The sequence below is a fragment of the Gigantopelta aegis genome, chromosome 10 (genome assembly GCF_016097555.1).
Source record: "Gigantopelta aegis isolate Gae_Host chromosome 10, Gae_host_genome, whole genome shotgun sequence".
In the NCBI taxonomy this organism is placed as follows: domain Eukaryota; kingdom Metazoa; phylum Mollusca; class Gastropoda; order Neomphalida; family Peltospiridae; genus Gigantopelta; species Gigantopelta aegis.
The window spans coordinates 29,431,884-29,553,398 of record NC_054708.1 but is presented as its reverse complement, the minus strand read 5'-3'; the positions used below and the strand labels follow the sequence as shown (position 1 = coordinate 29,553,398).

The 121,515-nt window shown below is 38.5% G+C and overlaps 1 protein-coding gene across 1 annotated transcript; it reads left to right on the top strand.

Moving 5' to 3' along the window:
- Window positions 1-3,585: 3,585 nt before the first annotated feature.
- On the top strand, window positions 3,586-88,268 carry LOC121384415 (insulin-degrading enzyme-like). Its single transcript, XM_041514804.1, has 28 exons — window positions 3,586-3,809; window positions 27,355-27,535; window positions 29,276-29,379; window positions 30,092-30,195; window positions 30,900-31,069; window positions 32,237-32,359; window positions 32,953-33,065; window positions 33,724-33,813; window positions 34,082-34,154; window positions 35,834-35,926; window positions 36,147-36,238; window positions 37,008-37,088; window positions 38,570-38,673; window positions 39,345-39,447; window positions 43,410-43,505; window positions 50,345-50,371; window positions 51,043-51,125; window positions 56,648-56,792; window positions 58,095-58,205; window positions 61,330-61,450; window positions 68,061-68,152; window positions 69,773-69,884; window positions 72,559-72,726; window positions 74,843-74,967; window positions 78,481-78,628; window positions 82,006-82,067; window positions 84,454-84,759; window positions 87,223-88,268. The coding sequence occupies exons 1-28, from the start codon at window positions 3,654-3,656 to the stop codon at window positions 87,343-87,345; spliced, it is 3,306 nt and encodes a 1,101-aa protein (XP_041370738.1). The 5' UTR covers window positions 3,586-3,653; the 3' UTR covers window positions 87,346-88,268.
- The last annotated feature ends 33,247 nt before the right edge of the window (window positions 88,269-121,515 follow it).

Here is a 121,515-nt window from a genome sequence, read left to right as displayed (position 1 = left end):
TATGACGTTGGACATATGGTTAAGGACCACACAGATATAGAGAGAGGGGAAACCCGCTGTCGCCACTTCATGGGTTACTCTTTCCGATTAGCAGCAAGGGATCTTTTATATGCACCATCCCACAGACAGGGTAGTACATAGCACAGCCTTTGTTACACCAGTTGTGTATCAATGGCTGGAACGAGAAATAGCCTAATGGGCCCATAGACGGGAATTGAGTGGGAGAGGGAGAAAGAGAGAGATTGAAAGATTTTGTATTTGTGTGTTAATCTGCAGCTCCCACGTAATGTACTTGTACCATCGATCAGCTATAACCTTTCAGTCCACTGAAAACGTGTTCAGTACAGCTGGTGAATTGTGTCACCTTGCCAAATTAAAAACCGTAAAACCCATGATCATAACTAATGGGATTTGTGTGTGTGTGTGTGTGTGTGTGTGTGTGTGTGTGTATTTACAATACGTATATATACTTGGCGTTTAAGAGAAATGAGACCCACATTCACAAATTATTTGACACTCGCATGTCAAAGTACAACATAATTTCGCTAGTATAATGCATTATGTAGTCTAATTTATGTTGGTGAAACGTAAAACTACTTGTCAACACATGATTTTTTTTTTTAGCAATAATACAAATGGATAGTATTGCGTCTACCATTTTCATATGGAAACCATTCAGTCGTTTGCGGAAATGTCAGGATATTGGAAAATGATTTTTCGACGAACGTTTAGTCATACAGTTTGAAGGCCGTATCGAATGACAAAATAGAACCTATGAATCAGAGACTCGTGTTACTGCAATGTCATATGGTTGTAATGACAAAACGAAAGATATTAATTGATAACCTTTCAAGCCCTCAGACTAGTTTATATAAAATTAATGTTAATATGTTATGTCCGTTTCAAAGATCGTCAAAATTAGTTATGGTCACAAGGAAGGTCGATATGAAAGAATTGTTGCCTCTCCTTGAACAGCCTCTGGACCTTCGAAAATCAGAAGCGCAATGGGGTTTTTTTTTTTTTTTTTTAAAGGAATATGAACGACTTGCAATAATTATGCTGGACAATGGGACTAACGACAGTAGCACCTTGAATACCGCTTGAGGAGTATAGTTTTAGACATTGCTTCACGGTATTTGACAAAGCCAAAATTGGACTCCACAAACAAAGAAAATTGTTTATGAATTTGGAATACCAAATTTTTCAGTTAAGGGGCGCGGCGTAGCCCAGTGGTACAGCGCTCGCTCGATGCGCGGTTGATGTGGGATCGATCCCCGTCGGTGGGCCCATTGGGCTATTTCTCGTTCCAGCCAGTGCACCGCAACTGGTATATCAAAGGCTGTGGTATGTGCTACCTTGTCTGTGGGATGGTGCATATAAAAGATCCCTTGCTGCTTATCGAAAAGAGTAGCCAATGAAGTGGCGACAGCGGGTTTCCTATCTCAATATCTGTGTGGTCCTTAACCATATGTTTGACGCCATATAACCGTAAATAAAATGTGTTGAGTGCGTCGTTAAATAAAACATGCAATGTTTTTTTTTTTTTTTTTTTTTTAAAGGAATATGAACGACTTGCAATAATTATGCTAGACAATGGGACTAACGACAGTTACTATGCCGTCGGTGGGCCCATTTATATAAATAAAATGTGTTGAGTGCGTCGTTAAATAAAACATGTCCTTCTTTTCCTTCCTTCAATCAGTTAAATTGTTTTCCCAAATGATGCACCATATTTCAAATTTCGCCAATAGTTTCTTTTGTCATACATTTAAAGGCAACGAATTTCATGGAAAATAAAAACCCATCAATCCCGACTCTGGAAGATTTGGCCCAAGCACTTGGGAATCTCCTTGTTACAAGTTAAGTGATTTGTTACATGAATATGAGGAGGCGTGCCGTTGCCATCATTCGGGAACGTGGTGGACACGAGAAGTACAGGTGACACTTACAACAGCACAGTGTTTGCATCATCACGGATCTTTTCAATACTGAATTAAAATTTGTCATTCTATCCAATATACTTCTTAGTCCGATGACATACCTAATCCTGTAAAATTAAGGAATTGGTGTCTTGAAAAACCTTAGAAAACAAATTAATTTTTCATTTTTCAATGTGCAGTTTTTATCTTTTTCTGGCATGTCATCATATTTGTACACACGTTTCCGATCCGATATTCGAACAATGAGTATTACCATGCAAAAGAACAAATCTTTAAAAAGAAATGGTATTTAACCGTTGTCTGAAGAAGAAATGTGCAAAAAACCATTATTTATTTTCTTTACAAATGTCGCATTAATCGCAAAACGTCTTAAGGATCCATACAAAGAGAGAAACTGTAGAATCCAGCAGATTCACCAGTAAATCCTTATCCACAAAACCAACTATTAGTATTTATGATTATCTTATGATTATTTATGTATTACCAGAAGGGTCTGTGAGACAAGTGATATTAATTACATGGTGATTCCCAAGAACTCCAAAATTCAAGTTCTTTAAATTATTCGGACTCAATCCAGACCAAACGGGTTTCCGCTAAGACTGTGTCAAAATTTACCCATATTTGACATCCAATAGCTGAAGATTAATATACCAATGTGCTCTAGTGGTGTCGTTAAACAAAACAAACTTTAACTTTATCAATCCAGATCAAGGTTCACCAGTGTTAAAACCCAAACATACTGATTAATTCATCTTCAGCTATTGGAAAAACAAGTTTGTTTTGTTTAACGACACCACTAGAGCAACAGCTATTGGATGTGACACGTTTGATTATTCTGAAACGTAGTCTTCGAATCGGAAGAAGGGGCGGGACGTAGCCCAGTGGTTTTAAAGCGCTGGCTTGATGGTCGGTCGGTTTAGGATCAATCCACGTCGGTGGGCCCATTAGGCTATTTCTCGTTCCAGCCAGTGCACCACAACTGGTATATCAAAGGCTGTGGTATGTGCTATTCTGTCTTTGGGATGGTGCATATAAAATATTCCTTGCTGCTAATGGAAAAAATGAAGCGGGTTTCCTCTCAAAGAGTATATCTAAAAATGACCAAATGCTTGACATCCAATAGCCGATGATTAATACATCAATGTGCTCTGTCCGCCAAGGTGGTTTGAACTTATGACTTCACATCAGCAGAGCGAGAGAGAGAGAGAGGGAGAGGGGGTAGATGTGGGAGAGAGAGAGAGAGAGCGAGAGAGCGCGCGTGTGTGTGTGTGTGAAACAATTAAGAATACCATAGTTTACGACAAACTAATATTTACATATAGAACTATCCGGGTAACACCATACATTCGTGTTCATTGCTACACTTAATGGACTTGTCTCAAACAACTGACACGTTTTAGTATATGGAAACACCATAACACACCAAACTAAATGCTATATGTATTTACATGTATACTAATACTATAATATTTCATACACATGTATCCGTGAGTCAGAAATGGGACGTACGGCGTTATATGAGATTTTTCGCTGAACGTAATTTCACAGCTATTCAGCCTTTTACGACTATTAATTATCTGCAGCAGCTGGCGCCCTGATGATGATATTACAAAAACAGACGACATTTTCGACCGCGAAATGTTTTGTTAATAGTTAGGTCTGCATCGTGCAGCAGTTAGCTAGTTAGTGCGTTTGGTGTGGTCACCAAAAAACATGCTGAAAAGCAAATTAGTAATACTGGAGGAATTCTTCTCTAGCAAAAAGGACAAAGAGTTAAAAGTTAGCCAAAATGACAATGCTGAGGACGAAAATAAAGAAGCAGAAGCAGCTTCGTGTACAAATGAAGGGGCAGAAATGGCGGACGAGCAGGTAGGTAACTTATGGATACTTAAAAAGTGTGTTGTATTTAACGATACCACTAGAGGACTTTGATTTATTAATCATCGGTTACTGAATGTCAAGCATTTGGTCTCCGAGAGTAAACCCGCTACAGTTTTGCATTAGTAGCAAGACATGTTTTATATGCACCATCTCATAGACAGGACAGTACATACCACGGCCTTTGTCACACCAGTCGTGGAGCACTGGCAGGAACAAGAAATAGCCCAGTGGGCGCTTCAGAGGAACTGCTACATTTTGTATTAACAAGGGACGTTTTATATGAACTTGCCCACAGACAGGATAGCACGGCATTTGATATGCCAGTCGTGGAGCACTGGCTGGAACGGGAATAATAATGGATCAACCTAGGAGCTAGGGATCTTTTATATGCCACAAATACACCAGTCGTAGGACACTGGATAGAACGAAAAAACAAAACATGAATTCAGCCAAGTAGCCACCAATATGTAGTTCTGAGAGGAACATCTAATAACTAACCATTAAGCCACTGTTCTGGATAGACAGCCCAGTTACTGAGGTAATGTGCTCAAGACAGCATGCTTGAACCTTAACTGGATATAAGCAAGAACATTTAAAATGGCTGATACTCCTGTACTTAGTTTACGTTAATAGAACAAAACACTGATAACGCAAAATCAGACCGTTATCATAAGATTATTCATAAGATTATAAATGAGATATGCTATATTGGCAGTTTTTAGTCCACAGTCGCTTATCAGCAGCTGTTGTATTTAGTCAAGCATATAGTAATTGGGATATTAATTTTAATGTAGAGAATAAGGAAATAAACTCATTTAGCCAGTATAATATTACCTGTTATAACAGAAAAATTAACCACCCCCTACATAAAAGCCTATAGTAGTCCAAATATACAGCAAATAATAATTTTCATGATTATTGTTATGTGTAGGAAATAAACATGTTATAAGGTGTTCAAAATTCAACTATAAAGGCACAGCGAAAAGATCAATATTTTTTATAGAAAAGTACCCCCGGTCAGTATTCTATGGTGGTCCATATTTGCTTTACACCGGTTCGTAGCTACTTATACTAACAATACGTAACACTAAATGGTTGGTTGGAACAGGAAAAAAAATCGATCTAGATCGATCCTGTTACTCATCAAAGCCAAGCACTTGGCGATTTTACCATTGATATAAGTCCCACTCGTAGTATTAAATGTGTAAAGTGTATCGATTATTAAACCATATGTCGTTTAATGGTTTCTTGTCTTACATAACGAATTAATAAATGTAATAATCTAACTGAAATAGGATCTTACTGGTTACTTTCGACAGGAGATCTAACCAACTCCAACAGCAGCGCGCATTCCGTTAACGTGTCATTCGACCTATCAAACTGCGGTGTACATAACGAATTAGTAAATACAATAATCTAAATGGGATCTTACTAGTTACTTTCGACAGGAGATCTAACCAACTCCAACAGCAGCGCGCATTCCGTTAACGTGTCATTCGACCTATCAAACTGCGGTGTACATAACGAATTAGTAAATACAATAATCTAAATGGGATCTTACTGGTTACTTTCGACAGGAGATCTAACCAACGCCAACAGCAGCGCGCATTCCGTTAACGTGTCATTGAATGAAACGTTAACGGAATGCGCGCTGCTGTAGGCGTTGGACATTCTACCTATCAAACTGCGGTGTACATGTAGTTAAACAGGAGTAATTTACTGCTGTATTCAGGCGGCAGAACAATTATGAACAGTTTGCAGCTGACTGGTTTCTATCGTATTTTACCACATTTAACGTTAGGCTTAAAAAAAAAGGCTTGCGAGCACACATCGATCAGAACATAAAATTATTTTACCTAGAACGTCAGACCAACCGAGCCCGATATTAATGCGAAGCGGTAATAAGATCTCATTTCAGTATACATATACTTTAAACATGGCACATCACATCCTATATTTAGACGAATAGTCGCTAGATACCATCTATATTACAGTTCAGTGGTTTCCAGATGTACCCAACGAGCGGAGGTCACAAATGCTGCACTAGTATTTTGTTCAAGAGAAAATTGATTAGTACGTCACAGGCAGTAGATGGCTAGGTTTTGACATGAAGGTCATCAGACTCATTACCACGAAGCAGCCAATCAGCTATCTTTGAATTGATCTTCAACATATGTTGGATATTGCCGAGTGATAAAACAAATCTCACGCAGTGTTATTTACAACATGATATGTGTGCAAGACATGGGACAGTGAATCATTGTTAGAAATATTACATTTAATGTAATATACAAAACCTGTGGAAGCTGGTAAAACAACACTAGAACTATATAGAGGATACTCCACGAGTGTCTTGTGATATCATATTTATCAGCACGAGTTGCTAAAAGTAAGAAATCCGAAGCTTGCCGAGGATTTTTATACTTTTATCAACGAGTGCTGATAAATACCAAATTTACAATTTACTAATCACCAGACACTCCTGAGTTTGCTGCCATTGTTAATGTCATTAAAATCACTTTCTTCTTCAAACTATCAATGTCTGTGTACCCAACGAGCTACTACAAACAATAGAACGACCAGAAATACATGCTATTAATATTATTATACATAGGCGGATCCAAATAGGTGTCACAGGGGTCCCGTGACCTACACCACTCCCCGCCCTTTTAAAAAAGCCATCATCCACAATATACAACACAACATTGCCCTGAAAAGGTGTCTTTGAGCATCTTTATTTTATACTTGTCCGGGAAGGATTCCACCTAAAGATCTTGCTTTCTTTGGAGGCTCCGCTCATTTGCCTTCAATAAACTCAAATTACCCTTTTTAGAATTTTGTGATCCCCCTTTATAAAATCCTGGATCCGCCCCTGTTATACATACACTGACACTGATATTCTAAATAATGAAATGTATCTAATATATAAATTAATCCGTTAAAACGGCTCGGTCAGGGGAAAATAGGTTATAATGGCTACTGATGCAGAACAGTTTCTTTAATATGAACATAGGCAACTTGTAATATTCCCGTTAGACCAATCAAAGCTGCCATCTCGTTTTCCCATGCTATGACATTGTTTACTAACGTTAAAACATATATACATACATGTATTGTTTTCATAAAACAATATCCAAAAGTAGTAGTGGTGGCACTTGGGTACCATGTATGCAAATGAGCTAGGTTACGTGATTGGTTGACCTCTAAGGGTCGTGGCCTCTTCTGATTGGCTGACCTCTAAGCGTGGGGGCGTGGTCTAATGACGTCACGTTCAGTGCATTGACCTCGGGATCATGCAGCTGGCTGACCTTTAAGCGTGGGGACGCTACTTTAATGGGGTTAATGACTTGGACAGCTGTGGGAACCTGACTTCTGTGTCAGGAAACACCGGATGTTAGTAAGATTGATGGGTGTGCTAACCGTCGGGGGGTCCTTTGATGTACAGGAAACAGATGGTGCGGAAGTTTTACCAGATGTCGGGGAAAAGTTTGAAACGTGTCCATATACGGCGTTGGCCATGAGTCACCCCAGAGCGTGTTCAGACACGTCTTGAGTGGGGTCTCTGCATAATTAGAAACAGTCAACGGGGGAGTGGAAAATTCCAGAGGAAAAAATCCAGGGTTTTGCCAGATGTCGGGGGGAAAGGTTTGAAACGTGCCCATATATGGTCATGGCGTGGGAACACCATGAGTCATCCCAGAACGTGTTCAGACACGTCCTGACCTCGACATAGCGTGAGAGTCTGACGTCACAAGAAATGCCCGAATCATTGCTGTAGTCGGTGGTTAAGACCTGGGTAGATACCGGGGTTCGTATCCGGGTATTAACTGGTCATCACCCAGCCTTTTCACTAGCCACAAATGGCTGACGCGTGTCCAGAACAGCGTGCTTGAACCATAATTGAAATATGAGCACGGAAATAAGTTGAATTAAATACAAATAGTAAGCTTTGTTTTAAAAGTTGTAAAAGTTTAACGACACCACTAGAGCACATTGATTTATTAATCATTGGCTATTGGATGTCAAACATATGTGGTACTTTTGAAACATAAAGACGAAACCCGCTTCATTATAGTAGCAAGGGGTCTTACACCAGCCCGCAAACAGGATAGCACATACCACACAACTCCCACTGTCTTAGATATCCACAGATAGCTGGCGTGTGTGTGTGTGTGCGGGCGTGCTTAAACCTTAACGGGATAGAGTATTTCGTATTGCCAGACATTCGTAAAGGATGGCCCCCGAGACTTCATAACAAGATTAGCCAATGAGAAGGTTGCTAGTTTGTTTTGAAATACGAGCTTCTTTCATATCTCGCAATGATCGCACGATGGTAATTTCAAAAATAAACAGACAAAGCATTAATATTACATATGTATGACTATAAAATAAATATTGAATGTATACTCAAACGATATATACCATTTGAAGAATAACAAACACGGGGGTGTTGGTAGTGGCATTTAACGTAAGAGCAGATACTCTCTCTCACCCCTACATTATCCCCACTGTCTTAGCCACAGATAACTGGCGTGCGCGCTCGCGCTCGAGTGTTTAAACCTTAATGGGATAGAGGTACGGAAAAATAAATATAACCTCATCGTTTGAAACTTTATTTCAACATTAATCACTTCCCGCTGAGACAGATGTGTAGCTAGATCTCTTAAAATACAGAAAATTATATCGTCTGCTATAGATACGTAATGAGAAACACACGCGGGTCACATCCAAGTATTACTTTCTTACTACGCTGTGGCTGTTTGGTGGAAATATGATACCCCTGAAGCTACAAGCAAATGCTATATTTAACGACGCACCGAAGCTTACAAAGTCGAGTTTAATTTCCCGGGTTATTTTTAGCGAAGCAGCCGATATTTTTCAAGACAGAAAGAAATACAGTGGAAAAAGCAGATACACTTATTCGGTGGCCAGTAGGGGGAAGAAAGGAATGTGCGTAACAACCCAGCCCATTACAAAAGACAGAAAGAAATACAGTGGAAAAAGCAGATACACTTATTCGGTGGCCAGTAGGGGGAAGAAAGGAATGTGCGTAACAACCCAGCCCATTACAAACATTAATAAAGGAATGTATAGACGGTTTAATTGTTAAGGAAAGAAAGGAATATGCGTGCGTGTGTGTGTTTGTGTGTGTGTGTGTGTGTGTGTGAAACACCCCAGCCCATTGCTTTGAAGAAAGAACGTGTGACTACAACTCAACGTTCCAACGTAACCCATGATCTTTTAACTGCATTTGAAACACGAGTATTTCCCTAGAGTACAAGCCTTTATAGACAACCAGTGTATTATGTCTGGTATGTCAAAGGCCGTGGTATGTGCTGCCCTGTACACACAGCTCTTGCTACTATAAAGTAGCGGTAGAAATATCCAATCACAAATCTAGTCATAGAGTAGAAAACACAAACAACAAACGCAGAGAGAGAGAGAGAGAGAGAGAGAGAGAGAGAGAGAGAGAGAGAGACTATATTTTACCAAATGGGTAAATACAGTGGTCGATCTAGGATCGATCGCCGTCGGTGGTCCAATAGACTATAGCGAACCAGTGCATTATCCCAAGGGCCGTGGTATGTGCTGTCCTGTACACACATCCCTTGCTACTATTAAGTAGCGGTAGAGACTGACATTCAATCACAAAACTAGTCATGGAGTAAAACACACACAAAACAAACGTAATGGTTTGGGTTTTCTCATTTTATTTCTAAATGACAAATCACAAACTACACATATATAACATGGACACATATTGGGTTACATCGAGAGGCCTTAAGGGCGACAACTACACATATATATATAAAATGGACACACATTGGGTTACATCGAGTAGAATCTCATTGGCTCGAACACTGTGGGTGAATCAAAGTCTGTTCGACCCATCGGGTAGTTCGAACCATGCATTCGGCCGTTGTCGGGTGCTTCTGTAACACAAAAATCATTCGGACAACCTCGCATGTTATATATATATATAATGGACACACATTGGGTTACATCGAGAGGCCCTAAAGGGCGACATGTGAATAATATGAGATAATGATTGTTCATTTATCTTCATCTTCGTCCTCATCATCAGTATCATCACCATTGGTATCGTCGCCGTCTAGTTCGTCCAAATATTCGCCGATCCACGAACGATACTGATTTAATTTAGAACGGATCTGAGGTCTCAGATCTCTTTTCGGATTCACAGACTGTAGAATTTTTCTCGTGTTGGGGCCTTTATCAAACTAATGCATATAAGCCAGGAAGCGAGAGTACGTGTCTTTGAATAACTTCCATTGTAAAGTCTTCTTGTTTCTTTCGATGGCATCTTGGGACATGTTTTTTTCTTCGTAGCGTTTCCTCTTGCTTTCGATATAATCACGAATGTCGAATTCACGCTCGATCATCAGACGTACGCCTTCGTTTTCCAGATCGGACGACGGCTCCTCTTCTTCATTTCCCTCCTTGCACGTTTTAAATCGTAGATGTCGCTGCAAGTCACTCCCGTCTTTAAAGACCAGACCACACGTATCGCAAGACTGCATCCTCTTGACTTTTTTCAGATAGGGCTCTACCTCATCATCTTCTTCGTCGTCACTTTCGCAGGCGGGTATGCCTGGTAGTTTTCTCTTGAATGCGTTCGTTTGCATGATTTGCACGTAGAGCTCTTTCTCCGACGGTGGTTGAAACTCTTCTGAGACATTCGCCGTTACGTTCGTGCTTTTATACCATTCGGACGTCCCCGTCTCTAAACCATTAGGTCGAAGGCGCCAATGTTCGGGCGTGGTCGGTTTCAAGTCCACCAAGAGATGTCCGTAGGGCCTGTGGGTAGCTTCCTCAAACCGTTGCATGAAATGACGAGTATTTCCAGGATACATCTGCTGTGCCAAGGTTAGGACTTGCTGCTTGTCGATGGGGTTGTTGAACAGTGCCAGGTAATGACAGTTTGTTCTCTTTGTCGGGTCTTTGCTGCTATAGAAGTTCTGGTTGATAGCAATCACCGAGAGGTTTCTGTGGTGACTTCCTTCCGTGAACAGATCGGTGATACGAGTGTCTTTTCCAGCTGTAGACATCAGGTCATCCAACACGATGAGATTTCTGACTCTGGGATCCAAATAACGATCCTTTTCCAAATTCTCGGGTATGCCTTGAATTTTTTTTACTCGAGCAACCATTTTGATCGTATCATAGAGAGGTTGCCATCGTTTGTAGAGCCAGATGATGCGCTGGGGAGGCGGGTGGAATTTACCATCCCGTAGCAGTTTGTACAACAAAAATGTTTTTCCACAAGACGTGGTCCCGACACGATCATGGTGAATGGATGTAACAATCTTAAAGGCTGCTGCTGCTGTTGTTGCTGCTGCTGCTGCTGCTGTTGTTGTTGCTGCTGCTGCTGCTGTTGTTGTTGTTTCTGCTGCTGCTGCTGCTGGGAAGGCTTATTTTCAGATTCCAAGTGTCCATGTTTATTTCGTACGTGCCGAGTTAGGTCGTGGGTCCAAACATATTTTTTTTCGCAAATGTAACACTGATTCATGATGTTGACTGTGACGTGAACTGGCGATGTTGAAACTGCCATTCCCCCTTTTATAGTCTTCTCAGAAATGCTTGTGCCGTTTTTGCCCAGTCTGCTTTCGTCGTTTCTGTTCCACGCCGCTCTGTTCTCGTTTTCGTTTCTGCTCGGCCTCGGCTTGTTCTACCACCTGTTGCGTTGGGGAGACCATGACGACTTTAGGTGTCGGGTGTTTGTTCTGTTCCTTTTACCTTTTTCCAAGTGGGATCGTGCTGTTGCTGCTGCTGCTGCTGTTGCTGCTGCTGCTGCTGTTGCTGCTGCTGCTGCTGCTGTTGTTGTTGCTGCTGCTGCTGCTGAGAAGGCTTATTTTCAGATTCCAAGAGTCCATGTTTATTTCGTACGTGCCGAGTTAGGTCGTGGGTCCAAACATTTTTTTTTTCTCGCAAATGTGACACTGATTCATGATGTTGACTGTGACGTGAACTGGCGATGTTGAAACTGCCATGCCCCCTTTTATAGTCTTCTCAGAAATGCTTGTGCCGTTTTTGCCCAGTCTGCTTTCGTCGTTTCTGTTCCACGCCGCTCTGTTCTCGTTTCCGTTTCTGCTCGGCCTCGGCTTGTTCTACCACCTGTTGCGTTAGGGAGACCATAACGACTTTAGGTGTCGGGTGTTTGTTCTGTTCCTCTTTTTCCTTTCAGAGGCACAACTCTACGACATCTTGGGGACAGCCTGTAATGTTCCATCACTGGATCGTCCATCTTCTGCCATCTGTAGGTGCGTAGTCCACAACAGTAGCAGACGACGGCATCGTGGTCTCCCGTGTAGAAGAAACCGGCCTTGGCGAGCTCCCTCGGTTTCTGGCGTAACTGTATGGGCCACCCACCCAAACGTGCAGAGTCGTCTGTAGAATACTCTCATTTCGGGTCGATGACAGAACAAGTACTGTCTCGAAAGGCCATCGCCATCGACGTCGTAGGCATCATCGTGGGGAGCCGAGTCTGTTTCTCGAGCAGCATCCGTCTGATCCATGGGTTCATCGTCTACGATTTCGACGGGTTCACGGATATCCGTGGGTTCTTCATCTACGATTTCACCGGGTTCACGTGCAGCGTCAGTTTGATCATGTTCTTCTGGTTTGATAACCACTCTTTTGCATTGGATCGGGTGTCTTTTGGAACACTTGCATACTAAGACTTCGTCACCGCTGCTACATCTGCTGTTACTACTGCTGTCCATTCTCGAATATTCCGATGCCATGTCTGGAGCGCATGTCTTCACTCTGCAATGGTCGACTGACGAATGGTGAACAGTTCTAAATCTAAGGTTTATATACATACTGTCTGAGCATGTCCAAACACGTCCTGGTTTTCCCCGTGACGTCACCGAGCATGTCTGGACACGTCTAATATCTCGGGTTGCATTCACTCTATGACACCCGTCAGATTATGATGATCTTGGTGACATGGATCTCTCAGTTCCGGCACAAAGTCGTAGATAGTGTCAAAGCATTTCTGGAGTTCTTTCCACTGTTCGGCAGTCAATCGAACGCCGCGACGGGAAGGTTTCAGTTCTTGATCACAATACCACCACTGACGAATATCCACACCTTTGTAAATGGTCTCGACGTAGACGTTCCCGCCGAGATGTTGTGATGTGTCCCATTTAAAGGAGACCAGTTCCAACCATTGTTTCATCGTCAGAGAAACGCCTTTCTTTGTGGGAAAAAGTTTTCCACGGTCCTCGTCGAACTGACGAACGTGGATGGCAATGTCCCCCTTCCACAGTTTAGCCACCACGTAGACGTTACCGCCAAGGTCTAGTTTGCATCTCGTTTCGTTTTCTTCGTTTTTGACAATGCCCTCTGTAGTGCTTCTGTTATATCCCGATGCCATTTTCTTCTTTCCAAGTACAGCGCACGTACTGAAACAATAATCGGAGTGTTTTCTTGGTTAATTGGTCTTTTCTTTCCGTGGCCTTTCTGTGATTCCTGATTGGCAGGTGTATATTCAGACGGTTCCCAGACACTGTATCTAGACACACTAAAAAGACGTGCCTCTTTTATGAAGATCACAGGGTATTGTGTGATAACAGCACGGATACACTTCAAATCGCAATGGACATTACCAACCACTCTGCTTTATTACTGTAAGTAATTCTGTAAAACCCTTGATTAAGTAGACTTTTCCATCTAAAATCACAAAACTGACCAATTACGTCGTCCCAAAGAAAAGAAAAGTATCACTTGGGTATCGTGAGTGGTAGTTTTTGCTCGAACGTGCCCTACCAATAGGCCTAATAGTATGCATTTTTTTCTTTGGATTTTTAAAAAAAGAAAAATACTATAACTCCATTTCGCTCTATTGATGTAACCTGAAATATATTTAGTTAAATAGTTTATTATACTATCAAGTCATTTATGTTGTTTTACAAGTCAGGTTGATGAAAGCGAAGTGCCTTGTCATAAATTAGAGCGTTTGTTTACATTGTGCATAGAGAAGATGGACGGAGCTGACGTCACTTCGCCCCAATCTATACCACCGGACGTCACAAAAACGAAACAAAATGGCTGCCCCCAGTTAGCAGGAATAATCATGTTTTTTTTATTAACTCTAAAATTACGCGTTTTTCATTTGTTAAAGTGTCAGTATATGTTGGTGGTCCGGGTATGCATCGTTCCAACACATAAGGCTCTTGTTTGAGTTGACCCTACCTTTAAAGACTATCGAAAACACAACGATAATACAGCAAGAAGCTGGTAATGCACAATCGACGTTTATTTTCCTGAATAATATTTCTCTATATTTCATTCCTTTTATACAAATCTAGCTAGTAATATTTGTAATTATATAATTGCATTCCTTGCCCCCAAAAATGTTAGGTTAGACGAAATAATTGCGATCCTAGGCGACATGGGTGCTGAGATATTGGTACTAATAGGGTTTGTTTATGGCGACCACATTGAAAATTCAATTTAGCCATCATAATGTAATTTGGGCAAGTGGTTCATATTAAAAGTTGAAAATTATGGCAATGGGCAACATGTGGACGGAATTTTATGCTTTTATCTGGAACGTCTACATCATTTTGCTGGTCTGCTTGAAAAAATATACTAAGGTCTCACTACACAGATCACTTCCGGGTGAGAGTTCATTCATCACGGTCCACTATATTTCCTAATTGTGACACATGTTATGGTTCACATATTCACTTCTTGGAAATAGTGAAGAATTAAAACAATGTGTATGTTTAATGGTAAGCCTCCTGGCTGTATTTTGCCCATGTTATTTTGTAATATTGTGCATCAACCTTTTGGGACATGGGTATAATATAATATAATATAATAGCGCAAGTGACAGCCGGAGTGAATCGGTTAATGAACCACCTGTTCGGACCGGTACTACAGCCAGATGCGGTCTTATAGCAAAAAACTGAGACGGAAATGTTCTCAATTTTGGAGTGAAAATAAATGCTTATGTAATGTATGTTCGCGCCAATAGAACGGGTCGTCCATCTGACCTGTAAAGCGAGAACCGAGACTCGTTAGTAAATAACGCACGCCTCGAGTGGGCCAAGCGAAACCGATTTGGCGTATATGTGCACACAGCTATTGCAATCGACGTTGACATCGCCTGGGTGTAAGTTGCGGACCAAAGTAGGGATGTCGTGGCCTTAAGTTGAACTCCCGCAACCCATTCCTAACCGTCCGTGGCAACTAGGCAACAGTGAGTGCCTACAAACTGACTCGCCGTCTCCGTAGCTGTCTGAAATCTGTTACGGTGGTGTGCGAGACGTATACCTCTATCTTGACGTGGCAACGTAACGCGTGGACTTCCGCTCCTGGAATGGTCAGCTATCGTCGACTCGTGTACCCCAAATTGCAGGGCGACGCGACGTTGCGATTGCCCCTTCATAATTAGAGAAATAGCCCTACCCCTATCAATTTGTAACATTCGCAGAATTTTGCTTTTTAATCGTGTTGAAATGAAATGTTGTGCACTCGATGTGTACTGTTCAAAACTTCAATTTGGTATGGTGTTCAAGTCCATAGCACCTGCCAATTGTCTGGATGCACGGTTTCTTGACAAATCGGTAAAAAGCATGCAGCTTCGCACGTGCTCACGGTTGACCCAATTTAAACCAAAGATTCTTTAGACAGTACAATGAGGTAGCTATATGGCAAATGTTACTACATTTGGTATACGGATGAAAAAGGAGTATTACCAAAACTTGCGTTTGTTTTTTCCGTCAGTATATTTTCATCGACACATATCGTCAGCTGACTTCATGCACATTATTTACGGGTCTTGATGCACGGTCGGTGTAGGATCGATCCCATTTGGTGGGCTCATTGGGCTATTTCATGTTGCATCGAGTGCTACACAACCAGTATATCAAAGGACGTGATATATAATATCCTATCTGTGGGATGGTGCATATAAACATCCCTTGCTATTTTAAAATTATTTGTTTTGGAAAATGTAGCGGGTTTCCTCACCAACTGGACTATACGTAATAATACACATGTATGTTATGTTGCCATTGTTATCTAGAACATTGTTCAAATTAACAGGGCAGAAACGTCCGGCTGTGCACGTTTGGTAATGGCGAACAATTACGTTTTATGTAATGTAATGTAAATTAGTAATAGCAGCCAGCATATGTATCGTGAATCTATTCTAAATACCAATGTATTAAAAAATACTCAAACTACGTACTGCATTAACCAGGCTCGGTGACGCAGTGGTTAAGCCATCGGACTACAAGCTGGTAGGTACAGGGTTCGCAGCCCGGTACCGGCTCCAATTCAGAGCGAGTTCTAAAGGGCTCAGTGGGTAGGTGTACACCCTATTCTCTTTCACTAACCATTAACCAACTAACAACTAACCAAGCCACTGCTCTGGACAGGCAGCCCATATAGCTGAGGCGTGTGTCCAGTACAGCGTACATGAACCTTAATTGGATATAGGCACGAACATACGTTGAAATTACATGAAATGCATTAACAGTAGACGCGGATCTAAGAGGTAGGGATGGGTATTGTGAATATTGTTTCTGTATGTATCGCGATATGGGTAGCCTTTATCATAATACTGTCACAGTGTAGCATTTACAATTATATTCAAATGTACTTTATACATTTATCGTGCAGGTATGATTCAATCAATTGTTATCGTGTCACCTGCCAATTATGCAATAACCTAGTCTCTAGTTCATTAGTGGCTAGCAATCAGACCAATTAGTGTGAAACTAAATTACAGCAATCATGAACACTTTGAATTTTAATTGATGACCCCAGCTGTTACCCAATCTGCCAACAAACGTAACTATTTATTATTCTGTCAGAATCGGCAGCAGGTAGCAGATTATAATTTAATCATTTGACAAAATAATGGGTATGTGCCGACTAACGACACAATTCACAAAATAGGTCTTAGTCAGAGTACATAAGCGTACGAGACAATGGGTGGGGGGTTGGGAGTGGTGGTTGTGGTGTGTGTGTAGGCAACTGCCCCCCACCCCCCCCCCCCCCTCAGTGCTGAAGAAAGACTTCAAATTCGGGCAAAAAATATACAGATATTCGGGCAAAATGTGCTAACCTGAGACCATTTTACCAAGTATTTCAATTATTCTACCCTCAAAATTAATTGTAATCTATGTAAAAATTCGTTTTCCGCCCTATATAGCTGTTTGGCAGCAATACTAATATGAATAAATGTTGTTATCCAGATTCGGGAAATTTCGTTTAATTCGGTCAAAAGCCAGTCTCTCTCCCCCCCCCCCACCCCCTAAACACCCCCCCCCCCCCCACCCCCACACCGGTATGTGGTTCTGTCTATTTACGAAACGAGTGTCAGGAATGTTGTATTGTCCGAGCGAGAGCGAGAGTAATACATACATACATACAGACACGAGTTTCGTAGAATCAGTACGATGCACAGGCGAGTGTAATAATTTCTTTATTATCCATATTGTTATTATTATTTTAAATGAATAACAAAGGCCGTCTCCAAATGTTTGAATCAAAACTAGTAGACAACGATATGACGTCATATTTCACAGGCAAAGTCTGAGCTAGGACTGGGGCCATTGGAGCAACGTCATGTTATGACGCCGCATACCAAAATCACGTCATTACACTTGTTATTACACATGTCCTTCGTATGCAAAGAAACAAAGAAATGTTTTATTTAACGACGCAATCAACACATTTTATGTACGGTTATATGGCGTCAGACATATGGTTAAGGACCACACAGATTTTGAGAAGAAACCCGCTGTTGCCACTACATGGGCTACTCTCCGATTAGCAGCAAGGGATCTTTTATTTGCGCTTCCCACAGGCAGGATAGCACAAACCATGGCGGTTGTTGAACCCGTTATGGATCACTGGTCAGTGCAAGTGGTTTACACCTACCCATTGAGCCTTGCGGAGCACTCACTCAGGGTTTGGAGTCGGTATCTGGATTAAAAATCCCATGCCTCGACTGGGATCCGAACCCAGTACCAACCAGCCTGTAACCGATGGCCTAACCACGACGCCACCGAGGCCGGTCCTTCGTATGCGTTCTACTAACTCAGTTATATATTAAACGATGTGGATAATAAGTATCATTATACATATTTACTATCCATATGGTTCAACTTAACCGAGATAATGATACCATTTATGTTACAACTTACAACGAGTTGTTTTAAAACGTATCCAACTAGCGAAAACGCGTGGGGAGGGGGGGTGGGGTGGGGGGGGGGGGCGTGGGGGCGGGTGGTGGTGGTGGTGGTATGGAATTTTGAATGGAGCAATTATATGCCAAACAGAAAAGGTGCGCAATTTTGATTGAGGACATTTGGCGCAATTTTGAACGGTCGGTCAAAAAGTAAATGGTAGAGCTAGTATAGGTGAATCGAGAGTAGCTCGTTAATTAGACCTCTAAGATGCTGTGGTGTCTCCCTAGGTTGCCCATAGGACCCTTTAGAAAGGGCCTGACCTCTTCTGGTCGTGGCATGACAACCCAGGGGAGACTCGTGCAATTGTGTTGACACCGGTAGGCAAGGCTTGTTGTTCCGGGGGATTTTGTCCAGGTGTTGTTGTTGGGGTGATCCACGGCGTCCTCCTTGTCAATGTCACCAAGTACCAAGTTAGACTACCAGCAGCAAGTATTTGGAGTTTGGGTAGGGGAGGCTGGTATTCTTTTGTTCAGCTTCCCCTTGGTACAGTGCAGTTGTGTACTCGGTATTCTTTTGTCCGGTTCCTTATTAAAGTACGTGCTGGGCCATTAAATGGGGGCGGGTGCATTGTTATCATTAGTCAATGCACCCTGTGTACTGATGCGGTGTGCATGCTGTCTGTTTGTGAATCCTAGTTTCGTGTTAAGGTTATACCTATTGTCCTAAGTCCCTATTCTAGTGAATCTCAACGGCCAATCAGGACCACCCCACCCCCCTCTGTTTTTGTATAGCATTGAATACAATGACAGAAGGGGAGTTATACTAGCCTAGCTATCTAATTTGAAGGGTTTTACCCTAATAGTGTAGGTATTGGTTAAAAGGCCCATTGCTTGGCATACTTAATTTTATTACCAATGAATAAAACAATGATTACTCTCAGGAGTCAACTGTTAGTAGTTACAAATAGCATTCATCAACAATCGTACACTTGCACACCAATTTTTCAATTGTTAGTAGGAGGGAGTAGTACCTGAACTAGAAAAAAGTTTTTGATTCCCGCCCCCTGAAGAATTATTATTACTACGTGATTTCTTATTGGTATCAGACAATAATATCTTATTAATATCTTATTAAGTAAGCTTACTTGGGGTCTTGTCTGGTTGTCTGGGTAGTTGGTTTATCGGTTTTCTTATCTGTCTCTGCATCTGGAACCCTAGTTGACTCACCTTATGTAGCTGGAATTGTATCATTGGTAATACATGGTGCGAGTGCAAAAGTAAATTCGTGCAGTTTATTTACAGTCATGTGCAGGTGATGGTCTCGATCCGTGATTGGCTGGTTTGGACCAATATGAGTGCTGAAATAAAAAGGTTATAGTTAACGGCTCCCTATCTTGGTTAATTACCTGACGTTGTTGATTGGTGATATACCAATTGCCAATCACGAGAAAAAAAAGAAGAAAAAAAGAAAAATAAGTTATCTAATTTTAACTTAACTAATTTACACTAACGTGCCTTTACCCCCTGTCATTGGACTCCCGGGGATGGATTGCATGGTCCTGGTCGAGAGCTTATGGTCGCTGTCACGGGGATCCTATAATACCCGTAACTGAATGAAACACGATTGTCCAAATATCTCTCCTAACTGTATATCTATTAGATCTCTCTGTAACGGGCGGTTATACCCGCTGGCTCGTCTAGGTATGATCAGAGATAAGATCTATATATAAAGTATATATTATTATAGCACGTTTAGTTCACTAGAAAACACAACAAAAACACAATACACTTTGGAATCTGTATTAACCTACGCTGACAAATGTACTGCCGCAGTAGTTAATTAACAACAACAAATAATAACAACCCAGAACTGATCACTTAATTAGTTAATCTCTAGGTGTCTAGTTTACACAATAAGCTAATCACTTCACCGTGACACAACACCCACACGTGTGATTATTGAGAAACGCTGCCAGGGGAACTTAATTAATAAAGTAATTACAACTCTATTCCTAACTGGTTAATTTTTAATTAACCCTAACTACTCATTCAATAACCTTGTAATACCGGCTTAATACTGGTACCTATCACAATAAAGACAATAACCTACAGTTTACCTAGGTCCTCTAGGATGACTGGCTAAGCTTTATATATATATATATATCAGAACGGCGAGCCTACAGTATACTGCGTCAGATGACCGGCAGCACCGTCTAAATAATATTGGTATAATACAGTATTAAAATATTTAAAGTCACATCAATCACATCAAGGTTATACAACAGAGCAGAAATGATATTTACCAAGTCCAAACGGACTAACGTTCCCCCCGGAAGCCTTCCTATGTTTCTCCCTGATATCTCTAAAATCCTAGCTATTTATTCAAAACTCCCAGAGACAGCGAATATCGCCTGAGGGCACAACGCGGTACCTCACCTATCATCTGATATTTCCACCTCTCCCAGAGTCGGTATATTTTCTTAGATCGCCAGACTGGCTGTCGCCAGTTCGCCAGAAATCACGGTTGTAAAAACCGCACTCGCGGAGGTATTACGTAACTACTGGCCACCTGGGTTGCTGCGCTGGGTGTGTATTAGACGACCGTCGCGCAAAGGTATCACGTAACAAGTTGCCCATCTGGGCTTAAGTGCAATTTGGAACTGCACACGGCCCTCTAAAACAATTAATATCGCCACAGGCGAAAACAAATTAAGAGCATGTTCCGTCACAGTCGCTTATCCATCCGGGAGGCGTACAGGCGTGTTGGCTAGTTAGGTATTGTTAATCATTGCACCGTTCTCTCCCCGGGTATGGAGTGCGTGGTCAGGTCGAGTGCATATGGTCGCTTCTCCTTCCGGGGAGTCACAGGCGCAACGAGGTTAACAATGATTGTAGTTTATTTGTTGGTAACGCTTATCCATGCTGTTGCCTATTGCCGTCCCGCCGTTGGTCCTTCGGGTTGGAGTGCATGGTCGGTCGAGTGCTTATGGGCGCTTTTCCTTCCAAAGGACGTACAAGCGGGCGGTGTGTGGGCGTTGGCTATTGCTAAATATTTGCACCTGGGGGTCAGGAGCCCAGTAGTATGTTACGTGTCCCCCATCACACCTGCGATCAGCCGAGTTGGGGGTCGCGTCGGTTGAACGCTGGTGGGGCGAGTTGTAGTGACATTTTAGAGTTTAGGTTTGGTGGACTGGACGAATTGATAGACTGCTTTAAAGATTTTCTGTTTATGGTGTTTATCTGGGTTAAGTAGTAATTTAGGGGTGATTATGGGTTTATGGTTGGCTTCGGTTAATGATTCTAACATTACTTGTCTGTGACTGTGGTGTAGTGTGCATTCCAGGAGATAGTGTTTCACACACACAATCTGTATTTTTATTTTTGGTTAAGAAAGAACAGCTGCTTAGTTGCATTGATTTGCCTATATGAAGTTGAGAGTTTGTATGTTTAGGTCTTATAGAGTTTACTTTAGGCTTGATATTATAGTGCCATGTATTAGGTGTCTGATCCCAGTTTTCCTGCCATTTATTGGTGTAGTGTTTTCTTGCTTGTGACATGAGTTCTGTGATTCCTAATGGTAGTGTTGTAATTTTGCTAGTGATTGAAAGTGTGGTTTTGGCTCCGTAGTCAGCTACTTCATTGCCACAGAGTAATCGATTTCGACTGTGCTTTTATTACTGGATGATATGCCACGTCATCACCTAGGATCAGCCAGTCATATATCTTTAAGTTGTTATCACACGCATATATGTTAACTGTATGTGTTATCGAAAATAACGAATGATTTCCTCTCCAACGGCTATGTAAGAACAAGAACGTATTATTTGTAAATATGTTACAATGGTTGCAAACTAAGGACAGTCGCTTTAAGAAAATACATATCACAAGTTACATTTGTTTTGGATTTATTTATATTTAGTAAAGCCAGTCTCTTTTCTTGTCTCAACTATACACAAAGTTGAGGTAAGGTTAAAGTTTGTTTTATTTAACGACGCCACTACAGGGCCGTAGCTAGGATGTCCTAGATCGGTGGCCTGACTCGGGATGGAGGCGGTGGGGGGGGGGGGGGGGGGGGGGGGTGTGTTGTTGAATATGGGCAGAATTTTGAAAGTAGCAATTAGTAAAAACGTTAATAGAATAAATTAAAAAAATAAAAAGGTTACAAGCCAAAAATAAAAAGAATTGACTGCTCGGCCGAATATTTATATAATTTGGAGCATTTTAGAAGGACAGTCCAAAATTAAATAAGAGAAAGAAGAGAGGATCGGACTATTTAATAATATTTAAAAAAAGAAGTAATTTCGACATATAATTTTGAACGCAGATCTAAAAGTTTAAAGTCCGATCGATATGTTCACGCGAGTGGCCTCGTTAAGGCCGTTTTGGGTGCACAGCTTAAAAGGACAAGATGGGTTGCATCCCGCAAGAAAATCCCTAGATTGACAGTCAATAGACGTTGAAGGTGTAGTGCTGTGCTGAAATACAGATCTTGAGAAGCCGGATCCGTCTGAACGAGAGAGAGTATCAGACTAGGGTATAGTCCAGTCGTCATGGTTTGGTATAGTGGTGCAGACGGGCCCGACTCCGGCGGATACGAGATTGTATCACTATAAAGCAAGGTAAAGTCTAGAAAAAGAGTAGTAGCGGCCGACCCCGCTTCCCATTTCTTCTTAGAGTGGGGCGGTCAATCTTCCAGTGCTGCTAGGACAGGCTCGGACATGTAGAGACTAAACGCGAACAACCGTGGCGTTCTGCAGAATGGCCGTCATACGAGTCACGAAAAAACCCAAGTCGACAGTCAGACGGAGAAATGACGTGGAGGCAAGGAATCTCGCTAAAAAAGAATCCAACCTGGTGGTGCAGGCTGTCGAAACGAGAAGCGTTCCAGTGTTCAATCAGTTCCAAAGGCCGCATACATCCCAGTACAAAACTTCATTTCGCTGACAAAAACAACCGAAATGAAGGACCCCCAAGTCGAGCACACGAAAGCACGTGCAGTGTGCACACGCGAAACAACACGTTTTACCGCGTGGAGCTCCAGCGTGGAGCTCTATTCAATCACCCCCTTCCGAACTTTAGCGGATTAATAACATCTTGATCGGCTAAGTGGTTTTTTCCCCCCGGAAAGACTGTCATATAAATAATGGGCGTTAGTGTATTCCACGGTCACTTACATTACATTTTTAGCCAAATTCTCAATTTCAAATATGTACCTGTATTTTTGTCGTTATTGCATGCATGCATTTCTAGCTGTTATATTCATATCAGATGACCATAAACTACATTTTGTACCTAATGCTAATATAACAAATTCACAGAGTATCTTAAGTAGACTTTGGTGGTCATTTTAATTGACCGTGACTGACGTTACAGAAAATAAAAACTTTTGAAAAGCCAGCCACAATCAATTAAATGACAACTAAATTTGAAACCCCCCCCCCCCCCCCCCATTATCTATGATCAAAACTGTATCTCTGTACAATTGGGGTAGAATACAAGATACTATAAACAATATAAAACAATAGGAAATGAAGGAAATGTTTTATTTAACGATGCACTCAACACATTTTATTTACGGTTATTTGGCGTCAGACATATGGTTACGGACCACACAGATATTGAAGGAGGAAACCCGTTGTCGCCACTTCGTGGGCTACTCTTTCCAATTGGCAGCAAGGGATCTTTTATATGCACCATTCCATAGACAGGATAGCACATACCACGGCCTTTGATGTACCAGTCGTGGTGCACTGGCTGAAGCGAGACAGATATAAAACAATAGATACATGCACCTACGCTTAAAGGTTTGATTCGGATGATTTCGTCAGTGTTTTTAATTACGTTATTTAATGTATACCTCAGTAACAACAAAATTATAATACATGATCATAGCAACATGACTGCACATGTTGAATGGGTATTTAGCAAACAAGTGGTTGATTCCTAATCATTGCTACTAATGGAAACATGTAACGGGTTTCCTCTCTAAGATTGTGCGTCGCTATTACCGAATGTTTGACATCCAATAGATATTGCCGATTGTTTATATATAGATATAGATGGATTGTTTTATCGGTATATGTGTATGTATTTATGTAAGTCATTCTCCACCATTGTTCCGCACTATTGTACATATATAATATTGTATTTCATTGTTATAATGCTGATAAGTTGGAAAACTTAACTCAATAAAGAACTTGAACTTGAACTTGAACTTTAATAGACGATGATTAATAAATCAATGTGTTCAAACCCTTTTTTTTCGTTTATGTAAAAACATAATGCATTCACATACAGAAATATAGATTATGTTTCTCTGTTAGGCGACTATTTAAAATATACAGATCGATCGCGCAGTGCTCTTTCTTTGCCGTTAGCATGGTTGGGTTAACATCCTTTCATACTGCGCAGTGTTTGGAAACCATCTGTCGAGCACACAGACCAAATGTATTAAACCGACATCATGATACGATTATCAGTGACACAGGTAGTTAGAGAAAACACATCGCACCACAACACTGAACATCTACATGTATATATTGCTACACTAGGGCCATATATACCCATGGAAATAAATATGGGATCAAACTAACACCAACAGGAACGAGTGACTGTATTGGCCGATCTAGAAAAAGGGGGGGGGGGGGGTGGGGTGTCACAGGGATCCCACGACCCCTACACTTATTTGAAGTGCCTTTAATGACTTTTGTTTTCAATACACCATCCACTATATACAACACTAAACACGTCTCTGGGCATCTTCATTTAAAAATATTCCAGGCAGCAAATCTCGTTCCCTTTGGAGCTTGGCTGATTTCCCTTTGGCAAACTCTAACTTGCCCTTTTTATGATTTTGTGACCAACCCATTACAAAATCCTGACATTCAATCTGACGTTACTAACATTCAGTCCCGCATAACATCATTACAAAATCCTGACATTCAATCTGACGTTACTAACATTCAGTCCCGCATAACATCATTACAAAATCCTGACATTCAATCTGACGTTACTAACATTCAGTCCCACATAACATCTTTACAAAATCCTGACATTCAATCTGACGTTACTAACATTCAGTCCCACATAACATTTTTACAAAATCCTGCCAAACAATCTGACGTTACTAACATTCAATACCACATAACATCTTTACAAAATCCTGACATTCAATCTGACGTTACTAACATTCAGTCCCGCATAGCATCTTTACAAAATCCTGACATTCAATCTGACGTTACTAACATTCAATCCCACATAACATCTTTACAAAATCCTGACATTCAATCTGACGTTACTAACATTCAGTCCCGCATAATATTTTTACACAATCCTGACATTCAGTCTCACGTTTCTAATATTCAATCCCACATCACATCTTTACAAAATTCTGACATTCAATTTGACGTTACTAACATTCAGTCCCACATAACATCTTTACACAATCCTGACAATCAGTTTAACGTTACCAAAATTCATTCCTGCATAACATCTTTACAAAATCCTGACATTCAATTTGACGTTACTAACATTCAGTCCCACATGACATCTTTACAAAATCCTGACATTCAATCATCTGGCGTTACTAACATTCAGTCCCACATAACATTTTTACAAAATCCTGCCAAACAATCTGACGTTACTAACATTCAATCCCACATAACATCTTTACAAAATCCTGACATTCAATCTGGCGTTACTAACATTCAGTCCCGCATAGCATCTTTACACAATCCTGACATTCAGTCTCACGTTTCTAATATTCAGTCCCGCATAGCATCTTTACACAATCCTGACATTCAGTCTCACGTTTCTAATATTCAATCCCACATCACATCTTTACACAATCCTGACAATCAGTTTAACGTTACTAACATTCAGTCTCACATGACATCTTTACAAAATCCTGACATCATCTGGCGTTACTAACATTCAGTCCTGCATAACATCTTTACACAATCCTGACATTCAGTCTCACGTTTCTAACATTCAATCCCACATCACATCTTTACAGAATCCCGATATTCTATCTGACGTTACTAGCATTCAGTCCCCCATAAAATTCTTAACAAAATCCCGACATTCTATCTGACGTTACTGACATTCAGTCCCGCATAACATCTTTACAAAATCCCGATATTCTATCTGACGTTACTAGCATTCAGTCCCCCATAAAATTCTTAACAAAATCCCGACATTCTATCTGACATTACTAACATTCAGTTCCGCATAACATCTTAACAAAATCCCGACATTCTATCTGATGTTACTAACATTCAGTCCCACATAACATATTTACAAAATCCTAACATTGAACCTGACGTTACTAACATTCAGTCCCACATAACATCTTTACAAAATCCTGACATTCAATCTGACGTTACTAACATTCAGTCCGGCATAACATCTTTACAAAATCTTGACATTCAATCTGACGTTGCTAACATTCAGTCCCACATAACATCTTAACAAAATCCTGACATTCAATCTGACGTTACTAACATTCAGTCCCGCATAACATCTTTACAAAATCTTGACATTCAATCTGACGTTGCTAACATTCAGTCCCACATAACATCTTAACAAAATCATGACATTCAATCTGACGTTACTAACATTGAATCCCACATTACGTTTACAAAATCCTGGCATTCAGTCTCATGTTACTAACATTCAGTCTGACTGAAATTTGTTCTACAGTACCAAATGTTTCCTTGTTTAATTATCTCGATATATTTATCTACAGTGTATTTACACATTCTAGCATATCGTATACTGTTATTATTATATGTAACTAAATACATTTCATATGATAGGCGCGCATGCAGGGGGGTTCGAACATCCTGCTCAAGCAAATTTTCTTTTTTTCCCCCCAATACATTTTTGGGGGGAGCATGTCTTAAAGGGACATTCCTGAGTTTGCTGCACTTTTTAAGATGTTATCGACTAACAGAGACTTTTTAACAACTGTAATTACATATCAAATATATTTTTCTGTATACAATATTAGTGGCTGTATATTAAACGTATTTCTGGTCGTTCTAATATTTGTACTAGGTTAAATTTCATTTTATTTCATAATACGAAATTATTTGAAGACAAAATCGGCATCTTACAAATATTAAGACGACCGGAAACACATTGAATATACAGACACTGATATTCTAAACAAGAAAATATATTTAATATGTAAGTTTAATCGTAGAAATATTTTATTAGTCGGAAACATCTTATAATGGAGAAAACTCAGGAATGTCCCTTTAACCCCTCCTATAAAATTCGCTTGCCACAGTCTAGAGACCCCACTCTATTAACATTCCTACACACACGCCTATAAGGAATACCATTTTTTCCTCATTGAAGGTGGAGAAAGAATGTACAGTATCCTCGGATATTATCACATTAATTGATAATGACGCCATCACCAAATCTGAGACCGACAAAAGACAGTACCGAGGACTGGAACTGGCCAATCATTTGAAGGTTCTCCTCGTCAGCGACCCCGACGCTAGCACAGCGGCAGCGGCGATAGACGTCCACGTTGGTGAGTACCATAAACAAAGTATACACGCTTGCATTGTATTCCCAGATATGAAGTGATCATGGAGTGAGGCAATATAGAAGGATGACAACTGAAAACAAATTTAAATGTCATATTATATACCAAACTAAACATACAGTATGTGTATGCGTGTGTGTATGTGTATGTGTATGCGTATGGTGTATGCGTATGCGTATGTGTATGTGTGTGTATGCGTGTGTATGTGTATGTGTATGTGTATGCGTGTGTGTATGTGTATGCGTGTGTGTATGTGTATGTGTATGCGTGTGTGTATGTGTATGCGTGTGTGTATGTGTATGCGTCTGTGTATGTATGTATGCATGTGTGTATGCGTATGGTATGCGTGTGTGTATGTGTATGCGTGTGTGTATGCGTATGTGTGTGTATGCGTGTGTGTATGTGTGTGTATGCGTGTGTGTATGTGTATGCGTGTGTATGTGTATGCGTGTGTGTATGTGTATGCGTGTGTATGTGTATGCGTATGTTGTATGTGTATGTATATGCGTACGGTGTTTGTGTATGTGTATGGTGTATGCGTATATGTATGAGTATGCGTATATGTATGGTGTATGTCTATGTGTATGATATATGTGTATGCTGTATGTGTATGGTGTATGTATGTGTATGTGTATGTGTATATACGACAGGAATATATGTTTAATGACACCCCAGCACATGTTATAGATACGGCTGTTATGTGTCTAACTACATATAGTGTAGAGTGGGCGGGATTTAGCTCAGTGGGTTGAGTGATCGCTTCAGGTGCTTGCGTCGTAGGATCGAATCACCTCGGTGGATTCATTCAACGGATTGGGTTTATTTTTGTTCCAACCAGTGCACCACAACTGGTCAAAAGCCGTGGTATGTGCTTTCCTGTCTGTGGGGAAGTGCATATAAAAGATCCCTTGCTGCATTAGGAAAAATATAGAGGGTTTCATCAGATAACTACGTGTCAGAATTACCAAATCCAATAGCCAATTATTAATAAATCAATGTGCTCTAGTCGTGTCGTCAAACAAAACAAACGTTTAACTTTATAGTCTCGAGAATAAAAGAAGAAACCCACTGCTGCCACTTAAACTTAGTCTCTTGTTGATAATCAGTAGAGGGGTCTTTTATACGCACATTTGCGTATACAGGATAAAACATATCATGATCTTTGATACATCAGCCGTGGAACATTGCATGAATCCATTGAGGGTAATCGATCCTGTGACCTATCGCACCTCAGACTGAGACAAGCGCTCTAACACTGAGCTACATCCTTCCCCATTTATAGACAAATAATATCATCTAATAAACAGACATAGCTAACATGTATTCAAGATGGTGGATCTGTTGATGGGTTGGGGCAATATCGATAACTGAAATAATATTATGCCAAAAGAATTTTATGTATGTTGTTATGTTTGAGAAGAGAAACAATTATGTAATGAAAACAATGTTTGTAATACATCTGATTTTGGAGATGAATTCTCATGACAATCATAATCCAAAAATACATCAAGCAATCAAGCAATCAACTCACATAATAAAAACTTAGAGATAAATTTCGTTTTGTTCTCATCAAATATAGCGATGGACAGCAGTTCAGGAATATATATATATACACGCGCGCGCGAGCGTGTGTGTGTGTGTGTACGTGCGCGCGTGTGTACGTTAATTTTCGATAATGTAGACAATACAGCAATATGAATGTTGACAATATGAATTACGTTGTAGGCGAGCTAAAAGATCCTCGTGAAATACCTGGGCTGGCACATTTCTGTGAACACATGCTGTTTCGTGGAACACAGAAGTACCCAGACGAGGGCGAGTACCTCAAGGTAGGCATACACATATCTATATTTTATAACGACCAGAACCCCGTTTTACGAAGCGATCTTAGCGCTAACATCACGATAAGTATATAACTACGTTTGTTATTAGGATGATTTTAGCGCTAAGATCGCTTCGTAAAACGGGACCCAGGGCAATATGAGTGAAATTCAGTTAATTTGCACAATATATCGAAATGTCTGATGCTACTAACTGAAAAAAATAAAGTAATATGAAACATCTGATTTCAATCGATTTTGCGCAAACAATCGCAGGTGCGGTATCGGGGGGGGGGGGGGGGGGGGGGGGTGTAAGGGTATGCACCCCACATCCTGAGATTTGAAGAGCTTCTTACTCGTCATTTTAACCATAATCATAAAATATTAAATGGTTGTAATAACATACTTAATAATTATGTTTAAACAGTTGTCATTTATTGTTTTAACATGTGTTATATTAGAAAATAATATATTTACTATATTTGTTAGTTGATGTTAATGCTGCAAGACCTGTTTCTTTTTTTTATATAAAAAGAAAATATGTTTGGTACATATAACTAAAACTGAGCGAAATTACGTCATTAAAAATGTATCGCAATTTTTCTGTACAACTTTTCATCCTAAACAGACCTGGTACATAAATATTTATTATGAATACATGTAGCTTGTATAGATGGGATATATACTAGTATATATAATTTGTATTTATATTCTTATTTAGTTCCTGAGCGAGCACGGTGGGCAAGGGAACGCATGCACGTCAGAAGAACACACACAGTTCTACTTCAGTGTGGCACCGGAGTTTTTGCCAGATATGCTGGACAGGTAAAACATAATATAAATTACGTGTACAATTATTTTTATAATATAAAATACGTGTAGTAAAAGTGTAGACATAACTTAATGTTGTAGTAACATTATTTGATGTAAGGGTGAATTTGTATTATATTCCACAAACACTGATTATAAAGATGGACATATTTGTCATAAACACCACGAAAATGGAGTACGATAAACAGTGAAAACCCCTCACATACTATTATACAAAATAAATATGTGTAGAACAAATGTAAACAGATATTTGATTAATATTATAATATAAATGATATCTGTTGTATTGAATGGTAAGGATAGTATGTATATATCATGGGCAGTGGAACAGAGAAGCAGCGGGGGACATGCACCCCCACTTTTCCCTGTTACTCAGAAGGCTGGAAAAGCCACCTGAAATTCAAAATGTTCTCGGTGAAGTATACCCCGAACTCCCCCAGCAGATTCGGGCCCTCAAATACACGTATTTCCACCCCCCCCCCCCCCCCCCCCCGACCACTGAACTGACAGTGGCCTCCCCACTTTCAAATACACCCCGCGGGCCCTGTATATTGTTTTAAAGAATATATAAATACATCTACTATAGTGTATATCATAACATCGTATTACGGACATTATTTATATTATGTAACCTACAATGTACATTTGTATATATGGATACCTATGATGACCTCAGAATACTTCCGTCCTCTCCACAGATTTGTGCAGTTCTTTCTGTCACCATTATTTACGCAATCGGACACAGAACGGGAGATAAATGCCGTGGACTCGGAGAACGACAAGAACTTGAAGGTTGACGCACGGCGGATGTACGCTCTACGACGCAGACTCGCAAAACCCGAACACGACTATTCCAAATTTGACACCGGTTTGTAGATGGCATTGGAAAATGCTCCTATACTTCATATTTCTGTAAGATTATTTGATCCGATATTAACAATACAATGGCGTGGCCAGCATGAGGAATTTCCCCAGATTTATTTTATTTTCCCCATGACACTGATATTTATTTTGCAGGTCTGGGTTTTCCTCGGCGTTTTTTCCTCTCTGGCTACGCCCCAGCAATATGTGTGGTTTCTTTGTTTTTATTTTATTTTTTATTATTTAATTAAAAAGAAGACAAGCAACAATATAAATACCCCCAGCTCCTCAACGAAATCTTTAAAATTAAGAACCTATCTGACTGAAATTAGCTCATATGTATATATATTACCGGTAGAGTTAATTTCAATCAGATTAATCCAAGAACAAATTGTTATTCGAAGGGACACAATTCAGACTTTACACTGTACCAAGGTTTACTTCACAGAGTTAGTTCCCCATTAGTGATGTCTTCGGCCAGCAAGGGCTAAATAATGGAAACTTAATAATTATGAAACGGGTCATGACAATCTACTTGTTATATACATGCGCGGGTTTACTATTATTATTAAAAAACAAAACATTATTGCAATCTATCAGATTGACAATATTCATACATGTATACACAGTTATAGAGCTTACGAATATTAGAGATGTATGCGAGTCGACATATACTATATTGTTTACGTGTCACACAGTTTGTAATCTGAATGACAAAGCCATTTTTTGTTTGTTATCAAAACCGCATCTCTGCAAAAGGCAGAGTCGAAAGGGTATTTTGGCAAAGTCTGTCATAGTAACCATATGACAACATAGCTATCAGCTCACTCTACATGATCCCTTCAATCTGTGGAAGACTTGTCAAAAAGTGGTAGTTTTAATTCCAGAATATATATATATATATATATATATATATATATATATATATATATATATATATATATATATATATATACATACATATATATATATATGTATGTATATATATATATGTACACAGACAGACAGAACACACACACACACACACACACAGAGAGAGAGAGAGAGAGAGAGAGAGAGAGAGAGAGAGAGAGAGAGAGAGAGAGAGAGAGAGAGAGAGAGAGAGAGAGAGAGAGAGAGAGAGAGAGAGAGAGAGAGAGAATTTCAAATGCTTATCTAATGCTATGTTTTGCAGGCTCCAAGTTTTCGTTGGAAACCATGCCAAAAGAAGCCGGGCTGGACGTATGCAAGGAGCTACTTTCCTTTTACCAGAGCAATTACTCATCCAACATCATGACCCTGGTCGTCCTTGGCAGAGGTATTGTTCATGTCAAATGACGTCATTGTGTCTTTGACAGTATTACAGAACTTATGTGCAGTCAGATAGGTGTTATATTCAGCAAACTATATTATGTTCTTCTTGCAGATTAAAACATTAAAAAATTACCTAAAATTAATATTATTATTTATAATTATATACATGGATTCTTAATAGAATTATTTGAATTGGAGATTATTATTGCTACTAACATTATTGTTACTGCTGCTGCTGCTTTTGTTACTATTCCTACTAATACTACTGTTATTGTCAATATTGCTGCTGCTGTTGCTGCTGCTGCTGCTACTACTACTACTACTACTACTACTACTACTACTACTACTACTACTACTACTACTACTACTACTACTACTACTACTACTACTACTACTACCACCACCACCTACTACCTACTGCTGCTTCTGCTACCACTCTCTTGCTGCTGCTGCTACTACTGCTACTGCTACTGCTACTAACTACTACTACTACTACTATTATATATATATAAATTATATATATATATATATATATATATAAATATATATATATTTTTTTTTTTTTTTTTTTTTTTTTTTTTAAATGAACGTTTGCAGAGAGTCTGGAAGACCTTGCCAGTCTGGTTGTGCCGTTGTTTGTTAAGATAGAGGACAAGCAGCTCGCAGTACAGGTGTGGAATGAACATCCATATGGACCTCAACAACTCAAGGTATTTTAAGATACAATTCATGTCATTAAGATGTAATAATGGTAAACCGTATCAGTTCTAGGTCCAGGTCTACTATCTTCATCATCATCATCATCATAATCATTATCATCTCCACCACCACCATCGTCAAAACCATCATCAATATCACTATCACCACCACCATTACCACAATCACCATTATCGTCATCATCATCATCATAGTCATCATCATTAAAATCATCATCAATATCACTATCACCACCACCATCACCATCACCACAGCCATCATCGTCATCACATTATGATCACCACCACCACCACCACCATCATTACCATAATCACAACCATCATCATCAGTATCATCACCACCACCACCACCACCACAACTACCATGATATCAGCATCATCATCATTTATCATTATGTTAAACAAATATTATTTTGATGATTTCCAACGCTCAATAATGTTTAAGAGGACATGTAAGAAAAATAATAAATTCTACACTTACAATTGTTAGTTAGATACAATTTAATTTACAACTCGTTGTTTAAAAATCGTGCTCATCTCACTTTCATTCAGTCGTTAACAAATGGTGTTTAACAGCCACTTATTTATCGTTCTCTCTGTGGATCACATAAATAGTACATACATTTTGTTATTTATCTACTTTTCCTTCCAGACATGGGTCTACATGGTTCCAGTAAAAACTCGTCACATGATCCATCTCAATTGGCCAATTCCAGACTGGCGTGGACATTACAAGACGAAGGTAATTTTCAATTGCAACACTTGCAATTAATGATATCTAAGTCAACTTCATTGTTTACAGTGGGTTTTTTTTTAATTTACTGTAAATTTCCAATTATTTTTATTATTAGTGAAATGCATTATTATCAGTTTGTTGACGCCAATGATTTATTTATGTATTTAAACTTGTATTTAAATTTGTAATCTACAGCGTCATGATCATTAAGATCATTATAATTTATTTATCTATTTATCTATTTATCTATTTATTTATTTATCTATTTATTTAGCCTTCAGATTTTGTTTCCTTCCTTCTTGGACACCAAGGGCCAGGTGGTCTATTGGCAGAGCTCAAATCTAAAGGTGAATAAATACAAGTTCATTACAATATATTATATATCAACTACATGAAGCAGTATATACATGTAGTAATTAACATACAGAAATCACCGCACTAGCAGCAAAGAGTATAATAGTTGCTATGTGGACATTGTCACTGCATTATCTGCAGAAGACACACACAAACACACACGCACAGAGAGAGAGAGAGAGAGAGAGAGAGAGAGAGAGAGAGAGAGAGAGAGAGAGAGAGAGAGAGAGAGAGAGAGAGAGAGAGAGAGAGAGAGAGAGAGAGAGAGAGAGGAGAGAGAGAGAGAGAGAGAGAGAGAGAGAGACAGAGACAGAGGGGGGGGGGGGGCACACACTTGAGTACGTAGTGTGTTTAAATATCCTTTAAAGTAAATGGGACCGGATGTAGCCGAGTGGTAAAGCGATCGCTTGATGCACGGTCGGTTTGGGATCGATCCCCGTCGGTGGGCCCACTGGGCTATTTCTCGTTCCAGCCAGTGCACCACGACTGGTATATCAAAGGCCGTGGTATGTGCAATCCTGTTTGTGGGATGGTGCATATAAAAGATTCCTTGCTACTAATGAAAAAAATGTAGCGGGTTTCCTCTCTATGACTATATGTCAAAATTACAAAATGTTTGCTATCCAACAGTCGATGATTAATAAATCAATGTGCTCTAGTGGCGTCGTTAAACAAAACAAACCTTTAAAGTAACAACCGGCCTCGGTGGTGTCGTGATTAAGCCATAAGGCTGGTAGGTACTGGGTTCGCAGCCCAGTACCGGCTCCTACCCAGAACGAGTTTTAACGACTCAATGGGTAGGTGTAAGATCACTACCCCCTCTTCTCTCTCACTAATTACTAACCAACTAACAACTAACCCACTGTCCTGGACAGACAGCCCAGATAGCTGAGATGTGTGACAGCGTGATTCAATCTTAATTGGATATAAGCACGAAAATAAGTTAAAATGAAAATAAAGTAACTGACCTAGTTTTCGAGGTACGTACATTTTCTGGTGTTCAAACGTAGAACTGAATCAACACAAATAATAACAAAAGTCTTTTTTTGTATTTGTGAAAAATTATTAAAAGGAAAATATTAGACTACCCAGGGTTAATTTAACTATGTTTGAACAACTGGGCCCACACATGATAATACATAATATTGACAAGCACTTGTACATAATGTGTGATTTAACGCTGAAACAAATAACTACGGTCACTGCCTTTAAAGTACAAGTTTTAAACTATTGTCTTCTTTAATGTGACCGGCCTCGGTGGCGTTCTGGTTAGGCCATCGGTCAACAGGCTGGTAGGTACTGGGTTCAGATCCCAGTCGAGGCATGGGATTTTTAATCCAGATACCGACTCTAAACCGTGAGTGAGTGCTCCTCAAGGCTCAGTGGGTAGGTGTAAACCACTTGCACCGACCAGTGTTCCATAACTGGTTCAACAAAGGCCATGTTTTGTGCTATCCTGCCTGTGGGAAGCGCAAATAAAAGATCCCTTGCTGCTAATCGGAAAGAGTAGCCCATGAAGTGGCGACAGCGGGTTTCCTCTCAAAATCTGTGTGGTCCGTAACCATATGTCTGACGCCATATAACCGTACATAAAATGTGTTGAGTGCGTCGTTAAATAAAATATTTCTTTAATGTGATATCAAAAATTAGAATGTGTCTCATGTGTTTACAGGATGGGCCACAGAGGTTGAAGCAGGAACTGAAACTGGTGCGAAAGGTTTTGCATTTTACCATCTTCAGATGACACTCACAGAATTGGGAGCAGGTACACTTATTTCTTTTACTTTTTTTTGGGGGGGGGGGGGGGGGTCTTTTATGGACAATTTTCAGTTTAAAATTTCAGCTATTTGTAATTGAAATTAGCCTCTAGTAGTATACAATAATATATACGTGGTTTGTTGGGCATCTATTACCGGTAACAGTTATTTAAAATGTGCTGGGGTGTCATTTTTTAAAACCTTTCTTTCTTTTGTGTTACATTCCAGACCACGTGGAGGAGATAATAACTCTTGCATACCAATATCTGAAGCTCATTAGAAAGTCTGGAATTTCAGAGACGATTTTCAGAGAACTACAGGTAATACAAATTACTATCATTTTCATTGAAAAAAATTGAGTAAGTTTTAAGTAAAAATTTATTAAAATAAATATTTCGATTGAACTAGTAGTTATAAATGTTACACGAATCGTTGGATGGCTGGATTAGTTCATTTGTTGCTTGATTAGTTGGTTAGTTTATGGGTCCACTCATTCCCTCACATTCACATGTGCCCTCCGCACGCACGCACGAACGCGCGCACGCACGCACGCACACACACACACACACACACACACATAAAACCAACTAACCAAAACCCAAATCTCACTCACTCACTGAGACTCACTCAGCCACCAACGCATTCACTCAAACACTGACTACATAGGTGTTAAAGGGACATTCCTGAGTTTGCTGCATTGTGAAATGTTTCCGACTAATAAAATATTTCTATGATTAAACTTACATATTAAATATATTGTCTTGTTTAGAATATCAGTGTCTGTATATTCAAGTGTTTCTGGTCGTATTAATATGTGTAAGAAGCCCAAACTGGATTCTAGATTTAGGAAATAAAATGAAATTTAACCTAGTACAGATATTGGAACGATCAGAAACACGTTTAATATGCAGCCACTAATATTTTATGCAGAAAAATATATTTGATATGTAATTACAGTCGTTAAAAAGTCTCTGTTAATCAATAACATCTTAAAAAGTACAGCAAACTCAGGAATGTCCCTTTAAGACACCTAAAAGCCGTAGTTTACAAAGTGTTGAGGTGCCAACCACAGATTTCTTTCCATTGTAGGAGCTGCGAATGCTGGCGTTCAAGTTCCTGGATAAATCGGAGTCAGACGAGTTTGTTAGTGCTCTAGTCACCAACCTGCACGTATGTAACACGGATGATAATTACATGATAATTGTATGATAATTTATGTACCGCGGTGTCTACGTGCATGTAATATGTTTTGCACAGTGGATGGTGATAACACTGTGTGAGGATAATGTGGTATCCCGATGCGTATGGGAGATCGACTTACAGACATCTGATTGGTTTCAACGCCGTGGTGCTTCAGATGCTAAAGCCACACAGACTAATGAAATTAACATTAATGAAAATAATTGCTCTGTGACGTATGTTAACTGTGCAAACGCGAATGTGCCATAAATACATTGTAGTGGGAAAAAAGAATCGATTTAAAAAACAAAGAAAAACATTTTCATTTTTTTTTTTGGATTATGTTAAAAATAAAATACTTCTCACGTCCATAAGATATCACGTATCTTTCAAATTCTTATTTGAAAACATACCTCACTCATTTTTGCTTGTTAAATGCGGTTTGAAACAACTCGTTGTTCATAAAATAATTGGTATCTAACGGCCACTCGCGTAATATTCTTTATAATATTTACAATAGCATCAACAGTAAAACAAAAAATATACAAGTTGAAGTTTATTATTTAAACCCCGGAACATGCATGTAAGGGTTACGTTAGTGTATTAAAGGTATATATATATATATATATATATATATATATATATATATATATATATATATATATATATATATATATATAGTAACACCAGATATTTAATCCCCTTCCAACACAAGCACGGATAGAGAAGTTGGACAGTACTTGTACGAGGCCAAGAGATCGATGCTTCCCACTGATAAAGGACTTAGGAAAATTACCGAATGTATCGTTATATGTGGGGAGTATCGTAATGCGTATATTATAATTTATTTTTAAAATCATATATCGGTATATTAGTAACACCGCGCTTCTTGTGTCAATATTACGACTAATAAGTAACATAGGGTATAACTGGTAAATAAAGTAAGAAGTTTCCAACTATTAATGCCAGATATTTTTATTTATTTAATTTCCATATACGTACATGTAATCAGCAGTGCGCATTCATCATAAGTACATACCCTGTCTATGGGATGGTGCATATAAAAGATCCCTTGCTGCTAATCGAAAAAAGTAGCCCAGGAAGTGGCGACAGCGGGTTTTCCTCTCTCAATATCTATGTGTAGTCCTTAAGCATATGTCCGACGCCATATAACCGTAAACAAAATGTGTTGAGTGCGTCGTTAATTAAAACATTTCCTTCCTTCATCATAAGTACAAATATGCGAAATTCACAATTCACAGCGATTAGTCCGTAAAAAAGTACTTTCTACAGCGATTAGAAATAATTTTTAGATGTTCGTGTTGAAAATGGCTAAAAGACTCTTAGTAACGAAAAAACGCGAGTTTAATAAAAATTGCAGTCTGTGTGTTTGTATTTTGAATGAGTAAAGTATATCATAGGATCAGGACCAGAGATTGCAGCTTTAATACAAAAAAAGTTATTATTTTCAGGACTATCCGATGAATGACGTCATCTCAGGACCATGTTTAATTCCAGAGTTCAAACCAGAATTAATACAGGCGTTGTTGGATAAACTCATTCCAGAAAACATGATGTATGTATTCCGCCATCTTTATATTAACTAATTAATGCGTTAAATATATTTCATAACATGACAAAATACAACTTTACCCCATACCACTCGGCCCTCTTAATTTTTGAGAATTTTATAATTCATATACCATTGATGATTACAAAAAAAAGGGACACTGCACCAAATTTTCACCTTGCAAAAGTACTCATTTGGGGTCCGCCAGAATTATCCAGTTTTACACACATAACGTTTTGAGGTCCTACAATGCTAATTATGACCCGATTTAAGCAAAACAAACTTGTCTGTGCGTTTGTGTCAGATGTTTGTATAAATATTGTCATATCTCTCTCTCTCTCTCTCTCTCTCTCTCTCTCTCTCTCTCTCTCTCTCTCTCTCTCTCTCTCTCTGTGTGTGTGTATTTGTGTGTTACGTAAATGTTATTAGGACTCCTCTCTCTCTCTCTCTCTCTCTCTCTCTCTCTCTCTCTCTCTCTCTCTCTCTCTCTCTCTCTCTCTCTCTCTCTCTCTCTCTCTGTGTGTGTGTGTGTGTGTGTATTTTGTTGTGTGTGTGTGTGTGTGTGTATTTGTGTGTTACGTAAATGTTATTAGGACTCCCCGCTCCCCCATCACAATCCTTGTTAAATATACATTCATGGTCATGGAACAGTTATTTTAGTTATTCTTTGAAAACAGTGTGTTCGTACTGGACAAGAAATATGAAGGGAAGACGGACCAAACTGAATCCTGGTACGGCACCGAGTACAAGACAGAGAAAATATCGGACAACATTTTAAAGGTTAGTGGACGTTAATATTTATAATAGTCATAACGACTGGTATATCCAATGCCGTGATATGTCTTTCCTGTTTGTGTAGCTAGGGGTTGGGGGAGGTCATGAGGGCTAGCCTATCGGCTATTGCGTGTCAAACTATGGTAAAGTTTTAAATAAAAACACTGTGTAAAGAACTGTGCAAAAGTACAAACATCACAGATAGATACTGACTTTTACACAAAATTTCAATGTGTGCTGTATTGGCCATTCTCAAAGAGAATGTTACACTCCTGCACCACGGTGAGGTTACAACACGCGCAGGGGACGCGTCAGAATGATCACGTTTAATATCCAACAACCGATGCTTACACAATTAGTGTGCTCTAGTGGAGTTGTGAAACAAAACACACTTTATAAAACTACAAACTGATACTATATATTACATTTTTCAATCTGAAATTTAATATATAGTAATATAGTATCGTCCGTAGTTTTATAAACATCGTGTGTGTGTGTGTGTGTGTCTATATATATATATATATATATATATATATATATATATATATATATATATATATATATATAAATAAAATGTATTCTGTTGACTGTTCTAATATTTTTAAGAGCACAAAAACGTTTTCTAAATAAGATAGAAATAACATTACAGGTACAAAAAGCCACCTTTGACTGAGCCATTATAAACTTATTTTCAGAAACGTTTTCTTCGGTGACTACAATTCTTTCATACTTACTGTCTTTCTTAATGACGTAATCCTTAATATGTGTGTGATCGAAAATATCTAAACGTATCACAGGTGTTAAACGACTAACCGTATACGTAAACGTACAGTAAGTTGTGGCACTAGGGTCTTGTCCCACGAAGCAATCGTAGCACTAAGATCACCTTAAGAGCATAATATATATATTTATATATATATATATATATATATATATTATATATATATATATATATATATATATAATATATATATATACTAAAACGCAAAAGAAACGCAGGTTCTTAAATTGGATATAAAATATTAAAAAAACAAAACGAAATGAAGATTTCAACATTTATTTTGGAGCTACACCAATTCGGCACACATTGGTGTTGGAAGTTTTGATTGAATTCCTATGTCATAAAGTAGGGTGGGGGTCCATGTTAAAAATGTGAAAGAGACGACCTGTAGCATTGTCAAAGTCCAGTATCGCGTGTGACCACCCTGGGCATTCAAACAGGCAGTGCAACGTCTCCTCATGGTTGACAAGCCGTTGAAAGAATGCCTGAGGGAGTGAGTTCCTTCATGGACCAATGCTGCCTAGCGCCTGCATATTCTGAGGTTGTCCGCGAGCCTGAAGGCGACGTCCGATTTCATCCCAGACGTGTTCGATAGGCGCCATGTCCGGTGATAAGGCTGGCCACGGCAACGTTGGGATGTTTTGTGCTGAGCCAGCAACGCCTGTGTTGCCCTGGCAGTGTGCGGCCTGGCATTGTCTTGCTGCAGCAAGCGCACATGGGTGAGCGGCAAAGAAGGGAACGACGTGATTGTTGATGACGTCATTTTGGTACACGGCGGCATTAACGCGTTGTCTGAACACATGAAGTTGTGTTTCTGTGGTTGAATGAGAACCACCCCACACCATCACACTATCCCCGCCCCATCGGTCGTGCCTGCAGAACGCAGCAGTCGGAGTAACGTTCATGTCGACGTCGCCATACTCGGATTCGGCCATCAGCGTTCACATTTACGGCTCTCATCAGTAAACAGAACTTTTGCCACTGGCCACGTCGCCATCTTTGATGTTGTTGCGCCCACTGTTGACGTTGTTGGCGGTGCCGAGGGGTCAATATTGGTCCCACATAAGGACGGCGGTTACGGAGTCCTGCTGCCCTCAGACGGCGTCGGACGGTATATGGACCACGTGGACCACGCACCTGGTGAGCGGTGTTAGCTGCTGGCAGCATCCGATTCCTAAGGTGGGTCACCCGGATGTACCGGTCTAGGGCTGCGGTTGTCACCCTCGGGCGGCCGGTGGGTGGTCGATCGTTCACAGATCCAGTGATTTGGTGACGTTGAGAAAGGCGTGCGATTGTCGAAACATGACATCCCAATTGTCTGGCTACAGCAGTACGGGTCTGTCCGGCTTGCAACATCCCGATGGCCATCCCTCGCTGGAGTTGCGTTAGTCGCGGCATTTTTAAAATGTGATTCTGTTGTCTGTCACTACTCAAATTGAATTTATGCGATTAAATCCAGGTGTGTAGGCTTTATAAGCATTTCAACGTGTTTTGAGCATTCGTGACGTCACACAGGTAATGAAATTGACACGCAGGTGGGACTGCGGTGTGGGTGTGTGCCATGTCCTTTAACACAGTTGAGGTTCAATTCCACCAAAGATACTGCTTTACAAAGTGCAATTCTTTCGCATTTTCAGGACCTGCGTTTCTTTTGCGTTTTAGTATATATATATATTATGCATTATGATGAACTATTTCCTAACCCGGATCATATTAAGTTGCCTTCACGGCCTCCGAATCCAACTCTGGTATATGTCTATCATGGTTGGAACGATGTAGGATCTTTGTCTACTTTTGCGTTCGTTTTTTTATGCTCTTTAATATTCAAATCGAGTTTTACAGCCTCCTTGAACTTGGCAGTCAGAAGCAGTTAATACCATTCGCTTCAAATTTAACTTTTGAATTTTTATTCTGATGTTAATTGTCTATTTATTCATATATTAACCTTTGTTTGATACCCAATAGCCGATGTAATTTTTGTCCTGGGGTGTCGTTAAACATTCATTCATTCATTTTGCAAAAAAATTCAATATATCAATATATTTACCAGGGAAGCATGACTCGATTCCCCTATAAACTCGCTACAGTCTAGAACTCCACTGACCCCCCCCCCCCCCCTTCTGCATACGCGTCTGCCTACAGAACTGTCATTCTCAATAATGGAAACTCGTGGCATTTTGGTAGAAAGAAAGAAAGAAATGTTTTATTTAACGACGCACTCAACACATTATTTTACGGTTATATGGCGTCAGACATATGGTTAAGGACCACACAGATTTTGAGAGGAAACCCGCTGTCGCCACTACATGGGCTACTCTTCCGATTAGCAGCAAGGGATCTTTTATTTGCGCTTCCCACAGGCAGGATAGCACAAACCATGGCCTTTTTTAAACCAGTTATGGATCACTGGTCGGTGCAATTGGTTTACACCTACCCATTGAGCCTTGCGGAGCACTCACTCAGGGTTTGGAGTCGGTATCTGGATTAAAAATCCCATGCCTCGACTGGGATCCAAACCCAGTGCCTACCATCCTGTAGACCGATGGCCTAACCACGACGCCACCGAGGCCGGTCATTTTGATAGACTACAGAGGCTGGATTTAGTTCCGTCGGTAGAGCGCTCGCCTGATGTGTTTGGGTTGTAAAATTTGAGAACTAAATTTTTGGGGGCCACAATACTCTATGAAATACCCACGAAATAATTGACTTTTAGCAAATTCTGTCTTACATGATCGCACAGAAATGCACGTTTCTGGTTGTTAATCACTTTCCACTGTCACAGTTTGGGTTCAATCTTTATAGTCTGGAGGCAGCGTCCACATCTTTAGGATTTCGTTCTACCCGAGAGAGTCAAAGCGACCACCATGGTTATTCCATGGAGGATGATATACTGCATCATATTCCAGTGGAGGTCAACTTTCAAAAGTGTGTTTTAGATAATCACATATCATCATAGGGCGATGTGTTTCTAATGGATGTCAATATATTTTGGACTGAATGAAAAGCGAACTACTTTTTTGGACTGAATGAAAACCGAACTACGCTTTTCTTTTGATTTTTCGTTTCAGAAATGGAAGAAATGTTCGACGAATAACAAATTCCATCTCCCAAAACCAAGCGTACTACGTTTTTTTGCACTGAATGAAATGCGAACTACTATTTTTTTTATCTTTTTTTTTTTTTTCAGAAATGGAAGAAATGTTCGACGAATGACAAATTCCATCTCCCAAAACCGAACAGTTTCATTCCTGGAAACGTCGCCATTGTTGACAGAGAAAGCTCGGTACGATTTATTTAGTGTATCATATAAAATTATTCAAACTGTTATTGTTTTTATTATTTTAAAACAATATTTATAATCATCTGCTTTATCATCTATATATTTACCACAATCACATGCTGGGTTAATTGTATTAGTCTATATAGAGCCGCACATAGCCTAAAATTAGCAGGATGGCTGTACAAAACCAACCAGACCACAATAATAGAAGATGGTTTTCAGTTAGCCTAAAAATGGTACTATTAAGTACAATAAGATACTAGGTTTTTTTTCGTAAATTAAATGTGGCCCTGCCATATGAATCTTGCTATTAGGTTTGAATTTGATTTTTTTTAGTGTAATGTTATATTATGATGCGGCTTTGGACCATTTTATTGATTCTGGTTTTAGTATTACACTAAATAACTGTTTAAGACTGTTCTAGAATTGTTTACGAATACAGTCGCTAGGTGACAAGCAAGTAAATGTCAGCAAGGATGCCATGCACTGTCCACTGCCCGGAAACATGTCCATCGCTTCAAATGCCAAAGGTGTGTTCAGGATGCTGAGCTATCGAGAGATTGCTCGCTTCGATGTGAATGCATATACTATTCAGGATGCCGAGCGCTCGCTGTTCCTTGCCAGGCTGCATTTTGCTCCTGATGTTAAAGGAACTTCGCCATCAAAACGAAGGCCTTTATTTCGGGAAAATTGACGATAAAATGCGTTAATGTATTCACAAGTAATGTTAAAGTTAAAGTTTTTTGTTTGTTTAACGACACCACTAGAGCACATTGATTTATTCATCATTGGCTATTGGTTGTCAAACATTTGGTAATTTTAACATATTGTCTTATAGAGAAAACCCGCCACATTTTCCCATTAATATTAAGGGATCTTTCATATGAACCATCCCACAGACAGGCTAGCACATACCACGGCCTTTGATGTACCAGTGGTGGTGCACTGCCTGGAACAAGAAATAGCCCAATTGGCTCACTGGCGGGAATCGATCCTAGACTGAGTGCGCATCAGGCGAGCGCTTTACCACTGGGCTACGTCCCGCCCTTGTCACCAGTAATACACCAAAACAATGGAAAATGTAAAAAGTATGCAATGGAAGCCGTTACAAATCGGCCATTAGCATATCAAAACCACTTTTAAAAGAGGTTATGGTGTATGGAATCGTGAGTGTATAGAGCCATGACTCACTTTTAGGTGCTTTGTCTACAGACAGCTGTTCTTGACCACAATATATGGTTCCAACTCCGCCTATAGGAGGACTGCCACTTTTCTGCGCCCGCTTTTACGTGTACTAAAACATTTAAAAGGACATACCCTAGTTTTTAAACACAAAGGCATATTTTTTTACTATTAGAGCCGGTTTTGATAACTAAAATCATACTTTACCTAGATTTTATTGTTTAGATTATCCATTCCCGTACATTCGAAGTGTTTTTGGTCATCCTGGTGTTTTTAATATCACAAAATGCATCTGCCATATTTTAAAAAACGCACGTGAGTCTGAGAAGTAACAGTTATGGAGTCGATTTTTAGAGGATATTTCACCATTTCAAAGTCGTTCATATTTCACTCAATTGTAACTTTATCCAAATGTGTACAGGTTTGTAGATTAACTAAACTTAGTGTGCATTTTCATGGGCTGAAACTAGGGTCTGTCCCTTTAATAGCTTCCGTAAATAAAGGGAATGTGCATACAATAATATTTCAACGAAGGATCTCTTAAGTATTTTTACAGGAATATTACTCAAATTTGTTTTAGGCAAAGTACCTTTAAATAAATATGATAGAACGCGATAGTATGAAAATCAATCACATTGTTCGCGAGCGCTCTCGCTATTGAACACACAAATGAGCCAACCGCGAGCGTCCGCGAGTTCACTACCTCCTGAACACGCCTCTGCTAACATTTCTTTTGTTTAAAACAAATCGATTATTCCAGAACGTACGTATTCACAAACCTGCTACTTACCTCTACGTCCTTCATATTACGGCCATGGCTAAAATAGTATGACGTGGTTTACGTAAACCCTAGAAAGACATCCACGTTATAAACAAGATGATTTTTTTTTAAAACAAAAGAAAAATCAACGGCTTCCAATACATGTATGTCCATACACATGTATGTATTTCACTTTTAAGTAAATATATTACTCAATTTCTGTTGTTGTTTTTTTTATCCGGAGTCAGCCTACTACAAACTAAATAAATGTTGTGGGTTGTTTGTTTTTTTAAATTTTTATTTATATATAATTTGAGATGTGTTTTTGTTGTTTTTTGTTGTGGTTTGTGGTTGCTGTTTTTTTTAAAGCTATGTATTGGCGCATCAGTTTTAAATGCAATGATCTGTAATGCAGGCTCACAGAAATCAGATGGTGTAAAATATTGATTTATTGATTTTTAGTTGAATTTATTTTCGTGCTTATATCCAGTTATGGTTCAAGCACGCGATCATGGGCTGTTTCTCTGTTCAGGACAGTGTGCTAGTGGTTGGTAGTAGATATTGAGAGAGATGTCGGTGTGGCGGCCTTACAATAGTTTGTTTTGTGTAATGACACCACTAGAGCACATTGATTTATTAATCATCGGTTATTGGATGTCAAACATTTGTTAATTTTGACATGTAGTCATAGATAGAAAAACCGCTACATGTTTTAACATCAGTAGCAAGGGATCTGTTATAGGCACCAATGCACCATCCCATAAACAGGATAGCATATACCACGGCCTTTTTATATACCAGTCGTTGTGCACTGGCTATAACGAGAAATAGAACGGTCTTTTACTTATCGTCTGAGTAGCTAAAACTCGCTCTGGATGAAACGCCTGTACCAGGATGCGAACCCAATTCCTGCCAGCCATGACTTAACCTGTCCTGCACCGAGACCATTAGTGATTTATTGCCGTCTAACTTGCGACTGATTACTGCCACGTTCAATCAATTACACTCGGGTAGAAAACGTCCTGTTTTGACAGATCCGTGATGTTATTACCTGCGATTATCAATTTTAAACAATTGCTTTGTTTATTAACGTCGCAGTGGCCAGTTCAAGGGTGAATGAAGCTCGCGTTACATACACTACACATTCTGGTAGTAAACACAAATCACACATGTGTTTAATATCACGGATGATTATGCCAGCATTGATATTGTTAAATATGTTTTTCAGAAGGTCGCTTATACTAGTATATTTTGGCTGTTAAGGCATCCATCCAAAAGGGTTGGTGCTGAGGGTGTGTACCCCCTCTCCTACAAACTTCGAAATGTATTAAAAACCCAGTGTCTTGAAAAACAGATGAAAATAATGCATTTGTTTGCGCGCGAGTACATGTATAATGCGTACATGTATGATATCCTTGTCGGGTGGGTGATGCCAAAACTTTAATTTTTGTTTTCTATATTTTGAAATATTGTAGTCGCCCGTTTCCACAGAATAATATTATTCTGCATCGCCCCCTGTGTTATTTATTATCAATGAATAACGGTAAAAATAGTGGGTGGCTTTGCGGGAAACTTACAGGACGAGAAAAGTAAAATTAACCAAACTTAAAGTGACGGCCCCTAGTTTTTAACACTGCGGCGTATTTTTCACTACTAAAGCCGTTTTTGATAATTTAAATTAGAAATATTTACAGTTTATTATTTAGGTTAGGTCAGGTCAGAGAATTTAACGTGCACATTCAGAGCAAGCTGTTGTAGCGCACGCCTGTCCTGGGGGCCAGATGTTGGCCTCAGCCGGCTCCTCCGCCCAGGACAGGAAAGGGTGGTGTGGGTGAAGAAGGAACCGCCTGCACTGTTCATTTTCGTACACTTGAAGTGGTTTTGGGCATCCATGTTTTTGTAATACCTCAAAACGCATTTTACATAGTTCTAAAAACGCACGTTCGTCTGAGAGGTAATGGTTATCGAGACAAGCTCGAGTCTGTTTTTGGACGGTATTTCCCCGTTTAAACATCACAGACTTTAGCTTGTCTTTGTTATAACCATATCGAAATGTGTTGCAGGTTTGTAGATTAACTAAACTTAGTGACCATTTCCACGGGCTGAAACCAGAATCTGCGCCTTTAATATTGAGGATTACAAATTAGACTACCACACTATCGTATAATGAACTGCTGGACAATGATTTATAAGAATGCCTGTTTTGTGTAAATTTACTAATATTTATGGTTTCATTTCTTTTAATAAATCAACTATTGTTAATAAGGTTATGAAAGGACGACATTATTTATACACCGTAAATCAAATACCGTCAATGCTGTAACGAGATGTCATTATTTATGTTTTGTGATCGGTAGTAAAATATATACTGAAGACCAAAAGAAACGCGAATGTAATTCTCAGCTGGTTATTTTTTTTAAAGAAAGGATTACCACATATTGACATTCAGGAGAATTATAGGTTGACATATTGTTTATTATTTCACAGAATTAAGTGTTTGTTATCAAAGTTAATGTTGGTTTTGTTTAACACACCAATGGAGCACATTGATTTATTAATCATCAACTAATGAATGTCAAACATGTAGTAATTTTGACATATAGTCTTAGAGAGGAGACCCGCTACATTTTTCCATTAGTAGCAAGGGATCTTTTGTGTGTGCCATTCCACAGACATGATAGCACATGCCTTTAATATATCAGTCGTGGCGCACTAGCTGAAACGAGAAATAGCCCAATGGGCCCACCGACGCGGATAGACCCTAGATCGACCGCGCATCAGGCGAGCGCTTTACCATTGAGCTACGTCCCGGTCCTGTTTGTTATGAAATATTTCTGTTCTAATTACAAACTAACCCTAACCCTTATTTGCGTTTCTTTTGATATTCAGTATACTTAAATGGTGTTTTTTTAAATTATTATTATTTTCTTTCTTTAATACTCAATTAATATTCAATGCTACGAATTTCCTGGGGGGTTTTCAACAAACTAAAATATACATACACCAATACGTATATTGTGTTAATATGAGTAGGGTGTAATTATTATTTTCAATGCAATTCAATTATTTATTGTATATGAGACCACAAGCCAATATATACAAGAACACCTATATTGACATTTGGGACCAGCTGTTTGGGCAACAAAACAAAACAGAAACATTATCATTGCATATTACATTTCCGAAAATTAATATTTATACAAATCCATGGTCAGCTTAATTATTATGATACAGAATTTAAAATTAAACTGACTGATCGATACGAATTGCTTGGATATTAAAATCGATAACGGTAATTTAAAGTTTGTTTTGTTTACCGACACCACTAGAACACACTGATTTACTAATCAGCGGCTATTGGATGTCAAACATTTGGTAATTTTGACGCACAGTCTGAGAGAAGAACAAAAGGAAAGCCGATATGTGTTGACATACCTTAATCAATCCTGGGCGGATCTAGTATTTGACCAACATCTAACACACCCAACCCATAATCATATAATTCTAATCTTTAAATTCTCTTTTGTTATAAGTGTTTAGATTGGTCCAAATAATGTCATGTGACAAAAAACCCCAACAAAAAACAACAACAACAACAAACAAACAAACAATAAAACCCGAATTCCTAACTCCATGTATCCCTCATGCAATTATTGACATTACTGTGATTCAGTTTGAAAGCAATTCATAATTATTTCTTTGAATGTCAATTTTATAACCAGCAAAGAAAAAAAAAATCGTTTAACATCTCTAAACAGTTTTGAACCAATTATCTGCAATTGATATTAAACGGTCGAGACTCGTTTAATGATGATACCAATAAATACATATTTGAGAATGTTTACAACAGACACAACGATTTGACTAAGATAACTTTATATCGTGGTGCGGAATCTTTTATTTGTTGTTACTTTTACTAGTGTTATTACTTACCAGTTGGGCTGTGTAAGAAGATAAAATGTTAATAATGAAAACTGTTAAACCATCGATTACTTCTATTTCTTTATTCAATCGTTTTACACAAACATATACTTTGATTGATTGATTGATTGATTGATTGATTTATTGAAATTATTGTACCATTTAATGTTTAGAATTAGGAGAGAGCCTGGTAAGTTGGATAACTTGTACCCAATCCTTTTGTATTTATTTTTATTATATAAACATGTTTTCAATCAAAGTCCATGCAACTCAGGTTTGCACTACTTTCGGCTGTTTTCATTATTTTCATTATTATTATTATTATTTAAATAAATAGTTTATTTCCCCAGAAATATGTTATGATAGTGTCAGGGTTGCGGCCTTGAATTCACTACCTTATAAACAATATACTAATATATGAAAAAGGAGCAGTGACAAAAGTAGAAATAAAAATAAGTTTTCATAATTGCTCGGAATTATTAAAGTAATTGTTTACGCTTTTTTATTATTGTTGAATTGGTAAATTTATTAACTGTTTATTGAAATAATATGTAGATATTTTTCTAAAAAATTGCAATTATTAGTTTGAATACACATAACAATGAGAGGATTTCCTCATTAGCTACTGATGGCAAAACAACGAACCGCTACTCCGTTCAAAAAGTAAACAAAACTGTGCCCCATACTTCCATGGACGCTAAATAGTATCATGTTCTTAAATATTTTGATGGGGGATTGGTCATCGTCGCTTGTAACAGCGCAGATCTAAACGGCAGTTTTAGAATTTATTCTATTTAACAAAAGATATATTAAAAATCACGTGAAGCTAAAATAAAATCATAAAATAAGATACCCTCAGTGTCTGAACAAATGATCCATAATCCTTTTATATAATTGTTTCATACAATGAAATGTGTTTTCCGTGAAACATATGATTATGCTGTATTGTAAATATTTTGTTTTTCTTTCTTTGTTGCAGGACACGGATAAACCATATATGATACGAGTAAGTTTATCTTAAATGTCTAAAGCGTTTTTATATACAAAGAAGTATGTATATATGGGTATGTACTGATGTCTCTCTCTCTCTCTCTCTCTCTCTCTCTCTCTCTCTCTCTCTCTCTCTCTCTCGCTCTCCTCTCTCTCTCTCTCTCCTCTCTCTCTTCCTCTGTCTCTCTCTGTGTGTCCATCTCCCCCCTCCCCCCCCTCTCTGTCCCCCCCCCTCTCTCTCTCTCTCTCCTCTCTCTCTCCCTCTGTATGTCTCTCTCCTCTCTCCTCTCTCGGATCTCTCAATCTCTCCTGTATGTCTCTCCGCTTTCTCCTCTCTCTCATCTCCTCTCTTCTCCCCCTCCCTCTCTCTCTGTGTCTAAATCTCTCTCTCTCTAGGAATGTGTCTCTCTCGCCTCTCTTCTCTGTGTGTATGTATATGTCTGTGTGGTATATATATATATATATATATATATATATATATATATATATATATATGTGTGTGTGTGTGTTTGCGTGGTTACCACTGACTGACACCCAATGACCGAACCCAATTAATCATATTTCGTTCGTAGTCAATAATATTTCGATATTGCGCATTATATTTCGTTCCCAGGTCAAATATAGAGCAGTAATAAATGATATTGTAAAATAAATAAAATAGTTTTTAAAACTTAATATTTTATTCAGGACAGTGCTTTGTCCAGACTATGGTTCGCTCAAGACAACACCTTCCTGATTCCGAAGGCGAGAGTTTCCATGGAGATTAGAAGGTAAACAAATTTAAAGCAACACTAAGTATAATCTGTTAAATAACATAGTATCTAAATACGTACAGAAATTAGAATTTACATGTATATACCTCTACAAAGATATCAAAGGAGGTCATGACTGTGATAAATATGACAATAATTCTATTTTGAAATACTTAATTGCAAACTGGAGATTCAAATCACAGGTACCCCCAAACAACAACCCAGGAGGAAATGCTAAGGCTAGCGACAGACGACACGACGATTTGGGGGTAAGCTTGTACTCAGATACATCACAGTGTAGGACTCTCTAGCTTGGCTAGCATACGAGCCCGTATGGCTCGGAATATTTATTTGTACAAATACATTGATTCTGCAAAATGACGCAGTCAACATACATGGTTTCATGCTAAACATTTAGTGTATCTTATGTTCTATTGGAGACGCTCGGCAGGGCTCGCTGGGTTGGTGGCAGGCTCTCAAGATTTGCATTCAGGGAGTCCTTATGACACTTAAATTTTTGAAACCAAAATTGCACACTGCATCATCGCCTAATGTGACTTGGCCTTAAAACTCGGGCCAAGAGACTTTACTGGTTAATTGGAAGCTAGCCCTATATAGATATTAGATGACGTACAGTGGTTAAGCGCAAACGGATTTAAGGCTGAAAAAAAAAGAGCTGGGTTCGCATCCCATTGCCTCTCTCCCCATCCCAATATATCTAGGAAAAAGCCTTATCACCAGTCTCGATTACCGAATGACAGTTGTGAAATTGATTAGATTAGTTGTTCATCCTATTGGGCGATTACGACTCACTAAACCGCTGATGAAAGCGGGTTACGCCGGGGGCAATTGCCTCTGTGACTATAACCTCGTTCCAGTTCTTACCGCAGAAGGTGGTTTCCATGCTAAATAAAGTCATCTAATATGATTTTCTCGCATGCCATTGTGATGACATCGGACTCGACAGGCGGCCGGGGAATACTAACACGGTATAATTCCAGTTTGTGTGCGAGTCTTGGTTTGTCGGTATATTGTTCACGTAATTCGTCTCCAACGGAACACGACATCCAATTTCCACAGGTCAATATTAAACAATGGTGTAATTATTGCCAACATTTCCATGGATATATTGGAAATGGGATGGGCGGTGTTTTTTTGTTTTTTAGGATTCCATGAGTCCATTCTTGTTATCTTGGGTTTTTTTTTCATTTCTGCAGTTGTACGTGATTTTAGGGTTTTTTCCCTTTGTTTTGTTTCGCAATCCAGCACCCGTCAACACCATAATTACAGAGCTCGAAATAGGAAGTAAAACATGGGCTGCTGCAATGCTTTTAAATTAACAGGCCAAAAGAAATATGGCCTGCTAAGAAAAACAAATATGGCATGCTGGAAATAGGATTGCAAGGGGCGAGTGGGTGGTTTGGGACAGTGGGTGGAAACCAAGGACGTCTGAGAATGAGAAATAAAGGCGTATACTAACCGGACGCGAGCGATTTTTTATTTTATTATTTTTTTAAATTAAAAATCATTGATTTCAATTGTCGTATACTAACCAGACGCACTTCATAAATTGCTAAAAATCGACCTTTCCGCGTATTCTAGCATGACTATCAGTGCACTAACATGTCATGGTGTTCCCAAACAGTGCACCGTTTAAGGAACCAGGGCCCATATTTTCGAAGCAATCTTATCCTACGAAATCGTAAAATCATCGTAAGCTATGACGTCACTATGGCGTTGTGTTGTAGTGACGTCACACCCTACGATGGTTTTACGATTTCGTAGGGCTAAGATAGCTAAGATAGCCCAAGGCCCATATTTTCGAAGCTATCTTAGCCTACGAAATCGTGAAATTATCGTAAGCTATGACGTCACTATGGCGTTCGCTGTAGTGACGTCACAACCTACGACGCTTTTACGATTTCGTAGCGCTAAGATGACTTCGAAAATAGGTCCCCGGTGCTTATAAAACTTTTAGTCTACACTCAGAGTTTGAGATAGTAACGTCATGGCAACGCCATACAAACTGTATGTGTGTGACGTCATTAAAGATGAGATGACTCTAAAAAGCTTTTCCGACGCCATATAACCGTAAATAAAATGTGTTGAGTGCGTCGTTAAATAAACCATTTCCTAAAAAGGTTTATAAGCACGGGCCCTGAAGAAATCCAACCAGTCTCAAACACAATACCCGAGAGACCTAATTCAAACATCTTCTTTTCAATTATTTTAAGATTTAATTGTACAGATCTTAAGTGAATTGTATTCATTCAGACGATTGGCTTTTCGTATCTAGCTGGGTTATTTCGTAGTAGAGGTTATGCCTTCTTGCCATAATAATTCGAACTTTTGAGTGATCTAGATGCCCTTCAAAAACGTAGCGTATCTCCCATTGCCCTTTTAAAACGTTTATCCCCTCCCTGAATACCGTAAGTGCCCCCTTTAAACGATATACCCCAGTGGCTGATCTAAAAAGAGAGGGGCCGCCCAAATCCCCCTAAATTTTGCAACAGTTATACTTTCTTTCTTTTTTTTTTCTTTTTTTATGTTGGTAAATCCAAGAAATCCCTTCGGGAATATTCGTGGCCTTCGGCCACATGTCATTAACGCCCCACCTTAAATAGATTTTGTAGATCCGCCACTCAGCCCACCGTACTCTAGAAACATCCTGTATCCGCCGCAGAAACTTTAACTTCAATAATAAGTTATAATTGATAACACTTTTGATAATACTGATAGATATTTTAAAACATTTCACTAAAATATATAATATTTAAAATTCACTGACCTGTCTTGTGATATCCACACTGTAAAACATTGGAATATCAGCTAACAGCTTCGCCATCATTAATACATTATAAAATGCATTCCAAGTATTTTAATATGTTGTCTTATACACGTTAAATATGCTCATAGACGTCAAATAGCGATATCGTTAACATATTTCCAAATTTACGCTAAATTCTGAAAAATGTACGTAGAGCAATTTTGACGTCCATAACCATATTATTGCAACGTCATCGTATTGTTGACGTAATCGATGTTTCCGACAACGTCCGTAATATACGGAAACTGTCGAAAAGCTATCTAAAGATTTTTTTTTTTTAACTTTTAAAAAAAAATAGTTTCAATAACAAACGAAATTCAAACGTTCACAGGTAAATTGAAGTGCAGACTTTTACACATGGGTTTACATCTGTACTTTTGTATATAATCCAACACATTAAGACTGGAATAGCTTAAAAGTAGGAAAAGTTAGGACGTAATTTTAGCCCAGGCACGTGTGAAGGTGGTTTAGACTGGTGAACATTTTTTATAGGATATTGAGTCATGCTCCCAAGGAACATATTTTGAAAAACAACAGAAAACCCAACAAATTTCTTGAGAAGGGAGGGGATTCGACCCGAATCCCCCCTAAATAATACCCTAATTAAAAAAGTCAAGATAAAAGAAGAAAAGACGACGACGAAGGACGACGAAAAAAATCGTTCACAAGATGTAAACTACAGGCGCGGATCCAAGGGGAAGGTGCTGAAGGTACTCACCCGTCATCCCCCCACTCCACCGAAATTCGAAATTCCATTAAAAAAATCCACTGTTTTGCAGATGAATACACTGCATTTGTTTTTTCTGGGTAACATGGTCATCTTGATATTTTGAATATGGTAGGTGTCTTTTTTTAAATGTTACATCAACACCCCGAATACCGGAAGTGCCCTTTTAAAACGTTACACCCTTCCCCTGTTGTACCCCCGTTAAAATTCGCGCATGTATAGGATTGCTCATGCTCGGTGAACATAAGCTTTTCTGTATCCCAACTAATGGTATATCAAAGAACGAGAAATGTACTGCCCAAAATGTAGGAGCCGTTGCAGGAGTTTTCTACAGAAGTTGTGCAGCTCCCCAAAAGGGCACCTACAGTATTCCTAAGTTTAAATACACTAACATGCATTATATAGGTAGTACTAAACCAAATGACTTCCGGCTGGGTCAAAGTTCGAGCACTTTTGATAGAGAAGTGAACACAAGTCCTGTGATTGGTGATAAATGTGAGCGTGTTGGTTGTAAAAAAAAAGAAGTTTCATCTGGGCAAAAAATGTATGCTATTTTATTTCATCTAGTACCACTGTGTCAAGTAGCCTTGTGATTGAAACATGTATAGGGTACTCGAATTTTGTGCGGAACTAGGGTAGTCATAGACGCTACCCGTTATCTCAGAAATGAGCAGCTTGACCCCCAAATTTTTCTAAGTCACTTTAAGGGTGAGGGGTGGTAGTATTTATATCCGTGGCGTTTATTTCGATTGGTACGCTGCAGGTAGGAGTTTTAGCCACATATGTTACTATCGTCGTCTATGGGATTTGATTTGGTAGTATACACCCTGTAGAGGATTTCCATAGTACTTCAAAAGCTTCTGCTGGATCCGCGCCTGAAATGGGGAAGTGCATATTGTTAAATTCATGGTGCAAATCGGTAGGAAAAGTGGGTTTCTCGTCGAGAGAGAGAGAGAGAGAGAGAGAGAGAGAGAGAGAGAGAGAGAGAGAGAGAGAGAGAGAGAGAGAGAGAGAGAGAGAGAGAGAGAGAGAGAGAGAGAGAGCGATAGAAAGAGATAGAAAGAGATAGAGAGGGAGATAGAGACGGAGGGATGAAGAGAGAGAGAGAGAGAGAGAGAGAGAGAGAGAGAGAGAGAGAGAGAGAGAGAGAGAGAGAGAGAGAGAGAGAGAGAGAGAGAGAGAATTCTACAATCACTCACTGCAAACCCAAGGCCGGACCCAGGAAATATTTTAGAAATGGGACAAAGGGCAAAAGGGTTAATCTACTTGTGACATTCGTGAAATGAAAATTGTAAACAAATTATTCCAAAAAAAATGACACTTATGTATTTTTCACGTGTGTTATGTATATATATATATGTACGTTCATTTTTATATTTTTATTTATTGATAGTCTCATAGTTCCTGTAAAGAATGGCTTATCTACTTTTATACTGTATTTTAAATTATATTTTATTATTGTGTACATAATAACTTTAATAAAATATCTATTTGTCTGTCTGTCAAAAAAAAAAAAAAAACGAAAACAAAACAAAAGAAAGAAGCAAAAACTGTCTTTTAATGTGACCTATATTTGAGAACTAATTCTCTAAAGGAGATTTAATAATGTACATCAAGAAAACAAAACTTGATAATCTTTTCTAAATACAAGAAAACGTGTATTTATTTATCATTAAATATTAAAAACACGCTCGATATTACAGCTTAAAGTTTAAATCCTATGTGCATTTAGTGGACACATCATTTCAGTAACTGTTTCCACACTATCTGGAATGACTGACGTTGGGTAACATCAGATCTTAAAACGTCTGAAGAATTTCAGAAAAGCCAAATCACAAAAAAGACATTTTAACGGAACATTTTAACTATTTCTGACACAGATATCTGGAAATAAGAAAACGTAATGCGGCTTGATGCGCACACGATTTGGGGCTTATGTGGATAATACGTGATGCGAAAATAAAGATCTTGTTTTCTTATTTTTAGTCCTGCTGCCTACTGCGACCCGATATCGGCGAATCTGACGACTCTGTTCGCGGCGATGGCGAGAGAGCGTCTCACGGAATACGAGACCGATACGCAGATCGCTGGTTTAAGTTACGATATTCATCCAACCAACTATGGACTGCAGGTAGTTAAATTGAGTTATGTGCTACGAGTTAGATATGCAGATCTCTGGTTTAAGTTACGATATTCAACCAACCAACTATGGACTGCAGGTAGTTCAGTGCAGTTATGTGTCCAGAATTAAATACACAGATCTCTGGGTTAAGTAACGATATTCAACCAACCAACTATGGACTGCAGGTAGTTAAACTGAGTTATGTGTCCAGTATTAAATACGCAGATCTCTGGTTGAAATAACGATATTCAACCAACCAACTATTGACTGCAGGTAGTTAAATTGAGTTATGTGCTACGAGTTAGATATGCAGATCTCTGGTTTAAGTTACGATATTTAACCAACCAACTATGGACTGCAGGTAGTTAAATTCAGTTACGGTATGTGTTCAGTGTTAAACGCAGAACAGTCTTTAACAGACCTCGCCTGTAAAACAAAAATCAGGGGAGTTATTAATTGCTCCCCTAACTTAGATTACGAGGAGCCATTTACGATATTGTCATATTGATACCATATAAAGTTTGTTTGTTTAGTTTAACGACACCACTAGAGCACACTGATTAATTAATCACTAGCTATTGCATGTCAAACATTTGGTAATTTTGACATATAGTCTTAGACAGGAAACCTGCTGCAGTTTTTCATTAGTAGCAAAGGATCTTTTAAATGCACCATCCCACAGACATGATAGCACATACCACGGCCTTTGATGTACCAGTCGTGGTGCATTGGCTGGAGCGAGCAATAGGTCCACTGACGGGCATCGATCCCAAACCGACCGCGCATCAAGTGAGTGCTTTACCACTGGGCTACGTCTCTCAGTTTTTCATTAGTAGCAAGGGATCTTTTAAATGCACCATCCCACAGACATGATAGCACATACCAGGGCCATTGATATACCAGTCGTGGTGCACTGATTGGACGAGAAATATGCCAGTGGGCCCACCGACAGGGATCGATCCAAAATGTCCCTTGCTACTAATAAAAAAATATAGCGGGTTTCCTCTCTAAGACTGTCAGAATTAACAAATATTTAGCACCCAATAGCCGATGTGTGTATATCTATGTGTATGTGTGCGTGCATGTATAATCAACATGAATTTTAAGTAAATTTATCATAATGCACCGAGACTAGATATATTATTGTTCTTTCTCCCTCAACCCCACCCCCACCTCCACCCACCCACCTCCTCCAATATCCCGATGACACTAATTACGCCGTTAGTTTACTTAATTTCTACATTAGATTATAAATCCCCCCCAAAATGTCATAATCCAGGTACGAAAGCTAATAATGTGTTTGTTATTTAGATACTGATCCACGGCTATAACGACAAGCAGCTCGTCTTGCTGAGATCCATCACAGACAAGATCACAAATCTCAAGCCAGACCCTAAGAAGTTTGACGTCGAGAAACAAGAGGTAAACATCGTCCCACGTTCTCTACGTTGTCTACAACAGCAGTAGCAACTCAATAGATGACGGCGACGAGGACGACGAATCCCGACATTGACGTCTACCCATCTCTGTTAAATTCAGAAGTGGTGACGACATTTGATGTCGATACGACTCTGGAGAGAAAAACGAGAGAGGGAGACAGAGTTAATCTCTGTATTGAGGTTAATGGAGTTCGTATTCAACGTATGACAGATATTGTATACTTAGTACTGTCATTGTACGTTTGATGTAACTCCTGATGCGATCTGTGCAATGCTAACGATCGTTGACAGTTGGCGTCAGCAACATAATCTGTGTATGAGTTATGTTTTTGGTTGTTCCTACATGATCCTGATCCGTGTCACTGTCTGACAAATAAAGGCTCTATGGTGGGCTGATGTAATATCTTATTTATGACGCGGTTTATTCTCCGGAATGTTTATTGGATACGAAGTGTGAACTAAAATGGTTTTAAGCGCTCAAACTAGGGGCACCAAGTACTAAACTCGATAACCACCAGAAAAAGAAACGGCATCTAACGATATTTTGATGATTACTTGTTGCCCTTACGTAATGGTAATAATCGCATTTTTGAGAAACCATTGCAGACTCTATTTATTCTTTCTAAGTGAAGACTGGGGATGCACACCCTGCCACGAACTTATTAGTGTCCCGAAAACCCAGTGTTTAATACATTAAAATCATGAATTTAATTATTTTTAGTGATATTGTGGACTTGAATGTTATAAATTGAAATTTAAAATTGAAATTTTGAAGAAAACTGCCTATATATAATGCATCTTATTATACTTTGTGATACTTTAAAAAACAAAATCTCTCCAACCACAAGACGTGCTAGTCTTTTGTGGCTATCTGTACCACACATCTGCAATTTCTTATCAGATACTGTAGCTGGACGCCTCTCCATCCGCTGTATTTAGGGGGTAAACCGATGTAGGCATTTGATTTAATTATGTAATTATATCACGGCATTAGATTCTTTGATGTATAGACCAGAACCTTATTACACCAAAATGTGTTAGACGATGACTTTAGTGAAGTGCATAATATTTAAAATGCATTAATATAAACAGCATTGAGATGACAAACTCAATGATATCATATAAAGTACGCCTTCCACTCACAAATTAAAGATACAATAACACAATTAACAACAAAGTCTTACCCCCAACCCCCCCACCCCCCCCAACCCCCCCCCAAAAAAAAACCCCTAGTGTCCAGCTTTAATTTTCTTAACACAAATAATAGATTTGTCATCTTTAAAGTCCTTTTCATAATTATAACTGTAAGAAACATGATCAGCATAAGCCAATGCTGTTGTTTCTGGGACAATGCAGTGTATACTTGTTAATCTAATTTAAACACAGACGCATTTGCGAAGTTAGTGGACTTTCTGGTTTTAGAGTTTCCGGAAATGATTACATACACTAATATTTTAATGGCGACGACAACGATGGTGATCGTAATGTCTGTCCTTATGTGGGATCTCTTCTCTTTATTACCGGGATTTCCCGTATTGAATCCCCGAGCTTAAACACGGAAAATACCACCTTCGAGAAGATAAAAGTATTATCCGAAATTAGGCCCCATTAAATTAAGAACTTGAGAAACATTTATACTATGTTGAAGGAAAAACGTGTAAGATAGAATAGCAAATGAGCAGGGCCGCAGCAAGGATGTTTTGTTTGGGTGGGGGTGGGGGTGGGGGTGGGGGTGGCAACTAAGTAGTTAATAGTCTAAAACTCCTTAAACGGTTTACCGGCCTCGGTGGCGTCGTGGTTAGGTCATCGGTCAACAGGCTGGTAGTTACTGGGTTCGGATCCCAGTCGAGGCATGGGATTTTTAATCCAGATACCGACTTCAAACCCTGAGTGAGTGCTCCGCAAGGCTCAATGGGTAGGTGTAAACCACTTGCACCGACCAACTGGTTCAACAAAGGCCATGGTTTGTGCTATCCTGCCTGTGGCAAGCGCAAATAAAAGATCCCTTGCTGCTAATCAGAAAGAGTAGCCCATGAAGTGGCGACAGCGGGTTTCCTCTCAAAATCTGTGTGGTCCTTAACCATATGTCTGACGCCATATAACCGTAAATAAAATGTGTTGAGTGCTTCGTTAAATAAAACATTTCTTTCTTTTTTTCCTTAAACGGTTAAGAAGATAATTTTATTTAAGTTTCTAAAAAAAAATTCCGGATTGTTTTCTGGAGGGGAAGTAGCCCCCCCCCCCCCCCCCGCCCGCTACCTACGGCGCTGAATGAGTACATATAGTTCGCCGAACACCGATACTGAAGATGCCAGTTCTTGGGGAAGGAGCAGCAATTAATTCACGGGCGGTGTGGGGATGGATTTTTGGGTTTTTAAAGAAATATTATAACCACCCTAGTTTCATATTTGAGGAGAGGGACATTGCTTTCGACATCTGTGAATATAATTGGTCATGCTGTACTGGACATTCGGTTGTTTTGATGGATATGTGACGTTGATTTTATTTTTTTGTCGCCGATTCTTTGGGAAGCCATTGCCAGTACATTACATTTTTCATATTATCAAGTTATTTATGCAATAATTAGTTACTTTGTAGGCGCGTTTTCTAAATGCTAAGAAATGCAAAGATGGCAAAATATGACATTTGCAAATATTAGAATACACCTTTAATTCTATTAATGAAAAAATCTTCCGTAATAAAAATTTCTAAATGTGTTTTTTTCGTGATGGGGTGTTGTTAAACATCTATTTTAATCTAATCCTAAATGTGTCATTTTTTTTATAACCCATTGGAGATTCCTATTTCAAAAGTATTAAACGAATTTAAGCCGTCTTGAATACGTCGACATTTTCCATTTTAAGCCCATGGGCTTCAGATAGCTTTGGCTTGAATACAGAAACTCCACGATATTAACAACTAGTTTGTGAATTTATATGTGTGCTTGCGCTTGAATGCGTGCGTACGGTATAAGTCTGAATTGAACATCTGTTTATGCGTTTATGTATCAGTTGAATGAGATAATTTGTAACTTGCACCCAGCCGAATTTAATGTCTAGTTACGACACACACTCATATCAATTAAAAACTTATTTTGTCATATTCAGTACACAAGACACTTGAAGAATTTCGCCGCTGCCCAACCATACAAGCATGGTCTGTACTACACCCGAAGCTCGCTGTCGGAAGTGATGTGGACACCGGAAGAACTACTGGAAACACTCGATGGTGAAACATTATTCTATATTTCACACTTCCGGTTCTCATAACCTATCGTTTATCTCTTCCATTTTCACTTTTAAAGAAAAATATTAAGCTTTCTTATTACTAAAAGTGACAAGAATAGCTATATTAAAAACTAAAAAATAATGTATATATATCAGAGATGGGGTACGGTAATCGTAATCTGTAATCGATGACATGTGTCTTCGTGTTATCGCAAACATAATCGATTACAATGTTTGAAAATTATTTATTTATTATTTTAAAATGTTTTAATACAGATATTCTTATCACTTTTTTTTTTGCTTTGATAGTTATTAGAATAAACTAGAATTTTTTTTTTTACAACTTTACGAAATTTCTAGAGGACTATGTAAAAGCCTCTTTGAGCGTAAATATCTCTCTTGGACTATGGGGGATAATCTAGAGATTGCATTCAACTATTTAGGGGTGTTTGGAACTAGGTGTCTGCGGAAAATTAATTCCATTGATATTATTGTATCTAGCTAGCCAGTTGTTTTGTTTATCTTGACCTACCTATCCGTCCGACATCAGGCTTATCCGTCCGATCTCCGTCTGTCTCTGTGCTCATCTAACTCCACAAAACATTATAGTGTTAATATTAGACCCGTATTTATCAGAGGTAGGTGATAACTGCCATTTTCCTAGAAACACATATATGTTATTTATATAACGATTTTTTTTTATTAAAGAATAGAAAAGACGACCTGTCCTTTTTGGTTTAAAAATGTCCTTTTGTATTACTGAAGAAGATCATGACAATTAATGTGTCCCGGTTATTTCCTTTTTTACTGCCACCCCCAAGTTATTATTAGTCTAATTACGACCCCAAATATACCTCGAAGTTATATCATTATATATTCCATTCACAAGACATTAACCGGCCTCGGTGGCGTCGTGGTAGGCCATCGGTCTACAGGCTGGTAGGTACTGGGTTTGGATCCCAGTCGAGGCATGGGATTTTTAATCCAGATACAGACTCCAAACCCTGAGTGAGTGCTCTGCAAGGATCAATGGGTAGGTGTAAACCACTTGCACCGACCAGTGATCCATAACTGGTTCAACAAAGGCCATGGTTTGTGCTATCCTGCCTGTGGGAAGCGCAAATAAAAGATCCCTTGCTGTTAATCGAAAGAGTAGCCCATATAGTGGCGACAGCGGGTTTCCTCTCAAATCTGTGTGGTCCTTAACCATATGTCTGACGCCATATAACCGTAAATAAAATGTGTTGAGTGCGTCGTTAAATAAAACATTTCTTTCTTTCACAGGACATTAATATAAATGCGAACGAAATTAACTTATAATGAATTTTATTGGTTTATGATGTAATACACATAAAAAGGGTTTCTCAGTTCTGCAGATTCCTTGGTATTATATTCGTAAATTGAATTAGATAATTGTTTGAGGTTTTATGTTTGTCCAGTGAGAGGAAACGGAGGAGGTGGATTTACGAACTCGAAATTCCACAGACTTGTTAATACATGGAATTAAAAAACAAGAAGCATTACATAAAGCACTTAATCGTTAAGAATTATAGCATTAAATACTTTCATTATGGCATTAAATCCTTTTATACACGCCTACGTCGGTGGAATGCGAAATTAAAGCCAATATATCCTCTCACTGTTTGCCTGTATCAGTGCACAGCTGTGAGAAAAAGTAACCTGTTTCCGTCTGTGCTTGTTATCGCAACAACAAACCAGTTCTAATACAGACAACTAAATTTAAAAAGTTAAAGTTTTTGTTTTATTTAACGACACCACTAGTGCACATTGATTTTTTAATCATCGGCTGTTGCATGTCAAACATTTGGTAATTTCAACACAGTCTTAAAGAGGAAACCCGCTACATTTTTCCATTACTAGTAAGGGATCTTTTATATGCACCATTTCACAGACAGGTTGGCACATGCCACGGCTTTTCATATATCAGTCGTGGTGCATCGGCTGGAGCGAGAAATAACCCAAATGATCCCACCGACGGGGATCGATCCTATATCGACCGCGCACCAGCCTAGCGCTTTACCACTGGGCTACGTCCCGCCCCAACCTGAATATAAAGACCACTCTTAAAAGGACTTTACTTTTTTCCAAGAAGATTGACTATAATATGTGTTAAAAAACTATTTTCCAAAACAATAAAATATTTTAAAAGTTTAAGTGTGTAATAAAAACCATAACATATATGAATATTACGAATATGCCGTCAGTATACTGTATCTCTGCACACGACAAAGTCCAAAAGAAATGATGATAGTGCCGTGAGGGTATGTTGTTATGAATCACTGTTAATATCAATGTTTGTAGGAAGCAAGCAAGGAAATGTTTTATTTAACAACGCACTTAACACATTTTATTTACTGTTATGTGGCGTCATACATACGGTTAAGGACCACACAGATATTGAGACAGGAAACCCGCTGTCGCCACTTCATGGGCTACTCTTTTCGATTAGCAGCAAAGGATCTTTTATATGCACTATCCCACAGACAGAGTAGTACATACCGCGACCTTTGATATACCAGTCGTGGTGCACTGGCTGGAACGAGAAATAGCCCAACGGGCCCACCGACGGGGATCGATCACAGACCGACCGCGCATCGAGCGAGCGCTTTACCACTGGGCTACGTCCCGGTCCCTGTTTGTAGGAGAGCTGGTCTTGACTATGATATCAGGTTCCCACTCCGTCTGTAGGAGGACTGCCTCTGTTATAGCGTGCGCCTCAGTGTAGGCTTAAACAAAAAACCACACACACCAAAAAATAACAAAACAAAACCCTACCAATAAACCCCCCCCCCTCCCCCAAACCCCTCAACAAAATAAGTCATACAAAAAGCAACAAAGAACCAAACCCCACAACAAAAACAACAACAAACGAACAACGTTTTGTAACGTCCGTAAATGATGACACGTTTAAATGTGCACACGCTTGTACACAGAATATTAAGCAACTGTAAGTACTTGAGAGAAATGCACCTTTAATTGTGTGCTTAAATTCCTTTATGAATGAATGAACTCCGCAACATGTTTTATTAACAAGTATTTAAAAGGACATTGCTGAGTTTGCTGCAATTTTAAAGATGTTATCGACTAACAGAGACTTTTTAATGATTGTAATTACGTCTGAAATATATTTTTCTGCATAAAATATTAGTAGTTATATATTAAAAGTGTTTTTGATCGTTCTAAAATATGTACTAGGTTAAATTTCATTTTATTTCCTAAAATACAATTTGTTTTTCGTACGTACGAAATTATTTAAAGACGAAATCCAGTTTGGGCTTCTTACAAATATTAAGACGACCAGACACAGACACTGATATTCTAAACAAGAAAATGTATGTAATATGTAAGTTTAATCGTAGACATTTTTTATTAGTTGGAAACATCTTACAATGCAACACAGTCAGGAATGTCCCTTTAACTATTAACCATTCGTTTTCTCCAGTGGGCCTATTATTTGTCAAAAGATATCTATGTTGCAGAATTAAAAGTTGCATAAGTAAATATAGAGTTTCAACATATCTACTTTATATAGAAACAGGTCGTTACTGACAAACACAACGTTACTAGATAATTTGTAGTCTATGTAACGATAACCTAATTGCAGACGAATTTCACTTTTTTTTTGTATTGTCCATCTTGCACTGATTTGTTAAATTGTGTGAAAAACAAGTAGCTTATTGGAAGCCATTTCGCTTTGTTTCATAGTTATAGCCCAATCAGTTTACTGTATATTTGACTGTCTCTGTTGAGATAGAAAACCATAATTTAGTATTTAAAATAGGTAAATCAGATAGAAAATTAACTACGCTTGTAAATATTTTTCTAGACTTTTAGTATGTTAATCTGGGGGTGTTTCTGATAACAAATCAAAAGAGAAACCTTTTGTTGCAATTGGTGATGGGTTTTACTACCTTCAGGCTTAGATAGACTGGACTATGGGAAAACTACACTTTGTTTTGATGTCGCTTCCCAAACAAAATAACGTCATTGGTCGGTCACTATTCAATTCAGTTCAATTCCATTAAGTTTTATTGTATCAATACAACCCAACCCGGCAGCATACACTACACATATAAACATATAACAACTTATACTTATACATATTTAAAGGTTTGACTCGATTACTTCATCAGTTGTGTACACCATGTAATATATACCTCGGCAACCATGCGCATGGTGATATATATATATATATATATATATATATATATATATATATATATATATATCTTATCTATCTTATCTATCTATCTATATCTATATATCTATGTATATATGTATATATGTATCTATGTATATATATATATATATATATATATACTTAGTCAAAACGTTTAGCAATTTGTAAATGTGCTTAAATAAAAGAAAACTCGTAATTTACAAAATAAAATCAGACACTGGATTTATTTGAGACATCATTAGTCAGTATAAGTAGCATGAGATTTTCAATACAAAATTAAATGAATGACTGTCGCATCGTTAAATAGTGCATGGAGGTCCATACACGAAAATCAGAAAATTGTCAGTAACGTGTCTGAGCATATTGGGCATTCCATGTTGACAGCGGTACAACGTCGATTCATGCTTCTGGTGAGACGGTGGATCTCTGGAATAGTGATAGAGATCCATTGACGACTTGACACATGTTTAACGTTGTGGACGTTGTGAATATGCGCGTGGTTCTCTCCGCAACCTACGACCCAACAAATCCCATACCTGCACAATAGGGAACAAATTAGGCGATCTTGCAAGCCAGTTTAGTACCTCAATATTGTTCCTCTGAAGAAGTCCAGTCTTTAGTGTGGTTGAATGCTGGCGTAGATTGTCTTGTTGAAACAAAAAATGCCTGGATGCTGTTGCATGAACGGAATGACAGTTGGTGTGATGGTTTCGTCAGTGTAATGCTGAACATCTAGATTCCCACGAATGATGAAATAAAATTAGGTTGTTTTGTCCAATGTCATGAATTCCTGTCCACACCAAGACGCTCCCACCACCACATCGGTCGCGTTCAGTGTAAGAGGCGACCTTGTACCACTGTCAATGCCCAATGTGTTCAGAAACTTTACTGACATTTTTTAGATTTAGGTATGTAGGCCCCCAAACACCATTTAACGATGTCACTGTCAGACATTTCATTTTGTATTGAAAACTTCCTGTTACTTATACTGACAAATGATGCCTGAATTAAATCTAGCATCCGATTTTATTTTGTAAGTCATCAGTTTTCTTTTATTTAAGCACATTTACCAAATTGCTAAAAAAAAATTGGCTAAATATGTATATATGACCGATCTGAACTGATGGAAATACTTTAGAAAGTATAATATGGAGAATAATCACGTGGCTACAAGAACGTTACGAATGATCTGTCCCTCGTGATTTAATGTCATAAACCTCGCCCTAGGCTCCAGTTTTCTACATTTAGGTCTTATCTACCGTGATAGATAATCCGTAATTCCTCGTAGCTCGTTAGTTATTCTCGAAGTATTTCACCATCGGTATCTTCATCGTCCATTTGAGACGGCACTGCTTATTAAGCGCTGTTTTACAATCTGCAGTTGGCTACATGTAACCTTTAAATTGAAAAACTATACTCAATTTTCTTTTTATAGTTCAACAGCGGAATTCGAGAAATTGCGAGATACTCTGAAGAAATTTTATACGTAATCCCTTTTATTTCCGCTGACGCGAAAGATTCATTTAATGAGTCTTTCCCTAAACCCCACCCCCGCTAAATTAAATTCCTGATTTCGCCTCGGTATATTTATACGTTGACTTTGTAGAGCGACATATTACTTTTCTACACAGGGCCGTAGCTAGCAGGGGGGCAAGAGGGGCAGTTACCCCCCCCCCCCCCGAAAAATTTCGGAAAGCTTTATAGAAACTTAAAGAAAAGGAGTTTTAGACTATTAACTACTCAGTTGCCCCCCCCGAACAAAAAATCCTAGCTACGGCCCTGCTACATGGATACAGAACTCACTATTAGACCTGCAATCTATTAGCATATATGTTTAGTATTTTAAGTGTTTAAAATAGATTATATAATATTCGTTTCCTTTCAAATGTAGTTCCCATGAGCAGTTAACTACAACTGTCATAATGTCAGCTCTCAGCAATAGTTCAGGGTATCCCAGTTCATAAAATAAATAAGATTTTATATATTCGATAAATCCAGTTGAATTGCATTTCTCTCTCTCTCTGTATGTATTTAAGAATGAATGAACGCACTGGCTCAGGAATTTAAAAAAAAACTAAAACATTATTGTTTTCTAATTTTGCACCAAGGATTCGAAATTGATTTTAAATTGACCGTTGTGATATACAAAATATAACTGTTTTTCGGTCAGTCTTGTTTTAAATTTATTTGCTAGTACTATGTTTTGTTTGAATTGCTTTTCTCTCTGTATGTATGTATGTATGTATGTATGTATGTATGTATGTATGTATGCGTGCATGCGTGCATGCGTGCATCCATGTATGTATCTTTCTATTTATCTATCTATCTATTTATCTATCTATTTATTTATCTATCTATATATCTATATGAACTACTGGTATTTTAAAATCCTTTATTTTGTCTTTTGTAGATATAACGATTGAGCAGCTCGAGGTATTTGTGAAACGGTTCCTAGCCCGGGTGTTCATTGAGAGCCTGATTTATGGAAATGTTACCAAGAAGGTACATCATGATCGGGATTTCTTAAAGTTACAGTCTCAAACTTACATAACCACGAACACTATTTACTAATTTTATGTTAAAATGTAAAGAGTTACTTGACCACAAAGACTAAATCTCAATAGTTTCATTTATCATCCATTAAAGTCTTTTGTAGGAGATATCGCTGACACTATAATTTGTGATATCTCCTGCGATATTCTCCTAGGAGATGTCGCTTCTTATAATCTTGATTGGTCAAATTTTAAGCACAAGACATTATTTTGTTACATCACTGTGTAGGTTTCAGCGCTAAACCTATCATTAGTGACGTCACGCCACTCTTGTTCTGCTAGTTAACGAGTCTACCGTTGCCAAATATAGTGACATTCACCCCACATTATTGACATCATTTACAATTGTCGCAAATGAAAAGAATGATAAAAAGAATACCCCCTTCGTGTCTTGTGATATGATAATTTATCAGCACTCGTTGATAAAAGTATAAAAATCCTCGGCAAGCCTCGGATTTCATACTTTTATCAACTCGTGCTGATAAATTATGATATCACAAGACACTCGGGGAGTATCCTCTATATATTACTATCGATAAATTTATATGATTAAAATCCCAATAAGGGTAAATAACCTACAGATTAACACGTGAATGCACAGTCTGAAACTGAATTACGTTTCCAACAAACTGTCAGTCGGCAATACCTTAACAATTAGAGCAGTTATAACAGTCCCTTTAAAAAGAGGCTGATATCACGGGCGAGAGTTTTTGTTGCTTCATACGTACGTCCGTAAAAATATTTTCAAAATGGTGAACCACAGCAACTTTAAAAATGCCATTGAAGGAGACATTAGATTACTGTGTCCTGATGTTTGTGTATTCCTGTCCCCTATTTAGTTAGCTAGTCCCTACATACAGCACCAGCAGGCCCCAGACCACAATTAATTTCGCTATATGTTTCTATATAGCCTTAGTGGCCATAACATTTTTATTAATATCAGCAGGCCCGTGGATTTTTGTATGTACCTTTGCCTGCCTGGGGGACACATACCCTGAAAAGGACAACCCCTGTTGTCCAGCTCTTTCTCCCAGCATATTGGTTTAAACAAACACACCCTCTAAACCAGGCCGGAGTACACCCATTTTACACAAAAAGCACTACTTCTGAATGGGCTGGAATTACCACAAATAAGTCTTCAATGTCAACAAGTTGCACCTGCTTACATACTACATGCTCTCCCCTGTCACTTCAGTCAAATAGTTGCCACTTCATGGCTGTCTGCCATGCAATAATCACAGTCAAACAGCAGACTACTTGCGCGGTCAAATTTCCGATTTTGGACAACCAAGTTAATTATAAGGGCTGTAAATAACTTTTAGTGGAAAAAGATGTTAAACTTTGCTTAAAACCTGATTTTGCTCGTTAGATACATTTTAAAACAACTCGTTGTAAGATAAATTGTATCTAACGGCCACGCATGTATTACCCTCTATTTAATAATGTTTATAAAATGAAACAAAAATTATTCATTACAAAGTAAAAAAAATATGGATTTGTCATAACACCAACAACGTTTATTATAGTCGAGACCTTTAATTCTAGGGATTTAAAAAAATATATTTTTAAGGTTGCTCTAAAGATGCAAGATTATGTTGAGAGATCCCTACAGAACAGGTGTGGTTCCAAGCCAATGTTGCCAAGTCAACACAGACAGTTTCGACAGGTACAGCTTCCAGACGGTAAGTCCGCGTGATAAAAAAAATCAGGAAATTTCAGGTTTAGAGTAGCAGGATTTGAACACGCGTTCGATTGGTACAGCTGCCAGATAGCAAGTCGACGTGGTAAATAAATAGAAATGTCAGGTGTACAGTGGCAGGATTCGAACCTGCTGTATTGATTTGAAAAGAAAGTAAATCTTTTTTTGAACGACACCTCATCACATTTTAAACTACTGTTTAGTGTCGTAACCCCATAACCATACCCACAAAATGCCCACCTCCTCCAGAAAACCCTCAAACAAACAACAACAAAAAACCAGACAAAAATAAACACCCTCCCCCATAAAACTACCCAAAACCACAACGAAAAACACACAACCAAAGAGGTACCAGACGTTTCGTGTGTGTGTTGTGTGTGTGTCTATGTATGTGCGTGTATGCGTGTGTGTATATGTGTGTGTGTGTGTGTACTGAGGATTTAGAAAGGAAATAGATCTAATTTATTAAATATTAAAATGATATATATATATATATATATATATATATATATATATATATATATATATATATATATATATATATATTAACACCAAATATATTTAACACTGAAATTGTTTAAAATGAGGTTAGTCCTGGAACTATAACAAATATTATGATATCGACTAATATCAAAGAATGCTTCGAACTACAGAGACATGATGTGGCCTCTTATGCCTTTTCTTTACTAGTGGGATTAATAAATAAGGTCAGCTCTGGTGATGAGTAAGTAAGTATCAAGAAGATAATCACTATCTGCAATGATTACTGTTGACTATTAATATATACCTGGCAATTTGGTCAACCTCGATCAAAGGGCTTTTGATTGCCATAGCACCTTTCGTGTCACAGCCATAGTGGGCAAGCTGTCATTTCAGCTCATTACATACATTCATACACTAATATGTGAAATAAGGACCAAAATGTAATTTTAAAATTTGAAATTCTTTTTATCTGAATTTAAATTTCCTTCAAATACTAAATGGCATTAAACAATATGGCTTTCAGTAATCTAATGTTGTCCGTTTCATAAATTTATTTATATAAAAAAAAATGGACACTCCAAACCTCAAATGGGGGCAAACAGGATTTTTGTGGGACGAACAGGCATGGCGGCACAACGCCAGACATTTCAAACAAACCAGTAAAAAAAGCAACAAACACATAAAACATAAAAAGCAAACCCCCAACCCCCCAACCCCCCATCCCCCCAAAAAACAACAACAACAAAAAAAAAACAAAAAAACAACAACAACAAAATAAAATAAACAAACAACAAATAACTCCAACAAAACCAACTCCCAAAAAACATTTCATTCATATTTAGTTCGTTGGCTTTTTCAAAATGTTTGCAAAACGGCTATCACTATTGAACTTTAGCAGGAGAGAAAAGTAGGCCTATGCAGTGCCATGAATACACATTGTGTTACACTTTCAAGTCAAGTAAACCGCACGGCTCTGTCTTTTAAACATTTCTAATTTCGTCTTGGTGACAGAAAGATGCCATCATGATGTGGGATTAATTATTCTTGAAGATTCTGCCTTTTGTACGTCAAATGCCGGGTGACCTTTTTGGGGCGAAAATTAGTCGGTAAAACAGTCCCTTGAGTCGTAGGATCAAACCCTTTCGGCGAACCCATTGATTTGTTCCCGTTCCAACCAGTGCCCCATGACTGGTAAACCAAAGGCCGCGATCTGTATTGTCATGTCTGTGGGAAAGCCCATATAAAATATCCATTTGCTGCTAATGTCAAAGGTGTAACGTGTTTCCACACAAGATTACGTCCTAAAATTACCAAATGTTTGACATCCAATAACCGATGATGAATTAATTATTGTGACTGGCCTAGGTGGCGTCGTGGCAGGCCATCGGTCTACAGGCTGGTAGGTACTGGGTTCGGATCCCAGTCGAGGCATGGGATTTTTAATCCAGATACCGACTCCAAACCCTGAGTGAGTGCTCCTCAAGGCTCAATGGGTAGGTGTAAACCACTTGCACCGACCAGTGATCCATAACTGGTTCAACAAAGGCCATGGTTTGTGCTATCCTGCCTGTGGGAAGCGCAAATAAAAGATCCCTTGCTGCTAATCGGAAGAGTAGCCCATGTAGTGGCAACAGCGGGTTTCCTCTCAAAATCTGTGTGGTCCCTAACCATATGTCTGATGACATATAATCGTAAAATAAAATGTGTTGAGTGCGTCGTTAAATAAAACACTTCTTTCTTTAATTATTGTGCTGTAGTACTAGTGGTGTCGGTAAACAAAACAAGTTTAAACTTAAATTATCTGTCTTCATTTAGTGCTGTTCTTGTCATGGTGAAGGCGTGACAACATTCTCATGGATTTTCTTGAGAGTGGCAAACATAGCACATTCTTCAGTATCTAAACATTTGTTTTTCATTAGCAGCATGGGATCTTTTATATACACTTTTCCCACAGACAAGACAGCGCATACCAGTCGTGGGGCACTAATTGAGACGAGAAAACCCTAATGCGAGAACGGGTCCGTGTATGTGATTAGATCCCACGATGCAAACACCTAATTAAGATGAGCGCTCTAGCGACTGATCTAGATCGTACAATACCTTTGTCTGACGTACACCCACTAGACGATGTGGTTTTCTGTGTTGTTAACTCGCCAGTCGTTGCTTCCCTCCAGGCTGCTCGTTCGTGTTGGAGAAGGACAACAACGTGCACAGCTGCTGCTGCGTGGACGTCGTCTTCCAGACGGGACTGTCGGAACCACGCGAGAACGCACTTCTCAAGCTGCTCCAGCTGTCCATCAGCGACCCGGTGTTCTCGGTGCTCAGAACAGACCAACAGCTAGGTAGGAACTCTAGGTGCTCAGAATCGATTAACAGCTAGGTAGGAACTCTCGGTGCTCAGAACCGACCAACAGCTAGGTAGGAACTCTCGGTGCTCATAACCAACCAACAGCTAGGTAGGAACTCTCGGTGCTCAGAACCAACCAACAGCTAGGTAGGAACTCTCGGTGCTCAGAACCAACCAACAGCTAGGTATGAAAACACAAGAGTTACACACAATGTTTCCGGTGTTCTCAGTGCTCAGAACCGACCAACAGCTAGGTAAGAACTCTCGGTGCTCAAAATCGACCAACAGCTAGATAGGAAAACACAAGAGTTACACACAATGTTCCCGGTGTTCTCAGTGCTCAGAACCGACCAACAGCTAGGTAAAAACACACAAGAGTTACACACAATGTTCCCAGTGTTCTCAGTGCTCAGAACTGACCAACAGCTAGGTAAAAACACACAAGAGTTACACACAATGTTCCCGGTGTTCTCGGTGCTCAGAATCGACCAACAGTTAGGTAAGAACTCTCGGTGCTCAGAACCGACCAACGGCTAGGTAGGAACTCTCGGTGTTACACACAATGTTCCCAGTGTTCTCAGTGCTCAGCTAGGTGACCAACAGCTAGGTAAAAACACACAAGAGTTACACACAATGTTCCCGGTGTTCTCGGTGCTCAGAATCGACCAACAGCTAGGTAAGAACTCTCGGTGCTCAAAATCGACCAACAGCTAGGTAGCAACTCTCGGTGCTCAGAACCGACCAACAGCTAGGTAGGAACTCTCGGTGCTCAGAACCGAACAACAGCTAGGTAGGAACTCTCGGTGCTCAGAATCGACCAACAGCTAGGTAAGAACTCTCGGTGCTCAGAACCGACCAACAGCTAGGTAGGAACTCTCGGTGCTCAGAATCGACCAACAGCTAGGTAAGAACTCTCGGGGCTCAGAACCGACCAACAGCTAGGTAAGAACTCTCGGTGCTCAGAATCGACCAACAGCTAGGTAAGAACTCTCGGTGCTCAGAACCGACCAACAGCTAGGTAAGAACTCTCGGTGCTCAGAACCGACCAACAGCTAGGTAGGAACTCTCGGTGCTCAGAACCGACCAACAGCTAGGTAGGAACTCTCGGTGCTCAGAACCGACCAACAGCTAGGTAGGAACTCTCGGTGCTCAGAACCGACCAACAGCTAGGTAGGAACTCTCGGTGCTCAGAACCGACCAACAGCTAGGTAGGAACTCTCGGTGCTCAGAACCGACCAACAGCTAGGTAGGAACTATCGGTGCTCAGAACCGACCGACAGCTAGGTAGGAACTATCGGTGCTCAGAACCGACCAACAGCTAGGTGGGAACTCTCGGGGCTCAGAACAGACCAACAGTTAGGTGGGAACTCTCGGTGCTCAGAACCGACCAACAGCTAGGTGGGAACTCTCGGGGCTCAGAACCGACCAACAGCTAGGTAGGAACTCTCGGGGCTCAGAACCGACCAACAGCTAGGTAGGAACTCTCGGGGCTCAGAACCGACCAACAGCTAGGTAGGAACTCTCGGTGCTCAGAACCGACCAACAGCTAGGTAGGAACTCTCGGTGCTCAGAACCGACCAACAGCTAGGTAAGAACTCTCGGTGCTCAGAACCGACCAACAGCTAGGTAGGAACTCTCGGTGCTCAGAACCGACCAACAGCTAGGTAGGAACTCTCGGTGCTCAGAACCGAACAACAGCTAGGTAGGAACTCTCGGGGCTCAGAACCGACCAACAGCTAGGTAGGAACTCTCGGTGCTCAGAACCGAACAACAGCTATGTAGGAACACATTAGAGTTATACAAAATAAACCTGGTGTTCTCTAGACCAATTAGCATTTAGAAGCACACAAAATGTAGTCAGTGCTCAGAACAAACCTATGACTAGCTATATGTATGACCAAAAAATGTTGCACAAAATAACCATCTATTTCTGGTAGTTACACTAGCGCGTGTGTGTATGCGTGTGGTGTGTGTGTGTGAGTACTTTACGCACATATATTGTATTTAGAGGTTCAAAGAGTAACATTAAACACATCAATGTGAACATCAGTTGAAGTAGATGCATTTATTTATTACGAACGATACAATACATTTGCAGTGCTTTCTTCCAGGTTACATCGTTGACTCGGACATTTGGTCATCGTGTGGCGTGAAGGGACTCAGAATTATAGTTCAGTCGGATAAGACACCAGATTACGTGACTAAACACATTGACGCATTTCTGCATAGCGCGGAAGTACGTACACAAATACTGTTTGATTCGTTTTTATTTTCCTCCATTTCGGTGGGCCTATTTAGCGGTAAATCTGTAATATGTCCATCTTTTTCTGTAACATCGTTTATGGAAAATGCAAACAACTGTAAAATTCTAATAAACCATTTTTTTTAAAAGGGACATTCCTGAATTTGCTGCACTGTAAAATGTTTTCGACTAATAACATATTTCTACGATTAAATTTACATATTAAATATATTTTCTTGTTTAGAATATTAGTGTCTGTATATTCAATGTATTTCTGGTCGTCTTAATATTTGTAAGAATCCCAAACTGGATTTTGTCTTCAAATAATTTCGTACGTACGAAAACAAATATTTTAGGAAATAGAATGAAATTTAACCTAGTACAAATAGTATAACGACCAGAAACACGTTTACTATATAGCCACTAATATTTTATGCAGAAAAATATATTTGATAGGTAATGACAATCGTTAAAAAGTCTCTGTTAGTCGATAACATCTTAAACATTGCAGCAAACTCAGGAATGTCCCTTTAATGCAGAAATATTTATGTAGAATATAAGTCGCGTCATTCTATTCTTTTCTTTTTTTGTGTGTTTTGTCAGTAACATAATAGTATATTAGCAACAACCTTTTATGCAACATGCAGTGCTTCACACCCGATGTAACAAAGCCGTGGTATGTACTATTCTGTCTGTAATAGGCATACGGGCTCCCATTTTTGTAGGGTGGTGGTGGTAGTGGTGGTGGTGGTGGTGGTGGTGGTGGTGGTGTGTGTGTGTGTGTGTGTGTGTGTGTGTGTGGAGGATGATTATGTCCCGAATTAACGAAAATGCCCGAGTCTGGATTAGAACATTGATTCTTATTAGCATTATTGCCAAACAAGGACGGGATTTGGCTCAATCATTTGAGTGCTCGCTTGAGGTGCTTGCGTCGCAGGATCGAACCTCATCGGTGGATCCATTCACCTGATTGAGTATTTTTCTCGTTCCAACGAATGCACCACAACTGGACAAAGGCCGTGGTATTCGTTTTCCTGTCTGTGGGAAAGTGCATGTAAAAGATCCCTTGCTGCATTAGGAAAAATGTAGAGGGTTTCCTCTGATGACTACGAGTCAGAATTACCAAATGTTTGACATCCAATAGCCGATGATTAATTAATCAACGTGCACTAGTGGTGTTAAATAAAACAAACTTTAACGTTATGTACTCTCCTGACTGTCATAGGCGTACGGGCTCCCATTTTTACTGTCAAACAACGATATAGGGCTGCAAACGAATCACTGCACATTTATACATGGATTACAACTAAATTAGCGGGTAGAATGATGGAAATATATGGTAAAATGGTCTCAGAATTGGACATTTGGCCCGAATATCTCTATCGCTTTCACCTGAATTTGAGAATTTGAACGAGTACTAAGGGGACAGTTGTTCCCCCCTGCCGCCCCCGCTCGTCTCGTAAGATTATGCTGTCTGTGGAATAATTCATATAAAATACCCTTGCTTCTAATCAAAATGAGTTGACCATGGAGTGGCGACAGCGGATTTGCTCTCTAAATATCTCTGTAGCCCTTAGCCATATGTCCGACGCCACACATCCTCAGTTAGAATGTGTTGAGTGCGTCGTTAAATAAAATCTTTCTTTCTTTCTTATGCAACGTTCAACAAAAACAGACGGCTCTTAATTCTTTGATATGCATAACGACATATTTTATTTCACACAGACTGAAGCAAACATAAAACGAAGAATAGCTCGTGACTTGTAAATACTGTATATTTGATAGTGAATGGGCAACGTGACTGACACTATTTTATTGAGGTTTAAAGATAATATAATATAGACATGGAAACAGCTCTTTTCTACTGTATTTTTTTAAGTTAGTGGCCTAGAAGAGTTTAAAGTAATATTTCTTCGTACTAGACATGTCTTTGTAATTACCTGTATACCTATGCTATATATATATATATATATATATATATATATATATATATATATATATATATATATATATATATGTGTGTGTGTGTGTGTGTGTGTGTGTGTGTGTGTGTGTGTGTGTATTGTGATTTAGGGCCACAACCATAACACTACGTATTCATCTAGAACAATAAAGGTTATTTAAATAATAATAATAGTACACAAAATGGCTCGAACAGTAGGGTTTCCACGAGTACTCGAGTACTTGGGCACGGGCCGAGTCTAGCAAGACTTGAGTCCGTTCACAGGACTCGAGTACTCGTACAAGGTGGAATGCAGTGATCAGCTGTAATACAGTGGACAATGTAGGCCAATAATTTCAGCAGTAGGTAATCAACAAATTAAGTTACACAATAATTATATGATCATGCGCTAGTTTCTCTTTTAATTTGGCCGTCCGTTACAACACTGAACATATCCACTGGTTTCTGAATGCAATACAATGGCATGATTTGGCATCCATGCTCATCGCTGGAATTAAGATGTATAATGCTATTTTACTTTATTCATTAGTCACATTGTTATCTAGTGTAAATGTCGGGTACTCGAGTCCAATATTCGTGGAGGCCCTACGTCACAGGATAGAAAAGATTAAACGTGATGATGTAATCTTAATCCTTAAATCTACAAGTATACATCATAAATGTTATACTAGGTCTGCGAGATTAGAAAAGAAACTAGTGGCACCAAAAGCGCGAAATTAAGCGGCAACTCAAAAGGTCCAGGCACGACTGTTTTGGTCAAGCAATTATTTTTGTATTTGTATAAGTTAAAGAATGTTATCAATGCCACCAAACTACATTACATTACGCACCTTTCTCCAGTGCCAAATGCTAGATCCGCACCTGACAAGACATGTTATTTCTGATTTAGAAGTAAGGGATATTTTGTAGGCACGTTAAGCTTCCCATAGGCGGAACAAGACATACCATGGCCTTGAATATACCAGTCGTGGAGCCATTAACTAATGAAAGCGTCAAAACAGATAAAAATATTTTTCAAAGGCTCAACCTTCAAAAAAACATCTTTCTTTAGCTGCCAGACAACCCACACAGGAAAAAAGGAAATAGCCTGTCCGCCCTCGGGAATAATAGTTTTCTACTACTGCTGTAGTTTTTCATAAACAACTGGTTTAAAACAATGCATTTATTTATGTTTGGTGTTGTTTATGACGAAACAATATAATACTTGGGCAGAATGCTAAGCTGATTAAGTATATTTTTTCACAATACATTGGGTTTTTTTTTGTTTTTGGTTTTTTTTGTGGGGGGTGGGGGGGGGGGGTGTGTTATCTACATACACATTTGCAAAATTGCATTTTATCTATATACTTTTTGTCCTTTTGTTTGTCTATCGATCATTCTGTATGTCTGTCTGTCTGCACACACACAGAGACACATATACACGCGCGCATGCATGCATATCAGGTTTGCATACCAATTCATGTACATTAAGGGGTGGGTCGCATGGTTTGCATACTCACATACACACATTCATACATATTCATTAATACTGTTTTCGTTTGAAGAAAACCTTGCGGTCCATGCATGACAAGGCGTTTAAAGAACTGGTGGAATCCATGTCGAGTAAACTGAAGGAGAAACCCCAAGACATGGCAGCCCAGTGTGACAAGTACTGGACGGAAATCACAGACAGAGAGTACATCTTTGAACGGGGTAGGTCGACATCATATAACATTCAAGTTATAACATCACTTTACCCGATATTTAGTATCTTGTTCCATTTCAGCACCCCATTGGGCTATTTCTCGTTCCAGCCAGTGCACCACGACTGGTATATGAAAGGCCGTGGTATGTGCTATCCTGTCTGTGAGATTGTGCATATAAAATATCCCTTGCTGCTAATCGAAAAGAGTAGCCCATGAAGTGGCGACAACGGGTTTCCTCTCTCAAAATATGCATGGTCCTTAACCGTATGTCTGATGCCATATAACCGGAAATAAAATGTGCTGAGTGCGTCGTTAAATAAAACATTTCCTTCCTTCCTTCCTTCGTGATATGCTGATGTTTTTATTGATGCACCTGCAGTTTTTACTAGTTGAAATCACATACGCATTACTTATATTCTGTTGTTTAGATCATATCTTTCCGTACGCCGGGAGTGTTTCTGGTCATACTGATGTTTCTAATGCCACGAAATGCATTTTTCATATTTATAAAAACACGTACCTCTAAAAAGTAACGGTTACGGAGACGAGATCTAGTCTGTTTTTAAGAGTATTTCCCCGTTTCAACGTCACAGACTCATTGTTTCACTCTGTTGTAACTTTATCCAAATGTGTTATAGGTTTGTAGATTATCATTAACCAAACTTAGTATTCGTTTTAACGGTGTGATGAATGTTTTTTTAAAATCTGTGATACCTAAAAGAATAGTTTTAACTGTCAAAACTTAAGATCGGCGACTTCCAAGGCGAGATGCTATGGTATTTGCACCTACGGTGTATATTGATTGAAATGTTGCGTGCAGCTTTGCCCACTAGTGTTATTATTGTCGACTATGGGAGTTGAAATTGTTCGATATTACCATCTTGTGCATTTGCTAAAGACTGTAGCGTAAAATTGTTTGGTGGAAAGTGTAATCTTTGTTCATTAAGCTCCTGATTTAAAAGTTGAATAATCTTGATTCTTCTGTGTTGTGTCGCGCCTATTTTGCACCATTTGGTAAACGACAACTCCCAAATGACCTTGTGACAAATGACAACACAAACGGGATCTATTTTGAGTAACAGATAGAACAGAATTAAGAGATTAAAAGAGACATGCCCTGCAAGATAATCAAGAAAAACAATTAACGACTTGTTTCGATGTATTAGGATGTATAATGGCAAACACGATATTCAAAATGGTTTCTCTGTTTAATCAATGGAACAAGAATATGTCTGTCTGTGTGGATCACAATTCCATTTGTTAGACAATGGATATGGGTTTTTGATTTTAATTTTGACATGGTTTGCATGATGTGTCTGGTACTTCCAAATGTTATTCTAAATACGGACGTTTCCACAACTGACATCGCGGGGATGAGAAGGACATTAACAGGACATTTCTGAGTTCACTGCAATTTTTAAGATTTTTAACGATTGTAATTACATATCAAGTATATTTTATACATAAAATATTAGTGGCTGTATATTAAACGTGTTTCTGATCGTTCTAATATTTGTATTAGGTTAAATTTCATTTTATTTCCTAAAATATGTTTTCTTTGTACGTACGAAATTATTTGAAGACAAAATCCAGTTTCGGCTTCTTACAGATATTAAGACGACCAGAAACACATTGATATTCTAAACAAGAAAATATATTTAATATGGAAGTTTAATCGTAGAAATATTTTATTTGTGGGAATCATCTTACAAATCAGCAAACTCAGGAATGTCCCTTTAATTATTATTGTATGTCGGTTAGTCTGTCACATCACTTTCCTATGCATACACTGCAGGCTCGTCAACACCCCATCCCTGCTCAAGCACATTTTCTTTCTTATTTTCTCAATATTTTTTTCCAGAGGAGCATGACTCGACCTCCCCTCTATAAACTTCGCTCGCCACAGACTAGACCCCCATCTGCTAAAATTCCAGGACACGTGCTTGCATGGTTTAAATGAAATTTATGTTGAAGGTGATGTGTATATGAAAACAATCGCCTTTTGCCACTTGCAAACGAAATGATCAATTTTGGATATCAGATTAATTTCTGCACATAAAAGAATCCACCCCTTTAAGAATCAAATCACGCAATATTTGGAATTGTATATAGGCCTAGATGCTATCTCATAGTGGACTTGGCGAGGAACGAATTGTATGGCGTTGCCATGGCGCTAGAGTCTCAGACTATTAGAGAATTTAGACTCTAAACATTTTATAACCAAGGGGTGGGACGCAGCCCAGTGGTAAAGCGTTCGCTTGATGCGCGGCCGGTCTAGGATCGATCCCCGTCGGTGGGCCCATTGGGCTATTTCTTGTTTCAGCCAGTGCTCCACAATTATTGGTGAACAAAGGCCTTTCTGTGGGATGGTGCATATAAAAGATCCCTTGCTCCTAATTGAAAAAGAGTAGCCCATGAAGTGGCGACAGCGGGTTTCATTTCTCAATATCTGTGTGGTCCTTAACCATATAGCCGACGTTATATAACCGTAAATAAAATGTGTTGAGTGCGTCGTTAACTAAAACATTTCCTTCTTCTTCCTTCTTTTATAACCACCAAGCCTGGATAGCTCTATACCAACGGGATCTTCAGCTTCTGGTAGGGTCACCCAAGCTGTATTGTTCTAAAGTACATGGGCCAGGACTATATGTTAATTGTTTTTCTTGATTAGTTTGCAGGGCACACCTACGTGTAGGAAGGATAAATCATATTGACGAGTGTCGGTACTCCAGAGTAGGATGATACACATCGTAATGAGGAAGGACATTCATCATGTAGGTGATGGCAGTCCTCGTGTAGGTGATGGCAGTCCTCATGTAGGCGATAAGTCCTCGTGTAGGCGATGGCAGTCCCCATGGAGGCAAAAGCACCTGACAGTGATTCATGGGAGCCGCCAATACCTCATCAAAACGTCCTTTAGACATTGATATTGATAATGTTATATTTGGTATACATGATGGCGGATCCAGAAAATCCATTGGGGTGGTGGGGGGGGGGGGGGGAGCAATGACATGAGGTGGAATGCTACGGGAACTTTGGGAGAGTTTTGGAAGGGGATCATAAAAATGAAACTTAATATATAATAAAATTATACCTGTCGCAAAATTTACAGGGGGGTGGTAGTCCCCTGACACCCCCCCCCCCCCATCCGCCTCTGACATGCACACCTAAAAGAGATGTCACAAGTCTTTATTTAGAATAACGTTTAGAAGTAAGAGACACATCATGCAAACCATGTCAAAATTAAAGAAGAATATACAAATAAATTCCAGACTAAGCCATTTTTTCTATTGCTCGCGTACTCTTAGGAGACAGCTTTTTAAACCGCCGTCTTGGTGTTTTTGCAATTATTATAACGTAAAACAATATTATTATTTGTTTTAGATAAAATTGAGCTGGAGTGTCTGAATACATTGACAAAATCAGAACTGTACACTTTCCTAAAGGTAAGTATATTCTTGATGTCATAAACAACAATAACAGCAGGCAGTGACGGATCCAGAAAATCGGGGGGGGGGGGGGGGGGGCAGTGACATGAGGTGAAATGCCAAGGGAACTCTGGGGGAGGTTTGGAGGGGTATGATAAAAACAAAATGAAAATTAATATGTATAATCAAATTATAACTATCGCAAAATTTAGGGGGTGGGGGCGAGGCCCTGGGTCTCCCCTAGATCCGTCTCTGGCAGGTGAGTAAAGGTGTTGTAACACTTGGCCGGGTTAGAGCAAATGCTATTTATATTTTATCACATCTTTATGGTTTAACCTTTGCAGCTGATGTCCAGTGCTCATTCACTGACAGTCAGGACCCATATTCACAAAAAGGTGTAAATTTACGCCTACGACTAGCACTTGCGTCTGCCGTAGATTTACGTTTACGTGTAAGAAGCACCTTATTCTCAAAGACGGTCGTAAACGTAAATGTAACTTAGTTGAACGTAAATCTACGATTAACTCTCTCACTGGAGAAATATTTTTTTTTTTTTTTTTTTATTTTTTAGAAAAATGGCTACCGGGTAAATAACAAATGCGCAAAATGCAATTTCTAATTTCAAGAATTAGGTGTGGATTTAAAGAGACGGGTGTTTGAGCAACTTAAAGGGACATACCCTAATTTTTAAACGCTACAGCATATTTTTCACTATTAGAGCCGTTTATAATCAATGAAATCAAATATTACTTATATTTTATTGTTTAGATTATCCGTTTCCGTAGAACCGAAGTGTTTCTGGTCTTCCTGTTGTTTCTAATATCACACAATGCATTTTTCATATTTTTAAAAACGCACGTGCGTCTGAGAAGTAGCGGTTATTGATTCGAGTTCTAGTCTATTTTAAAGGATATTTTCCGGTTTTGACGTCACAGACTCTTATTTCACTCTATTGTAACTTTATACAAGTGTGTTACAGGTTTGTAGATAACTAAACTTGGTGTCCATTTTTACAAGTTGAAACTAAGGTCTGCGCCTTTAATGCTAATGATTTCATGATTTAGTGTACAGAACAATAATCCTATTAGCCCCCCTCCCGCCCTTTGATCAAACTAGACCCGATCCTATAGGTAGTACTAAACCAAATAACTTCCGGCTGGGTCAAAGTTCGAGGTGCACCCAACTTTTGATAGAGAAGTGAACACCACAAGTCCTGTGATTGGTTATAAATGTGAGTGTGTTGGTTGTAAAAAATAATAGTTTCATCTGGGTAAAAAAAATATGCAATTTTATTTCATCTAGTACCAATGTGTCAAGTAGCCTTGTGCTTGAAACATGTATGGGGTACCTGTAAAAAAAAGTACTCGAATTTTGTGCGGAACTAGGGTAGTCATAGACGCTATCTGTTATCTCAAAAACAAGCAGCTTGACCCCCAATTTTGTCTGATTCACTTTAAGTGTGAGGGGTGGTAGTATTTATATCCGTGGCGTTTATGTTGATTGATACGCTGCAGGTAGGAGTTTTAGCCACATATGTTACTATTGTCGTCTATGGGATTTGATTTGGTAGTATACTCCCTAAAGACACACGTGTTACAACCCTTCTGGGTGTGACCATATTATGTATTAACAGACAGATATATGTCTTTGTTCAAATATACCCTGTCTTTGTTACACATGATATACCGACAGTGATTCGTGGGTGCATGTCACACCAACTGTCTGCTGGACTCTGTCTTGTGCGGTTTTAGCAAGGCTATGTGGATTGGCAGTCGTACAGAATAGGAAGGATATAATAGATCATTCTAATGACTGTCAGTGCTACAGAGTAAAATGATATGCATCGTAATGGGGAATGGCTGCCCTCATGTAGGTGAAATCATCTAACAGTGATTCATGGAATCAGCCAGAACCTCATCAAAACGTCCTTTAGACACTGATTCGTCTATTATACGATTTTTGACACGTTAATGTTTTGGTGTTTTGTTCTGTTTGTTTTGTTGTTTGTTTTGAGGTTTTTTGTCGTTGAGACTGAATATACTTGCAGTGTTACCGGTGTAGCATTTAATATGCACTCCCCAGTCATTATTAGCACTCCCCCAGTTACTATTATATGTATAATACGCACTCCCCATGAATTATTTGTGGTTATAATTATACATAAAATATGTACTCTCCACTACTATGTTGAATACTGAATACATTAAAAAATGATTATGGCCTACATGTAATAGGGAAGTGCATATTATTCAGAGAGTGCATATTATACATATAATATAGACTGGGGGAGTGTATATTACATGTATAATATGCACTAGGGAGTGCTTATTCTACGTATAATGTTGACTGGGGAGTGCAAATCCAGGGGAGTGCAAATTATATGTGAAACCTGTTTTAATTGAAGGAAAGGGTCGCTGCCGATGGCCCCAAACGACGTCGATTCTGCACGCACATCAGACCGACAGAGGCATCAAAATGCAGAGACTCAAACCAGTCGGCTGATGCGCATAACAACGTGGATTCTAACGTGGAGGAAGAGGAATCGGATCCGGAAGTGACGCAGGGAAAAATGTCGGAAAAGTCGACCTTGCTCAAAGATGAGCCGGACAAAAACCGGAAAGATACCATAGGAGACATCCTGAAGACAGGGAGGGACATTGTGAGGTCAAAGAGCATGTTCCTGAAAACCAAGCCAAAACACGTGGACAAGGCAAGTGTTAATACCATTCGTCAGGGCAAATTTTCATGAACATTTAATAGGCGTCGGAAGTAGGGTAGGTGTAGGGGTGGCTGGGAAGCGTGGCACTGGCCACCCCGACTGTGAAGCTGGAGGAGCCAGAATTTGCTTGCTCCCTCCCCCGTAACCAGTTGATTCTAAATATTCTAAATGTATATTTATGATCTCATATTTAATAACTGGGCTCTCCAGTTTGCCCTCCTCCCCTCCCCCAGTTACAGACATCGTCCGACGCATAGGCATTTCGAGGGGTTTCAATCTTATCCTTTCGAATCACATTCTCCTTAAGGCGCAGAACCATCTAAAAACAAAAGCCACTCACACCACCAAAAATACCCCCCCCCCCCCACCCCACCCCCACCCCCACAAACAATTTAGAGAGTGACCGCGAGCGCTCGACATTCTGACCATTCCTAGAGCACGCGTACTACCAAATTTTCCTACAGCCCAAAAGGTAATTTCGGATGCACTTTCGGTCTGGGCCACCCCAACAAAAGTGATGTTACATCTGCGTTTAAAGGATATCGAATAATATGAATGATGTTTCTAAATTGCTAAATAATAAATATATAGTTAATAGCGTACCTTTAAACACAAAGCATTACTAATCGACAGACAAAATCGCTGTTTTGTGAATGACGGAAAATAGGAATTATTTTAGGTTTAATGAGGACGAGAATGGAAAAGACATTTTTCAGCATTCATTTTTAATTTCTCCTATTTTGAAGACGAAAGACTGGTTTTAATAATCAAATAATCATAAAGAAAAACTCAAAACTAGAAACAAAATAAAAATAAAAACATTTATTTCTTGCCATAAACAAAAATAGTTCCTAGATTAATTTGCACAAAGATAGCAATAGAAGAAAGGTAAACTACGGGAATAATTTTGGAACTTTATTTGTGCTCGTTTAACAAGCAAAGTACAAAAGAAGTATTTCAGTGTAACTTTTATTCGAATTGTAAGGAACCATAAACTCGATTTAATCAGAAAGAGAAGCAAGAATGTCATCATTTTATTAATCGCTATTCAAGGGAATGATTCGTATCGGATGTGTTATTTTATATAAACCACTCACTGCATCATCTTACACTCCATTCCATGCGCATGTCTTAATTGTTAGCTGCTATTCAAATGTTTCCGGCTGTATACACTGGTATTGTCAGAATATTAAACAGAAAGAACACTAAAATATGTACGAGCATATACTGTTTAACAAAAATGCCCCTACGCCCCTGCTATGGGTGTGCTGAATGCTGCAGGTCACGTTATACAACTGCAGTTTAAAATTACTTCATTATCAACTTACACAGGCCTAGCAAGTGTCTTTTTGACTTGCACCCAAACTAATTATACAAGAAAATAGTTTGCGATAGCCTTATTTTTTGTATTACGAATACTTTACTTTTTTTTTCAACAACGAATGTATCATTTGAGCAAATCGGTGTTTTTTTAAAGACAATATGATGTGCTATCGTATCTGTCACTTCCAGTTAGAATTGCAGTTGTTTATACATCGTAAAGATTTGTCCTATACTCCTCGAAGTAAGAACTATAAATATATGATTTACTGCAAAACAAATTCTAGACTAGTGAATAATTAGTTGCCATCCATATCAGACTCATGACATCCGATAATTATTAAACGATGTGTTGATACGTCGTTAGAAAGATAATTTCTTCATAATATTTACAGTAATCGATAGTCATACTAGAAAGCATTTCGAATGGATTAGTTAATTTTATTTTGATTTACATTTAAGCTTAGTTTCCATAAAATCTTAAACCCATTGTCGACCGACGCAGACTGACGCTGGTTGACTCTGGTTGACGCAGATCACAAAAAGCTTTTATGGGAAAACAGTCTCAGATGGTGCGATTCGGCTCGGAAACGGATCGGGGGAGTGGAAACCTGGGGCCTAATTCACTAAACTCTCGTAACTTTGCGATCTCGCAGTGCATTGCTAACATACTTGCAAAGAGGATGCTTTGTTATCTAGCAGGGCCTAAAAGACCTTTGTAAATTAGGCCCCTGGGTTGCGTTCTGCCAGATCGAGCAGAAAAACGTCCCCTAGACTGGTTTATGCGCTTCACATTCAACCAAATGGCCACGTTAAGAACCAGGGGCCTAATTCACAAAGGTCTCTTAGTCTCTGCTAGACAACAAAGCATCCTCTTTGCAAGTCTTTTAGCATTGCACTGCGAGATCACAAAGTTGCGAGAGTTTAGTGAATTAGGCCTCAGTCAAATAGTTCGCGAACGTTAGCGAAACGCTTGCTGACTGAACTTTAGGCTGTTCAACTTTGTCGTTGTGTGTCTGAATTGGCCTCTGCGTCTGTTCCGTACACGCATTTTATAGAAACAAGGCTTTATTTATGTATTGTGATTATAAAAAGGTCATACTAGTAAAATACTATTCTTGTCTTGAATTGCAGACAGTTGTTGTGGACGATGTCTTCGCCTTTAAGAGGGAGCTTGGGCTGTATCCCTGTCCAAAACCAAACATCAGCTCTTCTGATCCTGTTGAAGAGCAACCAGCTGGTACAGACAACACTTGAATTTAAAATAAGAAACCTCACATTGTGCAAAATGACCTGATATAACGAGATATCGCTATTGTGGACTGTTCAGTGATGATTGCAAATAGGTTCCTTTACCAAAAAACATAATTACGCAGTGTAATCATGACAATACAAATTATACATATTGTGTATTTTTGTTGTAGCGGGTTGGGTTGTTTTGGTTTTTTAAAAATTGGTTTTTGACTTGTTTGTTTTGTTATGCCACTGTTACTGGGCTGAAGAAATAGGAATTGGGATCGTTCATCACCCATGAATGAAATATATATTGTATATTTGTTTTGTATCTTTTTCTTTGGGATTTTATTTTTTAATGGGTTTTTTTCTTTTTCAGTATTCTTTTTACAGTTCTTTACGCCTTTATTGTGTATATTTACTACTACACTTGTGTTTAATATATAAAATGAAACACTGAAATCATGTTTTAAACTTGTCTGAAGAGGAAAAATCGTTTTTGTACTGAAAGCTGTTTGACGTGTCGTACATGCACATACAAACTTTACGTAACGAAATATAACATTACCCATCGTCGTATGAGCCCATGGGCAACTATTGGAACATATTAAATGTGTCTATACTACTGTTTATAATAATACTTAGCAGTCTTAAGACGCATACGTATTTTCATGACACAATTAATTCGGTAAATAGATTGTCAAAAATGGACCTAAAATGTGCACAAGAAATTGATAATTTTGGGATTCAAATTGGATAATTTTGGGATTCAAATTGATAATTTTGGGATTCAAATTGATAATTTGGGATTCAAATTGGATAATTTTAAAGGGACAGACCCTAGCTTTTAAACACTAAGTCATATTTTTCACAATTAGAGCAGTTTAGATTATCCATTTCCGTACAACCGAAGTGTTTCTGGTTATCCTGGTGTTTCTAATACCAATTAATGCATTTTTCTTATTTGAAAAAAACGCACGTGCGTCTGAGAAGTAACGTTTATGTAGACGCGTTTTAGTCTATTTTTAAGGGTATATCAACGTCACAGTTTCACTCTGTTGTATCCGAAGTTGTTACAGATTTGTAAATGAACCAAACTTAGTATTAATTTTTACGGGTTGAAACTAGGGTCTAGGTGAAAAATATACCTTAGTTTTTAAAATCTACGGACTGCCCCTTTAAATGAATGAATGAAAACTAAATTAATATTCACGTTCCTTTTCTGGTCCACAAAGTCGATGATGAGATGAAACTAAACAATAATAAAGAAAGTCTGTTCGTAATCATTTCTAATTTAAATTAAAATTGCTTGTTCTTTTTACATGTAGTGGGAGTTTTAAAAGAATCCTTATCTTCCAGTATTCTTTGTGCGGAAACAATTGTTTCGTTAAGAGGATTACATCAAGAAAGAAACATTCCTAACTGACTGATCGTAGACAACATTTTGAAAATACAACTAGCATATAAATACAATGTTGGCCGTGTGTAATCAGCGGATGTACAGTTTATAGGACAAAACTACACGGGGCCCAGGATTGCTTAAGATGGACATGTAAAGGTTTCCTTATTACGTTAACTAGATGTGCAATAAATGGAATGTAATGTCTGATACCATACAACTTCAAGGCCATATTAACGTCTGTAATGTGTTTAGGGCGGGGGGTGGAGGTCTAGCAATCTATTCTATAACGATATATATTAATCAGCTAACCATATAATACGTTACAGACGGCCTACCTCGTACACGTCATAGCGGGGCTATACGACATAATCCTATTGTCGATCATGGACTCGTACGACAATTGTACTTCCGATATATTTTCCTATTGGAAGAACTAAAACAAACTGCACGCTTCTTGCGTTTTTAGTGTTCGTCGAAACATTTTTAAATTTGTTTCTGACAAAATATTATATTTGTTAAAAACCGACGCAGCAGCACCATACATTTGCTCTTTTTTAAAGTACATTTTTCATTAATTCTATTACAGTACATGTGTATAATTATTTAATCATTGTTGACCTATTATCGTTATCACCCTTAATGCAATCAGCCGTCAGTCCAAAGTAAATGTTTTGTTTAAAGCACAATGTTTAATTCCCTTCTGTGTTATAATTTTCCTTTAAACGTAGTATTCAGTAACAAGGCTGTGCCTAGGGCCTATATACACTGCCAGCTTTGAGCCAATACATCAGTCCTGGCATCTATAAGACGTCCAATAATAATAATACTTATATATATATCGCGAGCATTTGCGAAAGTACTTTTTCCTGAACGCTAAAGTCTGGCGTATCCAAAATAACGATGGCAGTTTTATCGTTTTTTATTGCTACTGATATTAGTTAGTTTTCTTGTATGCTATTTTTCTGTGAAGGTTTCTTTTGTATATGTAAATAAATTTGTAAATCAACAAAGGATATAACTAATATTATATTAAAAGGTATGGCCTGACGTGTAGCCTTTGTAAAACAAATGTTCAGCCAATGTACCCTTTTTATATTATTATAGTTATTTACATGTTGTGGCTTATGCTTGGAGCACACCTACTGATTAACGTCCAGTCGGCGTTAATCGGTAAGTGTGTGCCAAGTATTAGAATATTAATATCTGTATAAGGGATTATCCTGGGTAAGAAGTTTCCGACTAACAGAGCCTTACAAATCAAATACATTTTCTTGTGTAGAATACCAACGTCTGTATATCCAATGTGTTTGTGACCGTTAGCTAATGCTTATAGCAGTCATCGTTGATTTTCTACGTGGTGTTTATATATCAGTGGCGTAGGAAGGTGCCAAAAAGAAGGGATGGGGGGCACACGCTTATATTTTGCACACTTTTACACTATTATTAAGCAAAATATCTGAAAAGTGTAAAGGGGGCACAAAAAAACCAGATAAAAAGGAAATGTTTTGCTTAACGACGCACTCAACACATTTTATTTACGGTTATATGGCGAAATGAAAAATAATGTACAACGTTAAAAATAGGATATTGCATCAGACATCATTTTAGTCGGCGATGCGTCAGATTGTGAAATGGCCTCAGACTGTCTACCATAAGGTTAATGTTTGTTTTGTTTAACGACACCACTAGAGCACTGATTAATTTATCATCGGCTACTGGATGTCAAACATTTGGTAATTCTGACTCGTAGTAGTCATCAGAGGACACCCGGTAAATTTTTCTTAATGCAGCAAGGAATCTTTTATATGCACTTTCCCCACAGACCGAAAAAGCACATAAAACGGCCTTTGACCAGTCGTGGTGCACTGGTTGGAACGACTACCATAAGAAAGCAAGGAAATATACTTAGTATGTACATTTAGTTGGATCTGTTAGTCGGAAATATCTTACAATGGAAACAAACTCTGGTCCCATATTTTCGAAGCTATCTTGGCACTACGAAATCGTAAAACCATCGTAGGGTGTGACGTCACTACAGCACACGCCATAGTGACGTCATAGCTTACGTTGATTTTTACGATTACGTAGGTTAAGATTGATTCGAAAATATGGGCCCAGAACAGTCCCTTTAAGGCATTATAATGGTTACAACAGCTCAATAATTATTTTTGCCAACAATAATGTTGTACGTATCAAGTTTTATTTTCTTTAAGTACCAAAATAAAAAAAATAAAAAGTATTTAAGACTTTTGATAGGTTTTGTTAACCAGATGTACAACATCCACTTTATATTGTAATCACCGCAAACTCGGGATAATCCCTTTTAATACAAGGTTGCACTGTAATTTTTTATTTTTGAAACTATCACAGACATTTAATTAGTTAATGCACACGAAATCTTGTTTTGTAAATACCGTCTTGAAGATGTGAAATATACTATTATCTCTCCAGCCGCGACAAGTGCTTGTCTCGTGTGGCCATTTGTGCCACACACCTGTCATTTCCCATCAGCTTTTAGCTGTGGGCTTAGTCTGACCTCTTCGGAGAGTGCTCAGTAGTTACGTCTGGCATTGTTACGAGGCACTTGTAACCACCTACAATATTCCCCTGCTACCGGCGGTCGTTAGTTAGTGCCGTGGGTCAGGCCAGCTTTATTAGCGGCAGAGGACGAGTATGCCCGGTGGGTGCAGGGAAGTATAGAGAATGTACACCCCTTGTTCAATCACATCCTGGTCTCTCTCTCTCTCTCTCTCTCTCTCTCTCTCTCTCTCTCTCTCTCTCTCTCTCTCTCTCTCTCTCTCTCTCTCCTTTTGACTTGCATAGTCTTTGTTTCCGCTCGGTCAACACCTCACTCTTTCAACCTCCACATCCCAGTCCTTGCCTCCAAACCGCGACATATGCGTGTCTCTTAGCACACCAGCCATTTCTCGTCAACTTTTGCAATAGGTTAATTGTGATAATGTCAATAAATGTCATCTATTCGAGTTTGGTGTTATTAGGAGGCACTTGCAACACCATCTATTGCCGGAGATTTTTAACTAGTGCCGTAGGGCACTTTGTTTGCAACAGAGAAAAGCAAGTGCACACCTACGCTTTATTAATAAATATATTTTTGTCTCTCGTGTGCTGTACGACATATTTGAAAGGTCAACCTCTGCGAACTAAACATTATATGCACTGTATATACTTATTATACTTCATTATATTAATTTCTGTATTATATGTAATAAATGACATGTTAGATCTCAGTAGTTCTAATTTATTCAATAAAAAAGAAATAAACACATTATTAACCCCAGTCTGTTTTGTTGTGTTTTCATATACAATGACACTGAATTCAGTAACGCATTTTTATGTATATACAAACTCATTAATTACGCCCCACTGAAAAATTAGTTAACTGAAAGCAGAAAATAGTTTCATTGCCATTCATGAGATTAGCAGAATTAAAACTGCATACACAATTAATTTGCAATGGAATGAAGACACAAACTTGAATGAGGCTCATGTTGTTAATACCGCATGGCCGAAATGGCCGCATAATAGAAGCTCTTTTCAATGAGTAAATTAATTGTTATTACGTCTTTGTTCGCAACAAATTGCGTTTTCGTGAAGTATAAACAGTTCTTCGTGCAGCGGAAAACTACAATAGTGATCCAAGAAGGAAGAGTCAAATTTATTTTTGGGTTAAGTAACTTTTTTAATCGCAGATGTTAGTAATCATACAAATAAATGTAGAAAATTATGACTTTATATGCATATTTTAATGTAAAACCTCCCACAAAAACATGGGTCTAAGAAAAGACAAAACACCGACTTCAAAACCCATTTCGTTTTAATTTACTTTCGTACTTATATCCAATTATGGTTCAAGCACGCTAGCCTGGGTACACATATCAGCTGTTTGTTACCTTTTAATTCAGTATTCAGTAAATGACCTGAATTAGTTAAAGGGACATTCCTGAGTTGGCTGCATTGTAAGATGTTTCCGACCAATAAAATATTCCTACGATTAAACTTGCATATTAAATATATTTTCTTGTTTAGGATATCAGTATCTGTATATTCAATGTGTTTCTGGTCGTCTTAATATTTGTAAGAAGCCCAAACTAATTTAGGAAATAAAATGAAATTTAATCTTGTATAAATATTAGAACGACCAGAAACACGTTTAATATACAGCCACTAATATTTTACGCACAAAAATATATTTGATATGTAATTACAATCCTTAAAAAGTCTCTGTCAGTCGATAACATCTTAAACAATGCAGCAAACTCAGGAATGTCCCTTTACATAATACATTGGTGTCCGACTATATAGAACATCTTGGATCTATTCAATGGTATCGGACATCAATAAAATAACCTTTTCAAAATGCATAAGACGTGAAAGTTAGCTCCCACATTTTGGTGTGAAGGTCGTAAGGCCTAGAATGGGTTTTTTTTTTCGAACGCCGTTTTATAAAAGGTATTATGTATATATTAGATCCATTTTTACATAAAGAGTTAGTATCTTTCTTGGAAAATCATCAAATCTTCATCTGACATTTGACATCTACGTTAGTGGCTTACAGCTGCCTAGTACCAATTTTAAATTTCCACCTAATGCACGGGGCACGTTACGTCAATACTTTTCTTAACATGCACGGCAAGTTGCTTCTCTCTACGAAACAAATTTAACATGGCGGGGATATTTTTTAAGGTTGTTGAAGATTTATTTTGTTAATGATGCAAGCACTTCAATCGGGATTTTGTGAGTACGGTAGGTTATACATTTTGGTTTGTGTGTCCATTTGTTGCACTATTTCGGTTTGAGAAACGGTTGAAACATGGTGCCACAAGTTTTGAGTACAGGCTATATATGGGGTATGTAACAAGATCCGGACGTAGTAAAAACCACACTTACTATGTCCCTCCAGACTAAAGTTTCATCGTAATTTACGACAGTATATAAGCTACGCTGCGTCGTGGAACTGGCTGGCGATCGTAGGAAAAGGTTATGGTCGCGTAGGTATTTACGGCGATCGTAGTACTATGATTACTTCATGGAACGAGGCCCTGGCGCAGATCTGTTGATGGCGCGTAACATTATAGGTAAGACTATACAAAACAAAATCCCATAGGCGACCATGTTAACGTTTGTGTTTAAAAACACTATATGCAATATATCATTGCAGTTGTATATGGCAAGTCAAATATCATGTGAATAAAAATATTCCAATCTTTATAGTATGAATTATAGGCCCAAACCAACTTTTCCTGAGTGCTAACTTTTATTCAAACTCCATTCAGAGCCATGTACAGTAATTATTGTCAAGGTCAAGGTCATTGTGAACTTGCATGGCTGAATAACGGCTAATATTAATCAAATAGTATAGTTTAATTTAATTAAATGACAAAAATCATAATCTTTTTTATTATGCACTGAATATGTGCTATAGGTAAGACTATACCAAATGAAATCCCATAGGCGACCAAGTTAACGTTTGTGTTTAAAAAACAGTATATGCAATATATCAACCAAACTATGACTCATAAATATCAGTACTACAACCCCTACGTCAAAGTATGAACGGCAGAAAATGGTACCTTTCATGGCTCATTTTCGGTATAATCAGATATTTTTACAATACCCTTAGTTTAGCACAAAATTTGAGTACTTTTGTTACAGGTACCCCATACATGTTCCAAGCACAAGGCTACTTGACACAGTAGTACTAGATGAATACATTTTTAGCCCAGATAAAACTATTTTTTTTACAACCAACACACTTACATTTATAACCAATCACAGGACTTGTGGTGTTACCTTCTCTATCAAACGTTCGGTGCATCTCGAGCTCTGACCCAGCCGGAAGTTATTTGGTGTAGTGCTACCTATACTGATAACATACATTTTTCAAAAGGTGGTGAATCATGTGTTTTTATGACAACCAAGATCTGGTGTCTTCTGACATAAACTGACAATCTCATTGAAACTGTTGTTTCTACAGTGGAACCTACTATAATGTACACCTCACAAGGCACATATATACTCTGTCAAAAAAGAAACGCATAGGGGAAATATTTATGGAATTATCTCTTTAATACAAAGTGGCATAATTTCGTTATTTATGATCGTATCACAGTCACATTTGACATGAGTATGTAACAATGTTCTTGCTATGGACTGACAACCGCGGGGGCGTTTTCGTCACCAAAGAGCGTCGCACGAGGGCGCTGAAATCAGTACCTTGTGTGGCCACCAGCAGCAATCACTGCGCGACATCTCCTTGGCATAGACTGAATGAGTCTCTGAATCCGGGCACGTGGAATCCTAGCCCATTCTTCATGCAGTGCATGTGACAGTTGCGAAAGCGTCTGAGGCTCCGGGTCACGCTGGCGTACACGTCTGTCCAGTTTGTCCAATAGATGTTCAATGGGGTTGAGATCAGGCGATCTTGATGGCCATGGCAGCACATTAATGTTCTCATTCTGTAGGAAATCCATTGTTACACGTGTTGTATGCGGCCTGGCATTGTCCTGCTGAAAGAGTTCTCGCTGTCGACCCAAAATGGGAAGCATGTGACGGCGAAGAATTTCATCCCGGTAGCGTACAGCTGTCAGGTTGCCTTGTACGAACACAAGTTCACTTCTGCCGGTGTATGAGATGGCTCCCCACATCATGACACTCCTTCCACCGAATCTGTCAACTTGGGCGACGCAGTTGTTGGCAAAACGTTCATTGCGGCGTCTGTAAACACTTTGTCGTCCATCACGTCGCTGTAGAAGGAAACGTGACTCGTCGCTGAACCATACTCGCCACCAGTTTCCCAAGTTCCACCCCTGTACATTCGTGCACCAGAGAACACGTAAATGTCGATGTTGACGTCGCAGGACGGGGCCAACATACGGTCTCCTAGCCCGTAAACCAGCTTCTCGAAGTCGGTTCCGAATGGTTTGTGCAGACACCCTTCTCAAACCAGGTATACGTCCAGCAGTGTTCGTTGCTGTGGCAGTTCGGTGACGCAAGTGCAGAACCCGGATGTAGCGATCTTGTGCTGCAGTTGTTATGTGAGGTCTTCCACTTCTGGGCCGGTTTTCAGCTGATTGAAACTGCTGGTACCTGTCACAGAGACGTGAAATGGTGCTCTAATGGAAGTTCATGTGGCGTGTGACTGCTGACTGCGATTCACCTAACTGGAGGCGGCCTATTGCAATGTTTCGATTCGGCAGGCTTAGTCTTGGCATCTTATAACTCGTCTACGTCGAAATGGAAATGAGGCATCATTGCGAGCATTGCAGCTTTAAATACCCATCACTACCTCAATCTTTTCCCTGAGTTTCACGTGCATTCGCCACAATCTGACCATTTCACGCCGATGTCCTGCAATTGTCGCACAACGTGCGTTAAATTTGTTTTAGCGTGCATTTGGGCATGCTGTCCCATTCCAGGAACATTAACAAACATGGTCTTTCAGCAACATTGTACAAAAAACCGATAGTTTGTAAAATCAAACACTGTTCTTCTTTCTCTATCACCTATGCGTTTCTTTTTTTGACAGAGTATATTTTGTTCAGTTTTGTACAGATGCAATATGTCATATTTGGAAAACAAAATCGTATTTGTTTTTAAAATAATACTCCGGAAGATATTTACTGTCAGTTAGATGTGTGCTCAGCTATATATGTAGAGACAACATGGATGTTCAGAATACCTCAACTCCTTAAACTTATTCCATTGAAACACGTGTACTTGACTAACCCATAGATTATGAAGGCCTTAACAGGCACATCAAAGAAATATCAGTATTAAAAAATACAATGCCTGAGGAAGGAAAAATCAACATGACTGCATCTGTATGAAGTAATGACTTAATGTCCTGCATATCACTGTTGGAGGGAAATCGTCTATGCTGAGTGTGGGTGTCTTCAAGTTATCAGGTGCGGGGATTTGAAATCCATCAGCTATGCTGATTTTCAAAATGGACCATCAAACCATTGGCAGCCACCAATATTCCTGACTATATTTTATGTATACCCTTAAATATTTGTGATATCTGGAATTATCATGCAGCTTTCACATATTTATTTTCGATTCATTACTAAAACAACCCATGTTTTTAAATGACATAATTACCCGAACATCTATTTTATTGCATTATTTTCCAATCCAGATCAATACAATATGTATATTGGATGTATTCATACAATCTGTAATCCAGCATATTATTTAGCTATTAACATTGGATAATACAGCTTTAACAATAAAATAAATTATTAACTTACACCAAGGTAGATAATCAAATCTGGAAAAATTGGTTCTAAATCTAGTATACACTTAAAATGCACTTTATGGGAGCAAACCTAAAGATATGTTTAACAATCTTATTGTTATGTATAAATGAGAACAGAAGGCACAACAGTGACCAAAATGTAATTACGGCTTTGGTAAAGTTTTTTTTCCAATTAATTTTTGTTTGCATAAAACTACAAATTTGTCTAAAATATCACTTAGCATCCTATAAATATGTCAAAAGAACAATAAAAATCAAGGTCTTTAAAAAGTTAAGCTTTCAGAATTACATACATGAAAAATTAACTATGTTTATGGAAATTAAAGACATTAACCTAGTATTGGCACAAGTTATTTTTAATATCAAAATAAATTGCTATTAAATCAGGTTCAGGTTGCCTAGTTATATTACCATATTTAAGAGCAGTTGTATATGGCAAGTCAAACACCATGTAAATAAAAAATAGTATGAATTATAGACCAAAACCAATCTCTGCTCAATGCTAACTTTTATTCAAACTCCATTCAGAGTCACGTACAGTAATTATTGTCAAGGTCAAGGTCATTGTGAATTTGCATGGCTGAGTAAAGGCTAATAGTAATCAAATAGTATAGTTTAATTTAATTAAATGACAAAAATCATAATCTTTTTTATTATGCACTGAGTATGTGCTATAGGTATCAGTTTCCTGTAAAGACCCTTAATTAAAAATATAAACTCAGGTCTCCGCTGATATAGCTGCCAGTTATTTATCAATGTTGAGACGCGATTCAGACTCAAACTATTACGTCATCCATTAAAGGGACATTCCTGAGTTTACTGCAATTTTAAACATGTTATCGACTAACAGAGACTTTTTAACATATCCAATATATTTTTCTGCATAAAATATTAATGGCTTTATATTAAACGTGTTTCTGATCGTTCTAATATTTGTACTAGGTTAAAGTTCGTTATATTTCCTCGAAATTATTTGAAGACAAAATCCAGTTTGGGCTTTTTACAAATATTAAGACGACCAGAAAGACATTGCATATACAGACATTGGTATTCTAAACAAAACAAAAAACACATTTAATATGTAATTGTAATCACAGAAATATTTTATTAGTCATAAACATTTTACAATGCAGCAAACTCAGGATTGTCTCTTTAACCCTTCGGTCACCATTATTAGATTTTCCAAAATTATCAATTTATAAATACATAAATAAGTAAATGACATTATTTGGTTGTAATTTGTTTCATGAATTGTTGTTGTAATCTTTACATTAAAGGGACATTCCTGAGTTTGCTGCATTGTAAGATGTTTCCGACTAATAAAATATTTCTACGATTAAACTTACATATTAAATATATTTTCTTGTTTAAAATATCAGTGTTTGTATATTCAATGTGTTTTTGATCGTCTTAATATTTGTAAGAAGCCCAAACTGGATTTTGTCTTCAAATAATTTTGTACGTACGAAAAAAATATTTTAAGAAGTAAAATAACATTTAACCAAATACAAATATTCGAACGATCAGAAACACGTTTAATATACAGCAACTAATATTATATGGAGAAAAAATATATTTGATATGTAATAACAATCGTTAAAAAGTCTCTGTTAGTCGATAACATCTTAAAAATTGCAGCAAACTCAGGAATGTCCCTTTAAACTTGATGATGTATTCTTAATCCTTAAATCTACAAGTATACTCAAGATTGCTACTTTGAACTATGATCAGTTGGAGTTACATCTGCGAGATTAGAAACGAAACCAGGAAATAAAATTAAATTTACGCTACTACAAATATTAGAACGATCAGACACACGTTTAATATACAGCCACTAATATGTTATGCAGGAATATATATTTGATATGTAATTACAATCGTTAAAAAGTCTCTGTTAGTAACCTCTTACAAACTGCAGCAAACTCAGGAATGTCCCTTTAAATTAATAACTATTTTTGGTTATTATACAACTTGAGACTTCCCCTTTAAAAAAAACATTGATGTAAGTGACATTACACCTTTAACACTAACCTAAACACACAGAAAACATTGTACCACCAGATTACATTTGGATAGACATCGAAAACATATTAAACACTATTAAACGGTGACCGCGTCCTATTGTTCCTTCTTACCACGCAGACTATAACCGCATCAATGGACAGAATAATTGTATCAATACATTGACCTTTGTTCTTCAAAATCGCCACGCCCGACAGTGTTTAAATCCTTTCAAAGTCACGAATTACTGAGGTGCGAAATCGCTTTAAAAGTAACTGTTTGCCAAATACGGAGACGGCGTCAATATAAAACTGGAATTATGATTACTAGTATTTGCTTAGATGGCGGTAAATAAAAGCTCCACTCTAACGGGAAGGAAAAATTGTTTCCGAAATAAAACAGAAAGAAAGAATACATCTGATATTCATTGTCTCGCAAAAAAAGAAGAGAGAAGCTTTTAGCTGTGTTTTGTGAATCGTTTGATAAATAATTGGTGTGTTGCTAGAATAGAAGTGATTTAAAATAAATCTACTGACGTATAAAACCTATAAATTGTTATTGTTTATCAATATGTGATTGATTGAACAGGCCTCGCTGGCGCTGTGGAAAAATCATTAACCTCAAAAGTACTTACAATAATTTTGAACAATAATACGTCTGGAAACTATTTACAGTACGTTGCTTGAAATAGTATCACATGCACACCCACGTCTTTCATTTCAGCAAAGTGCACTACGATTGATATATTAAAGGCCGTGGTATGTACTATCCTGTCTGTGGGATGGTGCACATAAAAGATCCCTTGCTACTAACGGAAACATGTAGAGGGTTTTTATATATCAAATTCACTAAATGTTTGACATCCAATAGCCGGTGATTAATAAATTAATGTGATCTAGTGGTGTCGTTAAACAAAATAAACTTTAATTGTCAAGTGTTGAAAAAAACATATTAAATTAACCATAGTTTAAAATGTTCTGATGTATTTTTCCCTGTTACTCCGGAGTGGAGCCGATACTAGATAGCTAACCAGGAGCGTACCCTCCGGGGTATGGGGGCAGGTGGGGAGGGGGGGGGGGGCACTTGGCCCCCTGAGAATCTCACTTTTTTTTAACTCCAGAAAATAGCATACACATCTCAGGGTTTAATTTGTATAGTGTTTCATTTGTTTATAAAAAGTAGTGACCCCCACCCCCATGATTTTGATCAGGGTACGGCCCTGCTAACTCGACATCTACCAGCCTTAAGGCGGGTGGCTTAACCACTACGCCATCGAAGTCGATCACAACAATAAGACAAACAATTAAAAAAAAGAAAAAAACAATGATCAAAATCTATTGTAATTTGATATGATTAATCAGGTTTTAATGATGAAATCCATGGCTAGGGGGAACATGACTGCTGAATGAACTCCCCCGCTAGCTGCACATCGCTTTATTTTTACATTTCGTGCACAAATCTCCCCGGAACAGAGATTCGTCATGTTGCAGCATGTCCCTTAAGGACAACAGGCTGGGTCAAGGTGAGGTGCCTCATGTCTATAATATACCAATTATAGGAAAAACGGATGTCCGAGCTGATTAGAAATGACTGCTTAATTCCCAGTTTGATGGAAAGTGTTTTGTTATCCTAGGTCCAGATTCTGGTCTTTACGATGGACGGGGAATGGGTAGCTGCAAATCGCATGCTTCATAACGATGGCAGATTGGTTGGGCTGGTGTCGAATTAAAGATCACCAGACATAATGGCTGACCACGTAGAGCGACAATTACTCCTTACTTTTCGTACTAAGGTCTCGAGATGTCGATCAAAACAAGACGGGTAATGATGATTGTTTATTTTCGTAAGTGAGATCACTGAAATGGCGCTTAATCAACAACATATCCCGCTAACTAAACTAGTTTTACATGTAAATTACGCATGCATGTCGGTACCATTAAGTAATTAGGAGCATTTGAGCTAAATTACTGGTTAAACGTGAGGGAAGCCATATGGGGAAAAAGAATAGTTGTTTTCCTAAAGCGCAACAAAATATGTTTTTTCCTAATTATATACTAGTATCTCATGCACTTGTTCCTCGTTTTGTGGGCGAGACATACGTAGCCCTGTGGTAAAGCGCTCGCTTGATGCGCGGTCGGTTTGGGATCGATCCCCGTCAGTGGACCCATTGGGCTATTTCTCTCTCCACGACTGGTACACCAAAGGCCGTGGTATGTGCTATTCGGTCTATGTGATGGGGCACATCATAAAAGATCCCTTGCTGCAAATTGAAAATAGTAGCCCTGAAGTAGCGACAGCCGGTTTCCTCCCTCAATATCTGTGTAGTCCTTAACCATATGTCCGACGCCATATAACCGTAAATAAAATGTGTTGAGTGCGTCGTTAAATAAACAATTTCCTTCCTTCCTTGCTCCTCTTATAATGCTCGTGTTGTGGATAAGAAACCTTTAGGGCTGTATTTATATTTTGACCATTTAAAGACAGGAGATAAACCACGCACACGTCTTATTTTGTTCACATTCGCTCTTATAATGCTCGTGTTGTGGATAAGAAACCTTTAGGGCTGTATTTATATTTTGACCATTTAAAGACAGGAGATAAACCACGCACACGTCTTATTTTGTTCACATTCGCTCTTATAATGCTCGTGTTGTGGATAAGAAACCTTTAGGGCTGTATTTATATTTTGACCATTTAAAGACAGGAGATAAACCACGCACACGTCTTATTTTGTTCACATTCGCTCTTATAATGCTCGTGTTGTGGATAAGAAACCTTTAGGGCTGTATTTATATTTTAACCATTTAAAGACAGGAGATAAACCACGCACACGTCTTATTTTGTTCACATTCGCTCTTATAATGCTCGTGTTGTGGATAAGAAACCTTTAGGGCTGTATTTATATTTTGACCATTTAAAGACAGGAGATAAACCACGCACACGTCTTATTTTGTTCACATTCGCTCTTATAATGCTCGTGTTGTGGATAAGAAACCTTTAGGGCTGTATTTATATTTTGACCATTTAAAGACAGGAGATAAACCACGCACACGTCTTATTTTGTTCACATTCGCTCTTATAATGCTCGTGTTGTGGATAAGAAACCTTTAGGGCTGTATTTATATTTTAACCATTTAAAGACAGGAGATAAACCACGCACACGTCTTATTTTGTTCACATTCGCTCTTATAATGCTCGTGTTGTGGATAAGAAACCTTTAGGGCTGTATTTATATTTTAACCATTTAAAGACAGGAGATAAACCACGCACACGTCTTATTTTGTTCACATTCGCTCTTATAATGCTCGTGTTGTGGATAAGAAACCTTTAGGGCTGTATTTATATTTTAACCATTTAAAGACAGGAGATAAACCACGCACACGTCTTATTTTGTTCACATTCGCTCTTATAATGCTCGTGTTGTGGATAAGAAACCTTTAGGGCTGTATTTATATTTTAACCATTTAAAGACAGGAGATAAACCACGCACACGTCTTATTTTGTTCACATTCGCTCTTATAATGCTCGTGTTGTGGATAAGAAACCTTTAGGGCTGTATTTATATTTTAACCATTTAAAGACAGGAGATAAACCACGCACACGTCTTATTTTGTTCACATTCGCTCTTATAATGCTCGTGTTGTGGATAAGAAACCTTTAGGGCTGTATTTATATTTTAACCATTTAAAGACAGGAGATAAACCACGCACACGTCTTATTTTGTTCACATTCGCTCTTATAATGCTCGTGTTGTGGATAAGAAACCTTTAGGGCTGTATTTATATTTTAACCATTTAAAGACAGGAGATAAACCACGCACACGTCTTATTTTGTTCACATTCGCTCTTATAATGCTCGTGTTGTGGATAAGAAACCTTTAGGGCTGTATTTATATTTTGACCATTTAAAGACAGGAGATAAACCACGCACACGTCTTATTTTGTTCACATTCGCTCTTATAATGCTCGTGTTGTGGATAAGAAACCTTTAGGGCTGTATTTATATTTTAACCATTTAAAGACAGGAGATAAACCACGCACACGTCTTATTTTGTTCACATTCGCTCTTATAATGCTCGTGTTGTGGATAAGAAACCTTTAGGGCTGTATTTATATTTTGACCATTTAAAGACAGGAGATAAACCACGCACACGTCTTATTTTGTTCACATTCGCTCTTATAATGCTCGTGTTGTGGATAAGAAACCTTTAGGGCTGTATTTATATTTTAACCATTTAAAGACAGGAGATAAACCACGCACACGTCTTATTTTGTTCACATTCGCTCTTATAATGCTCGTGTTGTGGATAAGAAACCTTTAGGGCTGTATTTATATTTTAACCATTTAAAGACAGGAGATAAACCACGCACACGTCTTATTTTGTTCACATTCGCTCTTATAATGCTCGTGTTGTGGATAAGAAACCTTTAGGGCTGTATTTATATTTTAACCATTTAAAGACAGGAGATAAACCACGCACACGTCTTATTTTGTTCACATTCGCTCTTATAATGCTCGTGTTGTGGATAAGAAACCTTTAGGGCTGTATTTATATTTTAACCATTTAAAGACAGGAGATAAACCACGCACACGTCTTATTTTGTTCACATTCGCTCTTATAATGCTCGTGTTGTGGATAAGAAACCTTTAGGGCTGTATTTATATTTTGACCATTTAAAGACAGGAGATAAACCACGCACACGTCTTATTTTGTTCACATTCGCTCTTATAATGCTCGTGTTGTGGATAAGAAACCTTTAGGGCTGTATTTATATTTTAACCATTTAAAGACAGGAGATAAACCACGCACACGTCTTATTTTGTTCACATTCGCTCTTATAATGCTCGTGTTGTGGATAAGAAACCTTTAGGGCTGTATTTATATTTTAACCATTTAAAGACAGGAGATAAACCACGCACACGTCTTATTTTGTTCACATTCGCTCTTATAATGCTCGTGTTGTGGATAAGAAACCTTTAGGGCTGTATTTATATTTTAACCATTTAAAGACAGGAGATAAACCACGCACACGTCTTATTTTGTTCACATTCGCTCTTATAATGCTCGTGTTGTGGATAAGAAACCTTTAGGGCTGTATTTATAGACCATTTAAAGACAGGAGATAAACCACGCACACGTCTTATTTTGTTCACATTCGCTCTTATAATGCTCGTGTTGTGGATAAGAAACCTTTAGGGCTGTATTTATATTTTGACCATTTAAAGACAGGAGATAAACCACGCACACGTCTTATTTTGTTCACATTCGCTCTTATAATGCTCGTGTTGTGGATAAGAAACCTTTAGGGCTGTATTTATATTTTAACCATTTAAAGACAGGAGATAAACCACGCACACGTCTTATTTTGTTCACATTCGCTCTTATAATGCTCGTGTTGTGGATAAGAAACCTTTAGGGCTGTATTTATATTTTAACCATTTAAAGACAGGAGATAAACCACGCACACGTCTTATTTTGTTCACATTCGCTCTTATAATGCTCGTGTTGTGGATAAGAAACCTTTAGGGCTGTATTTATATTTTAACCATTTAAAGACAGGAGATAAACCACGCACACGTCTTATTTTGTTCACATTCGCTCTTATAATGCTCGTGTTGTGGATAAGAAACCTTTAGGGCTGTATTTATATTTTAACCATTTAAAGACAGGAGATAAACCACGCACACGTCTTATTTTGTTCACATTCGCTCTTATAATGCTCGTGTTGTGGATAAGAAACCTTTAGGGCTGTATTTATATTTTGACCATTTAAAGACAGGAGATAAACCACGCACACGTCTTATTTTGTTCACATTCGCTCTTATAATGCTCGTGTTGTGGATAAGAAACCTTTAGGGCTGTATTTATATTTTAACCATTTAAAGACAGGAGATAAACCACGCACACGTCTTATTTTGTTCACATTCGCTCTTATAATGCTCGTGTTGTGGATAAGAAACCTTTAGGGCTGTATTTATATTTTAACCATTTAAAGACAGGAGATAAACCACGCACACGTCTTATTTTGTTCACATTCGCTCTTATAATGCTCGTGTTGTGGATAAGAAACCTTTAGGGCTGTATTTATATTTTGACCATTTAAAGACAGGAGATAAACCACGCACACGTCTTATTTTGTTCACATTCGCTCTTATAATGCTCGTGTTGTGGATAAGAAACCTTTAGGGCTGTATTTATATTTTAACCATTTAAAGACAGGAGATAAACCACGCACACGTCTTATTTTGTTCACATTCGCTCTTATAATGCTCGTGTTGTGGATAAGAAACCTTTAGGGCTGTATTTATATTTTAACCATTTAAAGACAGGAGATAAACCACGCACACGTCTTATTTTGTTCACATTCGCTCTTATAATGCTCGTGTTGTGGATAAGAAACCTTTAGGGCTGTATTTATATTTTAACCATTTAAAGACAGGAGATAAACCACGCACACGTCTTATTTTGTTCACATTCGCTCTTATAATGCTCGTGTTGTGGATAAGAAACCTTTAGGGCTGTATTTATATTTTAACCATTTAAAGACAGGAGATAAACCACGCACACGTCTTATTTTGTTCACATTCGCTCTTATAATGCTCGTGTTGTGGATAAGAAACCTTTAGGGCTGTATTTATATTTTAACCATTTAAAGACAGGAGATAAACCACGCACACGTCTTATTTTGTTCACATTCGCTCTTATAATGCTCGTGTTGTGGATAAGAAACCTTTAGGGCTGTATTTATATTTTAACCATTTAAAGACAGGAGATAAACCACGCACACGTCTTATTTTGTTCACATTCGCTCTTATTAAATCGTTTCGTCGTGTGTTTAATTATCATGGGTGAACCAGTTTCGGTGCGCATAAGCGTTCGGTTCGAAAGCATATAAATCTTTATGAACAGACAGGTGTTATCCAAATACATACTTTTTATTATTATTTCTACGCTTCAAATGAGCACTAAACTGGCCTTATGTAGCAACGTTTACCACACGTGTATCAAAACATGTAGCATGCATCAGCCGTAAATATTGTTAACTACGTAACCTGTTTCGGTGAGTGAAACGTTTAGTGATATAGCTTACAATTAAAGCTGTCCAACACAAAAGCTTTCAGTGTTTTATCAAAACATGTATGTTGTTCAACAAAACATGTACATGTGTACTTATAATAATTTATAAAAATGATTGTATATATTTATAAGGCAAATTACAAAATGGAGTCCTCGAGTACAAATGTTACAAGACAACATTTTAGGAAAACGGACATAACAATTCTGATATCTTGCAATCGTGTTATAAGTTGAGCAAATGAATAGTTATAATGGTAAAAGTGTTTGGTTAGAAATTATAAGCTGCATTCTGAGGTTTTCAAAAAAAATATATAAACAGATATCCAGAAATATACTCATGTTAAAACATATAAGGACCATATATATTTTGGCAAGTATCTGTAAAGAGAGTTTTGATAGCAGACGCTGTGACAATCATGTGACTTCAACAACAAGATAGCAGTACAGCTGCTGAGAACAGACAACATTAATTTTTAAAATTAAGTTTCTTTCAAATAACAGTCTTTGAAAATCATAAAAGAAAAGTATTAAAGGGATATTCCCGAGTTTGCTGCAATTTGTAAAATGTTATCGACTAACAGAAACTTTTTAACGATTGTAATTATATATCAAATATATTTTCCTGCATAACATATTGGTGGCTGTATATTAAACGTGTTTCTGATCGTTCTAATATTTAATTTTATTTCCTAAAATACTTTTTTTCGTACGTACAAAATTATTTGAAAACAAAATCCAGTTTGGGCTTCTTACAAATATTAAGACGATCAAAAACACATTGAATATACAAACACTGATATTTTAAACAAGAAAATATATTTAATATGTAAGTTTAATCGTAGAAATATTTTATTAGTCGAAAACATCTTACAATGCAGCAAACTGAGGAATGTCCCTTTAAGGTATCCACACGATCCAGTCTCATATATTAGTTTACAGTAATGACATATTTAAAAATGGCTACCGATATTTGCGAACAACAGTCTATGCGAATCGATGGAAGCGGATACATACGGGTTTATTTTTGTATTGCCTTAATGAAAGATGCTAAACAATATTAAAAGGTTTCGATTTTAAAAGCCAAAATGGACCAGTTCCATGGCTTTAACTATGTTTGGACGGCGATGACGGGTTTCAAAGCATCGCAAACAAAATAGCGATATTAAGGGGTGTATACCGCCAAATGAAATCCCATAGAAGACAATAGGAAGGAAGGAAATGTTTTATTTAACGACGCACTCAACACATTTTATTTACGGTTATATGGAAGGAAGGAAATGTTTTATTTAACGACGCACTCAACACATTTTATTTACGGTTATATGGCGTCGGACATATGGTTAAGGACCACATAGATATTGAAGGAGAAAACCCGCTGTCGCCACTTCATGGCTACTCTTTTTGATTAGCAGCAAATGATCTTTTATATACACCATCCCATAGACAGGATAGCACATACCATGGCCTTTGATGTACCAGTCGTGGTGTACTGGGTGTACTGGGCCCACTGACGGGGATCGATCCCAAACCGACCTCGCATCAAACAAGCGCTTTACCACTGGGCTACGTCTCGCCCCTTACGGTTATATGGCGTCAGACATATGGTTAAAGGCATACTGTCACGAATTTAACGACCTTATTTCTCCAAAAGTAAATAATAAATGAAAATTACATCAATGTTTGGAAACCAAATCTGGCTATTGAATCACCTTAACTAAACATTGATGGAGTGAAATCCATGTCAATCATCTTGGCAATATTAATTTTTAAATTATGGACCATTGCCATAATTCAATTATTTTTTTTTACAAAATATCATTAATAAGTGGAGTATGATGGTTAATTAGATTGCTGAATAAAGTACATTTTGGGACATATTTTTCACGTAATACTTTGTTAGGCCATTTAACAGGTCAGTGGTCTGTGGTAATATGCCTTTAAGGACCACACAGATATTATAGAGCAAGAGCCCGGGGTCATTTATCTGACGGAAGTGACCATTTGTTTGGTGTTTGTTTTTGGAAAGAGTATACCTAGGCCAATCAGAAAAGTCAATCCTTAAGTGTACCCAGCGGTGGATAAGGTCACGAGGCAAGGTCAAAGGTCAAATCAGTGCATTTTACAAAAAAAATCAAAAATGATTTTCATTAACCATATTACCCACCCAAACTAATATAGAGTCATTTTATTACACAATAAATGAGTAATCAGACTTCCTATATTTGATTTAACAGTAAAATATGAAGAATATCTGACACAAAATTGCGAATATCTCATAAACCGATAGACTTTTGCAAAAGTTGGAGTTATTTTACTGATACTTAAAAGATGAGATTTTATCATGCATATTATGTTGCTAAACTTCCTTTTTCAGGTATTGACCCATAATGGCCGAGCCAGAGTGTGTCCTCTGTACAGATGATCCATGCCTTACAGATGAACATGTAAAGACATTTGACCTTGAAAAATGGAACAGGGTGAAATCGTCAGCTGAGCGAAGGCTTCAACGCCCACAAGGATTTCAGTCGAAATACTTGGCTGTATGTACACGATTACTCAACAAACTCTCTGATAAATGCGGCTACCACAGTACTTGCTACAACAAATTCAATTCTGTCCCCAAAAATACACCCACAGATGAACAATGTGGGCTAAAAGCTCTTCTTAGGAGTCAGGCTAAAACCCTGGAAACAACGTCATCCACTGGTATTCTTCCTCCTGTGTGTATATTTTGCACAAAAGCTAGGAAAAAGTGGAGGGGTGTGGAGGTACCCCTTACTAACTGTGAACTTGACTGCGCAGAGGAAAACATTAAAGATGCTGCCAACATTCTCAACGATAGACTGATGCTTGCAAAGCTTGGGAATGTTGGTTTCCATTCAAAAGAGGCGAAGTACCATAGCATTTGTAAAAAAGACTACCTTAATCGGGCACGTTCTGCTGCGACAGAACAGATGAAATCAAAGGTGAAAGCAAGTGAGCATAATGTGCAAGAAATGGCTTTTGGACTTTTGGTTTCCTACATTCAGTCATCAGTTATTGACAATAATCGACCAGAATACCTAGTTTCACTTCACGGTCAGTATTGTCAATTTGTAGATAGGATCGCCAGTGATGAAAATGTAGACATTGTCAGGTCAGCCCCCAAAACTCTTAGTGAGAAAATCTTAAAAACCTTTGGTGACAAGGTCATGTTAGAAATAAATAGTAGAAAGCAAGGTCTGGTCTTGTACAATAGCAACATGAGCAAGGATGAGGCTTTGAAAATGGCTGTACACAATAGCTCGTCCGATGTGTTCAAGGTGCTAGATTCAGCCCGTATCCTGCCATCATCCTTACTTGGGATAATGAAGTCAAGGCCTGATCTTCCAGCCTCGTTGTCCTTGGATGATTTTAGGAGGGGACAAGCTGAGCCTTCTGATCTTTTGCTAAGGTTCTTTCAAGTCCTGATTTATGGTTCTCAGAATGAGGTTTCAGAAAAGGTGAACAGACAGGCTATGTCTTTAGCACAGGATGCACTTTATTGTGCAACAAAAGGTAGAGTTAAACCTTCAAAGCATCTCTGCACTGGAGTAGGCATGAAAAGTCTCACGGGCAGTAGGAAGGTTGTTGATATTCTGAACAGGTTTGGGCACTCAGTGAGTTATCATGTAGCAGAAGGCATTGAAACTGAGATAGCATCCTCAATCACAGAAAAAGATAGGGTTCTACCTGATATGCTCCTTCAACTTTCAGGCTTGTGTACAGGAACTGCATTTGATAACTATGACGAACTAACAGAAACCCTCTCCGAGAAGGACACACTCCATGACACTGTTGGCATCTGCTATCAAAACAAATTAACAATGCCACGTGAACAGGGTAACTTCACTGAGACTCAGAACGTCCCACAGAAAAGACGACTGCAAGACGAAAGTTTATGGATCCCCTCCAAACGAAGAAGGCGACAATATGACCCACCAGGCAAGAATATTGAGCCATACAAGAGGAAACCATCCATGTCAGCATTTTCCTTCGAGGTGTATGAGGTTAATCCCCCAGAAAACCTCAGGAAGATTCAGAAAATGAACCATATATGGATGTTGTCCTGTTTCTTACGAAAAGACACGCGCATGTGGAGGGGATGGAATTCCCTTGTTCACCATGATAGCCTCCCACAGCAGGTAGTAGGATATATGGAAAATATAAACCTACCACCAACCAGACTGGATGTCGTGCAAGAAACACTTCGCATAGCACAGAAGGTAGCATATGGGTGTGGAGACCCTTATGCCATTGTTAGTTATGATCTGGCCATCGCTAAGCCAGCCCTACAGATTCAGGCACAAGAGTCTCCCAAATATGATAATGTCTTCATTTGCTTTGGGACATTTCATATCACAATGGCATATTTCGGTTCATTAGGTTATCTCCTTGACTCATCAGGTGCCTCTGAGATATTGTGCAATGTTGACGCCCTAGCCTCTGGTTCTGTGCGTGGCTTTCTTAGCGGAAAGCATTTCTATCGTTGTAAACGTCTGCATCCACTTCTTGCCACAACTCTGCAGATCCTGCATTTCCGTCGGTTTACTGAACTGCATGGAGTTGTATCTGATGAGGTAAAGACTGTGCTGGATTCCTTTGCTGAGAATCCATCAGAAGCGAGTCTGTCAGAGGTCCTTCAGTCTGATGCTTGCAACAATTTGTTAGACAGATATAACAAGTACACTGACACCACGAGAAGTGGGGAACATGGGAAGACAGCTATGTTCTGGATAATCTACATAGATCTGGTTCACTTGTACTTGTTACTTGATTATGCCTGCTGAACAAATGATGTCGATCTATACATCCACGCCCTTGGTCGTATGTGCCCCATCGTTTTCGCCACACATCGCCCCAATTACGCCAGATGGATGACAAGGTTTCACTTGCATTTGTTGAACATGGACAACACTCATAAAGGGATCCGTGACATGTTTGAAGGAGGAGCTCTCTCTATTCGCCGCACAGCAAAGAATTTCTCACGCAGTGCTGTAGACCTTACACTCGAGCAAACTGTCAACAAAGATGCAGCGTCAAGACAAAGTGGCATTGCAGCATTCACTCAGTGCGTCAATGCTAGGAAAAGGTGGACGCTTACAAGATCTTTCAGGGGAGCTATTGTAGGATGTCTCCTGGATATGGCTGGTCTTACTCTTAATGAGGAAATTTCGCAAGAGCTAAAGCCATACAGAATCAAAAGGGACAACAATGACTTACAAGTAATCTTGAAAAGCCTGGAAGAAACCTTGAATCCATTTCAAGAAAACCTGCCTGAGCTTTACTGCCTCACAACTGGTCGTGCAACTTCTGCTGATGTACAGAATGATCTTACTGGAGTTGTAGACAAAGGGAATGAATGGTATAAAGAGTTTGTCACAGAGTGCCAGGCTGACCCAAAACGTTTCGAAAAGCCAATAAAGCGTCGAAAGGTCAAGAACTTCACAGGGGATGCATTAAAGACAAGAATTTCATCAAAAGACCAGAAGATAAAAGAAATCCGATGCACACGTGATGTCTTCGGTAGATTGCTCGTTCTTGCTGCCACAAAGAAGCTTGATTTGACTAACGTTCTGTCCTTCCCACTCACAGAAGTGCCACTTTCCCTTTGTCACATAAATGGAGCCATGAACAAGACCCTATGGACTGATGATCAAGAATGCAGAATACATATCAGCATTCGCTGAACTAGGATCAAGTGAAAATGTTGAGCCCCAGGTTTCTGCAACTCTTGAGCAATTTGTTTGCTGTATGTATGGGATCTACAAAGCGACAGATGTGAATGACACTCGGTTTGTCCTCTTCAAGAAGTCATATGCTCCAAGGAATGAAGACAGTCCAATGGAGAAGATCAAATCTACTGACCCTTGTTGCCTACCACCATGCAAAGATGTTCTTCAACAAAAGATAAAGAGGGCAAACTATGTTGCACATCTATGGAAAAATGCCAGACAATCCAATCCAATCAAATTTCCAGCACATGGCCATGGATGGAGACTCACAGACAATAACAAACTGGAATTTGTTTGGTTTGAGGGCCCACAGCGTCAGGCGTGCGCTTTACCACTGCGCTACGTCTCGACCCGTCTCTATGTTTAATGGTAATTTTTAAATATTGTCTTAGAGATTAAACTTGGTACATTTTTCCATCATTAGCAAGGGATCTTTTATATGCACAGTCCCACAGACAGGATAACACGTACCACAGCATTTAATATACCAGTCGTGGTGCACTGGCTAGAACGAGAAATAGACCAATGGGCCCACCGACGGGGATCGATTGTAAACCGACCGCGCATTAAGCGAACGCTATACCACTGGGCTATGTCTAGCCCTCCTTAACCCGATGAAATGCCATTTGGTATACAGCTACCGGTACCTATGGGATTTCCCTGGTGTGGGTGGACGAAAGGTAGCTCAACGATGGAACATTCACCTGAGGTGCGATGGGTCATGCGGATGATCGCCTTCAGTGGAATCGGTTTTTACCCAGCACTGGCCAGCTTAGGTGTTTGGCAGCATCGGGTTTCTTGTCTCATTCTCAGGTGGGGCGGGACGTAGAACAGTGGTAAAGCGTCCGCCTGATGTGCAGTCGGTCTAGGATCGATCCCCGTTGGTGGGCCCATGGGGCTATTTCTCATTCCAGCTAGTGCACCACGACTGGTACATGTATATCAAAGTCCGTGGTATGTACTATCCTGTCTGTGGGATGGTGCATATAAACGATTCCTTGCTACTAATGGAACAAATGCAGCTGGTTTCCTCTCTAAGACTATATGTCAATATTACCAAATGTTTGACATCCAATAGCCGATGATTAATAAATCAATGTGCTCTAGTGGTGTCGTTAAACAAAACAAACAAACATTCTCTGGTACTGAAATGCTAGAAAGTAAATTTTAAAATGTGCTGATGTGATGTTAAGGAAATATTCCTTTTTTCTCGATTGTCTATAGACTACTATGCAGGATTGCACTTCAGATGCTAGATGTTGTAAGATCGAATCTATAAGCGAATATGGCGTGATCATGTCAAATTATTTTTTAAATAATGTTTTTTTACACACACACACACACACACACACGCACAGACACGCACACACACACACACACACACACACACACACACACACACACACACACATATATATATATATATATATATATATATATATATATATATATATATGATGTTGTTATTTTATTGTTGTTGATGATGTTGTTATTGTTGTGGTCATTTATGATGATGATGATGATGATAATGATAAAGACGACCAGAATAATGATGATGATGATGGTGGTGGTGGTGAAAATGATGATGATAATGACGACGACGACGACGATGAAGAAGATGATGATAATGAAGAAGATGATGATAATGATGATGATGATGATGATGTTACGAGTAGTATTAAAAACAAGCAGCAGACGAGGATTGGCATGAAAACATGTGTTACTCAATTCTGTTTTTATCTGGATATGTTTTCATCGTTATCTCGAACTGCATCGAGTGCAAGTCACTCAAGTTACTGCCTTAAATCGTATTATTGTTTGAAAAAAGAAGAATCGCACGTCAACGTTTTGTCAGTGTGAAATCACGCAGACGTCAACAACTGCGTGGCGGTGAACAGGTCACTGGGTAAAGATAGCCCTGTTTTCGGGATGGATGTATTTTCGTTCCGGTGTTACATGTTTTCTTTGCAAAGACTACCTGGCATGGGATGGTATCGGTTATTAGAAAACAAACCGCCTTTGTGTGATTTAACACCGCTGTAAAGTTACTCTTTTGTTTGATGTATCAGTGAGTGTATGGAATTTTTTTGGGGAGTGCGGGGGAGGGGTCGATGAAAGCACGAAGAATGTAAGCGATACTCTTCGCCACTCCTGAGGTTCGTTTGCGGTCTTTTGAGTACGCAGGTCCGAGAGAGTTTTACCTTAACACGTATCGGCTTAACTGATCAAACACAGGCTGGAATTCCCAGACACCGGAGGCAAGTCATTTCTAACGGTGGTCAATGGAAGGGCAGATAATTAACCGGCGGGTCAAAGGCGATTTAAGCTTTTCATTTTGCAAAGGATACTGTCTGTCGACAGCAGCTCAATGCAATGTCTAGTGGCTTATTTTTTAATACTAAATAAGCACCAGGAAATATGTTTAAAGGAACGCCAAAGACAATTTTAGTCTTTTTATTTTGTGCCCAGTGATAAAGCGCTCGCTTGATGCGCGGTTTGGTTTGGGGTTGATCTCCGTCAGTGGGCCCATTGGGCTATTTCTCGCTCCAGCTAGTGCACCACGACTGGTACATCAAAAGCCGTGGTATGTGCTATCCTGTCTATGGGATGGTGCATATAACAGATCCCTTGTTGCTGATCGAAAAGAGTAGCCCATGAAGTGGCGACAGCGGGTTTCCTCTCTTAATATCTGTGTGGTCCCTAACCATATGTCCGACGACATATAACAGTAAATAAAATGTGACGAGTGCGTCGTTAAATAAACAATTTCCTTCCTTTTGTTTTTGTTTAAAGACACCACTAGAGCACATTGATTCATTAATCATCGGTTATTGGATGTCAAACATTTGGTAATTCTGACACGTAGTCATCAGAGGAATTCCGCTATATTTTTCCTAATGCAGCAAGGGATCTTTTATATGCCATATCCCACAGACAGGATAGCACATTCCACGGCCTTTGATATACCAGTTGTGGTGCACTGGCTGGATTTTTTGTCGTCTGCTTACTTTTAATAAATGCAAATGGTACACAAACTTTATACATCGTGAAATGTTCATTTAAAAGGTGATGCTTTTAACAGCATTTTGTCAGCCACAGTTTTGATTACACCCCCCCCCCCCCCCGCATAAGTTTAAAAACAAATCGTACCGCTTAATATTATTACATTTATAACAACTACTATACACTGGGTTTTTTTGTTTGATTTGTTTTGACAATTTCTGTTCTCCGTTAATATTTTCTTGTAATGCAACACCGAATACCTATTTACCATAAAAATATGCATTTTATACTATTTAGTTTGTAATACCATAAACAAAACGAAAATCACTGCAAAGTCAATCGAAGTCCATATCTTTTTTTCTTACTGCTGATTCTGTGTTGATGGAAACGCATGGTCTACATCCCACAAAACAAAAGAACGAAAATCAAACAAACAGTAAATGCCTTTTGACATTAAAAAAAAATAAGGTTACAATGAAATAATGATTATGACTTTCTGTTTTTAATATATTTTTATATTGAAGATTACATATATATATATATATTTAAAAATACGTAGCTTCATGTTCCAAGTTTTGCTCTTAAAGCAAAAATTATCTGTGTTCTCACATAACACGATTGTACACAAGTTCGAACTGAACAAAACTGTTATTTTAAATTCTGTTTGGTAGCTGGAAAAACCCCACAAACGGATACGTACAAAATTACTGTAGGCAAAAATCAATATTGATTTAGTACAAACATTAATGCATCGAATATAAAGATATTCTTATTTAAACAAGATCGTGTTATTATATTGTAATTCTTATATTTAAAGAGGATATGTCGATATGAAACGTCACAATGGCTACAAACAGGATAGCATTTTTAAAGGGACATGCCCTAGTTTCAATCCGTGAAAATTAACACTAAGTTTAGTTAATCTAGAAACCCGTAACACATTTGGATACAGTTACAATTGAATGAAACAGTAGTCTGTGACTTTGAAATGGTGAAATACCCTCTAAAAAAAGATTAAAGCTGGACCCCATAGCTGTTATTTCTCAGACGCACGTGCGATTTTAACAAATATGAGAAATGCATTTTGTGATATTAAAAACACTAGGATGACCAAAAACAGTTCGAATGTACGAAAATGGATAATCTAAACAATAAATTCTAAGTAAAGTATGATTTCAGTCATCAAAAACGGCTCTAATAGTGAAAAAATATGCCTTAGTTTTTAAAAACTAGGGTATGTCCCTTAAAAGTGTCAAGACTTACATTACTCTTGAGGGGCGGTAAAATGTTCGCATGAAAGTTTTTATTCGTACAGTTTCTGAACGTCTCAGAAAATACCTACAAGCTCGGAATGATATTCTAAACTCTTATCCAAAATGCATTACCTACAGGACATATAAAACAAAACATGAATGTGAAAACTTTCTTCTGTACTTGGCCTGAAACCCCCCCCCCCCCCCAAAAAAAAAAAAAACGGCGCTTTATTTTTAGCCGTTTCAGAACTAGTAATCGTTATTTATCGATTGAAACTGACAGATGCAGAATATTGAAAAACGGAGGATAGAATATGCCCTGTATCATTGCACTAGGTGATGAGTTCCATTATTTATTTCAATGTTCCCATTTTACTAATGAAAGAAGTGGATATCTAAAGAAATATTTTTATATCAGACCCAACACCTTCAAATTAAGTCAGCTACTCAACTCACCCAAAATATCAAATATAAAGAAATTATGTACACTTATTAATTTGATTAACGATGTGTTTAAAAACATTTATCTTTCGTAAGTTACTTATTTGTAAGTTTGATTATATTACATGTATACTATTGTATACATTTGTGAAAGTGAATAACTATGTGTTGTAAGTGGATTGATTTAGTTACTTGATTGTCTGATTGTATTATTCTTTTAAGCAGTATACTTGCTGCAGAAATATTTGTAAACCACCTCGAATGTAACACCGATTGTGTTCTGAGAGAATAAAGTTCTGTTCTGTCGGTCCAGGATGGATTCCTGTCAGTCGCACGTTCGGGTATTTCTCGTCCCAGCCAGTGCACCACGACTGGTATATCAAAGGCCGTGGTATATGCTATTCCGTCTGTGAAATGGTTCATATAAAAAATCCCATGCTAATTAATGCACACGTGCAGTGGGTTTCCTCTCTAAGACTATATGTCAAAAGTTACCCGTCGATAGGTCCATTGGGCTATTTCTCGTCCCAGCCAGTGCACCACGACTGGTATATCAAACTCCGTGGTATGTGCTATCCCGTCTGTGAAATGGTGCATATAAAAGATCCCATGCTAATTAATGCACACGTGCAGTGGGTTTCCTCTCTAAGACTACAGGTCAAAAATTACCCGTCGATATGCCCATTGGGCCATTTCTCGTCCCAGCCAGTGCACAACGACTGGCATATCAAAGACCGTGGTATGTGCTATTCTGTCTGTGAAATGGTGCATATAAAATATCCCATGCTAATTAACGCACACGTGCAGTGGCTTTCCTCTCTAAGACTATACGTCAAAAATTGCTCGTCGATAGGCCCATTGGGCTATTTCTCGTCCCAGCTAGTGTACACTGACTGGTATATCAAAGACCGTGGTATGTGCTATCCTATCTGTGGGATGGTGCATATAAAAGATCCCTTGCTACTAATGCAAAAAAAAAGAAGATGTAGTGGGTTTCCTTTCTATGACGATATGTCAAAAATTACCAAATGTTTTACATCCAATAGCCGATAAGTAATAAATCAACGTGCTCTAGTGGTGTCGTTAAACAAAACAAACTTTAACTTTTTACTACTCTTGAGTCTACAAGTTAAATTTCTGTAGGCATGGGCTCAGAATTCACTTATACGGATATAAAACTTCCAACATAATTACTTAAGAAAGATGTTTTGGTTCATTATCCATATATACCGATATCGTGACGTACGACTTGCATCGGCGCCCGCCGACAACGTTCAGGGCATTTTGCGTGCATCGATTCATTAGAGACATAGATCAAATTGTTAACGGTATCATCAATAAGGTTTTGTTCCGACTGTTGTACGGAAACCCGGTCAATGTATTAGCCGGTATAATTCGTGATTAGTCCTTAAGACAAAATCAGACGGTTCTATTCATACGGAGTTAATGTACAGCCGTTTGACAGCGTCTAATGGGAAACATAACATGCATAACAAACAATATACGGGGTTAGGAGGAAATGGTATGCTCTCGTCCCATTAAAACGTGCCCCCAATTACCGGCTGTTTCACAATGCCGCCAACAAAACCTTTTATGACGTGTAATGGACGGTTTTGTTAAAATTAACCACGTATCTGATTAGGACTGTTTCAGAATTCATAACTCAGATTGGCAGGACGTAGCACAGTGGTGAATTCGGCTCGCCTGGTGCGCAGTCGGTCTAGGATCGATCCCCGTCGGTGGTCCCACTGGGGTATTTCTCGTTCCAGCCAGTGCACCACGACTGGTATATCAAAGACCGTAGTATGTGCTACCCTGTCTGTGGATGGTGCATATAAAGGTACCCTTGCTACTAATGGAAAAATGTAGTAGGTTTCCTCTCTAAGACTGTTAGATTTACCAAATGTTTGACATCCAATAGCCGATGATTGGTGAATCAATGTGCTCTAGTGGTATCGTTAAACAAAACAAACAAACAAACAAATCTTCTGTTTCATTATATGGACCAAATGTTGAAATAACCATATGTTAGACATCAAATAGCCGTAGTTTGAAATATGCTGCGGCGTCGTCAAACAAATATTCCTATCAACTGTCGATATGCTATACAGTTTATTTTAGAAATGATCCAACATAAAGGAAAGAAAGAAATGTTTTATTTAACGACGCACTCAACACATTTTATTTACGGTTATATGGCGCCAGACATATGGTTAAGGACCACACAGATTTTGAGAGGAAACCCGCTGTCGCCACTACATGGGCTACTCTTCCGATTAGCAGCAAGGGATCTTTTATTTGCGCTTCCAACAGGCAGGATAGCACAAACCATGGCCTTTGTTGAACCAGTTATGGATCACTGGTCGGTGCAAGTGGTTTACACCTACCCATTGAGCCTTGCGGAGCACTCACTCAGGGTTTGGAGTCGGTATCTCGATTAAAAATCCCATGCCTCGACTGGGATCCGAACCCAGTACCTACCAGCCTGTAGACCGATGGCCTACCACGACGCCACCGAGGCTGGTTCAACATAAAGGATGCAACAAAATTATTTCAGTATGCCGTTTCTTTTGAATTCACTGTTGCAGGCATTTCAATACATTTTCTAAGACAGGAACTATTTTGTGAAAAACTACGTCGATAAGGATTATTGGTTGCTAGTTTTAGGAAGTACGATCACTTGGTAACTACCTTGCAAAAAAAAAAAAAAAAAAAAAAAAAAAAAAAAAAGAAAAAAAAAGAAAAAAAAGAATATAGCATGACTATAAACATTTTTTGTTATCCACTCTTAAGCCAAGTACTACCTCATTTTGCAGGAAGTAACAGGTTACCACTTACGCAACTGTTATCAATTAGTACTAAAAGTAGCAAGTAACTTCAAGCGATGAGTTTTTAAAATATTACAGAGGTCAACTTATGCTAGGGTTAGACTACCAACTGCCAGCAACAAGTTGGCCAACTTTCTGCTCCCACGACTTCCACGGCTGTCCGATTGCTAGTCTGAGCGCTCTTACAACTCGATTCTCGTCATGTAACCCATTAGTTGTTAATCTGAGCGCTCTTACAACTCGATTCTCGTCATGTAACCCATTAGTTGTTAATCTGAGCGCACCCGTCGTAAGTCAGGAGTTGGGGAAATTACAACGCAACCGTCGAGTTGGCCAACATTCTGCTGGCAGTTGGTAGTCTGAGACTAGCATTACTTGAAAGCATCAAAAACAGATTTCAACAGACATTTTAGTATGTAGGTGGGTTTTTTTAACGAAGAACTATTTCATAAACTTGACTACATTGATTTTTTTATGTCAATACAAATAAAACCTAATTATTTCATTATATTCTGTGAAATAGCATACGTACCTGCATTTGATTTATGACCTTAACCAAAACAATGGTAATTGATTTTTGTTCTGAAATCACGGCCATGAACCAAATGGCGACATCCAATCAAATAATTCCTTACAGAGAACACCAACAAAAGCAATCAAGTAATTGGTTAGTCACAATAACAGGCTTAAAGTGTCATGAATATTAATAGAAAGCGTATCTGTCCGATGTGATGATCGATTATTTTCGTTTATTTCCGTTAGTATTATAATTACCTCCGATAGAGTAATTGACGATTTGCGCTCATCTGAGGTGTGTAGGTCGAAAGATCAAGCCCACTCAGCGGACCTGTTCTTTGATTGGGTCTTTACCCGTCCTAACCAGTGCCCCACGACTGGTATATCAAATGCCGTGATTTGGCATTCATTGTTACTGAGGGGCGAGACGTAGCCCAGTGGTAAAGCGCTGGCTTGATGCGCGGTGGGTTTGAGATCGATCCCTTTCAGTGGGCCCATTAGGCTATTTCTCGCTTCAGCCAGTGCACCACGACTGGTATATCAAAGACCGTGTTATGTGCTATCCTGTCTATGGGATAGTGCATATAAAAGATACCTTGCTGCTAATCGAAAAGAGTAGCCTATGAAGTGGCGAAAGCAGGTTTCCTCCCTGTCACGGGGATTCTATAATTCCCGTAACTGAATAAAACACGATTATCAAAATATCTCTCCTAACTGTATATCTATTAGATCTATTAGGCTGTTAAACCCTAGTATGGCTCGTCTCTAGGTGTGATCAGAGATACGATCTTATATAAAGTATATATTAATATAGCACGTTAGTTCTCTAGAAACACAACAAAAACACAATACACTTTGGAATCTGTATTAATCTACGCTGACAAATGTACAGCCGTAGTAGTTCATTAATAACAGCAATAATAACAACCCAGAACTGATCACTTAATTAGTTAATCTCTAGGTGTCTAGTTACACAATATGCGAATCACTTCACCGTTACACCACACCCACACGTGTGATAATTGAGAAACGCTTCCAGGAGAAGTTAATTAATAAAGGAATTACCACTCTATTCCTAACTGGTTAATTTTTAATTAACCCTTATTACTCGTTCAGTAACGTGGGATAATTTAGGAACGCTTCCAGGGGAACTTAATTAATAAAGGAATTACAGCTCTATTCCTAACGGGTTAATTTTTAATTACCCCTAACTACTCATTCAGTAACCTTGTAACACAGAATTAATACTGGTACCGATCACAATAAAGACAATAACCTACAGTGTACCTAGGTCCGCTAGGATGACTGGCTAAGCTTTATATTACCAAATACTCATATAATGTTAGAACAAAAAGTCTACGATTTACTTCGTCAGATGACCGAAGACACTGTCTAAAGAATATTGGTATAATACAGTATCAAAATATTTAAAAGTCACATCAATCACATCAAGGTTATACACAGAGCAGAAATAATATATTTACCAGTCCAAACGGACAACGTTCCCCCTGGACGCCTTCCAAATGTTTCTCCTAGATATCTCTAAATTCTAGCTATTTATTATAAATCAGAATACGCCTGGGGGTACAAGGCGGTACCTCACGTATCTCATATTATTCCTCTACTAGAGTCGGTATATTT

Bases quoted from the DNA above. Each gene is read 5' to 3' on its own strand.
- LOC121384415 (XM_041514804.1), top strand. From the start codon at position 3,654: ATGCTGAAAAGCAAATTAGTAATACTGGAGGAATTCTTCTCTAGCAAA. The intron at 33,066-33,723 runs GTATTTTAAGAT...TTTTCCTTCCAG, and splicing joins ATGGACCTCAACAACTCAAG to ACATGGGTCTACATGGTTCC. The intron at 39,448-43,409 runs GTTAGTGGACGT...TTTTTTTTTCAG, and splicing joins TATCGGACAACATTTTAAAG to AAATGGAAGAAATGTTCGAC.